General features: G+C 36.0%; 3 protein-coding genes, 4 long non-coding RNA genes and 1 pseudogene across 10 annotated transcripts; 3 read left to right on the forward strand and 5 right to left on the reverse strand.

The window, feature by feature from the left end:
• Nucleotides 1-18,885: 18,885 nt before the first annotated feature.
• On the reverse strand, nt 18,886-21,579 carry LOC146925509 (uncharacterized). 2 transcript variants are annotated; one of them, XR_015010540.1, is made up of 5 exons: nt 20,748-21,579; nt 20,556-20,617; nt 20,340-20,446; nt 19,863-19,941; nt 18,886-19,661 (listed from the first exon to the last, which is right to left on the reverse strand). It is a non-coding gene; the product is annotated as an uncharacterized LOC146925509 (long non-coding RNA). The 2 variants fall into 2 exon arrangements; XR_015010539.1 differs by having other exon boundaries at nt 19,863-20,446.
• Nucleotides 21,580-23,549: 1,970 nt separating this feature from the next.
• On the forward strand, nt 23,550-26,425 carry LOC146925510 (uncharacterized). Its single transcript, XR_015010542.1, has 2 exons — nt 23,550-23,767; nt 25,868-26,425. It is a non-coding gene; the product is annotated as an uncharacterized LOC146925510 (long non-coding RNA).
• A 1,149-nt stretch (nt 26,426-27,574) lies between these two features.
• On the forward strand, nt 27,575-29,770 carry LOC146925511 (uncharacterized). The gene is made up of 3 exons (XR_015010541.1): nt 27,575-27,967; nt 28,258-28,323; nt 28,425-29,770. It is a non-coding gene; the product is annotated as an uncharacterized LOC146925511 (long non-coding RNA).
• Nucleotides 29,771-33,998: 4,228 nt separating this feature from the next.
• Nucleotides 33,999-38,814, reverse strand: LOC146925512 (E3 ubiquitin-protein ligase ORTHRUS 2-like). Its single transcript, XM_085710432.1, has 8 exons — nt 38,286-38,814; nt 36,669-37,333; nt 36,393-36,492; nt 36,212-36,273; nt 35,994-36,096; nt 35,589-35,739; nt 35,232-35,449; nt 33,999-34,576 (listed from the first exon to the last, which is right to left on the reverse strand). The coding sequence occupies exons 1-8, from the start codon at nt 38,715-38,717 to the stop codon at nt 34,274-34,276; spliced, it is 2,034 nt and encodes a 677-aa protein (XP_085566558.1). The 5' UTR covers nt 38,718-38,814; the 3' UTR covers nt 33,999-34,273.
• A 6,787-nt stretch (nt 38,815-45,601) lies between these two features.
• LOC146925513 (portal protein) lies at nt 45,602-54,005 on the reverse strand. Of its 2 annotated transcripts, none has more exons than XM_085710434.1 (21): nt 53,771-54,005; nt 52,789-53,594; nt 52,453-52,524; nt 51,911-52,051; nt 51,698-51,816; nt 51,322-51,486; nt 51,066-51,171; nt 50,541-50,646; nt 50,328-50,438; nt 49,709-49,872; nt 49,467-49,584; nt 48,714-48,938; nt 48,291-48,499; nt 47,876-48,043; nt 47,662-47,767; nt 47,428-47,565; nt 47,146-47,304; nt 46,845-47,048; nt 46,562-46,756; nt 46,362-46,433; nt 45,602-46,225 (listed from the first exon to the last, which is right to left on the reverse strand). In XM_085710434.1, the coding sequence occupies exons 1-21, from the start codon at nt 53,816-53,818 to the stop codon at nt 46,067-46,069; spliced, it is 3,591 nt and encodes a 1,196-aa protein (XP_085566560.1). In that variant the 5' UTR covers nt 53,819-54,005; the 3' UTR covers nt 45,602-46,066. The 2 variants fall into 2 exon arrangements, with proteins under 2 accessions (XP_085566560.1, XP_085566559.1); XM_085710433.1 differs by having other exon boundaries at nt 51,911-52,054; nt 53,771-53,970.
• Nucleotides 54,006-56,850: 2,845 nt separating this feature from the next.
• LOC146925514 (phenylalanine ammonia-lyase class 3-like) lies at nt 56,851-59,431 on the forward strand. The gene is made up of 2 exons (XM_085710435.1): nt 56,851-57,280; nt 57,554-59,431. Exons 1-2 carry the CDS (start codon nt 56,886-56,888, stop codon nt 59,295-59,297), a joined length of 2,139 nt encoding a protein of 712 aa, XP_085566561.1. The 5' UTR covers nt 56,851-56,885; the 3' UTR covers nt 59,298-59,431.
• A 393-nt stretch (nt 59,432-59,824) lies between these two features.
• LOC146925515 (transmembrane 9 superfamily member 12 pseudogene) lies at nt 59,825-62,505 on the reverse strand (annotated as a pseudogene). The gene is made up of 2 exons (XR_015010543.1): nt 62,379-62,505; nt 59,825-62,203 (listed from the first exon to the last, which is right to left on the reverse strand). The product of XR_015010543.1 is annotated as a transmembrane 9 superfamily member 12 pseudogene (transcript).
• Nucleotides 62,506-110,383: 47,878 nt separating this feature from the next.
• On the reverse strand, nt 110,384-111,951 carry LOC146925516 (uncharacterized). Its single transcript, XR_015011051.1, has 2 exons — nt 111,734-111,951; nt 110,384-110,660 (listed from the first exon to the last, which is right to left on the reverse strand). It is a non-coding gene; the product is annotated as an uncharacterized LOC146925516 (long non-coding RNA).
• Between the last annotated feature and the right edge of the window lie 3,281 nt (nt 111,952-115,232).

The following is a 115,232-nucleotide window of genomic DNA, read 5'->3' on the forward strand; positions in this document are numbered from 1 at the left end:
ACTTGCAAAGCAAGCAACAAAAAGTGCTTAAAATATAACATGAAATTAACACTTTTTAGCACTTATCAAACTCTCCCCAACTTAACTCTTTGTTTGTCCTCAAACAAAAGATTGAAAATCAAACAAGTTAATAACAAGACACAAGTACAAAAGGCTTTGAAAACATCTTCAGATGAATGATTTAAAAGTGAATGCGCGGGCAAGTCTAAGTTTCCAACTAATCTAAAATTCTACTACTAATATGAGATGAGTCCTGAGTACAAAGTTCATGTCAAACATTTCAAAACAATAATATATTTATTTACGAACCACACCTAACACACTTCTATGAAAGTAGATAAACAATTGAAATCAAATGAATGAGGGTTATGAACACACATCCGGCAATCAAGTTAACATTCCAATCAAGTTATGTGTCCATCCAAATATCGTTTCAAAAGGCATAAAAACATGGATCAAAAGGTCTTTGAGGGTTATAACTTGGCTTGGCTACAAAAGAAATGTCATATGTGGGGCAATTGAAATCAAAAAGCCTATCAAAGAGGAACATTCCTTGTATCAACCATTAAAATTCACAATCTTTCCTACCAATCATTACAAACCCTTGGTGCTTAAACATGAGGCACTTTGATCTTGACAACTTATTTTCTTTTTGGATTTTTCTTTCTTTTTCTCTTTTTCTTTTCATGTACACATTGCTTTTCTTTTCTTTTTTTTTTTTATTTACAACAACATGTTGTCTTGATCAAAGATAAATTTACACCATAGTACTTGACATAAGATTTACATCTACCTTCTCTCCCCAACTTGAATCAATCAAATACCCTAATTGAATGTTCCTCTACTCTAAGGCAAAAGGGACAAATAACATTGAAATTTGAGGGTTCAATAATTAAAAACATATCAGAGTCCTAAAGTGCGTCAAGAATGAACTGAATTTTGAAAAATTTAAAGGCAACTTCATCAAGCATTGTGCTTATGAATTGACAGTTCATAATTGATGACTCCGATTCATTTGGCTCAAGTGGGTTAGCAAGTACTCGCTCTTCTCACAAGGTAGGCTATTTGTGGTCAAGTAAGTTTCACTCATAAACAAAAAGGTGCCTTGATCACTTCCATGCCTTCACACAATTTAAAACAATTATTGGATTTAACATAAAACAACCGAGTTAATCAATGAAAGCCGGTCTCCTTGCATATGTACAAATATTTGAGGTTTCCTCACTTTAGGCTAGTACTACGTGGTTCACAAACAAATAAATTATTGTAAAGAACTAAATGAAATGAAATTTGTGCAAAGTACTCGTTCCATATTCGAGTAAAAACCTAGAAAAACTGGAAACTTGTACCTTGGCTTTGCGCTTTAATCACAACTATGAATTGTTATCAATCATCTGAGATTTGAAATTAAGCAAGAGTGATACGCAAGAAACTTCCACAATTTTTAAATTAAAACCAAATGAAGTACTCGAAACATGCTAACACATTATTATTCTACAAAATAAAATTAAACCATACTAATATAAATACGAACTTAATAATACTAATTAAAACGAAATAAAAGTTACCAAACATCAATAACCGAAATACTTAACAAAGTAGCAAAATACGAGTACATGTGCTAAAATAAAAACCAACAGAATATTGTTCACAAAGTAGCAAAAAGAAATAACAACTAAGGAAGACAGCAAGAATTGACTGAAAGCTTAATAAAAAAAAATCATTCAAAAAGAACTAGCTTTCAAGTCTTTTCTTCCTCCTCAAGACTGCATGCCATCATCATCAGACCCATGGGGGGTTGATGTAGCACTGTGGACCATCTCTGGATCATCCTGCTCATTATCACCACCTAGATCATCAACATGCATATCTGAAGAACCACCCCCTCCATAGACAAATGGCCTGTCCCCAGGCCAAGCACAATAAGCCTGAAAAGCCTCTGGCAAAGGAACCTGATGGTCTGCTAACTGCGGGTAACCGGCATGTAGCTGCATCCGGTACAAAGAATCATGCAATGAAGTCATCGCCCTCTTGTTAGCATCGAGGTAGTCCCATGTGTAAGTAAAGCACTGCCTCTGGGCTGGGTCCATGTGTGAGAAATCATCAGCTGATGTTGGAGCTTGAGGTTGGTGTGATGATGAGGAAGCTCCAGTACCTTTCTTACCCTTACCCTTTTTCGATTCACCCATGATGTAACGGGTAATGAAGGCATCATCAATGGGGTTTTTTATGATTTCATGATAATCAGTGGGCATCCGCATGTGGGTGTCTTTGATCAACCCCATGATTAACCCCGGAAATGAGAGACGGGTTTTTGGTTCCCCATGGCCTTGGAGCACCACCTTTCTCAGCTGCCAAGCAATAGTGCGTGCTATATCCACCTTGATGCCTTTAAGAATGTAAAAGATTAAAGGGCAGACATCAATGGTGCAATCAAGCATATGACTATTAGGCTTGACATTATGGAGGATAAATCTAAACATCAGTTTGGCTGGCGGTGTCATCTTTTTATATTGGGCAATGTGTTCTCTACCCGCACCACTCTTGTCATAGTTTTCCCCCTCTAGCATAATGAACTTTTTAATTTTTTCGTGTTGCTCGTCAAGGAGAAAATGACCTAGGTTTTGCTTGTTGTGAAAGTCATCAATCCCATTCTCAGTTTCCACATCTAGGTCAAAAGGATTTCCTAGGAATGTGTTAATGGCATCACGGTCAAACTTGATAGTCCTACCCCTCACAAAAGTTTGAAAAGTGAATGGATCGGTTTGGGGGTTTTGAGGAAGGGCATTGGCATAGAACTCACGAACCAACTCTTCGTTGATTTTGGCTATGGGGTTTAGGAGTCTAGTCCACCCTTGGTCAAGGAAAAGTTTGTGAAAGTGGCCATAAGGTCCCTCGGGTTTTATTTGAACAACTCTTTCAGTCCATAAGGACTGTTTAAGCAAGGTGTTGTACCTATTTTGGTGGTACCTAGTCCTAAATCTCTCTTGATCATAAGACTGGTTTCTAAGTGGGGGTTGGGGTTCGGATGTTTCACCTTGCTTTCGTTTACCGGAGTTAACTCTCTTAGATGCCATGCCTGCAAAACAACCAGAAAAATACCACACCACAATGGAATATACAATTAATACCAGTATGGAATAAAATTACACAAATTGCAGGTTGAATCACAGAAACATGCAGCAAGTTCTGCTGCAACTCGCAGATGCGAGCAGAAACACTCGCAGTTGCGAGCTATATGAAGATACTCGCAGATGCGAGTTGGTTTACTCGCAGATGCGAGTTGCCCAGAATTTGGCAAAAACGCATCTTTTCCAAACTCTTCTCAGTGCCATTGTTTTCTAACCCTAAGTAAGGCATTTCCGACCCTAGAATTGATAGAGAGATGAGCTAAATCATGGATTATGCTGGAAAGTCGAATTGATCCACAAAGAACCCTAATTTTATTAAAACTTTTTACACAAAGGGTTAACAAAACAAAACAAAATTTGTGGATTCAATTGAAAAGGAATACGAAAATATGAATGATTTTGACTCATCTCAAAAAAAATGGGCACTATTTCACAGAATTAGAATCAACAGAAAATCTTCTAACCTAGGGTTTCATACATGCAATTAAAACGAAAGTTAAAGGCATGGAATCACAACACAAACCTTTTAGTTAGCAATGAAGGACTACAAGTGCAGAGTGGATGTTCTAACTTTAAAGCTTGATTTGAATGCAATTTGATTTTGTGCTAAGGGTTTGTTGTTCACGTAAGGCACACCAAAGTAAGAGAAAATTTTTTTTGTGATTTGTTTTGATGAGAGAGAACCAACTGAAAATGAGATGATAATGGGTGGTTAAGTGAAGTAAATGAGATTTGGTGGCCTTGGGTTTCGTAACTGCCCAAAACTGCAGCTACTCGCAGATGCGAGCAACCTTACTCGCAGATGCGAGTGTTTTGGTAGTCAACGCAGTCAAACTATACCTGCTCGCAGTTGCGAGCTGTTTTACTCGCAGTTGCAAGTACTAATGGTTCAGACTTTTGCTCTCTGTTTGGATTCTGTTTTTGGATGTTTCGATGCATGCGCATGACTCTAATATTTAATTATGCATTAAAACAATAAATAGACTCACAAAATTGGGTTGCCTCCCAACAAGCGCTTGTTTAACGTCGTTAGCTCGACGCCTTTTTCGTTAGGGCGGCCAAAATGAAACGGACAATACATCATCCTTTGTACTCCTTTGCTTTGGGAGGAATTCCATGAACTTTAAGAACAGATGATGTGGAGTCCATGACCTCCTTAACATTGGTTTGAACAAGGTGCAAATTTCATCAATGATTCGATCGATTTCAACCTTGTTCATCTTCTTCCCTCTTGTTACCATTAAATCTTCCTTGATTAGTAACCGTTCCTTTTTCTCAACCACCGTTGCTTCTTCAACATCAACAATTGTAACTACCTCATTTTGAACAACAACTTCTTCAACAATCTCTCCGATTCTCTCAAACATGTTTGGATTATTTTCTTGTTCTCCAAGAGTGGATTGATTGTTGGCTTGGTTATCCATGATTTGTGCTTGAATCAACCCAATTTGAAGTGATAAAGTCTTCAATCTTTGGTTGGTATCTTGCATGTTTATCATGGATTGTTGCATGAAGACATTCAAAGTATTTTCTATCACCTTGTATCTCCCATCTTCATAAGAATGTTGCTGATACTGAGGATAGGATTCATACTCGGGTGGAGTATAGAAGTTGAAGTAACCATGATCAGCCATGATTTTGGCTAGGTGGTGATCCTAAAACGGAAACAACTAACAAGAAACTTTTCTTTGTTTATCAACAAGGGGTTAGTACAAACAACTATCAAATAAAGAAAACTATTTACGGATTATATACAAATACTTAAAACGATAAATCAATCGTTCTATCTATAATAACTAAACACCATTCCCCGGCAACGGCGCCATTTTGATGAAAGTATATTTTGCATCAAACACAAGATAAGTATTTGTGTATCGTCTCCACAGGGAATAATGCGTTATCAATGACAGTTTAACATCGATTATCATTCAAAGTATTAAGAGTACTTGTTTGTTTGAATTGAAATGTATCTAGCTAAACTAATTGCAATAAGTAAAAGTTGAGATAAATAAGGATTGAAACTTGTTAGGAGTAGCGTTCCTTAACCAAGCGTCACACGTAACCTAATGATCCATACGAATTCTAGCTTTATAAACAACATTATCACAATCAATTCTAAACTATCCTTCATGTCCAAAGTGATATAATTATTTCTAAGTTATCGTTTAAACATTCGTGTCCAAATCCCTTAAACGATAACAAAGTCGATCGGATGCCTTAATCGACCGTGTCCAGCCTGATTAAGTATCCGAAAGCATTTAGCTCTTGATTATGGTGATTATCACAAGATTAACAAAGATGTCAAGTAAGTTAACCTAAGATATATTGCTACTCTAGCTCAAGATTCAAGAGTTTGTGTCCAAAGCATCTTGAATCTCCTTGAAAGCATTAACACAAGAATAACAACAATATTGAATATAAATTGCTAGAAACATATTTTGCAAGATCAAAAGATTACATGTTAAGCAAGATCAAGTACCTCTCATCCCAACAAAGAGTATTTAGCTACACATCATCATGGAAGCCTTGCAAGGATAGCTTGAAAAGGAAGGATTCATTACACTTGTGATGTCTCAACTAATGAGTAAGCATCCAACTTTCAAAACCACTCTCACTCTATATGATCTACCCTATTTCTCTCTATGAAATTACAAGAAAAGCTAAGCTAAAACTAAGGGAAAAAGGATCTCAAAATATCTAAGAAAATCCCAACATAATATCTTCAAGGAATAGCAAGTGGGCTATTTATAGAGGTCTGCCCTGCCTGAGGTCGCAGCTGCGAGCTACACCACTCGCAGATGCGAGTTGAGAATTTCAAAGGATTCCAGAGAGATACGCTATTGGCGTATCTGGGCAAACCGCCCTTACTCGCAGGTGCGAGTAAGGGAGCTCGCATTTGCGAGCTGCTCGCATTGGCACTCGCTGTTGCGAGTTTGAGTGCGAGTTGCATGCCTCCTGGATCAGCTTCTGCCCAAATAGTACTTTTTCATGATTTTGCTTCTTTGATCAATGTCTTGGGCTAATTCCTGCACAAAAGGATAGAGAAGTGATAAGTAAAGCGTAATAAGGCATTTAACGCTTATTTCTCGGCTTTTCCTTCAATTACTTGCAAAGCAAGCAACAAAAAGTGCTTAAAATATAACATGAAATTAACACTTTTTAGCACTTATCACTTCTCCATCATTTTCAGCTACAACATGAAATTTTTATGTTTTACGTCTTCAACACAAAACCCTAATATCAGTACTCTAAAACACGCAATCAAAGCAAACAAAAACGTACATCAAAGCAAGCATCTAATGAAGTTTAAAGTTGAAAATGAATGCCTAAAAACTCAAAACAAAAATCACAAAAACGGACACAAAAAGGGAGAAAACGAACGAAAACAAACATGACTGAATGGAAAACGAACAGGAACGGCGTTACCTTATGAAATGACGAAATCTTCTATCAAAACTGAATCTTTTGCAACGTTCCTCGCTGGAGATGATGCTGATGAAGATGATGAAGGTTTTAGCGGGAAGGAGAACGGTCAGGGACGTGTTTGATGTTCTGGCTGAAATGTGAGAATGGAAAGGTATAGGTATTACAAGGGTAAATTTGGAAAAACAGGAAAAATTGAATTTCGAAAGTACAACCGAAATTTTGTGTGTTTCAATCAAATTGGTCCTTGTACACGTGGCTTCCTTGTAGACACGTGTACAAGACAACAAGCCATGCAGGACGACAACTCAGCAGCACTAACGGAGCATTTGGACGGAAGGACTATTTTGATGGACGTTTGTTAAATTCAGGGACAAAGCGTGCATTTCGATTAATTGGGGGACGTTTTTATCCGATTCGTGAAAACCCAGGGACGAATTTGGGTATTCACTCATATATTATCTTTTCGGTCTACTATATAAATATAAATAAAAAAATTGGGCTGCAATCTGGTGTGGCAGCTGCCACACCATGCCTAACACTAGATCCGCCCCTGGTGGGTTAGTAGTAATTAAATGGAAAATGTCTCGCACAATTTTATGCAATAGGGATAGGATAATGCTCACGTTCACGGATGGATCCAAAAATGTAAAGCCAGAGGGATCGAGTATAATTTAATTAAAAAATATTTGTTGTGACGACATGCCTCCAACAACGTAGTTATTTGTGATTGATATCATGGTAGCTCATCGTGATTTCAGTAAATATGTATTGTAACATTATGCTTTTAACGAAGATGAGGCTCACATTCATCTAAGTCAAATAGATCAAAGGATCATCTCGAATGTGTTGAAGCTCAACTCTCTATCATAATTTACAAAAGAGCATGTTTTCATTCAAATTGATGGTTGGCTACTTTTGGATCGTAAAGTGTGAGTTAGAAGTCTCAATTAAATAGAAAAATCGATGTTGAACAACATATAAACGATACAATTTACAAATCTAAAATATTAAATTTTTGGATAAAGATGTAATGTCATATTCTATGTATATGATTAACCTTAGTCCATTGTGATGATCTTACATACTCCCTTCTTGACACAATCGTCACTTGTAACATGATTTTAGTTTTACATCAAGACTTATTTAATTTCTTGATAAAAGGAAATTAGATTGAAGACAAGTTTAATTTAATGTGTTGTCTTTGGCTTTGATTTGCAATTTTGCATATAATAAATTAGAATGAGCTCGATCGTTTCATGTTGTCCCCTTTCTTTCATGGTTTCTTCTCTTTTTGTAATGTTATTTTTATCTTGTTAATCCATATCAAATTATCCATACATTTCTATTTTTGTTGGTTAAAAAATGTAAAAAAATAAAATAAAAGAACAACTAATCCCACTGTTACTTTGTATTTTAAAAATACAATTAATTATTTTTCATTTAGATTTTTTTGATTGATTGATTTGAATCACACTTCAAACAAAACCGCTAATTTTATTATGTTTCTCTTTCATGTGATCATGGTCTAGATTCGAGAAGGTGAAGACTAAGCTGAAGCAGCCGAAACCTAATTCCCTTTACTTGATGCCCTTCTCATAGAACATTGCACATGATTGACAGTTTTTTTTTTTTTTTTTTGTGTAAATCAGTATCCCCTGCGCGCTGCAAAGATTATTCCTTTAGGGTGTGTTTGGTTGAGAAGAGAAGTTGTGAAGAGAGAAATAGGTAAGAGAGGGTGTGGGAAGAGAGAAAGAGATGAGAAATAGAGTAGATTTGATAGATTGTTTGGTAGAAGAAAAAGAGAAGAGAAATAGAAAAGAGTGAAGTGTTAGCTATGTATAAAAAAATACTAAAATACCCTTATATTAAAAAACCTTTTGCATTTAAATTTAATTAATTAACTCATCACACCCCAACCCCACAACCAAATCAATCCCAAAAACTACTCTATGCAACAAAACAAAACAAAAAAACACAGCAAAGTATTCATTCAAACGGTGTTGCTGCTTGTGCACTTCACCACTCTATGTTTATCCACAAAAATTAAATGAAAAAAGTCAAGTTTCACCATTGTAACGGTTTAGTTTCCTTGTTCTCTTTATAAAAAGTGTACTGTATTTTATAAGAATGCTTTGCACCTTTGAGATGTGGCACAACTGAGTTTTGAGATAGCATAGAAACAAGGATAATATAGGAATAACATAAAAAGAATGCTTTTCTTCCTTCTTTCTTCGCATATCAGCGAAGAAGAAAAAACATGTGGGACCCATGTTATTTTTATCAATCTCCCCTACTTCTCTTGTGCACCAAACAGGAGAAAGACCACACTTCTTCCCTCTTTCTCTCGCCTGTGTTTCTCTCTCACCTATTTCTCTTGTACCAAACACACCGTTAAACTTTGTAAGATTCAAATGGACGTTGAACTCTCACTAGAGTTTTAATGTTGTTGCATGCCTACGACTGGATTCGAACCCAGAAATTGGTTAAGCTATAAGAGACCCGTGTCATATCATCTAAATGTTTATAGGTACAAATCATTGGTAGTTTGCGTGTGCATGATGATTTTTTTACCAAAATAAAATTTATTCATTTCAATAATTAAAATGTTCTCAAATACAAAGAGAAATTAACTCAAAACTAAGATAACTAACAGAAGAAATGGTCGTCCTCATAAGGTATGAGAAACCGTATTCGATTGTCTTCTAACAAATTTAACCTCAAAGTTTAACTTGGGCGACATACAATAAACAGTATTAGAAACAATAGTACCAAATTCAAACGATCATTGAGCATTCGAGTAAATTGCATTTACTAAATTTGAGGATCACTCTCAAACACAATTCGACCAAATCTTTTATTGAATGTTAGCTTCAATAATTTTGTTGTTAAAGTTAAACTACAATGAAAATTTGATTTATGGGTCTATATATTTTTTAATTTTTTCTTGAGCTGTTACCGTTTCAGAAATTCATATTTTATTTTTCTCATGTTAAAAAAATGGTGGAAGAACTTTTTATAATGTTCTAAATATTATTAAAAAAATCATTCAAAAAAATATGTTGGCGTAATAGCAGGAACCGAAACTTCTTACAGTATAATATTTTCTCGGGACTATAAAGTGAAAATATTTTATTTGGGTTTGGATCCTCTTATTTTCTACAAAGAAATGGAAATCCCATCACATAAAGAATTTTGGAAGAAAAAAAAGAGTTAAAAATAATAATTGATGGTGGGACCATTTTCACTTTTTGTGTCTACACCTCTCAAGCATATCCTTCCATTTCTTAAAAGAAATGGAAAGGATCCCAACTCTTTTTTTTTTTTTTATAAGAGCAAAAACTAAAATTTTAATTTTTTTATTAAGTAGTTTAGTGGTTAGAATTCAACTTTTTTTCAAGGTGAATAAGTGAGGTGTTCGGGATTCGAATCCCGACCCCTGTATATAACAATGTGTCCCTGTCAACTGAACTATGTTCATGGGACAAAATTTTAAATTTTTATATAGGCAAAAAAATATACAAAGACATATTTTTGAATGATTGTTTTGAATAAAATATTTAATGATGGTGGGACTCATTATATATTTGTGTGTATCCCAGCTAATTTAGGATCATTCCACATAGTCTATTATACGACAACGGCTAACACAAGACAAAACTATGAGAGCTTATACAAGAACTAAAACGAACAATATGCATGATGTTGCGAACATTATAAAATCAAAATAAATCAAAAAAAATAAGTTGAAGGAAGAGGATTATTTATTTACTCCATTGCTACTCAATTAATTAACAAGTACAAGAGATTTATGATGATAACCAGAATAATAAGCTCTTGCCTCAGAACAGAACTTTGCTTTCATCTTTTTGATAAAATCCTCACATTTTTTGTTCAATTCCTCAGTCTCATGATCTTCATCAATGATCATAAGGGAATTTTCCTCTTCTTTATCTTCTTTTGCATCAGAAATCATCATTTTATCTGGCTCATAAGATATCATCAACATCTTTTCTTCTTCCTTTTTGGCGGATTCACTTTCTGTAACATTTTCAGCATCATTCTCCGATTCTGATGCAATGTATTCTAACCACTGACCACTTCCATCGTTGTTGATCGCATGTTCAATGATATCATGACTGGTTGATGAAGAGACACTGAATAGAGTTGAATACAGAATTATAAAAGCCACAAGGACATTGACGAAAATGAACATGTAACTCTTCTCGATCATGCAGAAGTTAAAGTAGTATTGCATATGGAGTGGCTGTGGCTCAAAGAACTGAGAGAGTGATGCAGTAAGAACAAACAACACAAAGAACAGATAAAATGGAAGCAGAAACTTGCGTAGTATATGCCCCAAATAAGCCATGTCTTATGTTTGTTTGAAACATTAATCTTAAGTGCTCTATGGCTAGGGTGCATGTATTATTTATATTGGGAAAGAGGTATATGTAGACTTACAAGGCTCCTCAACAATTCACTTTAAAAAGGTTAATAAAGTAAATAGTCTCTAAATATCCATAATTTCGTTTTTGATCATTGCAAAAAAAAAAAAAAAATCAAACCTTTTAGTCCTTGTAACATTTTTCTTTAGCATTTTTAGGGATTAAAAATGTGCAAGGAAAATTTTACAAGGCCTAAAAAGTGGATGTATTTTTAATTATTTGATTAAATACTCAATCCATCTGGTTTCAAATATAAAAAATTGAGTCAATAAAAGTTGATGTTGTTATTTAAATTTCGGATTCAATACATCAATTTTTTTCTACTTAACTTTTTTTATATTTAAGACCGGAGAAGATTTATGGCACGCGTGTTGATGGAAAATAAGTTGAGTGTCTTAGGTTTAAAATTGTATGATAGATGTTTTAACATGTATATGTGTTTATTATAAGGAAGTTAAGATCAACTGCGTGTGAAAAGTTTTGAAATAGAAAATTCTTTGAAACTACCAATTGTGTTCATTAACCAATCAATTTTTTTTTTCAAAACTAAACTATTCAATCTATTCAGCAAACTAAAACTTTCCTAAACATGTGTGCTTTCTAATTAAGATCCTTAAAAAAAAATTGCGTGTTTTCCAAGAGTCTTTGCCTGTTATTTGATAGGGGCATGCTTACAAATGTCTTAAAGATACGTGTGTTAAAATAGGACCCACAATTTTTTAAAGACGACAAATAAGTGTATAGTCCATTTTTCTAAATATGAAAAGTTTACCTTTTAATAAATAGAATAGTGATAGAGATATGACTGGTCGAAAACGACAAATTTAATCCTACTCATCCTTGGTTGTGTCACATGCATTGTGGTGTTATTTTCGAGAAATACAGACAAGACAGTATCTCACAGTACAAAATATAAGATGAGATGATCAATTACAGACTGTTCTTATTCAGAGTCAGGAAAATATAAGGATGAATAGAAGTTTGTCTTGAATCCAGGTAAAGAATGTTGAAAATTGTGATCATAAATTAATCTTTTCATCAACACATCATTGTATTACAAAACTAACGGTTGTATCTCAAGTAGTACATATAAATAATTTTAATTGTAACTTCGCAAAGTAAATAGTGGTTTATCTATATCTCATCAGAGTAATATCATACTGAATTTGTACGTTTTGCATATTTCTTAATATGAAAAACATGAATATCTTTCTATTAAAAAGAGTTAATTGTTACCATAATCAAGCATGAATGTTCGTTGTAAAAATAAACACGAATGTATCACATCACATGTATGGTGGCATCACTTCCAATAAATTATCTTTTCGAATGTGATGTTAATTGTGCACATGTGGCTTGAACTTTACCACGTTGGAAGTTAGTGAGAGCAATCACTAGGTGTCTAAAGAGCAATCGTCATGTTATTTTCTTATAACAACCTTTGCACAAAATACCAGGCCCAATAACTTGACAATACTCATATTTGGCCCAAATCTCTTGTACATATGGAAGTTTTACCCCACACCCCTGCACTTATACCTTTACCCATACATTTGTTTTAAATTTCCAATTTTGTCCTCATATACAAACTAGAACCCACCCCATCTTTTTTCACTTTCCTCTGAGATTGTTTTTAAGCTTTCCGAAAACTCAGTAATTGATAAAATCTTACATCTTTTATAACGTCACCGCCGTCCTTGATGATCGTCGCAGTCTTGTTTGGGTCTTGCTATTTCTTCTTTTTCTTCTGAATTTCTTCTTCGGTCTCTGCCTTATATTCTCAATGATTTTTACTTATTTTGTTGCTCTTATTGGATGTTGGATCTGATAATTCCTACTTTCTATTCACTTCTATTTCTCAATTTTATTTATAGATTTTAATTTTTGAAGTTAACATTTTGTTTTATTTTTTCTAATGGTAATGGAAATCCTTTGGAAATTGTCTTTTGTTCTGGAATTTACTAGTTATTTGTTGTGTATGTCGATTGCTAATTTCGATAAAAAAAAGTGTAGAAACGTCTTCCAGTAACAATGACATAGAAAACCTTGGCCAAACCAAAAAACCTCAAAGCTGAATTAATGATTCCGGTGAATGATTCAGAGAACAAAAACAACCATCTGGAGAAATGATTATGGTAAAATAACATTCTGGTTGCAAGAGTGGATGTCGGTAAAAGAAAAATCGAATCGAATGGTTTTTAGGAAAGATGGGTGCCAATAATGGTAATGGAAATGCTTACTGTTCGTTGGAATGTTTTCCACAAGAAGGTGGGGTGAACAAGTGAAAGAGTAATTGAGTTTTATTTTATATAAAGGGTAAACTTGGTACTTTATGTCAAATGTTGGGGTGAAGGTATAAATGTAGGGGTATGGGGTATAACTTTCTCTGTACATATATTGAAGAAGTTAAGACTTGTCAGAGCTGGTCAATCTCTATCTGCATTTTTCCCTCTTACAACCAATGAACTAAATTTTATTTCAAAAAAAAAAAAAACAATGAACTAAATTCATTCTATTAATCACTTTCTCTATGTCCCCGTGAGCTTAGCGCAGTTGGTAAGGACAATGCATGATATATGCAAGGTCCGAGGTTCGAACCCCAGACACCACAAAAAAAAAAATCACTTTCTTTATATCGTATTAGGCGCATCATTTTATGCTTCTGCATTCATGCCTTTCTGTTAATCAAATCCTTCCACCATGGAACTAAGATGATGTTAAGTTCGATTCTTGGGAACGATGTAATGGCGTGGTGGCGTCTTGGATTAATCGCAGTCTTTCACCTCAAATTTCTTCTAGCGTTGACTAATCGACAATGGAAAAACCCTCTGTGATAATCTCAAAGAAGATAATGGAGAAAAGGTTTTGTAGAGATGAAGAATGCTGCTAATGGATGAAAACTACGTACATACCAGATTGTAAAGTGTGCACACCATTCAACTAAGTCAATGCAAGCAAACTATAAATATATACACCCTCCGTCCCTATATGTAAACCCCTTTGTTTTTTTCACATTTCTTAAGAAAAGTTGTTAGTGTAATTAATGTGTCTATTTTGTGTGTTAATATTACCAATTTGTCATTTGTTTGTATGTTTATTAAATTTGACTTTTCATATATTTCAAGTCAAGTTAATACTATTAATTAGGGGTATGTTTTGGAAAAAAATAATAAATGCATCTAGTAATTTGAAAAGGAATTTACAGGACAGAAATAAAATCAAATTGGTGTTTAGATATAGGAACGGAGGGAGTACTTAATAAACCTCGCTTTTATCGTGAAACTCAATCAACATCTGCTATTCTATCACATGCTTCAAGAACTCATTGCATTCTAAGCTGTATATACTATGAACAACATTCAATATAATGCTAAGTTATATTATAGATATAGAGCGAATGATAGCTTTTTTAGGCTGGAATTTAAATCATTAATTAATTAGCTGAAGCACATTTTAGTCCCTTCTCTAGTCTTAAAAATAAGTATATCTAATGCTTTGTGGGTGCTTTATTTTAATGAAATTATTTTTGCTTCTAAAAAAACTACCAATTGTATTCATTAACCAATAAATTTTTTCCGTGACTACACTATTCAATCTACTAAGCAAACTAAAACTTTCCTAAACATGTGTGCTTTCCAAGATCATCCACAAAAAAAGTGTGCTTTTTGTTCATGGTTTGTTTGTTATTTGATAGGTCACTCTAACAAATGTTCTAAAGATACTTGTTTTGAAATAGGACCTATAATTCTTTAAAGATGAAAAATAAGTGTATAGTCCATTTTTACTAAATTTGAAAATTACTTTTTAATAAATACAATATGTAATAGAGATATGACTAAGATCATCCTGATCGAAAACGACAAATTTCATCCTACTCAGCCTTGGTTGTGTCACATGCATTGTGGCATTACTTTTGAGAAATGTAGACAGGACAATATCTCACCATACTAAACTATAAGATGAGATTATCAATTACAGATTGTATTTATTCAGTGTCAGAAAAGTATTAGAATGAATAGAAGTTTGTCTGAAACCCTAGTAACGAACGTTGAAAATTGTGAATATAAATTAAACTTTACTGTATTACAAAGTAAAGAGTGGTTTATTTACATCTCGTCAGAGTAATTATCACCCAGAATTTGTACGTTTTGCATATTTCTTAATATGAAAAAGATGAATATCTTTCTATTAAAAATAGTTAATTTTTTTATCACAATCAACCATGAATGTATCACATCACATCGCATGTATGGATGTATCACTTACAATAAATACAAACAATATAATCTATCTCCTGATTAGAATTCGAGATGAAGCTACCATTTAGAAAAATATCTTGATCAAATCCGAGATTAGTTGTGTACCTATGGCTAGAACGTTATGGTGTTGTAAGTTAGTCAATGGAGGAAATTATGTTATTTGACAATTGCTCTTTAGGCACCCAAGAAAAATAGAATGGTAGTTAACTACCGTTCAACACACTTTTTAAATCAGGTGATCCAATTTAAAAAGTGTTTCAACCGATCTCAAAAATGTCGAGCGGTAGTTAATTGTCGTTTGATGGATGTGTGGGAGCAATCATTAGGTGCAAAGAGCAATGTTATTTTCTTATAACAATCTTTGCACAAAATATCAGGCCCAATAACTTGACAAATATTTGACCCAAATCTCTTGGACAAGTAGTTAAGACTTGTCACGGTTGGTTAACCTCGTATTTTTCCCTCTTTAATTTGTTGTAATATTACTCCATATAACTAGATCATTTACAATCAATGAACTAAATTCATCTATTCATCATTTTCTCTATATGGTATTAGCCATTAGGCGTATCATTTTATGCTTCCACATTCAGGCCTTTATGTTAATCAAATCCTTCAACCATGTAACTAAGATGATGTTAAGTTCGATTTATGGGAACGATGTAACGGCATGATGGTATATTGTTCACCTCAAATTGCTTCTAGCGTTAACTAAATCGACAATGCCAAAACCCTCTGGGATAATCTCAAAGAATGGTTCGCCAAAGGCAATCCTTTTCAGTGCTCGGATATTTTTCAAGAAACACACTCTTTCAAACAAGGTGAACAATCTTTAACTAATCTCTTCACTTAATTGTTGTAATATTACGACCTATTGAAGATTGTATGTGTTCTGTGAAATATTCTTGTGGACCTCTCAAAGACATCGAGTTGTTACGCGATTTTGAATGTGTCGTAAGCTTGTTGAATGGTTTAAGTGATCCCTACAATTTTGTCAAATCACAAATTCTACGAATGGAACTTTGGCACTGCTTATGATGATGCCAAAGTTCTTTTCAACTCTGCTGAAAAACCTTGGTTCCCTACACAAGGTGGAAGATCAGGATATGGTCATTGCAATAATAATGGAAGAGGAACTTCTATTGTTTCTTATGGAAAAGGTCGTGGTCCTCTTGGACAATTCACATTTTGCAACAAGCTAGGCCACACTGTGGAACAATGTTATTCTAAGCATGGTTTTCCATGTGGTCACAAGCCAAAAAATTTTGATTCTATCAATAATACCATTTATGCTGATAATGTAAATTCCACTGCATTTATTTAGGTAACCATAGTCTTAACAAATCCAACAGATTTTGCAGCTACTCCAATTCAAATATCACTCCAATATTATGAGGATGATTAGACGTTCTCAACTAATCCATGGCTTTGTATATTCTGAAGAAATCTTGTGTCGATGATTTGAGACACATTGTGACTTCATTAGAATTCTATTTTTTCTTCATGTAAATGTGATTAATAACATGTCAACATCGATCGACAATCATTTTTCATCCATTGAATTTTCAGCTGCAATTAATCAGCTTACAAAAAATCTGGCCTGTGGAATGGCCAATAGACAACATAAGGAGCAATTGTGTTGTACCATGGGCATCTAGAACCCCATTTGTAGAACATGTAATTTTATTGCTCCATAACTTTGGTTGACAGAATACCACATACTTGTAAGTTATTTTTTCAATTTCATCCTCGTAAAGTCATAAACTATTTTTTGTTTGAACAAAACAAACTCAACTCATATCATTTAAATGGTGTTGGATACAAGGAGGAACAAAATCAAACATTTTGTCTACTAGCTTTGGCTACCTTAGCTAAGCTATGAGCAGTCATATTTGCTTGACGGCGAATAAACTTAACCTCAAAGTTGCAATTAGAACGCAATAAATTTCTAATATTAAAATCAAGACTACTAAACTCCGAGGAACCTACAGATAGCTGTAACAACATTCTGAAATCCCATGCCCAATTCACAGTTGAGAGTAATGCAAAAGCTTCCCCCTCGTGAACAAACAGTTTCGGAGCTTCCCACCAGCAAAAGCTGTAACAAACTGTCTGATGGAGTCACGAACGAAGCACCTGAAACCTGTCTTTGTTAGCAGACCGACTAAAGCTTGCATCCACATTATATTTCAGAACACCTATAGGCGTACGACACCACTGAATTCTGCAGTGATTATTGAGATCTTGTTCATTATTGAGCTTCCAATGAGTTCTTGTCACAATGTGTCTAATACTTGTAATTCCAATTCTTTTGAACTTTGGCACTAAAGATAAATCATCCTTCTTATAAGGTTATCAAACATGTAAGCAATATCTTTCCATATGTACATTTATAGAATTCTAATGAATTGTGTGAATTTTGTAATTTTTCTAAGAAACAAAAGTTACATTTCATGTCAAGTAATTCTCAATCTCCAAAACATTTTGACTTAATTCATATGTACATCAGGAGTCCCCTTGTTATCACCTCTATTCACATCTATTTCTATTTTCTAACAATTGTAGATGATCACACTCATCACACTTGGGTTTATGTTACGAAATCCAAAGCTCAAAGCATACAAGTTATGCAAAACATTGTTTCTCTTGTCCACACTTAATACAACATAACCATTAAAACCATTCAATCAGACAACAGAATAAAGTTAAATTAAATTAATTCAAATAAATTAAAAAGTACAAAAACTGGGGGATATAAAACCTGACCCAGTGACACTAACATAAAAAAAAACTAATGATAATTAAAAAAAAAAACCTAAATTGCAATAATTAATAGCTTAATTAATATACTTATGATTAGGCAAATACACAGTAAGAACCGTGAGTATTTCCAATATGGTTATGGTGACGACTGAGAACATTTCTTTGACAAATTGATCATGATAGTAACGCCAGAGGAGTTTCTGGTGGAAACAAAAACCGAAGAAGAAAAGATGGTCACAGATCATTTTTATCGTTCGGCGTTCATTTGGATGTTGGGTCACGATTATTTTAATAAGCATGTGGAGGAGGGTGGAGAAAGTGTAAAGCAAGTATGCTGTCTTTCTTAAAGCGTTCACCTCTTTCCCTATTTCTAGGGTTGGAGGTTCATAGTAGTTGCCACTGCTGAAAAGCCAATACAAGGCAATTAATTTTACCATGAGGGATTTAGACATGTTTGCTTGATGGGAATGGTTGTTTTAGAGAGTGTGTGTGTGTAGAATCAAAGCTAAAAGTATGATTAAATGCAGAATATGTTTCAGAAAATAGTGGATTTATATTGACTGAGAGATTGGTTAAGGGGCGTAATACTAGGACTACTCATTTGACTTGACCACTTCCAATGTTGCATATGGTTCAATTTCAATCCATCCATAGTCTTCCTGAAGGATAGGTTACTTATAACAACTAATATATGATATTTATATCCTTCCAAAATGTAAATAGATGTTCTTTTAATTAGAATAAGTCAAAACTTTTCCCGAAAAAAAAATAAATGTGAAAGAAGATAACTATTTCATGGACACAAAGCTAAATTAAAAACATTTAGACGCGCACACACAATTAGAAAAATTAAAATAAAAATTAAGCCAAAATAAATGGTTTAACGATAACCACTGTTGTCGATTACAGACCGCGGAGAATAGTGGTTTGCTTGAAATTGGCTATGCTACGAGCTATACAGCTGCTATTTAACAACAATCATGATAACAACTGATAATTTTCTTCATCATAAACATTAAAATAATCTTAAAGGATACACCTGACCTCTGCATGAGGGGGCGGAAGGCAGCTGCTGCGCTATCACGGCCAATATCGCGGCTACTATCGTCTATCGGCAACAGATACTCGATGTAGCAAACCAATTTGGTAGCCTCCTGCTTGCATGCTACCCATCCCTCCTAAGCTTTGACAACTTCACAATATGACAATTAAGCCCCACTTGGATCTTTGGACAATAACACCTGAATCTTAACTACAGGAATCCGGATGGATAGATGGATCTAGCTTCCACCACTTATGAATTCCAATAGCTCACCTACATTCTTCGTGGCCTAAATGTTCCTTTCATTTCACCAGCCCTTCTTTACTGTGATAGTCGGCCTGTGTGTCACATCACGGCCAACCTTTGCTTACATGAACGCACAAAATATATCTGGTGTCAATTGTCACATCATTCACGAGAAGCTTCAACCAAAGTTGTTTCACCTACTTCCTGTTTCATCTACAGTTCAGCTCGCAGATTTTTGCAGATTTTTTCACCAAGCAACTAGACTAAACTCCCTTCTAACGGCTACTTTCCAAGTTGGGTGTTCTCAGCATCCACACTCCATCTTGAGAGGGGGTATCAGACCCGGTAACTTGACGGTACACAAATTAGCAGACATTGCAGTTAGTGTTAGTTTTCCCTCTTCAATCTGTTGTAAAATTACTTTGCAGCTAGATCATATACAGTCAATGAACTCAATTCATTCTATTTATCATTTTCTATTTACAAAAAAATAAAATAAAGAATGTAACTAAGTTATTTAATAGCAAGTAATCCATAGTAAACCATGTACCAAAGTGATCCATCTGTTCTTCCTGTTGTTCAGCCTGTTGCTGGAGTGATTCTATCACACCCATCATTTCCCTGTTAACCTGTTAAAAGATCACTATCAACTACCTAAGACAACATAGTAAACACTAAACTCCATACAGAATTTTACATTTTCAAAAAGGTTTCAAAGTTTCATGGTAAATTAGGATTGCTAATCATTTCATAGTAGATTAGGAATACAGTTAAAAGGAATTATTCAACAAGGATTCAATTTGAAGTATAACAATTCATTCCATAATTGATTAAAACAAATAATCCTGACATTCATCGCCTAGCAAATAATCTTCCCAGAATTTCAACTTAATAATTGCGAAAATCTTTCTTACACAGTACAAATATAATGTCTAGAAAACAATGAAGAAATGTAATATGCAAAACTGAAAGAAACACTTTAAGACATCAATAAATCTAAGAAAAGCATATAAGTAGACAACACTACTTGCATCAAAGTCCCATGATGGATCATCCTTCCTTTCAGTAATATCTACCGCACTCTTAAACTCCTTAATTGTAGATAATGGACGGGGACGATCTCCAGTTAAATTACTGCAGATCAAAGAAATGAGGTCAAGTGATCAAGTTCCATACTTCCACTTGTACATATCAGTACAAACACACGTGTAGGAAATATAAAAGTTGAGAAACAAAAATCAACCTTGTCTATGGGGCTGGCTCGTTGTCACACCTCACAAACAAATACATGCAGACCTTATGACCCTATCACAGAAAAGATTCCATATCAATGATAAAGCTTGAACAATCGATAATCCATTAGGTCTCACTCAATGTACTTACTGGAATTAATTAATGCAATGATTAATTATTACAAAACAAGAATCATACTTACTTGTATTCCAACTTTACGCCAACATTTCTCAATTCTGTAAACCCCATCATATCTCACTCCTGCTTCCGGTGCATAAGAGGAACGTTTCTCCTTATGGGACCTAAACTAAATATGATTCCTTCCTAAAGTTTTCTTTCCTCAATTTTCAACACTAACATTTTTTTTTTTGAGCAACTAACATTTTTTTTTAATAAGCCAGAAATTTTATTAAAATAAAAGAAAGTAAATATAAAAAAAATGGGGGGACATAAAGCCAAAACCCATGTAAACTAACAAAACCTAAAGTTTTGTAAACCAATTAAATCTCTAACATACAAATAATTAATGAGATGGTTGCGATAATAGCTTAAAAAAATAAATAGATATTAATCAGAATAAGTAAAACATCAAGAATTGTTACAATAACAATGGGGACGCCAAGTTCCCTGAGATGAAGGATATAATTGAGATTGAGCCGCACGTAAAAAACCCAGCCAAAGAAAAATAGTCCATTACAGATAAACAATATGGAATGACTGCTGATCCAGTTTGGGCGGTGGTTGTGGATTTTCTTGAGAATAATGAAAAAGACGATAGAGAAAATGTAAGAGGCGAAACACGAAAATTTCAATTCATTAAAATCTTTTGCCTTGTCTGGTTTAGGGTCATAATTGAGGCAACTAGAAACTAGGCCAACTATGCATCCAATATTTTTTATCAAATTGTCTTTCAAGTCTAATGTGGGACGCGTTGTGGCAGGGGTAGTCGCCGTAGAAGTATCCATTAAGGTGGTTTTGGTAGAGAGAACTTAGGTCAGGGAAGGAAGATGAAGGGAAATGTTTAAGCCACAGGTCAGATAAAAAATGTAGAAGAAGAAAGAAGGAAAATTTTGTATTAAAGCTAAAATATTGGGGAAACACTGAATGCCCTTAACTGTAGGGAATTCGCATCACTAATTTTCACTCCTTCCGAAATTAACCTCAACATCCACATTCCAATTTAATGCACACAAACCAAAGAAAAAGATGTAGAAAAATAATTTGATGGTTATTTTGGCTCTGTTAAAACTGTATCCTATTGATAGAAAGAAGGAAATGGAGAAGTGAACAAGGGAGGAAGATGAGGGAACAACTAGGGTTCTTCAACGATGACTATGTTCAATAGGTGATAGAGGATGAACGAGACATGGATACTGATGGCGAGAAATAAACAGGAACACTGTCGTGACTCGTGTCCAATGGCCAACCCCAGCGTGGGGAGGTCAACAACCCATGATGATGGTGGAAATACCGAGGGTACAACCCGATACTCTCGTTTTCAATTTCTAAGACATTGTTTGTTTCTAAATTCTCCAACACTTTTGGTACGTCATGTTTCAATTTTGCACTCGAATCCTTGATCCTTTCTAAAGATACTCTTGCTAGACTCAAATGGCCATCTCTCACATCGCTAATAACAGTAATTTATAAGCACAGATTTAATATTTCTCTTACTATCATGAGGAAACAAACCCAGCAATAACAGTTTCCTGTATGTTCCATGGTGCATTTATTTTTCTTTTGATTTCAGTTTCAGTGCAATAAACAATTCTTTAGTGATTTTTTATTGAGCACTGCTACATGGCACGACAGCCATCATGCACGTATTTGGTTATGGAGTCAAAACAACTTCTCTCAAATTATATTCCATTCTCAAAGGTGAGAGCCAGAGAAGAGGCAGCGAAAGTTTAGCATTGGTTTGTATGTCACAATCAACGCATTTTTCATTTGAAATTTTAGCATTAATAAAAGATATTAAAGAGAAAGTTTGCATTTCTTGTTTTATGTTTAGTGCCTAATATCTCAGCATTTGGGTCATGAAGATAGTAACTTCTTTACCTCCATAGGCCTCCTTTACTTAGGAACGATCGTGTTTATATGTATGATATTCTGTTAATTTATGACACTTGAAACTTTTGGTAGTTCCATTTTTACATTTATAAGATTTGGAAGTTTCTTAGGGCCTGTTTGAAATAGTTTTTGTTTTCAGTTTTTGAAATATACAAGTCCACTTTTCACAATAGTTATCCTTTTACATGTTTTAGTTTTTTAGTCCCAAAACTAAAAAATTCAAAACAGTTTCCAAAACTGTAATTTTAAAAATAGTTTAGCAAACAAGTTTTAAATTTCAAAGTTTTTAAAAACTAAAAAAGAGTTTTTGGGAAGTGTTTCAAACAGGCTTTTAGATTCTTTCGATTTCACATTTATGTGTGCCAGGGACATGAACCAATTCAGTAGAACTACTAAAATGTAAAGCCAGTGAATCCAATCTCAAATCCCTTTGACGCCACTCAGATGCATTTCTTTACTATTCTTCAAAGGTAATTTCTTTACTAAAATGTCTTGTTTCATTCTGTTTTGAATGGTTTAAAACAATTCAGCCATGATCCGGAGATTTCCTTGGTTCAATGTTCAGCCTTTAAAACACTGCAATTAATTGAATTCATATTGTGACCTCCACTGATATTTTTCAATTCATGAAAAAAGATGGAATGGAATACAATGAGACGAATTATCTCAAATTTAAGAGGATTTGATTGTCAAAGTATACAAAGTTATAGTATTTATTGTATTCCATTTCATTCGATTCTCCATTAAATATATTTTGGATAGCAATATAGTAGAAAATTTGTCAAGAAACCAGTTATTGTTGAAATGATGAGAGCTTGGTATTTTTGTCTTCTTGCAATTTGTGTAAGTAACTTGATGGTGCAGAAATTAAATCATTGCAATTAAAGTCCTTATAGGTTGTAACTGAATTTACAAATTTAAAGATTAAACTGAATGCTCTATTGAATGTTATAAGGCATGTCTTGTTGCATGAGGGGACACAACAAGAAAGAATGAACTGTTTTGATACATTTAGTCTTGTATCAAAGCTCACCACTGTGAGATGGTTCCTTGCCTTGGAAGCCTTTCAACAACTGCACGTCAACAACGCAATTCTTCGTGTTGATCTTTATGAAGTCACCTAAACCTTATCAAGTTTGCAGGCTCAAACAGGTGAGTTTCCAATGGTTTGCTAAGCTATATAACAACATTTATCAGTTCCTTGGGATTCACTTAATCCCAATCTGATCATTCTATATCTTTCAAATGAAATTATTCTCCTTCACTTTGCTTCTTGTATACGTGGACGATGTAATTTTAAGTGGCACAAGCATTTTTGAGGTAGAGGGTCATGGTCCTCTCAAGTATATTATTGGATTAGAGGTAGATAGATCAATCAACATAAATAGGCCCTTGACATTCTTTATTGCACAAGTTTTTTTTGGTGTTAAGCCATGTCCAACTGCTCTTACGAAGGACCTACGCAAACTTGATGCCAATTCTCCGGCTTATGAGTTCCCCTCTGAGTATAGACGTCTTTTGGGTCGTCTCTTTTATATCTTACTACAACAAGACCCCATATCAGCTACCGCATGTGAACTTCGCTACGTCAAAGTTTTTCCGAGTCAAGATCTGTTTTTCTCAACACCATCAGAACTCAAAAGCGTCTAGTGACTCTGATTGAGCTACTTGTCTTATATCTCGGTGCTCAACTGCTGGATTTTGTATATTTTTTTGGTGATTCTCTCATCAAACTCTTTTCTTCCTCTCATGGGGATTCACTTTCCATGACGTTTCCAGCAAAAAATGGTTAGTCTACACTAATTGAATCTTAAATAAACATTTCATTTCCATCTGCTCAAACTTGCCTAAATTCTACTCTTCATGAAAAAATTAGTAGTTAAATTAGTAAGTTGTAGAAGTAAGAATTAAGCAACAACTAATAGTAACCATCGCTTTAACAATTACCTCTTACGCCCTTTCATCAAACATAGAACAAATACACACTAAAATTGGACTTAAATTTAAACAACAAATAGTAAGTAAACACATATTGGTGGGAAATTTTGAATTATTTCTTTTTTTTAGGCAAACTAAATATATTATTTTAATGTGGATTTATTGTGTTTGGATTGAATGAGATGGGCTTACTTTTGAGAAATACAGACATGACAATATCTCACTATACTAAAATATAAGATGAGATTACCAACTTCAGACTGTATTTATTCGGTGTCAATAGAAGTTTGTCTCGAACCTAGGTAAGGAGCATTGAAAATTGTGATCATGAATTGAACTTTTTTATCACCATATCACTGTATTACAAAAATAATGTTAAGAATCATGGAATCATAGGGAGAGAAGTCATAGATGTAAGCAAGATAGCAAGCATAAGAGTACTCATGTGGGAGATACTCGTAGAAACTCATTGTAGAAATGAATAGATTGAAAAAAAAGATCATGAATGAGTACAATAGTGTTCCTATATATAGAGATTAGTTTGAGTAACTAACTCTAACTATCTTCTAACCAAGCTACTAACTCTAGTTTACTTATCAACTATCTATAGTTGATTACTAACTTTAGTCTAACTACCTTAACTAACTCCACATAACTTCCAACTATTTTATCAAATAACAATTGTATCTCTCGTAGTACATATAAATAATTTGAACTATTACTTCTCAAAGTAAAGACTAGTTTATTTACATCTTATTAGAGTAACTATCATCCAGATTTTGTATGTTTTGCATATTTTTTAATATGAAAAAGATGAATATCTTGCAATTAAAAAAGAGTTAACTTTTATAATAATCAACCATGAATGGAGGAAATTATGTTATTTGACAATTGCTCTTTAGGTACTCTAGGAAAAACCGAATGGAAATTAACTACCGTTCGACACACTTTTTAAATCGGGTGAACTGATTTAAAAAGTCTCTCAACCAATCTCAAAATTGTCGAACCACAGTTAATTTCCGGACGGTGGGAACGTGAGAGTAATCATTGGGTGCCTAAAGAGCAATCGTCGTGATATTTTCTTATAACAACCTTTGCACAAAATATCAGCCCAATACCTTGACAATACTCATATTTGGCCCAAATCTCTTGTACATATAAGTAGTGAAGTGTTATCACAGTTGTTTAATCTCTAACTGTATTTTTCCCTCTTCAATTTGTTGTAATATTACTCTATATAAGAGTTGTAACTAGATCATTTACTATCAATGAACTGAATTCATTATATTCATCATTTTCTCTACATGGTATTAGGCGCATCATTGTCTGCTTCCATATTCATGCCTTTCTGTTAATCAAATCCTTCCACCATGGAACTAAGATGATGTTAAGTTCGATTCTTAGCAACAATGTAATGGTATGGTGGTATCTTGGATTAATCGCAATCTTTCACCTCAAATTGCTTCTGGCGTTGACTAAATCGACAATGCCAAAACCATCTTCTTAAAGAAACACACTTCTTTAAACAAGGTGGATGATATATAACTAGGTCTTCACTTATTTGAAAACCATTTGGGACGAATTAGAGGCTCTACACCCTATTAAAGATTTTATGTGTTCTATGAAGGTCAACTCAGTGGCACTGCTTATGATGATGCCAAAGTTCTTTTCAACTCTGCTGGACAATCTTGGTTCCCTACACAAGGTGGCAGATCTGGATATGGTCATTGCTTGCAATAATGAAAGAAGTTATTCTAAGCTAGGCTACACTGTGGAACAATGTTATACTAAGCATGGTTTTCCATGTGATTACAAGCCAAATAATTTTGCTTCTATCAATAATACCATTTATGATGATGATAATTTAAATTCCACTGCTCCTACTATGGATGGTTTACCAATATCAAATCAGCAAGTTTCAATTAAAGTTCATATGGACAAAAATAATGTCGTCACTGCTCACTTTTCAGGTTCCACAACCTTAACTTATCTGTTAAAACTACACAATGTCCTCTATATTCTTCAATTTACTAGCAATCTCAATTCCATTTCCAAATTGTTGAATATTGATTCTTATCAAATTATATTTCCTTTTTCAACAAGATACTTACTCCTATTCTTAGCAATAAGTCTCTCTATGAGTTACTCAACAACACTTAATAGAGAATTGAAATATTTGACAAGTACTAACCACAATATTAAGGAAGTTTACATATTTTTTTAATCAAATGGGGTGCAGATGGATCTGCGACTCCCTAAGTAGAATAAAATAAAACAAATTAAAAAGTACAAAGAATTGGGGGACATAAAACCTGACTCATGGCATTATTTAAGTACAAGAAAGTTTACATCCATCACTGACATTAACATAAAAATAAAACTAATGCTAAGTAAAATAAATAAAATTAGGTAAATAAATAATAAGAGTAAAGATTATATCAATTATATGTAAGGTGAGAGCTGAGACTCCGTACACTTCTTTGATAATCCGAATATGATAATATTGAAACAGTAACTTTTGGTATAAGCAGAATCCAAAGAAAAATAAATGATCGGAGATTGCTCCAACCGTGCGGCGCTGCATAAAGTTAGGATATCTGGTCACAGTTATTTTGAGAAGTATAAATAGGAGGATGGAGAGAATGTAAAGTATGAATGCTGTCCTTTTAAAGTCTTTACATCTTTCCCTATTTCAGGTGTTGGTGGTTCTTAATCGGTTCCTAAGTTGTAAAGTATCAATATGGCCATGAATTTCATTAGGAGATGGTCTTTTAGTTTTAGGGTGAAATGTCTGTCATGTTGTTGTTCAACGGGTATATTCATGAGGGGTTCGGCAGACATGTTGGTGCGTGAATTTCTTTGGATTCTGCTTATACTAAAAGTAGAGGATTCTGTAGAAAAACATCAAAATAGTGGAGGGTTTATACGTAGAATTCCCTTAACTATAGGAATCTGCAACACCGAACTTCACTCTGAGCCATTCTTTTTTTAGAGGACTCTGACTCATTCTTCATCACAAATTCATTCATTTTCATTTTTTGATCGCCGAAATTCACTCATTTTCATTGCTTATTACCGAAATTCACTCAAATTCATTCTTCATCACCGAAATTCACTCATCTATAACTATTAATAACTTAACTATTAATAAAGGCAAAACACATTTTTGGTGTAGCCTATTTTCGGTCACATTTTACCCTTATTTTTTAAGAGAGTTTCCCGTTTTACCATTCAAAAATGGTTACGTAACTTCTCAGTATGTATATAACAATGTAAAATTCACGGTTTTATCCCATTTTTGCTGAGAATTGAGCAGTGTTTTTTGTTAGTTTTATCCAATTTCAATGGAGTGGTTTCATAATTTATTTTTCAAAAAAGAGAAATAGATACAGGGTGCATGGCGGTGCAAATTGTGTATGATTTCTTTGGATTCTAAAATACCTCTGCAAAATTTTCACGGCATGCTTTATCATCACTTTCAATCAATTTTTTACTTTTTAACCTTCACAAGATTGCGGTTTATTGTTGGTTTACAATGTTGTAAATGTATATCCTTTTTTTCTAACTTTGGAATCGCTTGCAGTTGCAATTTTTTACTTTCACCTAGCAATGGTGAAGGAATAAGGATAAGATCATTTGCGGGCATAGAAAAGTTTGGCTTAAAAATAAATACAACCACTAATTTTATTATTTCCACATTGCAGGCATACAAAAGTTGTAGGAGATGATGACTCAAGACTGTTTCTTGATTTTGATACACACAACACAAGGTAAATATTCTAATTTAGGATTTTTAGTTTTTTATTTGAAAGGTAATGTTTGACTAGGAGAAGGCTTGCATTAAGTCATGTTGTGTTTTGTATAACCACAGATTCCACCTGGGAAAGATAGAAAGAAAAAAAATAAGGTTTATATGCATACCAAAGGAAAGATTTGAAGATGATTGTTTAAATTAATACTTCCAATTCATCAAATTGACCTTTTACTATTTGATTTGGATGAGAATAAGACTTTGGAGGATAACTTTCTTATGTAATCGGATAATCGATTCCATATTAATATGTTTTGTAAACCATGTTTATGAAGGGTTCTACTCAGTTTTTAAACACATCCATGTTCTTTCAGTGATAGGAAGAAAGAAGAGATGAGAGAAGAGTCTAGACATAACTTCTGCATGTATGTTTCCTTTAAAAATTACTTACAATCACGTAAACCAAAAAGAAAATTAGATATTCAATAATTCGGTTTCAATTTGGGCTTTGTAAGTTCATTGGGGTGCGTCCTATTGAGAGGAGGTTGGGAGAGATGAAGAAGGGAAAAGGGAAGAAGAAGAAGAAGAAGAAGAGGGAACAACTTGGTGTAGCCTATTTTCCTCCTGGTATGGTCCTTATAGGTTGTAAGTGAATTTACAAATTCAAATATTAAACTGAATGCTCTATTGAATTGTATAAGGCATTGCCTCGTTGCAAGGGATACAACAAGAAAGATTGGACTATTTCGATGCATTTAATCTTGTATTTGCTCACCACTGTGAGATTGATCCTTGCCTTGGAAGCCTTTCAACAATAGCACCTTCAACAATTACACGTCAACGACGCATTTCTTCGTGTTGATCTTGATGAAGTCTACGAAAGCCTTCATCTTGGTTTATTCGAACCTAAACCCTAGCAAGTTTGCAGTTTCCAATGGTTTGCTAAGATATATATATCAACATTTATCAGTTCCTTGGGGTTCACTTAATCCAAATCTGATCATTCTTTATCTTTCAAATGAAATTATTCTCCTTCACTTTGCTTGTTGTATACGTGGATGATATAATTTTAAGTGGCACAAGCATTTTTGAGATCAATTACATCAAGCAACTACTAGACTCCAAGTTCAAAATCAAGAGTCATGGTCCCCTAAAAGTATAACTATTGGCTTAGAGGTAGATAAATGTGGCTTTGACATTCTTTCTTAACAAGTTATTTTGGTGTTAAGCTATGTCTAACTCCTCTTATCAATCACTGATTCTGAAGCAATTTATTCTAACTACCGGCCACCACCATCGTTGTTGATGGCATGTTTAATGCTGTCATGAGTAGTTGATGAAGAGGCATTGAATAGAGTAGAAAACAATATTATCAAAGCCGCAAGGACATTGATGAGAATGAACATGTAGTTTGCTGGTTTGTTTTGGTGGTTTGTATTCATCTCTATAAAACTGCTTATAACTTATGCTTTGTGGGTGCTTTATTTTAATGAAATTATTTTTGCTTCTAAATAAAAAACTACTAATTGTATTCATTAACCAATATTTTGTTTTCGTGACTACACTATTCAATCTACTAAGCAAACAAAAACTTGGCTACACATGTGTGCTTTCCAAGATCCTTCAAACAAAAATGTGTGCTTTCCAAGAGTCTTTTGTTCATGTTTTTTAAATATTTTTTGATAGGGTCGTGCTTACAAATGTCCTAAAGATTCATGTGTTAGTTGTTGAAATAGGACCCACAATCCCTTAAAGATGAAAAATAAGTGTATAGTCTATTTTTACTAAATTTGAAAAGTTTACTTTTTAATAAATACAATAGTTAATAGACATATGACTGAGGTCATCCCGATCGAAAACGATAAATTTCATCCTACTCAGTCTTGGTTGTGTCACATTCATTTAGTGTAAAAAAATGTAAGATGAAATTACCAACTACAAACTGTGTTTATTTAGTGTAAAAAAATATTAGAATGAATAAAGTTTGTCTAGAACCCACGTAAAAAACATTGAAAATTGTGATCATAAATTAAACTTTTTTTATAAATGTATCACTGTATTACAAAACTAGCTAACAATTGTATCTCAGGTAGTACATATAAATAATTTGAATTATTACTTCACAAAGTAAAGAGAGGTATATTTACATGTTATCAGAGTAATTATCACCCAAAATTTGTACGTTTTGCATATTTTTTAATATGAAAAAATGAATACCTTCCTATTAAAAAGAGTTCATTTTTATCATAATCAACCATGAATGTATCACATCACATGTATGTGGTATCACTTACAATAAATACTAACAAGATAATCTCTCTCCTAGTTAGAATTCGAGATAAGAATAGTACTAAATAAATATAATCATATAAAGTTGTAGTGTTGTGAATGAACTATGTAGAGATAATAATATCATATTAGTGTAGTCATATTATATAAATATGTAGATGTTTATTGAATATACTAGACAAGTGGGGGCAGCTGACCTCACTGCCCCATGGTGAATCCGTCCATGGATAGTGGCTTTAGAAGATAACAATGATACGTGCACGTACACATGCTTGCAGCCTAGTACCAAACATTGGTGTATATTAACCAGTGAATAGGTCGATCATAAATGTATGTGACTAAGGAATTGTTTGTGTAGTCATTCGGATTTCTCAATACTATCATTTGGAAACTAGACAACATATTTCTTCATAAATGGACACACACGCACGCTCAAGGATGGCTAAGGCAATGAGTACGAATGAGAAGGCAAAAAAAAAGATCCACGCCTCAGTAATGAGGGAAAATTATTCTAACATAATGTAATGAGTGACCCATACGTAGTTTCCCTCAAAATATTAAATGGGAGCAAATAGTCACTTTAGTCCCTGACTCTGCACCTCGCTGTCACATAGGTCCCTGACTCAGGATTAAATACAAACAAGTCCCTGACTCTATACTTCCGTTATCACTTTAGTCCCTGCCGTTAAAAGAATTTGTTAAGTGATGATGTGGCACGCTGACAAGGAGTATGACGTGTCACAGGGACTAAAGTGAAAGTAAAAAATGGTCACTTTGGTCCCTGAATCGAAAATCAATATCCTCAATTTACTGTTAGATCCCTGACTGTGTATACTTACTGTCAGTTAGGTCCCTGACAGTAAACACAAATTTTTACTAAGATCCTTGGCAAGTTGTTAGTTTAACGTGCTACTTACCGACAACACTATGGTATCGGTGCTAAATACCAAAATATTATTATAACACTTATAAAAATGATTCCATAGTTTAATATCAAATGTTTCCATAACTTAATTATTAAGTCATTAATGTCAACCATAGAGCAATCAAAAGATTGCATCATATTTGGGCATATAATTCAACAAGTCATTACATAATGATTCAGCAAAATATTAAACAAAATATTGCACCACAGTTGTGCTTATAATAATTTGGCAATTTCGGTACATAAATAAACTAACAAACATCACATAGTTGGCCTCATACCCTTTGGAGTAAATCTTGGAGTTGGCATGAAAGATGTAAGCATTTGTTGTTCATTCAGACGTGCATTTGAATTTTGCCCTCTAATAGGTGGTGGCCTTGAGATATGAATTCAGACGTGCATTTGTTGTTCATTCATGTTAAACTAACAACTTGCCAAGGATCTTATTGAAATTTTGTGTTTACTGTCAGGGACCTAACTGACAGTAAGTATACACAGTCAGGGACCTAACAATAAGTAGAGGACATTGATTTTCAATTCAGGGACCTAACTGACAGTAAGTATACACAGTCAGGGATCTAACAGTAAATTGAGGATATTGATTTTCAATTCAGGGACCAAAGTGACCATTTTTTACTTTCACTTTAGTCCCTGTGACACGTCATACTCCTTGTCAGCGTGCCACATCAACACTTAACAGATTTTTTTAACGGCAGGGACTAAAGTGATAACGGAAGTGTAGAGTCAGGGACTTGTTTGTATTTAATCCTGAGTCAGGGACCTATATGACAGCGAGGTGCAGATTCAGGGACTAAAGTGACTATTTGCTCTATTAAATGGTTTTGAGTTTAAACTTGAACAAAGAAGAAAAAAATTAACTTAATAATCAATTACTAGTATTTGTCATTCAAAAAATATAAAATAAAAACTCTTTGACAAATTATTGTTGTGCCATGTTATAGGAATGTCTTTGAATTTTCAATTGCATTAACTATTTATTTACTAAAATACAACTAATTAATTCACTTTTTTTTCAACCTAAATAAATAATGAATGGACGATAAATGTGTATCCAATGCTGTGAAGCCCAGATACGATATACGATACGAATACGATACTGCACTGATACGTCGATACGGAAAAATTTCAAAAATCAAGATACGATACGGCTGGGATACGTTAATAAAAAATTATATAATTAAATATATAATATAATTATAACCATTTTTTTAATATGCAAATATATTAACAAACAAAAGAAACCAATCATAGGCTCGTAGCACATCAACATAAATATAAATAACATTGACGATTAAGAAAGTGATGATTAGTCAATTACATACACAGTATATCCCAAAAAGGGCATCATCAGTGTTATACTATATCCAAAAGGAACATTGTTAATGCTATACTACATCAATCCAAAAAAGAAGCACTATATCCAAAAAAGAACACATCAGTACTCAAGAGTTAAGTTATTTTAGTTAACATTAATTGGGAAATATCGGGGCAGGTATCAGTGATAATTATCGGATACTCTCCTGATACGTATCGGGAAGTATCAGATAATTATTTTTTTTTAAATAAAATTTAATCTTCAGATACTCTCCTGATACGTATCGGGAAGTATCGGACAGGTATCGGTGCAAGATACGCAAGGGATAGGATACGTCATCCATTTTGAAGTATCGGGGCTTTACTGATCCAATGAAACTCCAAAGTATTAGAGTAGTCAACAAAAATATATTAATGTCACACAGTCCATGTGAATTATTGTTCAAGAAAGTAGAATCAATTATTACAGATATTTTCTCATAATATGCAGGTATTTATTCTAATCAAGTAAAGAATCCAATGCGTTCAACTACTTTTACTAATGAGTAATGATGGAAGAAGCTATATAATCCAATTTTAACAAGCTACCTTATCCACCATCTTACACAAACAAAATCACGCAATACTTTAGTGTGTCAACATCAAATAAAGATGGAGTTGGTTTAGTGGCTGTCTACAATTTAATATTTTAATACTAGGTTGGAGTGAAACTTAGCTAAAGTTAATTAAACCCTATCCATCCCTACTGCTATCAACTATGATAAATTTAATAAAATTTAATCGTCCATTTTATGTATCATGCTCAAAAAATCATCCGATGTATGTATGTATGCATGTCACATAGATTCACATGTGGTCCCTCTTTTCATAGATACTGAGAGTCTACAATAGAGGGACCCAATTTTAAAAACCACTTTTAGATAAAAACAAAAGATGAAGCTTCAAACGGCAACCCAAATTCTCAAATAGTGCCATGTTTTGGATTTAGTGTTCAAAGTCTAACTAACGAATATCCTCTAAACCTATATAACATAAAATTAATCAAAAGTTTAAATAAAATATGAAGCATTTAGATATGACACCTTTATATAGGTGATATCTTTGTAAATAAACATATAACAATGGAAACATACTCAACACTCAGATACGAAAATATAAAATGCATTCATTACTTCTCAATGTTTAACATATGATAGCTATAGATAGGTGATACCAATTAAAAACCAATTCCCAAATCCAGTAAATATCTTTCTCAAACTATGAGAAGTACTCAAGAAATTAAAAATAAAATCATAAAATGCCTTGTCTTTGAGCAAATAATAGAAATTTTTTAACTTTGTATCAGCAATATTAACCCTGTTGTATTAACTCATGCTGTTTAATGCAAACCCAAAATAAAACAACACGAACCGATCCACCTCTAATTGCAAGCCACTGTTTTGCTTTCCACTCCAGCCTCATCAATTTGTTCCTCCACATTCACCACAGCCTTGCCATCATCACCTTTCTTCTTCTTCTGTGGAGGATTCACATCATCCTCGTTAATTTCCTCCACGACTTTTTCACTCGAATCAGAGGATTTTGAGACCTCGGTCTCTTCATCCGGCTTGTCATTTTCTTCACTCTTAGCACTTGATTCTCCAGAATTCTCCTCCATCTGTTCTTCCTGTTGTTCAGCCTGTCGCTGGAGTGATTCTATCACACCCATCATTTCCCTGTTAACCTGTTAAAAGATCATAAATAAGAAAATTTTAGACCTCTTTTATGTAGAGCAAAACTATACTTCAAATTGCATATATTGCTATTACAAAAGTTATTAGCTCATTTCACTAAATATTTGCAACAAAACATTATCTAATGTATAGACACTGTCAATAATATCAAGTACCTAAAGATTTGCCAAAAAACTTCAAACATTTTCAATACATAGACACTGTCAACAAAACATCACTAAACTGCATAGACACTCAATATTTTAAGTACCTAAAGGTTTGCAACAAAACTTCAAACATTTTCATACACGGTAAATATTAAGTACCCAAGACAATATAGTAAACACTAAACACTAAACTCCAGACAGAATTTCACATTCTCAAAAAGGTTGGAAAGTTTCATAGTAAATTAGGAATGCTAGTCATTTCATAGCAGATTAGGAATACAATTAAAAGGAATTCAACAAGGATTCAATTTGAAGTATAACAATTCATTCCATAATTGATTAAAACAAATATCAATCCTGACATCAATATGATTATTAATCACATTACAAATAATCAATGCAAACCAAACCCTAAAAACTAGGCTAATAAAACCCAACTAAAAGTCCAACAAGACAGTTCTTTTCATTGATATCTATTTAAAAATACGTGCAGTAGTACCTGTGGATTCTGAAGATACTCAGCTATGTCAGTTGCACAGGTAGGACATTTCATAATGTTCTTCTGCGTCCGCAAACTGCGTCCACTTTGAGTCGCCCTGTTCCTGATATAGCTTTGGCCAGAAAAGGCACCCTCCAAGCAGCCTTTGCAGAAGTTGTGAGCACAAGGTGTAGTAAGAGGGGAAGCCAACACCTTGCGACAGATATTGCAACCAAACTCTGCAAAAACAATTAACCAAAGGCAAAACTGAATTAACAAGTCTATTACTATAGTGTGTTGATAACAAAAACACCTTCAAATAACAGTGGTCTAAGGAAAAGGAAATGAAGTTAATTGTTATCACCAAGGACCATATACCTTTCAATAGCCTATCCTTGATTTTGAAGGACGGCTTTATAGCTTTTGGCCTGACAATTTGAATTTTTGTTGGATCAAAAGGATCCACAATGTTCATCGGCTTCTTACTTTGTGGTGGGGGCTTCTTCCACAGCCAACAGCCCTTTTCCTCCTGAAATGTAGACAAATTAACATATTGAGAGACCTTACAAAAACTATGGTACAGCAAAGTTGGGGAAAAAACGTTCATCGCCTAGCAAATAATCTTCCCAAAATTTAAACTTAATAATTGTGAAAATCATATCTTACACAGTACAAATATAGTGTCTAGAAAACAATGCAGAAATGTAATACGCAGCACGGAAGGAAGCACTTTAAGACATCAATAAATCTAAGAAAAGCATATAACTAGACAACACTACTTACATCAAAGTCCCATGATGGATCATCCTTTCTTTCAGTAATATCAACGGCACCCTTGAACTCCTTAACAGTAGGTAGTGGGCGAGGACGGTCTCCAGTTAAATCACTGCAGATCAACAAAAAGAGTTCAAGTGATCAAGTTCCATACTTCCACTTGTATATATTAGTGCAACCACAAACACCCAGATAGGAAAAATAAAAGTTGAGGAACAAAAATCAACCTTGTCCATGGAGCTGGCTCATTGTCACACCTCACAAACAAATACCTGCAGACCTTATGACCCTATCACAAAAAAAGATTCCCCATCAATGATAAAGCTTGAACAATCGATAATCCATTAGGTCTCACTCAATGTACTTACTGGAATTGATTAATTATTACAAAACAAGAATCATACTTACTTGTATTCCAACTTTGCGCCAACATTTCTCAATTCTGTATACCCCATCGTATCTCACTCCTGCTTCCGGTGCATAAGAGGAACGTTTCTCCTTGTGGGACCTGAACCAAATAAACAGATCCATAAACAAAATAGCATACCAATTCATCACATATCACAATGAAACTAACCTAATAAGGAATCAATTAATCAGTTGATTTATAATCAATAAAAACAGATCTAACAAACTAATAAGGAATCAATCAGTTGAATTGAATTCATAATAAAAAAAACGAACCTAACAACACGAACAGGATAGCCTTTTCGGCAACTGGTTCGCAAAGCCTCATTCATATTTTCAAACTTCTGGTCAAATGACTGGTTTTTGTTCGTACGTTTATTCCCACTGAGATCCCTTCCACCGCTTCCGGTGTAAAGGAACCACTCCCCATGATCCTCGTCGTCTACATAACCACCCGAGAGAGCGACAGATTGAGCCCCGTAGGTACTCTGACCAGCAATGCCAGCAACATGGGGAAAATGAGCTCCCCATTGCCTACATTCCATCCTATCCTCCCAAGTATCACCAACAAGAACCCCACGGTTCCTATTAGGATCATACTCAGCAAGGATCGGTCCAAAATGATCCTTTGGGATAGTCACGAAGATTTTCCCACTGCAAGCATTAGCCTTTCCTGTTTTCTTTGCTCTCTCAGTGGTGTAGCATGTGTCAGGGCGCTCATCATTGAGAACAACTTGATAATTTTTTGGAGCAGTGCTTCCACCAACACCCTCTGCCCTAGCTAGCTTGGCCATACGGATCGCAATCGCCAACTGTGCATTGATTCTTGGATTAGTCGCCATCTTCGGTGGAATTGCAGTCCTGCAGTTTGAGCAAGTTCGTTTTCCTTGCCCAAGCCATTTCTCAAAACACTTCAGGCAGAAATTGTGCCCACATGGAGTCTGAACCAACAACAACAACAACAACAAATAATCAATTTCAAATAATAAATTTAGTATAACCAAATGTTCAAGATGCTTCAATTAAGCTAACAATACAAACTTGTTCAGGATACAAGACAACAACGTCATCAGCAACAACAAAATCAAATTCAATTTCAAATAATAAGTATAATAAAACCAAATATCTAACATCCTTCAGTTAAAATTAAATTGGTCAGATAACTTGAACAATACAAACTTTTTAGGTCATCTAAAGGATTCAATCTCAGGATTAGAATGATTCAATCTCAAATTACAGAACATCATCATCATCAACATCAACAACAACAACAAAATGAATTTTCAATTATAAAAAATAAAATAATTTTAATAAAACCAAATATTTAACACACTTCAATTAAAATATAATCATTGGTTAGGTCATCTGAACGATTCAATCTCACAATTAAAACACAATGTAACTGCAAATCACATGAAAATTAAAAATAATCCATTTTAATTAGTAAGGGGGGGAAATAAAAGAAACATCACATGAAAACATCGTTATCATCAACATCATAAACAACAACAACATCAAATATTTAACAATACAAGTTAAGATTGAATCGTCCAGGTAACCTAACAAAAACAAACTAAGTTAGGTCACTAGAACGATTCAATCTCAAATTACAAGGCAACATCATCATCAACAACAACAACAACTTTCAATCACAAAAAAAAAATTAAAATTAATTTAATAAAACCAAATATTTAACACACTTCAGTCCAAGATTGAATCGTTCAGATAACCTAACCAAAACAAACTCGATTAGGTCATCAGAACGATTCAATCTCACAATCAAAACACAATGTAACTCGAAATCAAACTAAAATCAAGACTAAAAAACAATCAATTTCAATAAGTAAATTTAAAAAAACAAAAAGGGTAAAAATTTAAGGAAAAAAAGCTTACAGTAACAGGTCTCTCAGGCAACTGCATACAAAAGGAACAGTTAAGACTTCCATCAAAGATATCAAGAACACCACTTCTCCTAACAATAACCTCATCCTTCTCTTTCAAAGATCCACCATGTAACTCTTGACGTTTCTTTCTCTTCTCTTCCTCCGTCAACGAAGGATCATTCTCAATAGCGCGAATAGCGGAGACAAGATCCCCCGCAACAGACGGAGCAGCAGCAGCAGCAACAACATCACTTGGTTGAGCACAATCAGGACACAACCAATCGAGCATTTCACTTGTTGTTGGAACAACAGGGAGACATGGAACATGCCATGGTGCTGTGCAGGTTTTGCAATGAAGTGTTTCGGTTTCTGATGGTTTTTGTTTGCAGACCATGCATACACCGTCAGCGTCACAAGGAAGGTGGTGAGTGATGTTCGCCATGAATGAATGATGTTGTAAAATGTGATGTTGTAAAATGGTTTTGGTTTTGGTTTTGGTTTTTCTTTCTCTTTCTTTCTTGTGTTTGTTGAAAAGTGATGTAATGTTGAGACTTTTTCTCCCTTTTTAAAGGGATTTTTTTTTTGTTTTATTTTTACACGCGCGGAGGGAATCGCGGCTTTTGAAATTTTACTCAATTTTTTTCCAATTTTTCCCACTCTTTTTTTCGGTCTTTTTTCCATTTCCCTCTTTCTTTGTTCTTATCCATTTCTCTTCTTTTTTTATTATTCGTATCTAATATTTTAATTAAACTACTATAATTATTAATTACTGTCGAAAAAGTTAACTCCTAGTATATGTTATTTTTTTAAATTGTAAATAGGCTTTTTCAAGGGTTAGGAAATCATTTATTAGTATAGTTAATTGGTCTATTTGAATAGGCAGTTGTTATAAATCCCATTAACATGGTCAATGCTCATGAACCGGTGCAAGGAAAATTACTTTTTTTAGGACAAGAAAAATGTGGTATGTGACTTTTCTAGAAATGATTTAGACAATACCAAAAAATAAATACTATTATTTAGATATTTATTGGCTTATCTAACAAATGTGGATATTTGTTAGACTTGATATTTTTATTTAGGTTCCAATCTAAGATCTTACGGTATGTGGATAAGCTTGTGGTAATTATCGTTAGTGCAAGAAACAATTACTCTTGCTTATTATTATATGAGAAATATTGGATGTGATTTTTGTGTAAATGATTTAAATATGTCGGTAAGATTCATCTCAATTAACAAATGTTGATATTGTTAAATTTGACAATTTTGCTCAGATTTCAATTTATGATTTTGCAATTGTGCGATTAAGTTTCAAATGGAAGATTGTCACTTCTTTTTCGCGAAACAAAAAAGTGGCATCATATTCCATTTAATTTAATTGTGAAACTTATTGATTAAATAATCGAAGCAAGCATCTTTATGATCCAATATTTGTCTCACTTTATGCACCATGTAATTGATCTTAAAAATAATAATAATATTTTATCATGTGTATCTAATATTTTTAATCAAAGGAAAATAAGTGTTGTCAAAAAAGTAAATTGTTATAAGAACTTATATATTCTTTTTGTTTCAAAATACATGTCGCAATTTTACAATGTGCACTATTCATATAACTTACTTTAATCATATTTTTTAACTAATATATAAATACTTTGTCAAAAAAAACAAATATATAAATACAAATATTAATATGTAAGATGATGTTTGATTTTCCTCAATGAATATTTTTAAAATATCAAATTTTTATAATTTTTTATTATATATAATTAAAGATATTAATGGTCAAAGTTGTGTATTGACATGTGTACAGTAGTTGACTGCGACACGTATTTTAGAACAGAAGGAATATTATATATATTTAGTTGGTCAATTTGAATCATTGACGGTTGTTATGAATCTCATTAACTTGGTCAAGGTTCATGAAACGATGCAAGAAAATATTTCACTTTGCCTCTATATGGAAAATACTTCCATGACATAGCTTGTGTGTCATTGGTGCCATTGGGAAAATCCTGGCCATTGATGTGTGTGGATGTGTGTGGGGATGTGTGTGTGATGTGTGTGTGTGTGGTGGAGATGTAATGGTACACAAGCTATGGCACCAATGACACACAAGCTATGGCACCAAAGTGGAGTCCCCTCTATATACATGTCGCAATTTGTCACTTTATACATTTTAATGTACAATTTGACTATTAATTTTTTTAACTATACAATAAAAAATTGTAAAAGTTGATATGGACTACGTAATAACTCCCTTCGGACTCAAATATAAGAAAATATTCTTTTTTAAGATTCATTTAATACATGATGTATCTATTTTATAATATAAATCAGATACATCATTTATTTAATAAATCTGAAAAATAAATCTTTTTTTATATTTGAGACCAGAGGGAGTACACTAAAGCAGTTTTAGAAATATATGTGGAGAGTTAGCCTGTGTTATTTAGTCGTGAATTATTTATACTCGCCCCGTTGCCAAGTACATCGCAGTCAACCACTTCATATATGTCAAGACACAATTTTGATCGTTAATACATTTAAGACTAAAATGCTCTTTTGGTCCCTTAACTATTTATTTGGTATCGCTTTAGTCCCATAATTAATTTTTGATCCGTTTAAGTTCTTTAAATTCATCTTTGTTACACATTTTATTCATTTCCGTCGAGGGGTTAACCCAAAACGTCTTAGATGAACTAACATTATAAATGGTCCACCATAAACCTCATTAATTTTTTAATCTTTAACTATTTGATATATTTGTTAAAAAATAAACCATCTGATCTCTAAGGTCTATCTCCTTTAATATAAGAAAAAAAGATTATGTGGAAAACCAAATTTTGCCCTAAGCTCTTTTAATGCCACATACACGATTTAGGGGTAATTGTTGTCTAAAATATACTTTTCCTAACGGTACCGTTTGGCCCGGCTTATTTTCAGATTCTCTACGTTTTTAAGGAGAAGCTAGGCCAAACACAATATCAATAAAGTACCTTCTAAAAAAAGTACTTTTTTTAGAATGCATGAAATTGAATGGAATGAGCTTTGACCAAAAGTTGTTGAATGCTACTTCAAAAAACTACTTCTCGACAATTTATTTCACAAGCACCTCTCTTCAAATCACGCTGGCAACCTTTTCTTTTATTTTTTTCAATATGTTTTTTTCTTCCATTTTATTTTATTTTATTTTTTTGAACCGGTCCATTTAATTTTTTTTAAGGAGGGTCCATTTAATTTTATTATCTATTTTTAAGGACACCGAATATTTTTATTCACGCTGTCATTAAATGACACCGAATATTTTTATTCTCTTTCTTCAACCTCGAAAATATACACACACACATTAGGGTTTAGAGTAATACTTTATGTCCGTCTGTATGTTTTTTTTGTTACACTAATGCGTATAATTTTTGTTAGTGTTGCGTAATGCATATAATTATTTTTATAAAATTTTAATTTTAAGTAAAAGTACAAGTGTAGTTGCCTAAAAAAATTATACTTATATATATTTTACACATTTGTATTGTAACAAACTATGCATATCTTTTTCTTATTAAAAAACTAAACATATCTTTTTCAATGACACCAGTAATGTAACAAATATAATATTATATAATATAAATTCTTATCTTTTTGACTGACACTAAAAATATGGTATTCTTATAACAAAATTTGTTATAGAGTATAATTCGAAAAGAAAAAACCAACTATTCTCATTATATATACACACACGTATACATATTATAGATATATTCATAATAAATTCAAAGTTTTGTTCTTGTGAGCTTATCTCAGTTGATAAAGATAACGTATAAATATATGCAAGGTCCAGGGTTCGAACCCCGGACACCACAAAAAAAGTAATAAATTCAAAGTTTTGTACATATTTTGCCAAACAACTTTTAACTTAAAAATAACTTTAAAACTAAAAAACAATAAATAAACCAAACAACTTTAGCTTCTTCCTTAAAGAGCTTTATTTTAACTTTGTTTTAAAGTAGCTTTTAGACCAAAAAAAGCCTGGCCAAATGGTACCTAAATTGACTCATGTAACTGAAATTATGTCATGTAACTGGTTCTCATTAGTTGGTTGCCTTTATTTGCACTTATGTATCACTTTACCATTCCATTTGTAAATAAACTCAACTGATATCTGTGTGGTGGGAAAAGAAGAAGTACAGTTTTGATTTAAATTATCATTTTGCAGCTAACATCCAATCAACTTACACTCTTTTCATGATATCTACTAGAGGTGTCAAATGGGCTGGCCCCAAGAGGCCCGACTACATAAATGGGCCAGCCCGGCCCGACTCAATTATAATTGGGCCGCATATTCTAGAGCCCGGCCTGGCCCGTGTGGGCCATGGGCCAGCCTGGCCCGGCCCGTTTATTTTTTTACTTTTAAAATTTATTCACTTTTTTTTATATATTAGTCACTCACCACTATTTTTTTCCTAAAATATGATTGGATGAACATAAAAGTGTAAGTAATTTTTACATTAACATTGAATATCAAAGAAACTCTATATTATTCTTTCAATTAAATCAAATTAATAGTTTATAAAGTTTAAAATTTTAAAACTTTAAGCTAAATTCATTCATTTTTATTAAGTTTATTTATTTAAATATTTTTTATTGATAAATTTTAAAATATTTGATAATTTTTTTCAAAAATATAATATTTTTTAACAAAAAATCAAATTAAATAGTAATAATGGGCTGGCCCAAAGCCCGATGGGCCAGCCCGGCCCGGCCCAATTTTTGTATAGGCCAAATGGGCTTGGGTCAAAAATTCTCAAATGTGTTTTTGGGCTAGTTTTTAGGTCCGGCCCGACCCAAAAATATGGGCTTTTGGGCCGGCCCGTTAGCCCGACCCATTTTTGACAGCTCTAATATCCACTTTTCCATTTTTCCGCACACAGTTATTACATCCCTCTCTCATTCTTTTCCAAACCCTTCCATCGGTCTCTCTTTCTTCCCTAAAACAAGATATTTTGCCTTCTCACTATTTGACTATCCAATGTAAGTTCCTTCTATACTATCATCATCATTTCAACATTTTTTATTTCTAACATTTTTTCCTTCAGAAATTTAAGGTTTAATGTCATGTTATTTTTACACATGTTTCTTTTTTCACATGACACTTTTTATGATTGTTTTATATTACCAGTTTTTCATATCATGTTTTATACGTTCATGTTTATACTCTTTGTTCACTATGTTTTAGATTATGTTTTAGATTCTCTGCTTTAAAGATCATATATTATGTTTTAGATCTGCTTTTTTGCATTCTCATAATGTTTTTGTACTATATATGTTGTTGTGTATTTTAACCTTAGTTTTTTTAGTCAACATGTTGTTCCTATAATGAACTTTAGTATGTTGTTCAGTTAGATTTGATTATGGAAAGACCACTGGAATTCGTTGGTGGTGATATCACAGACAAAAAGGATTTCTGGAAGTTAGCAATTCGAGTCCAAGACAAATGGACAATGGTTAAGGATGGAAATGAACACTTGGAGCTGCTTATTGTTGATTCTAAGGTGGTGTATTTTGGAACAACTCTTTAAAATGTCCTACCATATGTCTGTTTGGATTCCAACTGCATACAAAGTGTATTATGTTTTTAATACTTATGTTTTTACATGTTAGGGTCATGATGTTCAAGTTATTGTTCCAACTGCATAATGTAAAACTATGTCTTTATGGGAGGATTATGCTGTGAAGTTCATTTAATACAACAGTGACAAGAAGCAGGGTGGACCAGTTATTGTAATGCTTAAGTATGCCAAGATCAAAGAAACACAAGCATAAGGAGTGCTAGCCTTGGACTTGAAGTATGATACAACCAATATTACAAAAAAGGAACCAAAACAATGAAAGAAACACAAGCTATGTAACATGAATGCAATAACGAAGTGGATTTATTTTCCATTGATGAAAATCAAAAGATAAATAATTTTCCTTCACTTTCATCCACCATAAAAGAGAAGAGTTTGACTTTATCGAATGATTGTTGAATAGACATCTCCTTTTGTTGAACACGACTATTTCTCTCCTTCCGTAACACTCAAACACTAGCTAACCAAATCAGGTGTAGAAAATACCGACTCTTCCTTAGATCGCTTCCTAAATGAACAAAGTGTGGAAAATGATCAACTATATGAATCATGTCGGCTAAGCAAATGTCTAACCATTGGCGAATAAGAGTGTGAAATTATATTATATATAAAATTTGTTGCGCCTAAAATCATAACTATGTAGTGTGTTTTAGCGGTAAAGTTAAGCGAGCCCGTCTCTGGATGTTTTCAGTTCGAATCCCCTCCGGTCAGTTTTTTAATTTCTTATGTGTTTTGTTAAAAAAATTATCTAAAAAAACATTTAACGGGTTTCGATTCTGGTTCTTCGAATCCCCTCCGGTCAGTTTTTTAATTTCTTATGTGTTTTGTTAAAAAAATTATCTAAAAAAAACCTTTAAGGGGTTTCGATTCTGGTTCGAATCCCTCCAATCAGGTTTTTAATTTTTTATGCGTTTTGCTAAAAAAATTATCTAAAAAAAAATATAAATTTACACATTAAAATAATTGGTCCACCCAGAAAATTATTTCTACCTCCGCCGGTGAGGGGGCATACCACTTTGGATTCGTATCCTAATAAGGATGATTGGAGGAACATCCTTAAGACACGAGATTGACCACTACATTTGAACAAAAATGGATGATTAAGTTCCTAACATCTTATCCCAATCTATCTCCAGCACAAAGAGAAGACCTCTAAATTCATCTATTGTGGTATTTGTCTCACTCACATCATTGGTGAAACAAAAAGCCGTCGTCCATGTTCATCTTGAAAAACTCCTTCAAAGTAGGGCTTACAAATTCAAGAGTAAGGAGGGGTAGCTCAAAAAAGGTAAGTGGTGAATGAGATAAAGATAATCTTTGAGAAAAAAAAAAGATAGTCTTCAATTACATTTCTCACCAAAAATTCAAACAAAGTCTAAATCTTTGAGGTAGATTCCAAAAGAGTTGCCGATTATTTTAAGGGTGGTAGTGGTGACTTAACTGAGTTTGGAGCCATTATAGAGTGTAACATCCATTATTGCAATTTACATTTAGAGAACTCTCATGTTGAGTTCATTAGGATGCAAGTCAACGTGGTTTCCGTATTTTCAATTACGCACCAACATGTATCAATGACTTGATTGCTAATGAAATGCTATAAACTTATTTCTCTAAAAAAAAATGATTCAATATTGAATCAAAATTCTACTGTAAAATAAATAATTAAACCAAAATTCTAAATTTCTTGGTAATAGTTTGATTATATTCAAGTTGAACATATAAACTATTTTATCTATTACTGTGTTGCAATTTTTTCATCTACTCATAAAATAGCATTGCAAGGATTCAAGATCTGGTATCTACAGAAAAATTTATTTAATACACATTTTTAATAATAAATAAAAAATACAATCAATTCTATCAAACATTCCTTTAGAAAAGTGATAGGGTACCACTCTTATTGGTAAGAGATTGGAATGTTACTCTTTGCCATACTCTTCGTGAAGGAAATTTGATAGAAGCTAAGAGTAATAGAATCTCTTTCTTGTTGGCAAATGCTATGGGAATAGCCTTTTGCGGCCCTAATTTTCCCTTTACAAGCGAGAACACTTTTTTTCAAACAAAAAATAGTATTACATTTATATGCAAAATAAAAAATGAAATTTTGTTCTGTAAAAAATTTGGTAACAAAGCAATGTAGAATGAACGTGCACATATATATGCACTATATGTAGAAATAAGTAGATGGATCAGCTGCATTTGTTGTGTCTTTGCAAAGAATAGATCGAGCTTCAATCACTGAGCGAGGAGGCTCAATATCTTTCTCTTGCAATGCATTTCCTCTTAATCTTTGCATCTGAGAAGCAAATGTGTCATCCAATATCTACAAAGTGAAACATTCAATGAACAATGTCAGTTATTTTAAGATTATAAAGCTTAGTTAAAGTGCAATATTGCATATTGTATTCAAGAACACAAGAAAAAGACAACATAGGTTAATTCTAGTAATATTTACTCACCCCAAGAGCGTAGCAAGATCCATTGTACCATATTCTATTTTCTTTCCTCCCTTCTAGAAATTTCAAAACAATCTATCACATTAGAGGAAAAAGTTAGAGTCATGTTACAATATAGCACATTAGAAAATTTTCAAATACATAAGTAACATGTTACATGTAACATTTTACTAGTACTAGTTGTATATTGTAGTTGGTCTAACCTGTCCCATTCTGTCCCACAATCCACGACATATTGCTATGAAGATTTGGCTGGTAAAGACCTCATGAAGGTTGGAGATGAAGTCAGCGAGTTGTGAATTCAACAACTGCATCCTTTCACGAACTTCTGCTTCTCCATCTGCTTCTCTCGTTTCCTCAAGCATCTTTTTCAGCCGTGTGCTCTTATTACCTTGAATCTGAACAATTTGTGGTACATAAATACAATGTTTTCTATACAATGATATAGAGCCAACATGAATAGGGGAGTCTTAATGAATGTCTTACATTGTTGACAAGATTCCCTATTATTGCTTGCAAATAAGTTTTGTATCTGGTTCTCAGTAACACGGTGATTCCATTCATTTGCTCTCCAAACAACTTCTTATCTCCCATGACAGGTAGACAGGATGCCCATGAATTTAGGATGTCTTCCACTCTACAATGTAGGACATCAAGTATCCTCTTGATGGTGTTCAAGAATATACCCAACTGGATGAAACAAATTGTTAATTGTAAGAACATATATATTTCAACGTATAGTAAACATAAGTGAAAAGTTTAGTATAAGCATGCAGAGATAACTTACTTGGTTAGGAAGCAACTGAACTGTAGCTGATTGTCTTCTTGCTAGCTTTTGAACTTGCAAGTGAAGTCTCTTTGGTATGCTATCTTTCAAAGGAGTTAAGATCTCACTGTATTGTTTTTCAAGCGATTTCACAATTGCCCTTTCAATATTTGCCACAGCCTTCCAGAATGAAAAGGGAAATATACAATGTCAAGATATAAACTATCACATGTATATGAAATCTGAAAGACATTATACTAACTAAAGGGATCACAAATGCACATAGAACGTTTTAGGACTTACATTTTCCAAATACAAGGAGTATTGAGGCCATCTATTGATTACCACTTCATACTGGATTAAGTTGTCTTTAATGTTCTCATACATTTTCTCAGCAAATGGTGAAGTGGAATGATTTGTGGTTACTCCAGCCCATGGAACCTGTGTCATTTGTTTGTAAGAAGGAGGGCCATTTTATTTTTAGATATATAAGTGATTTGTTTGTACATAGAATAACTAAAATAACAATTCAATTACCTTTTCTGCTTTACAAAGATCAAACAAAATAAGTTGCATATCTTGTATCCAAACCATGATGTAATTGTGAAACAAATTTCTGGAGTCTACACCTCCCTGCACAGAACTGAAACATGAAGAATATTAAATTTCAGAAATGATATTGTAATCTTGTGGAATCTAAAATTCAGGCTGTATTTAGTGGTGCAAGAGGATGTTTCATTGACAAACAAACCTTATATTCCATGACTCGAGATCGCGTTCAAAGTCTGCAGTTGCCACTAGAAGCTCATTCACATGTGGCTGTGGACTTGATGGTGGCCATGCAGAAAGGAAAGTTCTCAGCCTTTTACACAGCTCTGTGCTATAAATGGCTGCTGTGATGTTTGCCAAGTCAATTGAACTGAAAATTGAATAATTGATCTCAGAATGTAGTCAAAATTAATATGTATTAAGCAAAAAGGGGGAGTTTGTACAGTGCTGCAACTAAAGATATGTTCAAAACAAAGAGCAACTTGACAATCAAAATTCTTGTGAAGCTTATACAAACTAACTGCATCCCCTAGTGTTGAAAAACTAAATTTGCATCACTGTTAAACTGTATTGTCTACGTGAAAAGAAGATATGTTGTAGAATTGTAGCCAAAATACCTGGGAAAAATATGCTGACCATGGATTGTATTATGGTTGTTGATCTTTATGTCTGCCTGAATTTCATTTCTTATAGAAATACAAAGGTTTTTTATCTTCAGGTATGCCGTTGAGATGGTAATGCTGTCCATTTGGTAACTTTCTGAGGCACCCGACACAAATTCATCAGTCTCCATCATGTGTTTTCTACACCTTTTTCTTGCTGCAGTCTGTCAGTAGTAACCATTTTATTTAGAAACCAAAACAAAAAGTCTCATTTTGTTATTGTTGCAGGAATGATCCAGAAGACTTTATGAGGAGGTATGAATTTTAATATTTTTCTGAACCTCATAAACCAGCAGAAGGTATCACTAAACCTTTTCAAGGCTCAGTTACATTGAGCGAAAGCATCAGTTATCACTATAATGACTATATAAAAATTACCTGCAGATAGTTCTGTAGAATAGTTTGAGCATCTGAAGAAAGTATATCATGAAGACTACTGTAGACTTGTAGAGCAGGATGTAAAGCTGGCGCGGCTGAATGAGATGCTAGACCAAAATGATCGGTTAAACCTGTTGGCGAGTTTTCATCAAGCGATTTGTAATTCTCAAAAACAGTCGCTAGTAGTCTTTCAATTTGTGTTTCACAATCCAAAAGTATACTTCTCTGTGAGAACAAACAAATAGTTGTTAGCGACAACAAGCAAATCCCAAAGTAACTCAAGGTAAAAATCTGAGCCAACAAATAATACAAACAGTAATTATTTATAGAACATTTTCTCAAGTTTTCGATAACTGACTTGTTTTTTTTAATTGTGTCATGGGCAAACTGTTGAGAAATCAAGAGCGTCAATTGATAGAAACAAATGAAAAGAATGAATAATTTTATTGGATGAATGAGAAAGAATAGGAGAGACATCTCTCAGCCAATGGTTTCCCCTTATCTACAAAGGATTTCTCCTATCCACGAATTCGTCAATGTACAGAATGCACCTCCATTTGTTTTTATCAGATATAACTACTTAACTTCTTCAAGTGTTCTCCAACTAGTCCTTATATCCTAACTAATGAATACAAATATTAAGCTTGTGTACTTTAAAATCTAAGCTAATCTCATTGTCTTAACATGTTAAATTAAATAAAACATGAACATCATAAAATTATGTAAACTGAAATATATGATTTTTGAAGTTACCTCTTGCCTAGTCAGACTTCTCTCACTTCTGGCCTTCATTAGGGGATCAAGTAACTCTTTCACAAGCTCCAGGCAGTCCTTGGTTGGAGTTGCTACATTCATGACCTGTAATAGATATCTACAAGAAGACCACAAGGTAAGCGAAGGTTCAAAATTGAAAAGCAATTTCATGCTGTGTGAAGAATGTTCATAAAACTTATTATTTTTGCCTTGTTAGGGGAATCCAGATGATATTCAACTACCTCAATTTAGCATATGAATCGGAAACTCCATAGTAGTCAGCAAATGCATCTAACAACCATTTCCATGGCCCATTTAGCCGCAAGTTTCGGGAGTGGAAACGCTGTGCACGCATCGCACCCTCCAACAATATATCATAGGCTTGAGTTTCCACAACAGGAGCACTCTGCAGTGTATGCAAAAACAGGGAAAATAATAAGTCTATGCTCAAACTCAGAATGAAAAGCAGGAAAGGATTATGTTGGTGGTTATTGGCTGTAACCCAAGTAAAACTACTCATAGGAAAATAAATCTAACTAACAAGTCCTCTCGATCGGATCGAACTGGAATAACTTTATTTTATACCTAAACTGATAACCTGATTTTAAGTAGTGGATATGTATGTTCCTCTCCATCAACAACATTTACCCTCAGAAATAGGGTAAAGAAATCAAAGCCTAGTTCTTAATGAACAATTTTAATGATACATTCCATCTATAATCCTTGATGCCGTGTAACTTTTTTTTTCTCTTTGTCCAGTTGTCAACTTGGAAGATGATCTACTTACATTAATGAACTAGAAAAATTTATTTGTTAAACCAAGATTTATTGAACTAATGTAAATTTTTAGATAAGTATAACCTTTATATGATTGTTGTCACCACTTGTCATTGTACTTCCAATTGAGAGCTGGATCTTGCCAACACATTCATTATCATCATGATTTATTTCCCACCACCGAATTCTGTCACTCTGCATATTCAATTCCAGATGATTATTACATAAATTTGGATGGTGTAAAGGGAAAGAAGAGGAATGTCTATGAACAAATATGGCAGCAGAGAGAGCACATACAGGATTATCATTAAGGTAAGAAATTGGAATCCTGGCTTCACCATGGACTGCCTTCTTAGAATCTTGGACTTCTACCAATAAAGCATCCCCTTGGCTCAATGGGAAACTGAAATCACATGCCAGTTATAAGATCTCTTAAGATTATTAGCAACATTAAGTATATTTCTACAAGTAAGAAACAACAGAACTTAATGAGTGACATTTGCTTTTCAACTGTTAAGAAGGTTAACATCAGTCCCTCGTGTAACCTTTCTTCGACAATAGTCTAAAGACTCTATAGTCTATAGCTAAGATGTAATTCTTATGTTTCTAACAGCAGGTCAGCTAGAATCAGTTTTACCATCAAGTAGTAAAAGCATATACTGATAGAAATAGAAGATGAAACTTACAATAGTCTAAAGACTCTATAGTCTATATCATGCTAAGATGTAATTCTTATATGTTTCTAACAGCAGGTCAGCTAGAAGCAATTTTACTATTAAGTAGTAAAAGCATATACTGATAGAAGTAGAAGACGAAACTTACAAATCATGATAATCTCCACTTCCAGGGCGAAGAAAAATTGCCGAACATGACTCTGATTCATTTTCTTCTGTTGCACTCTTGAGTTGGATCAAACAATGCATTGGCTCTGCAAGAATAAAACAGATTCCTTTAACTCATTCATATATAGGAAATAACAAGATTAACCCTAATTAAAAAAATTAAAAGCTCAACTTATCAGCTATGAATGGTAAAGCGAAAAAAAAGTTGCAGAAACCTTCCTCAAATATGCACTAACCTTCTTCTGTCACTGAGAGTGATGCTGCCTTCATAGACTGTATACCACTTTTCACAAGGGATGAAACATGCCTGACGTACTCCATCCCAACTTGCTTATACATTGATCCTCGGTTTGAAAATGTGCCCTTCAGTTTTCTTCTTTGTATAATACGAAGTTTCTTCACTGCAAGTTTCACATGATAGCTCAAATTTAGTGATTATAAAGTAATGTGTCCAAACAATATCAAATACAACCATAAATACATTAGTAATTTTTCATATACATATATGCGCACGTGTTTGGAATTGGAACTAAAAAATAAAACAAACATATGCCAATTTGTACAGAAATATTCAAAAATTATAACATTTACAATTTATAACTATAAGGTTACCTTCCACTCTTATTTTCCCCACAACCTTCTTTGTCTTGAGAGGCACTGTTTGTTCTGAATTCCTTGTACTACCTTCAGTTGGCTTTATACCTCGAGGTTGCAACAAGAACTCATGTAACCTATGAAATTAGAGAAATTAGAGAAATAAGAGAAATGATTGAGGACAATGAATGAAGCCAAATAGGTGTTTTTGTAAAACCAAATGAAACCTACCCAAAGGCACTTCGAAGAGCCAGACACTCATCTTTTAGAAACTCCGGGGCCTCAGTACAGCCTCTTGCCCATGCTTGCAGGCATAGACGAATGCAGGCGTCGTAAGTGATAAGGGTTTGCCAGGCATCTTGACTACTGCAACTGCTGAGATGAAATGCCATAAAAAAAAAAAAAAAGAGAGGATATCAGTATGATTTTCAATATGATAATATGAACTAAATATTATAAAAAAAAGTTACTATGTGAATTCATATCTCAGACTCGTGACACTTGAATTGAAAACCTGCATCATAAGAGTGGCAACTTATTTGTATAATTGTGTTCTATTTGACTTTTATTTTAAAGTCACATAAATGATTGGTTGTGACGTGCTGACAGTGAAAAACTTTCTACACCAAAAGTGCATGAAAATTAAACTATTTATTAGTTGATCTCATACTAAGTTATACTATCAAAATGCATAAAGTTAAAGTAAACAATAATAACAGCCATGTACTAACTGCTATATATAGTAGAATGTTAAAAATGTATGCTTGTAGCACCTGTTATTGAGATATTGCAAGTGTGGAGGAGGAGCCTGTCTTTCTATGCCCTGTGTAGAGGTTGTTTCTTGACTGTAAATTTCAACATCAGAAGGCAACCGTTAAGAAAATGAATTTCAAAAAGGAAAGTAACCTATGAAGCACACACACACTTCTTGCATTAGACGTGTCCTGGTGCAGACATGCATTAGTGTCCGACACCGACGATTACATTGAATTATGTCATTTTCTTAAATTACTATCGGTGTTGATGTGTCAGTATCCGATTTTGTGTCCGTGCTTCATGGAAAGTAACACAAAGCAACAAAAAAGGAATGAATTGCACTATAGAAGTACCTTTCAGCAACAGTATTAGGCATTTGTTCAATTGAACATTCACTTATTCCTCCTCCATCATCACAATTCACAGAATCTCTAGATTGCCAAGACCTCCTATCCTGCTGCTGAGTCATTTCATCGACTTGATTCGCCACGGATCCTTCCGAATAACCGACATCACCTTCACCATCAACAAATATAGGAGGAGCACTTGGTGTAGCCAAATCAACAGAATCATTCAAATTAGTCGTATTTTGAAACCGAACCCCTCTTCCAGCAGTACCAATTTCACTTCCACATGGAGTCATTTTCTTCTGAACACATTTGTTAAAACCTAACTCTCCATCAGTAAATCTTCTAGAATTAACAGTATTAGGAACTTGAATTGTTAAATTTTCATTTACCAAACCCTTCCTCAAAATTCCACTAGGTTTTAGGGGTTTAGGTTTAACTCCATTACCAAATCCAAATAACTGTTCCTCATCATAACATTGTGCAATTGGAGTATCTAAATTGTCAAATACCCTTTCATCTTCTTCGTTTTCGTCATCGGTCTCAGCAGCAGCAGGACAGGACAATGAATCAACACTCTCATCATCATCATCATCAGTGACACTATCGTGATCGTTGAATCCGAAAGCGAGGTTACTACGAGGAAGCAAAGAAGAATTGAATTTTAAAGGAGGTAAAGAAGGAGATTTAGGAGTAAGATTATTATTGGAAAGGGTTGTTGCGAAAAGAGGTGATCTAGGAAGAGGTGATTTTTTCTCAGTTAGAGGAGAGCGTGTGGTGCATTCTTCAACTTGTACTTGTTGCTGTGATCCCTGTTTCATTAATCGAAAAAGGAAAGTTTGAGTATAAACTGGATATCGCTCAACGCAGAGACTAATCCCTCGACCTCGAGCCAGATCGAATCACAATAGGTGGCTAAACTGTAATTGAGTAATAAATAAAAGGTTTAAAAAAAGAAAGAAGAAAGAAGTTTAAGTTAGGTGGTTACCTTGTTGATCCATTGGAGTGCAGTTTCATCCAATCCTTCTGTAAACATTTTTTCCTTTTTTTGAGTTCGAAGAAGTAGAAGAATCAATGGAAGCTGTGTGTCTGTGAGTTAGAGAAAAAGAGAGAGACAGGAGCCTAGTAGAAAGCTGTAAGTGTACAGGACTACTATTACACAGACAACACCGATCCCGCTGCCAACGGCTACTTTCTTAACTTTCTTTTCTTCTTTTTTAATTAAATTAAATATTCCTTTCTTTTTTCAAACCTTTATTTAATATCAATAGAGTATTAGATAAAAGAAACCTTTATGTTTTTTTTTAAAGGAAAAATACCTTCATGTTATAAACTTTTTTATCTTTATTTATTTATCTCTTTTGTATTTTGATATATCACTAAATATAAGACATTATTTGCTAAAGAGAAATGATTTTTTTTTACAATCATTTTAGGACAACTCTCTCATACTCACATTATATGTTTTTATTTTATATTTATATTGTTTTAGTTTTCATGTCAATATCTACGTTTTCTTTTTAAATCTATAGTTGTCTCATAAGTTGTCAACCAACTAATTGTTCAAATAATATGTCTCTTTGTTAAATAATGAAAACTCAAACAAATTCGTAGTAGCATGAAATTTAATTTATTAATAATTGATATTATTTTCTCAAATTTCATAAAAATTTAATAAATGTAGTCTTGTAATTTAATAGACTTTTAAAGATAGTGGCACTTTCATCATCAACATGATTTTTATAAGAATCGAAAAAAGGAGTCCTGTAATTTATTAATAATTAATAATTTATATTATTTTCTTAAATTTTAAAATAATCATATCAAAATCGAAAAAAGATTTCTCAAAAATGTCTTGTACATCTAGATAGAGAAGTTGATTTCTCAAAAATCACACCTTTTCAAACACATCAACATTATTTTTCCCTTTAGATTGATAGTAAATCCAAACAAAACATTATTTTTATTTGTCACCTCTAAAAAAATTATATTTATTTGTCTGAGTGGACAAATTCGAACGATAGTAGTTTGTAAGAATCATGAGAAGAAAGAAGCTCCCTTATATTTCTTTTAGCTCAATCTCAAAAAGAAAAAACTAGTAGGAGGTTGCCATTGCCACCTACTTCCAACAACAGCACCTTTGAGAATGAAATCAAAATTGTACTAAAACAGAATAAATAAATTGAGGGGATGAGCTGTTGAGTAAAAAATGTTACTCAATAAACAAGGAGGTTTCCCATTTTTTTTGTGAAGATTTTTTATTTATTTAAGGATGATGATGAAGATTCAAACAAAGAAGATGGAGATTTTTTATTTCTGACTTTTTTTTATAATAAAAATATATTTTAAAAAATAAAATTATATATTTTTTTAATAAAAAATGAGAAAAATGATTTATGTGTGCTTTTATGAGAGATAAAAGACCTAAATGGAAAAAAGAAAAGATAAAGAATTAAAATATTACAAATAAATAAGATAAATGACCCATAATATAATTTTTGCCAGAAAAGAAAAAAGGGTTAATTATGTTTCTAGTCCCTATAAAATAGCGACCTTGTAAATTTAGTCCTTACTTAATTTTAATAGCATTTTTAGTCCCTATAAAAAAAAATTTACTTATAATTTTAGTCCCTGCTAAAACAAAGTTTGATTAATTATCATTAAACTCTTAAATTTTTGAACGATTTTTTTAAGACAAGATTAGAACACTATGAAAGGTTCGTTTACTAAAATTTAGAATTTTCTGACATGAAATGAATTAAATATGAATTTTTTAAAACGACAAAAGTTAAAGATAAAAAGTAATAAAATCTGGATGTAGAAATCAAATTTTGCGATAATTTTTTGCGGAAGAACTTTTAGTAATGTTCTAAACATGTCTGCAAAAAGTTGTTCAAAAATTTAAGAGTTTAAGCATAAATTAAACAAATTTGAATTGAGTAGGGACTAATACTCAGTGCAGAAAAACAAAATTAGGGACTAAAAATGCTATTAAAATTAAGTAAGAACTAAACTCACAAGGTCGCTATTTTATAGGGACTAGAAACATAATTAACCCAAAGAAAAAAAGCAATAATATGAAGGACAATTTTTCAGCTCACTTCCTAGCCAAAAAAAGCTACAATTTATGCTGGATTATCATCCTCTTAGCCTTGACCGTTCTATTGCTTTGAACCTTGATCCTCTCTTCCTTGAATTGTTATTTGGTCAAAATGAAGAAAAAAAGGAGGTTGCCATTGCCACCTACTTCCAACAACCCGTTTGAGAATTATTTCAAAATTACACTAAAATAGCAAAATTACACTAAAATAGCATAAAATAGCTGTTTAGGAAAAATATCACTCACTGCAAGGAGGTTTCCTAGTTTATAATTAGTCAACTTGATGGCAAAAATAAGTCCTTAACCCACAAACTGTGCCCACTCCGATCTTATATATAAATATTAAATAATTGATGTATTTAATTTATATTATAAACTTAATATGTTAATTATAAATCTATATTATTTGATCTACATTAATCTTTTATACACAGCGGCGAACCCTTAGAGGGCTCGGATGAGCCACAACCTATCCCACAGAAAAATTTAAATTACATTGTGGTATAGTCTCTTCTCCATTTAGTCACTCAAAATGCGTAAATAATTATTTTAAAATTTTAAGGCATGTAATTTACCTTTTTGGATGGTCAACTTTATATTTAATGTCCTCTCAAAAAAAAAAACTTTATATTTAATGTTTATTAAAATATAAATTTCGCGATCGTTGCACTTAATGCATAGATAAATACAACTTTTTAATGATCAACTTTACGCTTAATAATCCACTTAATTTTTTCCCCGACCCCGCCACTAACCATGTATGAGACCAAAAGGAGTACTAAACACTAGTGGCATTGCAAGGAGCTTTCCTAATTTATAATTAGTCAACGTAATGCCAAAAAGTCAAGTCCATGGCCCAAATATTGTACTTGTACTCTGCACGTGAAATTATGCTCCTACTCACTACTCACCAACCAAACAAAACAACCACTTCCCTCTACTTAAACCTTAAAAGCCTTCTGTTCCTCGTAGTCATACAATTCAAAGTACAAACTCTACAAACATGGCAACCATTAATCCACAAAATGACACCAAAAATGTTAGCTCAAACTTGATCCTTGACTCAGACCCTTTGAACTGGAATTCAGCTGCAAATTCACTCAAAGGGAGCCATTTTGATGAAGTAAAACGTATGGTAGCAGAATACAAGAAGCCAGTGATATGTCTTGGTGGGGTGGGCACACTAACTATATCTCAGGTTGCAGCTGTTTCTAACAGTAGCTCACATGTTAAGGTCGAGCTCTCAGAGTCTGCAAGGGCTGGTGTTGAAGCTAGCTGCGAGTGGATCGCGGAAAACATTGACAAAGGTACTCCAATTTATGGTGTTACCACTGGCTTTGGTGCTGCCTCACATAGAAGAACTGAACAAGGCTTTGCTCTTCAGAAGGAGATGGTTAGGTAAGGTTGAAATCTCAATACGTAGTGAATATATTGATTTGACCCTTTTAGAAATAGTTTTTTAGCTCATAGAGAAATGAGATTGTTAGAGTTTAGGATGAAAATGATATATAGTGTGATTACTTGTACAAAAAGTTAATCTCAGCAAGTGTTTGTGCAATTTTTTTTACAAAGTTCCTATTTGTTATGCAATTGAAGCTTTTATTGTTGTGTAACTTTGAAGTCATAATACTGATAATTATTCTTTTGGTTAAATCATTTTTCTTTCACAAGGTTTTTAAACTGTGCAATATTTGGGCGTGAAAGTGAGTTGTCTCATACACTGCCTTCGTCAGCAACAAGAGCAGCTATGCTTGTCAGGGTTAATACCCTTCTACAAGGCTATTCAGGCATTAGATTTGAAATCTTAGAAGCAATCACCAAACTCCTCAACCATAATGTCACACCAATCTTGCCATTACGCGGCACAGTTACCGCTTCCGGTGATCTAATTCCTCTGTCCTACATCGCTGCATTGCTAACCGGTAGGCGAAATTCCAGAGCTGTTGGACCCTCAAAAGAGTCTCTTAATGCCAAGGAAGCTTTCCATTTAGCAGGACTGAATTCTGGGTTCTTCGAGTTGAAGCCGAAGGAAGGCCTTGCTCTTGTAAATGGCACAGCTGTTGGATCTGGCGTTGCTTCTACGGTTCTTTTCGAGGCAAACATATTAGCTTTGTTGTCAGTAGTTCTATCAGCAGTTTTCACTGAAGTCATGCAAGGGAAGCCGGAATTTACACATCATCTTATACACAAGCTGAAGTTCCATCCGGGTCAAATCGAGGCTGCTGCTATTATGGAACACATTTTAGATGGAAGCTCATATATCAAAAACGCTAAACAGCAGCTGCCCGATCCATTGCAGAAGCCTAGAAAAGACCGTTACGCTCTTGTAACTTCTCCTCAATGGCTCGGTCCACAGATTGAAGTTATCCGGTTTTCAACCAAATCGATTGAAAGGGAGATAAATTCAGTGAATGACAATCCTCTAATTGATGTTTCAAGTGATAAGGCTCTAAATGGTGGGAATTTCCAAGGCACCCCAATTGGAGTTTCGATGGATAATGTACGTTTAGCTATTGCTTCAATTGGAAAACTCGTTTTTGCGCAATTTACTGAGCTAGTCAATGACTTGTATAACAACGGGCTGCCCTCAAATCTTTCTGCTGGTAGAAACCCAAGTCTGGATTATGGTTTTAAGGCCTCTGAAGTTGCCATGGCTGCATATTGTTCTGAACTTCAATATTTAGCGAATCCTGTGACAAGTCATGTGCAAAGTGCTGAGCAGCACAACCAAGATGTGAACTCTTTGGGGTTGATTTCTGCTTTGAAAACAGTGGAAGCTATTGAGATATTGAAGCTCATGTCGTCCACATATTTGGTTGCACTCTGCCAAGCTATTGACTTGAGGCATTTGGAGGAAGTTTTTAAGAACACTGTCAAGAATACTGTAAGCAGAGTTTTTAAGGAGACATTAATCATAGATGACATAGAAGAAACTAATCCATTTAGATTCTGTGAGGAAAATTTGCTCAAAGTGGTTGACAGAGAATATGTATTCTCCTACATAGATGATCCCTTTAATGTTACATACCCGTTGATGCCGAAACTAAAGCAAGTACTTTATGAGCATGCACACATCAGTGCCATAAATAATAAGAATACGAAATCTTCAACATTTGAGAAAATTGGAGCTTTTGAGGATGAACTGAAGTCTCTATTGCCAAAGGAAGTTGAAAGTGCAAGGGTTGCATTTGAGAAGGGTAATTCTGAAATTCCAAACAGAATTAAGGAATGTAGGTCATACCCACTATACAGGTTTGTGAGGGAAGAACTGAAGATAGGGTTGCTGACAGGAGAAAAGGATGTTACACCAGATGAGGAATTTGAAAAAGTATTTACAGCAATGTGTCAAGCAAAGATTGTTGATCCAATTCTGGAATGCCTTGGTGATTGGAAAGGAGTTCCCATCCCAATATAATCTGCAAATGTTTAACAATAATTAGCAGGCATATGTTTTTTCTATTACCCATGTTTAGCTTTTATATGAATAACTTGTTGACAGAAACTTGTTTATAATTCTGTTGGTGTAATAATAATCACAAATTTACACAATTATTTGCTATAAGATAAATATAATCATGTGTGGGCTTTCCTTCAGTGATGATGCTATCAAAAGTGTAGGATTGATGGCTGATCTTTCACTCTGTTAAAGACGTATTTAAATCCTCACACGATTCTTCTCACCAATATGAAAGAAAAAGATTAAAGCCTCAAACAATAATACTAAGAATTGTCATTTTTAAGGTATCATCCATTGAACTGGTTTTCTGAACAAGACAAGATCAATTTCTGCCCAATTCCAATTTGTTTGAATGAATTTCGAAAAAAATTATTTGATATGTTACCAAGCCAAAATGATAATTAAGGTAACAAAATACGGTTAACTAAAAAGTCAGTCTCTCTATTCTTGAAGAGGAACACAATTATGCAGAAGAACAGAAATCATGAAGAAATATAGAAGTTACATTAATTTTGGTTATCAGAATTTAAATCAATAAGGGATGCTGAGCAATTACAACTTCCTCAAGTAACTTCACTAAACTAAAGCACATGAAACAAAATGGTATAAAAACGCTAGTTAAAGCGGAACAAAGTGAAGATTACATTGCAATATAAAATCATATAACAACTATTTAACACAATAGGAGCATCTGTTTTCCCTACTCAACATGCCACAAAGCAATCGAGTTACAAAAAGAATCAAGCAGAAGCTATAACAATTGAGCAAAATTCTCCATCCAGTATGCCTTTTGTTTAGTTGATGAGAGATAGCAAAAAGATTAACCTTAATCTATCTTTACTGATGAGAACAAGTAATGCACAAAGTAGAACGAGACAAGGAAACCAATGGTTCCAGTTGAAAGCATGATTGCAATTGCCATGAGCAGTGAATAGCCGATATAAAGTATAGCAGAGACAGGTCCACTCAAACTCTGCAAGTCGAAAACCAAGTAGTTAATGGAGTACAAAAAGACATAAAGAGAAACAGAGCCTGATGCATAGAATGCCTTCCACCACCACCGCCAATCTTCGACACAGAGATGCATATATGTGAGGACCACCGACACTTCAGCACAGACAATAGTCAACAGTAAAAGAACAACCAGCAGAAAACCAAAAACATAATAGAACCTCCCAAGCCAGATACTAGAAAGGATAAAGAAAAGCTCTATGAAAAGGGTTCCAAATGGAAGAGTTCCAGCACCAAGAACTAGAAGCCATGATGGATATTTGCGTGCAGGAATTTCTCTTGGAATCTGGTTAGTTCGCACAGGATATTCAATTTGCTCAGCTTTTGTCCCTAAAAATCCTCCAATGAGAGTGAGTGGCACTGAAATGCAGAACCAGAGGAAAAACAATTTGAAATACAAGGAAATGGGAAGAGCACCGGTACTGTTGCTGCCCCAGAGAACAAAATTCAGTGCTGTTAGAATCGTAAAAGCAATTCCAGGGAAAAAGCAAGCAGCAAACCAGGAAATCGATCTCCACCCTTCCGAAGTTCCCTTGATTGTCCTCCAGAGACGTACACTTACATATCCGGAAGCAATTCCCAGGAAAAGATACAAAATTATCATCCCTGTTAACAGCATTCCTCGGGATGCTGGTGACATGAAACCCAAGGCTGCAAACACAATTGTAACACCAGCCATTCCAAGAATCTGAACCCCATCTCCAACCATCACACAGAGGAGTTTTGAGCAACCAGGTTCCCTAAATACATCACCCACAACAAGCTTCCAACCAGAAAGCTCCTCATTCATCTGAGCCTGTGTCTCTTTGTCCAATTCCTCATACCTTGCCAAGTCCCTTCTCACAGTTCTTAAGAAAATGACAAAAACAATACCAGCTAGGAAAAAGATCACCATCAGCGAATTTAGAATCGAGAACCAATGTACCCGGGAACCCTCCATCTTCAAATAAGCATCCCAACGAGACGGCCATCTTATATCACTTTTCACAAATTCAACTTCATATGTAAACGATATCCTCTCTTGCTCTCTTATCGGTTGATACTTATCCAACTCATTGGGACAGTTTATCGAAGAAATATTGTCATACATGTGTAACTTCGTCATGACTTCCGGATCGCGTTTCACACTACAAGGAACAACATGAAACCCAACAATTTCAAATCCAGATTCCTTCTTCTTATCAGTTTCAGCAATAACACCCATACCCTCTTCCCCAGTACCAATAATCTCAACATCATTTCCTTCATACTCATGAACCAAAACCGTAAACTTAAGATGATTAATAACATAATCAGCACTCCCATCAGTAGGCGTATACCCAATAGGAAACCCCGTCCACTGAATCTTAACCCCATTTTGATTCGCAAATCTCATAACAGGCAAATTATCAAGAATCATATTAACCTGATACAAATCGCGGGTTCTCTGTTTAAACAGCTTAACCTCATGCTCATTCAACGGGGCTGTAGTACATAAATAACTAGACTGATTAACATTCATTTTAAACAGATATGGCGAGTTATCAATCTGATCACCCATAAGAAGCTCACCGAGATTCTCGGCACTTTTCTTAATGCCGCCGAGAGGCTGACAATAAGGAAGACTATAGTAACTAAAGGGTAACTCCGTTTCAATAGAAGTCAATGAATTAACTTTGGCATAAATTGGATCTCCATTTGCATATGTATGCATATAACTTCCAGGAAGATAAAAACCATTGCTTTTGCTAATTTGAACAAACCCAATAACCAAAAAACAAATCCAATAGATCGAAGATTTTCTCATTCTCATTGTTGCTGATTCCATTTGCATTTGATTAATTAACACACTAATTATGCATTCAACGCCAAATCTACAATAAAACAATACATATTTGTTTTAGCATGAGATTCAAAACTATATAATATGAAAATTAACAAATCAGATCATAAAAATTGAGAACTGAATCAGATCATAATAGAAAACAATTACATGAAAATGATAATAACAAAAGAAAGAAGAAGAAATTGCAGAGAGTGAGATCTAACCATTGATTTTTGGAGAAAGAGATCTGAATTGTGAATTCAACGTAGAAATGAAGATGATTGGGAAATGGAATTGCGATTTTTAAGGAAAAAAGGAAAGATGATGAATCGAAAAAAAAAAAACGAGAATGTGGGTCAATGAAAGGAAGGACTAACTAACTAGAAAAAGTGTGGGCCCATCAGTACAAAAAATGGGCCTCAATGGCATGTTTAGTAGAGTTGTGCTTTTATGGCCCACCAAATTTCCCGTTTTGTCCCTCCTAATGTCGTTCGAGAGATACTTGTCGAAATGGTTTGAGAGTTAGCATGGATCATTGATCATAGAGTTCATTATATGACTCTACTGGAGGGCTATCATGATATGAATATATTAGCTAAGATTTTCGGAAGGAAAGGGAAATTTAGAAGAACATGATTATAGAAAACATAGGAGGTTTTATTTATTTTTCGATGATCTCCTTCATACATTAATGGTTCTTTATATAGAAGAACCAGACTGATAGGGGAAACCAATAATTTTGATCGTCGGGTGCTCATTGGGCCCCATCGACACGAGTCAAAAGAAAGATTCCCTCTTATCTAAAATAGCAACTAAAGAACGGTTGCCGACACTAGCAAACAAATACAAGCAAACAAAAGAGTAGCCCACACTTTTTACAAATGGCCGACAAGGAAATTATAAAGTAGATATTTGTAATTAAAGCCTAAAAATCCGGATGGAATCTTTGAACGAAATTGTAGGCTTTCTAATCTTCTTGCCACGTTAGTAATGCTTTTTGATGGGCTCATGGCTTGGTGACATGTTTTGGTCTGGAGAATCTTCTTCTTCGCAAGGGAATAGTGCCTCATATTCTCGATCTCCTACCGTTGGATTGCTTGAGTTATCTTCTGGCTGATGAGGATGGTCTTTAATCCACTGGGCTTCATATTCATCAATCACCATCTGATCATCTGCTGCTTGAGTAGAACTTTCTCCTAATTCAACTGGTTGGAATTGTGGAGGGAGATTCCCATGGCTAATGCAAGTAGTACCGATTGTAGTTTTCTTAGGGTTATGAAAATTCATAAGTCCCATGAAACTTCTTAATTCCTGACTTATCCTTGGATCTAATGGACAATCATTAACAGTTTCCCTTAATGTACATTGAGGTTTGCTGATCAAGAAATTTGTTCTTGGATCTGTCTCATATGGTTTGTGCAAAATAAAGACTGTTTTGAATTTGAACATATCTCCTTTGAATTTGAATTTATACAAATCATGCAAAACCCTTTCGAGTTCTTTCCTCCATCTTTCAAGAGGGGAATACCATTGAAGGGCTGTCCAGATTAATGATCCATGGTTTTCTGGTTCCATAAGATAATGGTACATTGCTTCAGTAGGAATGAGGACAGGCATAACATACAGGCAAGTTGTGCACCATAAATACCATAAATGATCTTCAGTGAATTGAACCTTTGGATTTATTAAAAAGGGTAAGTAAAATGGGGTGTCTGGATGGACTGGAGAAAGGTCTGGTATGGTTTTAATGGTTCTCATGATTTTTGCCATGTAATAAAAAATGTTTCTTCTAGCATAATCTTGGATTGCGGAGAGTGGACACGATGGATTTAATCCTGGAGGAAAGTCTTTGAAGGTAGTGGCTCCGGATGGTAAGGATCTGATCATCATAATCAGAGGGAAGGAATGGTTGTGGGTGAAAAGTTGGATTGGTTTGTTAGGTCTGGATAAAAGATCTGGGATAAGATTTTGTTTTCCTTTGATGTGTTTTACTGTAAAGTCATATCTGGAAAACCAATCTTTGAGGCGAAGGGTTTGAGGGTCTGGTGGCATCTTGTTTTTGAACTCTAGGATTTTAGGAAAAGAGGAGTTGTCCATATGAACCTCAAAATGATGGCCTCTGAGATGAAAATCAAACTTTTGTATTCCAAGTTTTACGGCCAAAGCTTCCTTGTATGTGGTATGGTAGTGTTTTTCTGCCTCTTTGAACTGTCCACTAGCATGACCACAGTAATACTTGGTGTTGTTAATTTCTTCTATCAAAACAGCTCCCCAGTAATGATCGCTGGCATCTGTTTGAAGAATTCTTTTTCCCTCACCAGGTATTTTTAAAGCAGGAGGGTTTTGTGCAATCTTTTTCAAAGCTCTGACTGCTTCAGTCTGTTTGTTACCCCAAGGTGGAGGATTTTTCTTGAGTAATAAGGATAGCTGGCTGGTGTATTTGGCAAGTTTGGGTATAAAGTCTCTGATATAGTTGATAATTCCTAGAAATTGCTGGATCTGTTTGATTGTGAGGTTTTCATCTGGAAAGTTTAGGAGTTCTTGTACAATGTGAGGTTGAGGTTGGTACTTTCCTTGGGAAAAATGCATCCCTAGGAAGTCTATCTCAGATTGGGCTATTTGACTCTTCTTTTCGGATAACATGATACCATGGTCTTGAGCTATCTGGTAGAATTGGGTTAATAAGGCTTTGTGGGTTGTCTCATCTTTTGAGAAAAGAAGGATATCATCAATATACACAATAGCACTGTCAAGGATAGGTTCAAAAATTCGGATCATGGCCTTTTGGAATAGGGATGGAGCAACTTTGAGTCCAAAAGGTACAACGGTCCATTGATACTGAGCATTTGGAATGCAGAAGGCTGTTTTGTAGCGGTCTTTTGGATTAATGCCTAATTGCCAAAATCCTGACTTGAGGTCAAACTTTGAGAAAATTTGAGCATCCTTTATGAAAGTATTCAAGGTGGCTATCTTTGGAATGGGGAATTTGTCATCCTTAAGAAAATGGTTAAGAGGTTTGTAATCTATAACCAGTCTCTTTTTTCCCCTGGTCTTTTCAGCTCTTTTTTCAACATAAAATGCTTGGCAAGCCCATTCGGATTTGGTTGGTTCAATAAGGCCTTGTCGAAGAAGTTGATTACATTCTTCTCTAGCGAGAGTATAATCAGAAGGGCTCATTCCAGGATGGGTGGCTTTGGTAGGATTTATATCTTCATTTAATTTGAATGGAAGTTCCACAAAGAAGTCTTTGTTTTTCCATAGAGGGTTAGGATGCTGGAATTCTTCATGAGAGTTTGCACAAAGTTTGAGCAACTTGGCCTTCACTTCTTCATATTCAGCAGGAGCCTTGGAGAGAGAGTATATTTTCACTGTAGTGGAGTATGGCCTGAATTCTCTTTTGAATTTTACTCCTCTGGGGAGTATCTGAAGTCTGTCAGCCGCAGAATAAACATCAAACCCAATGACAATGTCTTTATTAGGGAGCTTGCTTCCAATTACTTTAGTCCAGACTACGCATTCTTGAAAAAACTTGATACCTATTTTTTCTTTTGTTATCAAGTCTGTTCTGAAGATTTTCCCATCAGCAGCCATGAAGAATGCAGCATGGGTAGTCCATGCTTCTGGAGGAAGAACACTGGGATTCATCATGGTAACTTGGGCACCTGTGTCCATGTAGGCGATAGCCTTTTTTGGATGGGCAAACTTGGAAGCAAGTATTTGAACCTCAACACAAGGAAGTGGAGGAGTAGGTAGGGTGCTAGCTACCTGTTTGAGGAAGTAGACTGGGAATTCATTCTTGTCTCCTGAGTCAGAGTTGTCTTCTTCTTCAGAGTCTTCTTGGAGGGCAAAAGCGGTTTCTTCATCTGCTGAGCTTTGTTCTGAGTATAAGGACTCAAGGTCTGCTTCTTCAGGGTTGAGAGAGTCTATCATCTTTGCAGCTTTTTCTGGTTTATTGGGACAGTTTTTTGAATAATGTCCCTTTTTGCCACAAGCAAAACATCTCTGACCCTTCTTCTTTCCTCTGGCTTGCTTTGGCTTAAAAAACTTTGTCTTCTTTTTTGTTTTGGAATGATTTGAAGATTTGGATTTATGATCTTTTGTTCGTTTTGGCGGGCAACGGCATTTTTCTTTGCATCCAATTTCTAGATAGTTTTTCTTGCAAGCTTTCCCAAATTTGGACTTTTGCTCCATCATCTCTGAAAATTGTTGGTGTAAGTTGCACAATTCTTCTAAGGCTTCTAGAGTTGTTTGATGAATTTGACCGAAGGTCATGGAATCAATGTCTCTGCCGGCTGTCTCTATCATTCTATGAATTTTGGGTTGAAGCTCTTGAGGTAAGGAGGAAACATACGTATGTTTGAGGCTAGGGTCATTGAAGCCATTGAGCTGATAGAATCTTTGAGACATTCTTTGAAAATGTTTCTCTAAGTCCTTGGTCTTTAATGAGCAGCATCTCATTTCATAATATTCTTGTTTATTTTTCCTAGCAAGAATATCTATGTCTCCAATGAACTCTTGATGCAATACTCCAAGAACATTTTTTGTACTTTCAAGCCGGTGGAGCTCATCCTGCCTGAGAGGACTCAGATTGAGATACCAGTCTTTTAAAGTTCCTGTCATTCGACAACAAAATTCCTCTATCACTTTGTAAGAATCTGACCCTGGTTTCATGAGTTGAGTGTCTAACCAAGCTCCAAATTCCAGAAGTTTTTTTCTTCTCTGTTCTAAGGGTATGCCGTCTAGATTGAACCATGGTCCACTGTGAATCTTTGGTTTTTCAGATGTAGATTCTTCATCCATTGGCTCTTCATAAAAGTACTCTTCATTTTTGAAGTTAACCATGAAGGCCTCTGAAAAGTCATTCATGTGTTGTTCTGTATCTGCGAGAGACTTTTGATGAGACAAGTCTGAGGCAGAGTCTTCAGAAGAGATATCTGGTGTTTCTTCTTCTTGTGTAGTTGTTATGGCTAAGGACTGAAAAGGTTGACTAGGGGGCTGTGATTCTAGATCTGGCAGATCTGTCTTTCTTTGTCTTGATGGAGGTGGTTCAGTTGCTTCTTGTGAATCTGAAGAGGATTCATGTTTGTAGAAGGTGGTTTCTTTACCCTTAGAAGTCGAGGTTGTCATCTTGGGTTTTCTTGTCTCCTGAATAACAGATTCTTGGCGATTATATTCTGGTAAAGCAAAGTTGGCATAATAATGAGAAGGTCTTTTGAGCTGAGTAAAACTAGGAGTGAAAGCTGGAACGCTGGAGAATGCCGGGGTGTTGGAAAATCGACTTCGTGTTGGTTCTGCCTTGTGCTCCTTGGATGCTTGAATGAAGTCATCCATCTCCTTCAGCTGTTTCTGCAGAGTCCTGATTTCTTTTTCTTTTTGGTCGAAAGCTTTGCCAAACATTCTTTCATCCAGCATGTTCTTTAGATCACGATCTAATTTGGCTACTTCTTCTTTGAGTTCTTTATAGTGCCTTTGCATTTTTTGAGACAAAATTTTAAGATCTTGATCTGTTTCCACCATTTTTTCTGTGACTTTCTCTAACTTATCTCCCATGGTTTGGAGACTTTCATTCTGAGCAATTATGTTTTCTGATTGCCAGTTGAGAACTTCTTCTGCCTGGGACAAAGGTTTGAATTTTCCATCGGGATGGACTTCATTGGGTTGTATGAAAGGCTTGGAAGCTCTATTTGTCACAGGATCAATTTTTCTCTCCAAAGCAGGAAATTGTTGTTCATATTGGGAAGATGAAGCTGTATACATGAAACAAGGGATGGGTTCAAGGCATGCTGTGGTTCTGTTAGGTTTGAAATGGTCATGAGGAGACCAAGTGACTAGGTCTGGGTCATCAGGAGGTATTAGGTTTTCTTCTCTGAGAATTCTAAGAGCCTCTTCATAGATTGGAAGAGGTGGAGCTTTCTTATGAATTCCCACCCAAGGGCCATTGTCTGGGTCAGATCTTCTTTGTGGAGTAGGTGATGGTTTGCATCTACCTTTCTTTTTGTTTTTCTTTGGGATGATGATATCTTGGTCTATATCATCATCATGCATCCAACAGTCACATTCTGGATCACACATGTCAGGATCGACATCCCAAATAAAGTGTCCATCTATTTTGTCTGTATAGATGGGATCCCCCTTGGCTGTTACTGCATAGATAGGGCACCAGTCTTCTTTGAGAATTGGTTCAATCATCATGGATTGAAAAATGGAAGATGATGAACTTGGTTTTTCTTCTATGGGTTTGAAGATGGTCTTGACTGACTTATCAACAGATGATCTTCTGAAATTGGCTTCTTGTGTTTGTAACGGTCTCCTGTCTTCTTGCATCTTTTCATAATTTGTGATCCATTCTAATGGGATTAGCTGGATCAATTCTTCCCTAGAGACTTTTCTCGGGATCTGGACTATGGAGGGTATTTCATCTTCTCTACTAGCAAGAACTAACAGGGAGTCTGATCCGCATCCTATTAGAGGCAGATCTATGGAATGATTCTGAAGGCGGTAAATTATCTGGTGGTGCAGGGTAGCTGTCAAGGCTTCTGGTACCTGGTCTGATCCGGTGATCTGGATCTGTACTTTTAGCCTGGTGGATAACGTGGTGTCTTTGAGACTTACGTTGTAATTAGGAAAGATAGTAAGGACGACGCTTCCAGCATGTAGCGAGGTCAAAACAGTTCCTATGACAGCATTTTCATAATGAAGGTAGCTTGAATCAAGCAGGGCTACCTTACAGAAGATTGGTTGGTTTTTTCTCCCATGGAGGGAAAGAATCAACCTTACAGCCCCAAAGTGGAGCGCTGTGTATCCTTCTGTTTTCCAGTGATCTATCAGATCCTGAGGGATCTCCAAATCAACATATTGTTCTTGGTTTGTGGCTTTAAGAGTGCATTGGTCCAACCTAGAAGATTGGATATATTCCTTCATGTTTGGGCGGTTTGTAGAGATGAGATTTCTGATGGTCCTGGTTAAGGATTTTTGTCTCTTAAAGATATTGTACGGGCTAAGAAGAGGAGGTATAGTTTCAGCTACTTGAACATCCTCAGGGACATAAGAATATTCAATTAGATTTTCTATTTTATGAGAGTTGGTTTTCTTAAAGGTTTTTGGGAGAGTTATGGCGGAAGATTGAGTGATGGGTTTAGTTGAGCTGCTAGCAGTGTTCATGATGAAGAGGATTTCCTTCCTACTCACCCTGTCTACTATATTCATACCATAATGTACCCCCGCTGTTGGCAAGCAGGCTCTGATACCACTGCTGGCCGGGAGCCTCATACCCTTAGACAAACTGCCAACCCCTGTGGACTTACAAGTCTCTGGGTACCGAGGACCGTAGCATGGATCATTGATCATAGAGTTCATTATATGACTCTACTGGAGGGCTATCATGATATGAATATATTAGCTAAGATTTTCGGAAGGAAAGGGAAATTTAGAAGAACATGATTATAGAAAACATAGGAGGTTTTATTTATTTTTCGATGATCTCCTTCATACATTAATGGTTCTTTATATAGAAGAACCAGACTGATAGGGGAAACCAATAATTTTGATCGTCGGGTGCTCATTGGGCCCCATCGACACGAGTCAAAAGAAAGATTCCCTCTTATCTAAAATAGCAACTAAAGAACGGTTGCCGACACTAGCAAACAAATACAAGCAAACAAAAGAGTAGCCCACACTTTTTACAAATGGCCGACAAGGAAATTATAAAGTAGATATTTGTAATTAAAGCCTAAAAATCCGGATGGAATCTTTGAACGAAATTGTAGGCTTTCTAATCTTCTTGCCACGTTAGTAATGCTTTTTGATGGGCTCATGGCTTGGTGACATGTTTTGGTCTGGAGAATCTTCTTCTTCGCAAGGGAATAGTGCCTCATATTCTCGATCTCCTACCGTTGGATTGCTTGAGTTATCTTCTGGCTGATGAGGATGGTCTTTAATCCACTGGGCTTCATATTCATCAATCACCATCTGATCATCTGCTGCTTGAGTAGAACTTTCTCCTAATTCAACTGGTTGGAATTGTGGAGGGAGATTCCCATGGCTAATGCAAGTAGTACCGATTGTAGTTTTCTTAGGGTTATGAAAATTCATAAGTCCCATGAAACTTCTTAATTCCTGACTTATCCTTGGATCTAATGGACAATCATTAACAGTTTCCCATAATGTACATTGAGGTTTGCTGATCAAGAAATTTGTTCTTGGATCTGTCTCATATGGTTTGTGCAAAATAAAGACTGTTTTGAATTTGAACATATCTCCTTTGAATTTGAATTTATACAAATCATGCAAAACCCTTTCGAGTTCTTTCCTCCATCTTTCAAGAGGGGAATACCATTGAAGGGCTGTCCAGATTAATGATCCATGGTTTTCTGGTTCCATAAGATAATGGTACATTGCTTCAGTAGGAATGAGGACAGGCATAACATACAGGCAAGTTGTGCACCATAAATACCATAAATGATCTTCAGTGAATTGAACCTTTGGATTTATTAAAAAGGGTAAGTAAAATGGGGTGTCTGGATGGACTGGAGAAAGGTCTGGTATGGTTTTAATGGTTCTCATGATTTTTGCCATGTAATAAAAAATGTTTCTTCTAGCATAATCTTGGATTGCGGAGAGTGGACACGATGGATTTAATCCTGGAGGAAAGTCTTTGAAGGTAGTGGCTCCGGATGGTAAGGATCTGATCATCATAATCAGAGGGAAGGAATGGTTGTGGGTGAAAAGTTGGATTGGTTTGTTAGGTCTGGATAAAAGATCTGGGATAAGATTTTGTTTTCCTTTGATGTGTTTTACTGTAAAGTCATATCTGGAAAACCAATCTTTGAGGCGAAGGGTTTGAGGGTCTGGTGGCATCTTGTTTTTGAACTCTAGGATTTTAGGAAAAGAGGAGTTGTCCATATGAACCTCAAAATGATGGCCTCTGAGATGAAAATCAAACTTTTGTATTCCAAGTTTTACGGCCAAAGCTTCCTTGTATGTGGTATGGTAGTGTTTTTCTGCCTCTTTGAACTGTCCACTAGCATGACCACAGTAATACTTGGTGTTGTTAATTTCTTCTATCAAAACAGCTCCCCAGTAATGATCGCTGGCATCTGTTTGAAGAATTCTTTTTCCCTCACCAGGTATTTTTAAAGCAGGAGGGTTTTGTGCAATCTTTTTCAAAGCTCTGACTGCTTCAGTCTGTTTGTTACCCCAAGGTGGAGGATTTTTCTTGAGTAATAAGGATAGCTGGCTGGTGTATTTGGCAAGTTTGGGTATAAAGTCTCTGATATAGTTGATAATTCCTAGAAATTGCTGGATCTGTTTGATTGTGAGGTTTTCATCTGGAAAGTTTTGGAGTTCTTGTACAATGTGAGGTTGAGGTTGGTACTTTCCTTGGGAAAAATGCATCCCTAGGAAGTCTATCTCAGATTGGGCTATTTGACTCTTCTTTTCGGATAACATGATACCATGGTCTTGAGCTATCTGGTAGAATTGGGTTAATAAGGCTTTGTGGGTTGTCTCATCTTTTGAGAAAAGAAGGATATCATCAATATACACAATAGCACTGTCAAGGATAGGTTCAAAAATTCGGATCATGGCCTTTTGGAATAGGGATGGAGCAACTTTGAGTCCAAAAGGTACAACGGTCCATTGATACTGAGCATTTGGAATGCAGAAGGCTGTTTTGTAGCGGTCTTTTGGATTAATGCCTAATTGCCAAAATCCTGACTTGAGGTCAAACTTTGAGAAAATTTGAGCATCCTTTATGAAAGTATTCAAGGTGGCTATCTTTGGAATGGGGAATTTGTCATCCTTAAGAAAATGGTTAAGAGGTTTGTAATCTATAACCAGTCTCTTTTTTCCCCTGGTCTTTTCAGCTCTTTTTTCAACATAAAATGCTTGGCAAGCCCATTCGGATTTGGTTGGTTCAATAAGGCCTTGTCGAAGAAGTTGATTACATTCTTCTCTAGCGAGAGTATAATCAGAAGGGCTCATTCCAGGATGGGTGGCTTTGGTAGGATTTATATCTTCATTTAATTTGAATGGAAGTTCCACAAAGAAGTCTTTGTTTTTCCATAGAGGGTTAGGATGCTGGAATTCTTCATGAGAGTTTGCACAAAGTTTGAGCAACTTGGCCTTCACTTCTTCATATTCAGCAGGAGCCTTGGAGAGAGAGTATATTTTCACTGTAGTGGAGTATGGCCTGAATTCTCTTTTGAATTTTACTCCTCTGGGGAGTATCTGAAGTCTGTCAGCCGCAGAATAAACATCAAACCCAATGACAATGTCTTTATTAGGGAGCTTGCTTCCAATTACTTTAGTCCAGACTACGCATTCTTGAAAAAACTTGATACCTATTTTTTCTTTTGTTATCAAGTCTGTTCTGAAGATTTTCCCATCAGCAGCCATGAAGAATGCAGCATGGGTAGTCCATGCTTCTGGAGGAAGAACACTGGGATTCATCATGGTAACTTGGGCACCTGTGTCCATGTAGGCGATAGCCTTTTTTGGATGGGCAAACTTGGAAGCAAGTATTTGAACCTCAACACAAGGAAGTGGAGGAGTAGGTAGGGTGCTAGCTACCTGTTTGAGGAAGTAGACTGGTAATTCATTCTTGTCTCCAGAGTCAGAGTTGTCTTCTTCTTCAGAGTCTTCTTGGAGGGCAAAAGCGGTTTCTTTATCTGCTGAGCTTTGTTCTGAGTATAAGGACTCAAGGTCTGCTTCTTCAGGGTTGAGAGAGTCTATCATCTTTGCAGCTTTTTCTGGTTTATTGGGACAGTTTTTTGAATAATGTCCCTTTTTGCCACAAGCAAAACATCTCTGACCCTTCTTCTTTCCTCTGGCTTGCTTTGGCTTAAAAAACTTTGTCTTCTTTTTTGTTTTGGAATGATTTGAAGATTTGGATTTATGATCTTTTGTTCGTTTTGGCGGGCAACGGCATTTTTCTTTGCATCCAATTTCTAGATAGTTTTTCTTGCAAGCTTTCCCAAATTTGGACTTTTGCTCCATCATCTCTGAAAATTGTTGGTGTAAGTTGCACAATTCTTCTAAGGCTTCTAGAGTTGTTTGATGAATTTGACCGAAGGTCATGGAATCAATGTCTCTGCCGGCTGTCTCTATCATTCTATGAATTTTGGGTTGAAGCTCTTGAGGTAAGGAGGAAACATACGTATGTTTGAGGCTAGGGTCATTGAAGCCATTGAGCTGATAGAATCTTTGAGACATTCTTTGAAAATGTTTCTCTAAGTCCTTGGTCTTTAATGAGCAGCATCTCATTTCATAATATTCTTGTTTATTTTTCCTAGCAAGAATATCTATGTCTCCAATGAACTCTTGATGCAATACTCCAAGAACATTTTTTGTACTTTCAAGCCGGTGGAGCTCATCCTGCCTGAGAGGACTCAGATTGAGATACCAGTCTTTTAAAGTTCCTGTCATTCGACAACAAAATTCCTCTATCACTTTGTAAGAATCTGACCCTGGTTTCATGAGTTGAGTGTCTAACCAAGCTCCAAATTCCAGAAGTTTTTTTCTTCTCTGTTCTAAGGGTATGCCGTCTAGATTGAACCATGGTCCACTGTGAATCTTTGGTTTTTCAGATGTAGATTCTTCATCCATTGGCTCTTCATAAAAGTACTCTTCATTTTTGAAGTTAACCATGAAGGCCTCTGAAAAGTCATTCATGTGTTGTTCTGTATCTGCGAGAGACTTTTGGTGAGACAAGTCTGAGGCAGAGTCTTCAGAAGAGATATCTGGTGTTTCTTCTTCTTGTGTAGTTGTTATGGCTAAGGACTGAAAAGGTTGACTAGGGGGCTGTGATTCTAGATCTGGCAGATCTGTCTTTCTTTGTCTTGATGGAGGTGGTTCAGTTGCTTCTTGTGAATCTGAAGAGGATTCATGTTTGTAGAAGGTGGTTTCTTTACCCTTAGAAGTCGAGGTTGTCATCTTGGGTTTTCTTGTCTCCTGAATAACAGATTCTTGGCGATTATATTCTGGTAAAGCAAAGTTGGCATAATAATGAGAAGGTCTTTTGAGCTGAGTAAAACTAGGAGTGAAAGCTGGAACGCTGGAGAATGCCGGGGTGTTGGAAAATCGACTTCGTGTTGGTTCTGCCTTGTGCTCCTTGGATGCTTGAATGAAGTCATCCATCTCCTTCAGCTGTTTCTGCAGAGTCCTGATTTCTTTTTCTTTTTGGTCGAAAGCTTTGCCAAACATTCTTTCATCCAGCATGTTCTTTAGATCACGATCTAATTTGGCTACTTCTTCTTTGAGTTCTTTATAGTGCCTTTGCATTTTTTGAGACAAAATTTTAAGATCTTGATCTGTTTCCACCATTTTTTCTGTGACTTTCTCTAACTTATCTCCCATGGTTTGGAGACTTTCATTCTGAGCAATTATGTTTTCTGATTGCCAGTTGAGAACTTCTTCTGCCTGGGACAAAGGTTTGAATTTTCCATCGGGATGGACTTCATTGGGTTGTATGAAAGGCTTGGAAGCTCTATTTGTCACAGGATCAATTTTTCTCTCCAAAGCAGGAAATTGTTGTTCATATTGGGAAGATGAAGCTGTATACATGAAACAAGGGATGGGTTCAAGGCATGCTGTGGTTCTGTTAGGTTTGAAATGGTCATGAGGAGACCAAGTGACTAGGTCTGGGTCATCAGGAGGTATTAGGTTTTCTTCTCTGAGAATTCTAAGAGCCTCTTCATAGATTGGAAGAGGTGGAGCTTTCTTATGAATTCCCACCCAAGGGCCATTGTCTGGGTCAGATCTTCTTTGTGGAGTAGGTGATGGTTTGCATCTACCTTTCTTTTTGTTTTTCTTTGGGATGATGATATCTTGGTCTATATCATCATCATGCATCCAACAGTCACATTCTGGATCACACATGTCAGGATCGACATCCCAAATAAAGTGTCCATCTATTTTGTCTGTATAGATGGGATCCCCCTTGGCTGTTACTGCATAGATAGGGCACCAGTCTTCTTTGAGAATTGGTTCAATCATCATGGATTGAAAAATGGAAGATGATGAACTTGGTTTTTCTTCTATGGGTTTGAAGATGGTCTTGACTGACTTATCAACAGATGATCTTCTGAAATTGGCTTCTTGTGTTTGTAACGGTCTCCTGTCTTCTTGCATCTTTTCATAATTTGTGATCCATTCTAATGGGATTAGCTGGATCAATTCTTCCCTAGAGACTTTTCTCGGGATCTGGACTATGGAGGGTATTTCATCTTCTCTACTAGCAAGAACTAACAGGGAGTCTGATCCGCATCCTATTAGAGGCAGATCTATGGAATGATTCTGAAGGCGGTAAATTATCTGGTGGTGCAGGGTAGCTGTCAAGGCTTCTGGTACCTGGTCTGATCCGGTGATCTGGATCTGTACTTTTAGCCTGGTGGATAACGTGGTGTCTTTGAGACTTACGTTGTAATTAGGAAAGATAGTAAGGACGACGCTTCCAGCATGTAGCGAGGTCAAAACAGTTCCTATGACAGCATTTTCATAATGAAGGTAGCTTGAATCAAGCAGGGCTACCTTACAGAAGATTGGTTGGTTTTTTCTCCCATGGAGGGAAAGAATCAACCTTACAGCCCCAAAGTGGAGCGCTGTGTATCCTTCTGTTTTCCAGTGATCTATCAGATCCTGAGGGATCTCCAAATCAACATATTGTTCTTGGTTTGTGGCTTTAAGAGTGCATTGGTCCAACCTAGAAGATTGGATATATTCCTTCATGTTTGGGCGGTTTGTAGAGATGAGATTTCTGATGGTCCTGGTTAAGGATTTTTGTCTCTTAAAGATATTGTACGGGCTAAGAAGAGGAGGTATAGTTTCAGCTACTTGAACATCCTCAGGGACATAAGAATATTCAATTAGATTTTCTATTTTATGAGAGTTGGTTTTCTTAAAGGTTTTTGGGAGAGTTATGGCGGAAGATTGAGTGATGGGTTTAGTTGAGCTGCTAGCAGTGTTCATGATGAAGAGGATTTCCTTCCTACTCACCCTGTCTACTATATTCATACCATAATGTACCCCCGCTGTTGGCAAGCAGGCTCTGATACCACTGCTGGCCGGGAGCCTCATACCCTTAGACAAACTGCCAACCCCTGTGGACTTACAAGTCTCTGGGTACCGAGGACCGTAGCATGGATCATTGATCATAGAGTTCATTATATGACTCTACTGGAGGGCTATCATGATATGAATATATTAGCTAAGATTTTCGGAAGGAAAGGGAAATTTAGAAGAACATGATTATAGAAAACATAGGAGGTTTTATTTATTTTTCGATGATCTTCTTCATACATTAATGGTTCTTTATATAGAAGAACCAGACTGATAGGGGAAACCAATAATTTTGATCGTCGGGTGCTCATTGGGCCCCATCGACACGAGTCAAAAGAAAGATTCCCTCTTATCTAAAATAGCAACTAAAGAACGGTTGCCGACACTAGCAAACAAATACAAGCAAACAAAAGAGTAGCCCACACTTTTTACAAATGGCCGACAAGGAAATTATAAAGTAGATATTTGTAATTAAAGCCTAAAAATCCGGATGGAATCTTTGAACGAAATTGTAGGCTTTCTAATCTTCTTGCCACGTTAGTAATGCTTTTTGATGGGCTCATGGCTTGGTGACATGTTTTGGTCTGGAGAATCTTCTTCTTCGCAAGGGAATAGTGCCTCATATTCTCGATCTCCTACCGTTGGATTGCTTGAGTTATCTTCTGGCTGATGAGGATGGTCATTAATCCACTGGGCTTCATATTCATCAATCACCATCTGATCATCTGCTGCTTGAGTAGAACTTTCTCCTAATTCAACTGGTTGGAATTGTGGAGGGAGATTCCCATGGCTAATGCAAGTAGTACCGATTGTAGTTTTCTTAGGGTTATGAAAATTCATAAGTCCCATGAAACTTCTTAATTCCTGACTTATCCTTGGATCTAATGGACAATCATTAACAGTTTCCCATAATGTACATTGAGGTTTGCTGATCAAGAAATTTGTTCTTGGATCTGTCTCATATGGTTTGTGCAAAATAAAGACTGTTTTGAATTTGAACATATCTCCTTTGAATTTGAATTTATACAAATCATGCAAAACCCTTTCGAGTTCTTTCCTCCATCTTTCAAGAGGGGAATACCATTGAAGGGCTGTCCAGATTAATGATCCATGGTTTTCTGGTTCCATAAGATAATGGTACATTGCTTCAGTAGGAATGAGGACAGGCATAACATACAGGCAAGTTGTGCACCATAAATACCATAAATGATCTTCAGTGAATTGAACCTTTGGATTTATTAAAAAGGGTAAGTAAAATGGGGTGTCTGGATGGACTGGAGAAAGGTCTGGTATGGTTTTAATGGTTCTCATGATTTTTGCCACGTAATAAAAAATGTTTCTTCTAGCATAATCTTGGATTGCGGAGAGTGGACACGATGGATTTAATCCTGGAGGAAAGTCTTTGAAGGTAGTGGCTCCGGATGGTAAGGATCTGATCATCATAATCAGAGGGAAGGAATGGTTGTGGGTGAAAAGTTGGATTGGTTTGTTAGGTCTGGATAAAAGATCTGGGATAAGATTTTGTTTTCCTTTGATGTGTTTTACTGTAAAGTCATATCTGGAAAACCAATCTTTGAGGCGAAGGGTTTGAGGGTCTGGTGGCATCTTGTTTTTGAACTCTAGGATTTTAGGAAAAGAGGAGTTGTCCATATGAACCTCAAAATGATGGCCTCTGAGATGAAAATCAAACTTTTGTATTCCAAGTTTTACGGCCAAAGCTTCCTTGTATGTGGTATGGTAGTGTTTTTCTGCCTCTTTGAACTGTCCACTAGCATGACCACAGTAATACTTGGTGTTGTTAATTTCTTCTATCAAAACAGCTCCCCAGTAATGATCGCTGGCATCTGTTTGAAGAATTCTTTTTCCCTCACCAGGTATTTTTAAAGCAGGAGGGTTTTGTGCAATCTTTTTCAAAGCTCTGACTGCTTCAGTCTGTTTGTTACCCCAAGGTGGAGGATTTTTCTTGAGTAATAAGGATAGCTGGCTGGTGTATTTGGCAAGTTTGGGTATAAAGTCTCTGATATAGTTGATAATTCCTAGAAATTGCTGGATCTGTTTGATTGTGAGGTTTTCATCTGGAAAGTTTAGGAGTTCTTGTACAATGTGAGGTTGAGGTTGGTACTTTCCTTGGGAAAAATGCATCCCTAGGAAGTCTATCTCAGATTGGGCTATTTGACTCTTCTTTTCGGATAACATGATACCATGGTCTTGAGCTATCTGGTAGAATTGGGTTAATAAGGCTTTGTGGGTTGTCTCATCTTTTGAGAAAAGAAGGATATCATCAATATACACAATAGCACTGTCAAGGATAGGTTCAAAAATTCGGATCATGGCCTTTTGGAATAGGGATGGAGCAACTTTGAGTCCAAAAGGTACAACGGTCCATTGATACTGAGCATTTGGAATGCAGAAGGCTGTTTTGTAGCGGTCTTTTGGATTAATGCCTAATTGCCAAAATCCTGACTTGAGGTCAAACTTTGAGAAAATTTGAGCATCCTTTATGAAAGTATTCAAGGTGGCTATCTTTGGAATGGGGAATTTGTCATCCTTAAGAAAATGGTTAAGAGGTTTGTAATCTATAACCAGTCTCTTTTTTCCCCTGGTCTTTTCAGCTCTTTTTTCAACAAAAAATGCTTGGCAAGCCCATTCGGATTTGGTTGGTTCAATAAGGCCTTGTCGAAGAAGTTGATTACATTCTTCTCTAGCGAGAGTATAATCAGAAGGGCTCATTCCAGGATGGGTGGCTTTGGTAGGATTTATATCTTCATTTAATTTGAATGGAAGTTCCACAAAGAAGTCTTTGTTTTTCCATAGAGGGTTAGGATGCTGGAATTCTTCATGAGAGTTTGCACAAAGTTTGAGCAACTTGGCCTTCACTTCTTCATATTCAGCAGGAGCCTTGGAGAGAGAGTATATTTTCACTGTAGTGGAGTATGGCCTGAATTCTCTTTTGAATTTTACTCCTCTGGGGAGTATCTGAAGTCTGTCAGCCGCAGAATAAACATCAAACCCAATGACAATGTCTTTATTAGGGAGCTTGCTTCCAATTACTTTAGTCCAGACTACGCATTCTTGAAAAAACTTGATACCTATTTTTTCTTTTGTTATCAAGTCTGTTCTGAAGATTTTCCCATCAGCAGCCATGAAGAATGCAGCATGGGTAGTCCATGCTTCTGGAGGAAGAACACTGGGATTCATCATGGTAACTTGGGCACCTGTGTCCATGTAGGCGATAGCCTTTTTTGGATGGGCAAACTTGGAAGCAAGTATTTGAACCTCAACACAAGGAAGTGGTAGGGTGCTAGCTACCTGTTTGAGGAAGTAGACTGGTAATTCATTCTTGTCTCCTGAGTCAGAGTTGTCTTCTTCTTCAGAGTCTTCTTGGAGGGCAAAAGCGGTTTCTTTATCTGCTGAGCTTTGTTCTGAGTATAAGGACTCAAGGTCTGCTTCTTCAGGGTTGAGAGAGTCTATCATCTTTGCAGCTTTTTCTGGTTTATTGGGACAGTTTTTTGAATAATGTCCCTTTTTGCCACAAGCAAAACATCTCTGACCCTTCTTCTTTCCTCTGGCTTGCTTTGGCTTAAAAAACTTTGTCTTCTTTTTTGTTTTGGAATGATTTGAAGATTTGGATTTATGATCTTTTGTTCGTTTTGGCGGGCAACGGCATTTTTCTTTGCATCCAATTTCTAGATAGTTTTTCTTGCAAGCTTTCCCAAATTTGGACTTTTGCTCCATCATCTCTGAAAATTGTTGGTGTAAGTTGCACAATTCTTCTAAGGCTTCTAGAGTTGTTTGATGAATTTGACCGAAGGTCATGGAATCAATGTCTCTGCCGGCTGTCTCTATCATTCTATGAATTTTGGGTTGAAGCTCTTGAGGTAAGGAGGAAACATACGTATGTTTGAGGCTAGGGTCATTGAAGCCATTGAGCTGATAGAATCTTTGAGACATTCTTTGAAAATGTTTCTCTAAGTCCTTGGTCTTTAATGAGCAGCATCTCATTTCATAATATTCTTGTTTATTTTTCCTAGCAAGAATATCTATGTCTCCAATGAACTCTTGATGCAATACTCCAAGAACATTTTTTGTACTTTCAAGCCGGTGGAGCTCATCCTGCCTGAGAGGACTCAGATTGAGATACCAGTCTTTTAAAGTTCCTGTCATTCGACAACAAAATTCCTCTATCACTTTGTAAGAATCTGACCCTGGTTTCATGAGTTGAGTGTCTAACCAAGCTCCAAATTCCAGAAGTTTTTTTCTTCTCTGTTCTAAGGGTATGCCGTCTAGATTGAACCATGGTCCACTGTGAATCTTTGGTTTTTCAGATGTAGATTCTTCATCCATTGGCTCTTCATAAAAGTACTCTTCATTTTTGAAGTTAACCATGAAGGCCTCTGAAAAGTCATTCATGTGTTGTTCTGTATCTGCGAGAGACTTTTGGTGAGACAAGTCTGAGGCAGAGTCTTCAGAAGAGATATCTGGTGTTTCTTCTTCTTGTGTAGTTGTTATGGCTAAGGACTGAAAAGGTTGACTAGGGGGCTGTGATTCTAGATCTGGCAGATCTGTCTTTCTTTGTCTTGATGGAGGTGGTTCAGTTGCTTCTTGTGAATCTGAAGAGGATTCATGTTTGTAGAAGGTGGTTTCTTTACCCTTAGAAGTCGAGGTTGTCATCTTGGGTTTTCTTGTCTCCTGAATAACAGATTCTTGGCGATTATATTCTGGTAAAGCAAAGTTGGCATAATAATGAGAAGGTCTTTTGAGCTGAGTAAAACTAGGAGTGAAAGCTGGAACGCTGGAGAATGCCGGGGTGTTGGAAAATCGACTTCGTGTTGGTTCTGCCTTGTGCTCCTTGGATGCTTGAATGAAGTCATCCATCTCCTTCAGCTGTTTCTGCAGAGTCCTGATTTCTTTTTCTTTTTGGTCGAAAGCTTTGCCAAACATTCTTTCATCCAGCATGTTCTTTAGATCACGATCTAATTTGGCTACTTCTTCTTTGAGTTCTTTATAGTGCCTTTGCATTTTTTGAGACAAAATTTTAAGATCTTGATCTGTTTCCACCATTTTTTCTGTGACTTTCTCTAACTTATCTCCCATGGTTTGGAGACTTTCATTCTGAGCAATTATGTTTTCTGATTGCCAGTTGAGAACTTCTTCTGCCTGGGACAAAGGTTTGAATTTTCCATCGGGATGGACTTCATTGGGTTGTATGAAAGGCTTGGAAGCTCTATTTGTCACAGGATCAATTTTTCTCTCCAAAGCAGGAAATTGTTGTTCATATTGGGAAGATGAAGCTGTATACATGAAACAAGGGATGGGTTCAAGGCATGCTGTGGTTCTGTTAGGTTTGAAATGGTCATGAGGAGACCAAGTGACTAGGTCTGGGTCATCAGGAGGTATTAGGTTTTCTTCTCTGAGAATTCTAAGAGCCTCTTCATAGATTGGAAGAGGTGGAGCTTTCTTATGAATTCCCACCCAAGGGCCATTGTCTGGGTCAGATCTTCTTTGTGGAGTAGGTGATGGTTTGCATCTACCTTTCTTTTTGTTTTTCTTTGGGATGATGATATCTTGGTCTATATCATCATCATGCATCCAACAGTCACATTCTGGATCACACATGTCAGGATCGACATCCCAAATAAAGTGTCCATCTATTTTGTCTGTATAGATGGGATCCCCCTTGGCTGTTACTGCATAGATAGGGCACCAGTCTTCTTTGAGAATTGGTTCAATCATCATGGATTGAAAAATGGAAGATGATGAACTTGGTTTTTCTTCTATGGGTTTGAAGATGGTCTTGACTGACTTATCAACAGATGATCTTCTGAAATTGGCTTCTTGTGTTTGTAACGGTCTCCTGTCTTCTTGCATCTTTTCATAATTTGTGATCCATTCTAATGGGATTAGCTGGATCAATTCTTCCCTAGAGACTTTTCTCGGGATCTGGACTATGGAGGGTATTTCATCTTCTCTACTAGCAAGAACTAACAGGGAGTCTGATCCGCATCCTATTAGAGGCAGATCTATGGAATGATTCTGAAGGCGGTAAATTATCTGGTGGTGCAGGGTAGCTGTCAAGGCTTCTGGTACCTGGTCTGATCCGGTGATCTGGATCTGTACTTTTAGCCTGGTGGATAACGTGGTGTCTTTGAGACTTACGTTGTAATTAGGAAAGATAGTAAGGACGACGCTTCCAGCATGTAGCGAGGTCAAAACAGTTCCTATGACAGCATTTTCATAATGAAGGTAGCTTGAATCAAGCAGGGCTACCTTACAGAAGATTGGTTGGTTTTTTCTCCCATGGAGGGAAAGAATCAACCTTACAGCCCCAAAGTGGAGCGCTGTGTATCCTTCTGTTTTCCAGTGATCTATCAGATCCTGAGGGATCTCCAAATCAACATATTGTTCTTGGTTTGTGGCTTTAAGAGTGCATTGGTCCAACCTAGAAGATTGGATATATTCCTTCATGTTTGGGCGGTTTGTAGAGATGAGATTTCTGATGGTCCTGGTTAAGGATTTTTGTCTCTTAAAGATATTGTACGGGCTAAGAAGAGGAGGTATAGTTTCAGCTACTTGAACATCCTCAGGGACATAAGAATATTCAATTAGATTTTCTATTTTATGAGAGTTGGTTTTCTTAAAGGTTTTTGGGAGAGTTATGGCGGAAGATTGAGTGATGGGTTTAGTTGAGCTGCTAGCAGTGTTCATGATGAAGAGGATTTCCTTCCTACTCACCCTGTCTACTATATTCATACCATAATGTACCCCCGCTGTTGGCAAGCAGGCTCTGATACCACTGCTGGCCGGGAGCCTCATACCCTTAGACAAACTGCCAACCCCTGTGGACTTACAAGTCTCTGGGTACCGAGGACCGTAGCATGGATCATTGATCATAGAGTTCATTATATGACTCTACTGGAGGGCTATCATGATATGAATATATTAGCTAAGATTTTCGGAAGGAAAGGGAAATTTAGAAGAACATGATTATAGAAAACATAGGAGGTTTTATTTATTTTTCGATGATCTCCTTCATACATTAATGGTTCTTTATATAGAAGAACCAGACTGATAGGGGAAACCAATAATTTTGATCGTCGGGTGCTCATTGGGCCCCATCGACACGAGTCAAAAGAAAGATTCCCTCTTATCTAAAATAGCAACTAAAGAACGGTTGCCGACACTAGCAAACAAATACAAGCAAACAAAAGAGTAGCCCACACTTTTTACAAATGGCCGACAAGGAAATTATAAAGTAGATATTTGTAATTAAAGCCTAAAAATCCGGATGGAATCTTTGAACGAAATTGTAGGCTTTCTAATCTTCTTGCCACGTTAGTAATGCTTTTTGATGGGCTCATGGCTTGGTGACATGTTTTGGTCTGGAGAATCTTCTTCTTCGCAAGGGAATAGTGCCTCATATTCTCGATCTCCTACCGTTGGATTGCTTGAGTTATCTTCTGGCTGATGAGGATGGTCTTTAATCCACTGGGCTTCATATTCATCAATCACCATCTGATCATCTGCTGCTTGAGTAGAACTTTCTCCTAATTCAACTGGTTGGAATTGTGGAGGGAGATTCCCATGGCTAATGCAAGTAGTACCGATTGTAGTTTTCTTAGGGTTATGAAAATTCATAAGTCCCATGAAACTTCTTAATTCCTGACTTATCCTTGGATCTAATGGACAATCATTAACAGTTTCCCATAATGTACATTGAGGTTTGCTGATCAAGAAATTTGTTCTTGGATCTGTCTCATATGGTTTGTGCAAAATAAAGACTGTTTTGAATTTGAACATATCTCCTTTGAATTTGAATTTATACAAATCATGCAAAACCCTTTCGAGTTCTTTCCTCCATCTTTCAAGAGGGGAATACCATTGAAGGGCTGTCCAGATTAATGATCCATGGTTTTCTGGTTCCATAAGATAATGGTACATTGCTTCAGTAGGAATGAGGACAGGCATAACATACAGGCAAGTTGTGCACCATAAATACCATAAATGATCTTCAGTGAATTGAACCTTTGGATTTATTAAAAAGGGTAAGTAAAATGGGGTGTCTGGATGGACTGGAGAAAGGTCTGGTATGGTTTTAATGGTTCTCATGATTTTTGCCATGTAATAAAAAATGTTTCTTCTAGCATAATCTTGGATTGCGGAGAGTGCACACGATGAATTTAATCCTGGAGGAAAGTCTTTGAAGGTAGTGGCTCCGGATGGTAAGGATCTGATCATCATAATCAGAGGGAAGGAATGGTTGTGGGTGAAAAGTTGGATTGGTTTGTTAGGTCTGGATAAAAGATCTGGGATAAGATTTTGTTTTCCTTTGATGTGTTTTACTGTAAAGTCATATCTGGAAAACCAATCTTTGAGGCGAAGGGTTTGAGGGTCTGGTGGCATCTTGTTTTTGAACTCTAGGATTTTAGGAAAAGAGGAGTTGTTCATATGAACCTCAAAATGATGGCCTCTGAGATGAAAATCAAACTTTTGTATTCCAAGTTTTACGGCCAAAGCTTCCTTGTATGTGGTATGGTAGTGTTTTTCTGCCTCTTTGAACTGTCCACTAGCATGACCACAGTAATACTTGGTGTTGTTAATTTCTTCTATCAAAACAGCTCCCCAGTAATGATCGCTGGCATCTGTTTGAAGAATTCTTTTTCCCTCACCAGGTATTTTTAAAGCAGGAGGGTTTTGTGCAATCTTTTTCAAAGCTCTGACTGCTTCAGTCTGTTTGTTACCCCAAGGTGGAGGATTTTTCTTGAGTAATAAGGATAGCTGGCTGGTGTATTTGGCAAGTTTGGGTATAAAGTCTCTGATATAGTTGATAATTCCTAGAAATTGCTGGATCTGTTTGATTGTGAGGTTTTCATCTGGAAAGTTTAGGAGTTCTTGTACAATGTGAGGTTGAGGTTGGTACTTTCCTTGGGAAAAATGCATCCCTAGGAAGTCTATCTCAGATTGGGCTATTTGACTCTTCTTTTCGGATAACATGATACCATGGTCTTGAGCTATCTGGTAGAATTGGGTTAATAAGGCTTTGTGGGTTGTCTCATCTTTTGAGAAAAGAAGGATATCATCAATATACACAATAGCACTGTCAAGGATAGGTTCAAAAATTCGGATCATGGCCTTTTGGAATAGGGATGGAGCAACTTTGAGTCCAAAAGGTACAACGGTCCATTGATACTGAGCATTTGGAATGCAGAAGGCTGTTTTGTAGCGGTCTTTTGGATTAATGCCTAATTGCCAAAATCCTGACTTGAGGTCAAACTTTGAGAAAATTTGAGCATCCTTTATGAAAGTATTCAAGGTGGCTATCTTTGGAATGGGGAATTTGTCATCCTTAAGAAAATGGTTAAGAGGTTTGTAATCTATAACCAGTCTCTTTTTTCCCCTGGTCTTTTCAGCTCTTTTTTCAACATAAAATGCTTGGCAAGCCCATTCGGATTTGGTTGGTTCAATAAGGCCTTGTCGAAGAAGTTGATTACATTCTTCTCTAGCGAGAGTATAATCAGAAGGGCTCATTCCAGGATGGGTGGCTTTGGTAGGATTTATATCTTCATTTAATTTGAATGGAAGTTCCACAAAGAAGTCTTTGTTTTTCCATAGAGGGTTAGGATGCTGGAATTCTTCATGAGAGTTTGCACAAAGTTTGAGCAACTTGGCCTTCACTTCTTCATATTCAGCAGGAGCCTTGGAGAGAGAGTATATTTTCACTGTAGTGGAGTATGGCCTGAATTCTCTTTTGAATTTTACTCCTCTGGGGAGTATCTGAAGTCTGTCAGCCGCAGAATAAACATCAAACCCAATGACAATGTCTTTATTAGGGAGCTTGCTTCCAATTACTTTAGTCCAGACTACGCATTCTTGAAAAAACTTGATACCTATTTTTTCTTTTGTTATCAAGTCTGTTCTGAAGATTTTCCCATCAGCAGCCATGAAGAATGCAGCATGGGTAGTCCATGCTTCTGGAGGAAGAACACTGGGATTCATCATGGTAACTTGGGCACCTGTGTCCATGTAGGCGATAGCCTTTTTTGGATGGGCAAACTTGGAAGCAAGTATTTGAACCTCAACACAAGGAAGTGGAGGAGTAGGTAGGGTGCTAGCTACCTGTTTGAGGAAGTAGACTGGTAATTCATTCTTGTCTCCTGAGTCAGAGTTGTCTTCTTCTTCAGAGTCTTCTTGGAGGGCAAAAGCGGTTTCTTTATCTGCTGAGCTTTGTTCTGAGTATAAGGACTCAAGGTCTGCTTCTTCAGGGTTGAGAGAGTCTATCATCTTTGCAGCTTTTTCTGGTTTATTGGGACAGTTTTTTGAATAATGTCCCTTTTTGCCACAAGCAAAACATCTCTGACCCTTCTTCTTTCCTCTGGCTTGCTTTGGCTTAAAAAACTTTGTCTTCTTTTTTGTTTTGGAATGATTTGAAGATTTGGATTTATGATCTTTTGTTCGTTTTGGCGGGCAACGGCATTTTTCTTTGCATCCAATTTCTAGATAGTTTTTCTTGCAAGCTTTCCCAAATTTGGACTTTTGCTCCATCATCTCTGAAAATTGTTGGTGTAAGTTGCACAATTCTTCTAAGGCTTCTAGAGTTGTTTGATGAATTTGACCGAAGGTCATGGAATCAATGTCTCTGCCGGCTGTCTCTATCATTCTATGAATTTTGGGTTGAAGCTCTTGAGGTAAGGAGGAAACATACGTATGTTTGAGGCTAGGGTCATTGAAGCCATTGAGCTGATAGAATCTTTGAGACATTCTTTGAAAATGTTTCTCTAAGTCCTTGGTCTTTAATGAGCAGCATCTCATTTCATAATATTCTTGTTTATTTTTCCTAGCAAGAATATCTATGTCTCCAATGAACTCTTGATGCAATACTCCAAGAACATTTTTTGTACTTTCAAGCCGGTGGAGCTCATCCTGCCTGAGAGGACTCAGATTGAGATACCAGTCTTTTAAAGTTCCTGTCATTCGACAACAAAATTCCTCTATCACTTTGTAAGAATCTGACCCTGGTTTCATGAGTTGAGTGTCTAACCAAGCTCCAAATTCCAGAAGTTTTTTTCTTCTCTGTTCTAAGGGTATGCCGTCTAGATTGAACCATGGTCCACTGTGAATCTTTGGTTTTTCAGATGTAGATTCTTCATCCATTGGCTCTTCATAAAAGTACTCTTCATTTTTGAAGTTAACCATGAAGGCCTCTGAAAAGTCATTCATGTGTTGTTCTGTATCTGCGAGAGACTTTTGGTGAGACAAGTCTGAGGCAGAGTCTTCAGAAGAGATATCTGGTGTTTCTTCTTCTTGTGTAGTTGTTATGGCTAAGGACTGAAAAGGTTGACTAGGGGGCTGTGATTCTAGATCTGGCAGATCTGTCTTTCTTTGTCTTGATGGAGGTGGTTCAGTTGCTTCTTGTGAATCTGAAGAGGATTCATGTTTGTAGAAGGTGGTTTCTTTACCCTTAGAAGTCGAGGTTGTCATCTTGGGTTTTCTTGTCTCCTGAATAACAGATTCTTGGCGATTATATTCTGGTAAAGCAAAGTTGGCATAATAATGAGAAGGTCTTTTGAGCTGAGTAAAACTAGGAGTGAAAGCTGGAACGCTGGAGAATGCCGGGGTGTTGGAAAATCGACTTCGTGTTGGTTCTGCCTTGTGCTCCTTGGATGCTTGAATGAAGTCATCCATCTCCTTCAGCTGTTTCTGCAGAGTCCTGATTTCTTTTTCTTTTTGGTCGAAAGCTTTGCCAAACATTCTTTCATCCAGCATGTTCTTTAGATCACGATCTAATTTGGCTACTTCTTCTTTGAGTTCTTTATAGTGCCTTTGCATTTTTTGAGACAAAATTTTAAGATCTTGATCTGTTTCCACCATTTTTTCTGTGACTTTCTCTAACTTATCTCCCATGGTTTGGAGACTTTCATTCTGAGCAATTATGTTTTCTGATTGCCAGTTGAGAACTTCTTCTGCCTGGGACAAAGGTTTGAATTTTCCATCGGGATGGACTTCATTGGGTTGTATGAAAGGCTTGGAAGCTCTATTTGTCACAGGATCAATTTTTCTCTCCAAAGCAGGAAATTGTTGTTCATATTGGGAAGATGAAGCTGTATACATGAAACAAGGGATGGGTTCAAGGCATGCTGTGGTTCTGTTAGGTTTGAAATGGTCATGAGGAGACCAAGTGACTAGGTCTGGGTCATCAGGAGGTATTAGGTTTTCTTCTCTGAGAATTCTAAGAGCCTCTTCATAGATTGGAAGAGGTGGAGCTTTCTTATGAATTCCCACCCAAGGGCCATTGTCTGGGTCAGATCTTCTTTGTGGAGTAGGTGATGGTTTGCATCTACCTTTCTTTTTGTTTTTCTTTGGGATGATGATATCTTGGTCTATATCATCATCATGCATCCAACAGTCACATTCTGGATCACACATGTCAGGATCGACATCCCAAATAAAGTGTCCATCTATTTTGTCTGTATAGATGGGATCCCCCTTGGCTGTTACTGCATAGATAGGGCACCAGTCTTCTTTGAGAATTGGTTCAATCATCATGGATTGAAAAATGGAAGATGATGAACTTGGTTTTTCTTCTATGGGTTTGAAGATGGTCTTGACTGACTTATCAACAGATGATCTTCTGAAATTGGCTTCTTGTGTTTGTAACGGTCTCCTGTCTTCTTGCATCTTTTCATAATTTGTGATCCATTCTAATGGGATTAGCTGGATCAATTCTTCCCTAGAGACTTTTCTCGGGATCTGGACTATGGAGGGTATTTCATCTTCTCTACTAGCAAGAACTAACAGGGAGTCTGATCCGCATCCTATTAGAGGCAGATCTATGGAATGATTCTGAAGGCGGTAAATTATCTGGTGGTGCAGGGTAGCTGTCAAGGCTTCTGGTACCTGGTCTGATCCGGTGATCTGGATCTGTACTTTTAGCCTGGTGGATAACGTGGTGTCTTTGAGACTTACGTTGTAATTAGGAAAGATAGTAAGGACGACGCTTCCAGCATGTAGCGAGGTCAAAACAGTTCCTATGACAGCATTTTCATAATGAAGGTAGCTTGAATCAAGCAGGGCTACCTTACAGAAGATTGGTTGGTTTTTTCTCCCATGGAGGGAAAGAATCAACCTTACAGCCCCAAAGTGGAGCGCTGTGTATCCTTCTGTTTTCCAGTGATCTATCAGATCCTGAGGGATCTCCAAATCAACATATTGTTCTTGGTTTGTGGCTTTAAGAGTGCATTGGTCCAACCTAGAAGATTGGATATATTCCTTCATGTTTGGGCGGTTTGTAGAGATGAGATTTCTGATGGTCCTGGTTAAGGATTTTTGTCTCTTAAAGATATTGTACGGGCTAAGAAGAGGAGGTATAGTTTCAGCTACTTGAACATCCTCAGGGACATAAGAATATTCAATTAGATTTTCTATTTTATGAGAGTTGGTTTTCTTAAAGGTTTTTGGGAGAGTTATGGCGGAAGATTGAGTGATGGGTTTAGTTGAGCTGCTAGCAGTGTTCATGATGAAGAGGATTTCCTTCCTACTCACCCTGTCTACTATATTCATACCATAATGTACCCCCGCTGTTGGCAAGCAGGCTCTGATACCACTGCTGGCCGGGAGCCTCATACCCTTAGACAAACTGCCAACCCCTGTGGACTTACAAGTCTCTGGGTACCGAGGACCGTAGCATGGATCATTGATCATAGAGTTCATTATATGACTCTACTGGAGGGCTATCATGATATGAATATATTAGCTAAGATTTTCGGAAGGAAAGGGAAATTTAGAAGAACATGATTATAGAAAACATAGGAGGTTTTATTTATTTTCCGATGATCTCCTTCATACATTAATGGTTCTTTATATAGAAGAACCAGACTGATAGGGGAAACCAATAATTTTGATCGTCGGGTGCTCATTGGGCCCCATCGACACGAGTCAAAAGAAAGATTCCCTCTTATCTAAAATAGCAACTAAAGAACGGTTGCCGACACTAGCAAACAAATACAAGCAAACAAAAGAGTAGCCCACACTTTTTACAAATGGCCGACAAGGAAATTATAAAGTAGATATTTGTAATTAAAGCCTAAAAATCCGGATGGAATCTTTGAACGAAATTGTAGGCTTTCTAATCTTCTTGCCACGTTAGTAATGCTTTTTGATGGGCTCATGGCTTGGTGACATGTTTTGGTCTGGAGAATCTTCTTCTTCGCAAGGGAATAGTGCCTCATATTCTCGATCTCCTACCGTTGGATTGCTTGAGTTATCTTCTGGCTGATGAGGATGGTCTTTAATCCACTGGGCTTCATATTCATCAATCACCATCTGATCATCTGCTGCTTGAGTAGAACTTTCTCCTAATTCAACTGGTTGGAATTGTGGAGGGAGATTCCCATGGCTAATGCAAGTAGTACCGATTGTAGTTTTCTTAGGGTTATGAAAATTCATAAGTCCCATGAAACTTCTTAATTCCTGACTTATCCTTGGATCTAATGGACAATCATTAACAGTTTCCCATAATGTACATTGAGGTTTGCTGATCAAGAAATTTGTTCTTGGATCTGTCTCATATGGTTTGTGCAAAATAAAGACTGTTTTGAATTTGAACATATCTCCTTTGAATTTGAATTTATACAAATCATGCAAAACCCTTTCGAGTTCTTTCCTCCATCTTTCAAGAGGGGAATACCATTGAAGGGCTGTCCAGATTAATGATCCATGGTTTTCTGGTTCCATAAGATAATGGTACATTGCTTCAGTAGGAATGAGGACAGGCATAACATACAGGCAAGTTGTGCACCATAAATACCATAAATGATCTTCAGTGAATTGAACCTTTGGATTTATTAAAAAGGGTAAGTAAAATGGGGTGTCTGGATGGACTGGAGAAAGGTCTGGTATGGTTTTAATGGTTCTCATGATTTTTGCCATGTAATAAAAAATGTTTCTTCTAGCATAATCTTGGATTGCGGAGAGTGGACACGATGGATTTAATCCTGGAGGAAAGTCTTTGAAGGTAGTGGCTCCGGATGGTAAGGATCTGATCATCATAATCAGAGAGAAGGAATGGTTGTGGGTGAAAAGTTGGATTGGTTTGTTAGGTCTGGATAAAAGATCTGGGATAAGATTTTGTTTTCCTTTGATGTGTTTTACTGTAAAGTCATATCTGGAAAACCAATCTTTGAGGCGAAGGGTTTGAGGGTCTGGTGGCATCTTGTTTTTGAACTCTAGGATTTTAGGAAAAGAGGAGTTGTCCATATGAACCTCAAAATGATGGCCTCTGAGATGAAAATCAAACTTTTGTATTCCAAGTTTTACGGCCAAAGCTTCCTTGTATGTGGTATGGTAGTGTTTTTCTGCCTCTTTGAACTGTCCACTAGCATGACCACAGTAATACTTGGTGTTGTTAATTTCTTCTATCAAAACAGCTCCCCAGTAATGATCGCTGGCATCTGTTTGAAGAATTCTTTTTCCCTCACCAGGTATTTTTAAAGCAGGAGGGTTTTGTGCAATCTTTTTCAAAGCTCTGACTGCTTCAGTCTGTTTGTTACCCCAAGGTGGAGGATTTTTCTTGAGTAATAAGGATAGCTGGCTGGTGTATTTGGCAAGTTTGGGTATAAAGTCTCTGATATAGTTGATAATTCCTAGAAATTGCTGGATCTGTTTGATTGTGAGGTTTTCATCTGGAAAGTTTAGGAGTTCTTGTACAATGTGAGGTTGAGGTTGGTACTTTCCTTGGGAAAAATGCATCCCTAGGAAGTCTATCTCAGATTGGGCTATTTGACTCTTCTTTTCGGATAACATGATACCATGGTCTTGAGCTATCTGGTAGAATTGGGTTAATAAGGCTTTGTGGGTTGTCTCATCTTTTGAGAAAAGAAGGATATCATCAATATACACAATAGCACTGTCAAGGATAGGTTCAAAAATTCGGATCATGGCCTTTTGGAATAGGGATGGAGCAACTTTGAGTCCAAAAGGTACAACGGTCCATTGATACGGAGCATTTGGAATGCAGAAGGCTGTTTTGTAGCGGTCTTTTGGATTAATGCCTAATTGCCAAAATCCTGACTTGAGGTCAAACTTTGAGAAAATTTGAGCATCCTTTATGAAAGTATTCAAGGTGGCTATCTTTGGAATGGGGAATTTGTCATCCTTAAGAAAATGGTTAAGAGGTTTGTAATCTATAACCAGTCTCTTTTTTCCCCTGGTCTTTTCAGCTCTTTTTTCAACATAAAATGCTTGGCAAGCCCATTCGGATTTGGTTGGTTCAATAAGGCCTTGTCGAAGAAGTTGATTACATTCTTCTCTAGCGAGAGTATAATCAGAAGGGCTCATTCCAGGATGGGTGGCTTTGGTAGGATTTATATCTTCATTTAATTTGAATGGAAGTTCCACAAAGAAGTCTTTGTTTTTCCATAGAGGGTTAGGATGCTGGAATTCTTCATGAGAGTTTGCACAAAGTTTGAGCAACTTGGCCTTCACTTCTTCATATTCAGCAGGAGCCTTGGAGAGAGAGTATATTTTCACTGTAGTGGAGTATGGCCTGAATTCTCTTTTGAATTTTACTCCTCTGGGGAGTATCTGAAGTCTGTCAGCCGCAGAATAAACATCAAACCCAATGACAATGTCTTTATTAGGGAGCTTGCTTCCAATTACTTTAGTCCAGACTACGCATTCTTGAAAAAACTTGATACCTATTTTTTCTTTTGTTATCAAGTCTGTTCTGAAGATTTTCCCATCAGCAGCCATGAAGAATGCAGCATGGGTAGTCCATGCTTCTGGAGGAAGAACACTGGGATTCATCATGGTAACTTGGGCACCTGTGTCCATGTAGGCGATAGCCTTTTTTGGATGGGCAAACTTGGAAGCAAGTATTTGAACCTCAACACAAGGAAGTGGAGGAGTAGGTAGGGTGCTAGCTACCTGTTTGAGGAAGTAGACTGGTAATTCATTCTTGTCTCCTGAGTCAGAGTTGTCTTCTTCTTCAGAGTCTTCTTGGAGGGCAAAAGCGGTTTCTTCATCTGCTGAGCTTTGTTCTGAGTATAAGGACTCAAGGTCTGCTTCTTCAGGGTTGAGAGAGTCTATCATCTTTGCAGCTTTTTCTGGTTTATTGGGACAGTTTTTTGAATAATGTCCCTTTTTGCCACAAGCAAAACATCTCTGACCCTTCTTCTTTCCTCTGGCTTGCTTTGGCTTAAAAAACTTTCTCTTCTTTTTTGTTTTGGAATGATTTGAAGATTTGGATTTATGATCTTTTGTTCGTTTTGGCGGGCAACGGCATTTTTCTTTGCATCCAATTTCTAGATAGTTTTTCTTGCAAGCTTTCCCAAATTTGGACTTTTGCTCCATCATCTCTGAAAATTGTTGGTGTAAGTTGCACAATTCTTCTAAGGCTTCTAGAGTTGTTTGATGAATTTGACCGAAGGTCATGGAATCAATGTCTCTGCCGGCTGTCTCTATTATTCTATGAATTTTGGGTTGAAGCTCTTGAGGTAAGGAGGAAACATACGTATGTTTGAGGCTAGGGTCATTGAAGCCATTGAGCTGATAGAATCTTTGAGACATTCTTTGAAAATGTTTCTCTAAGTCCTTGGTCTTTAATGAGCAGCATCTCATTTCATAATATTCTTGTTTATTTTTCCTAGCAAGAATATCTATGTCTCCAATGAACTCTTGATGCAATACTCCAAGAACATTTTTTGTACTTTCAAGCCGGTGGAGCTCATCCTGCCTGAGAGGACTCAGATTGAGATACCAGTCTTTTAAAGTTCCTGTCATTCGACAACAAAATTCCTCTATCACTTTGTAAGAATCTGACCCTGGTTTCATGAGTTGAGTGTCTAACCAAGCTCCAAATTCCAGAAGTTTTTTTCTTCTCTGTTCTAAGGGTATGCCGTCTAGATTGAACCATGGTCCACTGTGAATCTTTGGTTTTTCAGATGTAGATTCTTCATCCATTGGCTCTTCATAAAAGTACTCTTCATTTTTGAAGTTAACCATGAAGGCCTCTGAAAAGTCATTCATGTGTTGTTCTGTATCTGCGAGAGACTTTTGGTGAGACAAGTCTGAGGCAGAGTCTTCAGAAGAGATATCTGGTGTTTCTTCTTCTTGTGTAGTTGTTATGGCTAAGGACTGAAAAGGTTGACTAGGGGGCTGTGATTCTAGATCTGGCAGATCTGTCTTTCTTTGTCTTGATGGAGGTGGTTCAGTTGCTTCTTGTGAATCTGAAGAGGATTCATGTTTGTAGAAGGTGGTTTCTTTACCCTTAGAAGTCGAGGTTGTCATCTTGGGTTTTCTTGTCTCCTGAATAACAGATTCTTGGCGATTATATTCTGGTAAAGCAAAGTTGGCATAATAATGAGAAGGTCTTTTGAGCTGAGTAAAACTAGGAGTGAAAGCTGGAACGCTGGAGAATGCCGGGGTGTTGGAAAATCGACTTCGTGTTGGTTCTGCCTTGTGCTCCTTGGATGCTTGAATGAAGTCATCCATCTCCTTCAGCTGTTTCTGCAGAGTCCTGATTTCTTTTTCTTTTTGGTCGAAAGCTTTGCCAAACATTCTTTCATCCAGCATGTTCTTTAGATCACGATCTAATTTGGCTACTTCTTCTTTGAGTTCTTTATAGTGCCTTTGCATTTTTTGAGACAAAATTTTAAGATCTTGATCTGTTTCCACCATTTTTTCTGTGACTTTCTCTAACTTATCTCCCATGGTTTGGAGACTTTCATTCTGAGCAATTATGTTTTCTGATTGCCAGTTGAGAACTTCTTCTGCCTGGGACAAAGGTTTGAATTTTCCATCGGGATGGACTTCATTGGGTTGTATGAAAGGCTTGGAAGCTCTATTTGTCACAGGATCAATTTTTCTCTCCAAAGCAGGAAATTGTTGTTCATATTGGGAAGATGAAGCTGTATACATGAAACAAGGGATGGGTTCAAGGCATGCTGTGGTTCTGTTAGGTTTGAAATGGTCATGAGGAGACCAAGTGACTAGGTCTGGGTCATCAGGAGGTATTAGGTTTTCTTCTCTGAGAATTCTAAGAGCCTCTTCATAGATTGGAAGAGGTGGAGCTTTCTTATGAATTCCCACCCAAGGGCCATTGTCTGGGTCAGATCTTCTTTGTGGAGTAGGTGATGGTTTGCATCTACCTTTCTTTTTGTTTTTCTTTGGGATGATGATATCTTGGTCTATATCATCATCATGCATCCAACAGTCACATTCTGGATCACACATGTCAGGATCGACATCCCAAATAAAGTGTCCATCTATTTTGTCTGTATAGATGGGATCCCCCTTGGCTGTTACTGCATAGATAGGGCACCAGTCTTCTTTGAGAATTGGTTCAATCATCATGGATTGAAAAATGGAAGATGATGAACTTGGTTTTTCTTCTATGGGTTTGAAGATGGTCTTGACTGACTTATCAACAGATGATCTTCTGAAATTGGCTTCTTGTGTTTGTAACGGTCTCCTGTCTTCTTGCATCTTTTCATAATTTGTGATCCATTCTAATGGGATTAGCTGGATCAATTCTTCCCTAGAGACTTTTCTCGGGATCTGGACTATGGAGGGTATTTCATCTTCTCTACTAGCAAGAACTAACAGGGAGTCTGATCCGCATCCTATTAGAGGCAGATCTATGGAATGATTCTGAAGGCGGTAAATTATCTGGTGGTGCAGGGTAGCTGTCAAGGCTTCTGGTACCTGGTCTGATCCGGTGATCTGGATCTGTACTTTTAGCCTGGTGGATAACGTGGTGTCTTTGAGACTTACGTTGTAATTAGGAAAGATAGTAAGGACGACGCTTCCAGCATGTAGCGAGGTCAAAACAGTTCCTATGACAGCATTTTCATAATGAAGGTAGCTTGAATCAAGCAGGGCTACCTTACAGAAGATTGGTTGGTTTTTTCTCCCATGGAGGGAAAGAATCAACCTTACAGCCCCAAAGTGGAGCGCTGTGTATCCTTCTGTTTTCCAGTGATCTATCAGATCCTGAGGGATCTCCAAATCAACATATTGTTCTTGGTTTGTGGCTTTAAGAGTGCATTGGTCCAACCTAGAAGATTGGATATATTCCTTCATGTTTGGGCGGTTTGTAGAGATGAGATTTCTGATGGTCCTGGTTAAGGATTTTTGTCTCTTAAAGATATTGTACGGGCTAAGAAGAGGAGGTATAGTTTCAGCTACTTGAACATCCTCAGGGACATAAGAATATTCAATTAGATTTTCTATTTTATGAGAGTTGGTTTTCTTAAAGGTTTTTGGGAGAGTTATGGCGGAAGATTGAGTGATGGGTTTAGTTGAGCTGCTAGCAGTGTTCATGATGAAGAGGATTTCCTTCCTACTCACTGCTGGCCGGGAGCCTCATACCCTTAGACAAACTGCCAACCCCTGTGGACTTACAAGTCTCTGGGTACCGAGGACCGTAGCATGGATCATTGATCATAGAGTTCATTATATGACTCTACTGGAGGGCTATCATGATATGAATATATTAGCTAAGATTTTCGGAAGGAAAGGGAAATTTAGAAGAACATGATTATAGAAAACATAGGAGGTTTTATTTATTTTTCGATGATCTCCTTCATACATTAATGGTTCTTTTTATAGAAGAACCAGACTGATAGGGGAAACCAATAATTTTGATCGTCGGGTGCTCATTGGGCCCCATCGACACGAGTCAAAAGAAAGATTCCCTCTTATCTAAAATAGCAACTAAAGAACGGTTGCCGACACTAGCAAACAAATACAAGCAAACAAAAGAGTAGCCCACACTTTTTACAAATGGCCGACAAGGAAATTATAAAGTAGATATTTGTAATTAAAGCCTAAAAATCCGGATGGAATCTTTGAACGAAATTGTAGGCTTTCTAATCTTCTTGCCACGTTAGTAATGCTTTTTGATGGGCTCATGGCTTGGTGACATGTTTTGGTCTGGAGAATCTTCTTCTTCGCAAGGGAATAGTGCCTCATATTCTCGATCTCCTACCGTTGGATTGCTTGAGTTATCTTCTGGCTGATGAGGATGGTCTTTAATCCACTGGGCTTCATATTCATCAATCACCATCTGATCATCTGCTGCTTGAGTAGAACTTTCTCCTAATTCAACTGGTTGGAATTGTGGAGGGAGATTCCCATGGCTAATGCAAGTAGTACCGATTGTAGTTTTCTTAGGGTTATGAAAATTCATAAGTCCCATGAAACTTCTTAATTCCTGACTTATCCTTGGATCTAATGGACAATCATTAACAGTTTCCCATAATGTACATTGAGGTTTGCTGATCAAGAAATTTGTTCTTGGATCTGTCTCATATGGTTTGTGCAAAATAAAGACTGTTTTGAATTTGAACATATCTCCTTTGAATTTGAATTTATACAAATCATGCAAAACCCTTTCGAGTTCTTTCCTCCATCTTTCAAGAGGGGAATACCATTGAAGGGCTGTCCAGATTAATGATCCATGGTTTTCTGGTTCCATAAGATAATGGTACATTGCTTCAGTAGGAATGAGGACAGGCATAACATACAGGCAAGTTGTGCACCATAAATACCATAAATGATCTTCAGTGAATTGAACCTTTGGATTTATTAAAAAGGGTAAGTAAAATGGGGTGTCTGGATGGACTGGAGAAAGGTCTGGTATGGTTTTAATGGTTCTCATGATTTTTGCCATGTAATAAAAAATGTTTCTTCTAGCATAATCTTGGATTGCGGAGAGTGGACACGATGGATTTAATCCTGGAGGAAAGTCTTTGAAGGTAGTGGCTCCGGATGGTAAGGATCTGATCATCATAATCAGAGGGAAGGAATGGTTGTGGGTGAAAAGTTGGATTGGTTTGTTAGGTCTGGATAAAAGATCTGGGATAAGATTTTGTTTTCCTTTGATGTGTTTTACTGTAAAGTCATATCTGGAAAACCAATCTTTGAGGCGAAGGGTTTGAGGGTCTGGTGGCATCTTGTTTTTGAACTCTAGGATTTTAGGAAAAGAGGAGTTGTCCATATGAACCTCAAAATGATGGCCTCTGAGATGAAAATCAAACTTTTGTATTCCAAGTTTTACGGCCAAAGCTTCCTTGTATGTGGTATGGTAGTGTTTTTCTGCCTCTTTGAACTGTCCACTAGCATGACCACAGTAATACTTGGTGTTGTTAATTTCTTCTATCAAAACAGCTCCCCAGTAATGATCGCTGGCATCTGTTTGAAGAATTCTTTTTCCCTCACCAGGTATTTTTAAAGCAGAAGGGTTTTGTGCAATCTTTTTCAAAGCTCTGACTGCTTCAGTCTGTTTGTTACCCCAAGGTGGAGGATTTTTCTTGAGTAATAAGGATAGCTGGCTGGTGTATTTGGCAAGTTTGGGTATAAAGTCTCTGATATAGTTGATAATTCCTAGAAATTGCTGGATCTGTTTGATTGTGAGGTTTTCATCTGGAAAGTTTAGGAGTTCTTGTACAATGTGAGGTTGAGGTTGGTACTTTCCTTGGGAAAAATGCATCCCTAGGAAGTCTATCTCAGATTGGGCTATTTGACTCTTCTTTTCGGATAACATGATACCATGGTCTTGAGCTATCTGGTAGAATTGGGTTAATAAGGCTTTGTGGGTTGTCTCATCTTTTGAGAAAAGAAGGATATCATCAATATACACAATAGCACTGTCAAGGATAGGTTCAAAAATTCGGATCATGGCCTTTTGGAATAGGGATGGAGCAACTTTGAGTCCAAAAGGTACAACGGTCCATTGATACTGAGCATTTGGAATGCAGAAGGCTGTTTTGTAGCGGTCTTTTGGATTAATGCCTAATTGCCAAAATCCTGACTTGAGGTCAAACTTTGAGAAAATTTGAGCATCCTTTATGAAAGTATTCAAGGTGGCTATCTTTGGAATGGGGAATTTGTCATCCTTAAGAAAATGGTTAAGAGGTTTGTAATCTATAACCAGTCTCTTTTTTCCCCTGGTCTTTTCAGCTCTTTTTTCAACATAAAATGCTTGGCAAGCCCATTCGGATTTGGTTGGTTCAATAAGGCCTTGTCGAAGAAGTTGATTACATTCTTCTCTAGCGAGAGTATAATCAGAAGGGCTCATTCCAGGATGGGTGGCTTTGGTAGGATTTATATCTTCATTTAATTTGAATGGAAGTTCCACAAAGAAGTCTTTGTTTTTCCATAGAGGGTTAGGATGCTGGAATTCTTCATGAGAGTTTGCACAAAGTTTGAGCAACTTGGCCTTCACTTCTTCATATTCAGCAGGAGCCTTGGAGAGAGAGTATATTTTCACTGTAGTGGAGTATGGCCTGAATTCTCTTTTGAATTTTACTCCTCTGGGGAGTATCTGAAGTCTGTCAGCCGCAGAATAAACATCAAACCCAATGACAATGTCTTTATTAGGGAGCTTGCTTCCAATTACTTTAGTCCAGACTACGCATTCTTGAAAAAACTTGATACCTATTTTTTCTTTTGTTATCAAGTCTGTTCTGAAGATTTTCCCATCAGCAGCCATGAAGAATGCAGCATGGGTAGTCCATGCTTCTGGAGGAAGAACACTGGGATTCATCATGGTAACTTGGGCACCTGTGTCCATGTAGGCGATAGCCTTTTTTGGATGGGCAAACTTGGAAGCAAGTATTTGAACCTCAACACAAGGAAGTGGTAGGGTGCTAGCTACCTGTTTGAGGAAGTAGACTGGTAATTCATTCTTGTCTCCTGAGTCAGAGTTGTCTTCTTCTTCAGAGTCTTCTTGGAGGGCAAAAGCGGTTTCTTTATCTGCTGAGCTTTGTTCTGAGTATAAGGACTCAAGGTCTGCTTCTTCAGGGTTGAGAGAGTCTATCATCTTTGCAGCTTTTTCTGGTTTATTGGGACAGTTTTTTGAATAATGTCCCTTTTTGCCACAAGCAAAACATCTCTGACCCTTCTTCTTTCCTCTGGCTTGCTTTGGCTTAAAAAACTTTGTCTTCTTTTTTGTTTTGGAATGATTTGAAGATTTGGATTTATGATCTTTTGTTCGTTTTGGCGGGCAACGGCATTTTTCTTTGCATCCAATTTCTAGATAGTTTTTCTTGCAAGCTTTCCCAAATTTGGACTTTTGCTCCATCATCTCTGAAAATTGTTGGTGTAAGTTGCACAATTCTTCTAAGGCTTCTAGAGTTGTTTGATGAATTTGACCGAAGGTCATGGAATCAATGTCTCTGCCGGCTGTCTCTATCATTCTATGAATTTTGGGTTGAAGCTCTTGAGGTAAGGAGGAAACATACGTATGTTTGAGGCTAGGGTCATTGAAGCCATTGAGCTGATAGAATCTTTGAGACATTCTTTGAAAATGTTTCTCTAAGTCCTTGGTCTTTAATGAGCAGCATCTCATTTCATAATATTCTTGTTTATTTTTCCTAGCAAGAATATCTATGTCTCCAATGAACTCTTGATGCAATACTCCAAGAACATTTTTTGTACTTTCAAGCCGGTGGAGCTCATCCTGCCTGAGAGGACTCAGATTGAGATACCAGTCTTTTAAAGTTCCTGTCATTCGACAACAAAATTCCTCTATCACTTTGTAAGAATCTGACCCTGGTTTCATGAGTTGAGTGTCTAACCAAGCTCCAAATTCCAGAAGTTTTTTTCTTCTCTGTTCTAAGGGTATGCCGTCTAGATTGAACCATGGTCCACTGTGAATCTTTGGTTTTTCAGATGTAGATTCTTCATCCATTGGCTCTTCATAAAAGTACTCTTCATTTTTGAAGTTAACCATGAAGGCCTCTGAAAAGTCATTCATGTGTTGTTCTGTATCTGCGAGAGACTTTTGGTGAGACAAGTCTGAGGCAGAGTCTTCAGAAGAGATATCTGGTGTTTCTTCTTCTTGTGTAGTTGTTATGGCTAAGGACTGAAAAGGTTGACTAGGGGGCTGTGATTCTAGATCTGGCAGATCTGTCTTTCTTTGTCTTGATGGAGGTGGTTCAGTTGCTTCTTGTGAATCTGAAGAGGATTCATGTTTGTAGAAGGTGGTTTCTTTACCCTTAGAAGTCGAGGTTGTCATCTTGGGTTTTCTTGTCTCCTGAATAACAGATTCTTGGCGATTATATTCTGGTAAAGCAAAGTTGGCATAATAATGAGAAGGTCTTTTGAGCTGAGTAAAACTAGGAGTGAAAGCTGGAACGCTGGAGAATGCCGGGGTGTTGGAAAATCGACTTCGTGTTGGTTCTGCCTTGTGCTCCTTGGATGCTTGAATGAAGTCATCCATCTCCTTCAGCTGTTTCTGCAGAGTCCTGATTTCTTTTTCTTTTTGGTCGAAAGCTTTGCCAAACATTCTTTCATCCAGCATGTTCTTTAGATCACGATCTAATTTGGCTACTTCTTCTTTGAGTTCTTTATAGTGCCTTTGCATTTTTTGAGACAAAATTTTAAGATCTTGATCTGTTTCCACCATTTTTTCTGTGACTTTCTCTAACTTATCTCCCATGGTTTGGAGACTTTCATTCTGAGCAATTATGTTTTCTGATTGCCAGTTGAGAACTTCTTCTGCCTGGGACAAAGGTTTGAATTTTCCATCGGGATGGACTTCATTGGGTTGTATGAAAGGCTTGGAAGCTCTATTTGTCACAGGATCAATTTTTCTCTCCAAAGCAGGAAATTGTTGTTCATATTGGGAAGATGAAGCTGTATACATGAAACAAGGGATGGGTTCAAGGCATGCTGTGGTTCTGTTAGGTTTGAAATGGTCATGAGGAGACCAAGTGACTAGGTCTGGGTCATCAGGAGGTATTAGGTTTTCTTCTCTGAGAATTCTAAGAGCCTCTTCATAGATTGGAAGAGGTGGAGCTTTCTTATGAATTCCCACCCAAGGGCCATTGTCTGGGTCAGATCTTCTTTGTGGAGTAGGTGATGGTTTGCATCTACCTTTCTTTTTGTTTTTCTTTGGGATGATGATATCTTGGTCTATATCATCATCATGCATCCAACAGTCACATTCTGGATCACACATGTCAGGATCGACATCCCAAATAAAGTGTCCATCTATTTTGTCTGTATAGATGGGATCCCCCTTGGCTGTTACTGCATAGATAGGGCACCAGTCTTCTTTGAGAATTGGTTCAATCATCATGGATTGAAAAATGGAAGATGATGAACTTGGTTTTTCTTCTATGGGTTTGAAGATGGTCTTGACTGACTTATCAACAGATGATCTTCTGAAATTGGCTTCTTGTGTTTGTAACGGTCTCCTGTCTTCTTGCATCTTTTCATAATTTGTGATCCATTCTAATGGGATTAGCTGGATCAATTCTTCCCTAGAGACTTTTCTCGGGATCTGGACTATGGAGGGTATTTCATCTTCTCTACTAGCAAGAACTAACAGGGAGTCTGATCCGCATCCTATTAGAGGCAGATCTATGGAATGATTCTGAAGGCGGTAAATTATCTGGTGGTGCAGGGTAGCTGTCAAGGCTTCTGGTACCTGGTCTGATCCGGTGATCTGGATCTGTACTTTTAGCCTGGTGGATAACGTGGTGTCTTTGAGACTTACGTTGTAATTAGGAAAGATAGTAAGGACGACGCTTCCAGCATGTAGCGAGGTCAAAACAGTTCCTATGACAGCATTTTCATAATGAAGGTAGCTTGAATCAAGCAGGGCTACCTTACAGAAGATTGGTTGGTTTTTTCTCCCATGGAGGGAAAGAATCAACCTTACAGCCCCAAAGTGGAGCGCTGTGTATCCTTCTGTTTTCCAGTGATCTATCAGATCCTGAGGGATCTCCAAATCAACATATTGTTCTTGGTTTGTGGCTTTAAGAGTGCATTGGTCCAACCTAGAAGATTGGATATATTCCTTCATGTTTGGGCGGTTTGTAGAGATGAGATTTCTGATGGTCCTGGTTAAGGATTTTTGTCTCTTAAAGATATTGTACGGGCTAAGAAGAGGAGGTATAGTTTCAGCTACTTGAACATCCTCAGGGACATAAGAATATTCAATTAGATTTTCTATTTTATGAGAGTTGGTTTTCTTAAAGGTTTTTGGGAGAGTTATGGCGGAAGATTGAGTGATGGGTTTAGTTGAGCTGCTAGCAGTGTTCATGATGAAGAGGATTTCCTTCCTACTCACCCTGTCTACTATATTCATACCATAATGTACCCCCGCTGTTGGCAAGCAGGCTCTGATACCACTGGGCTTCATATTCATCAATCACCATAATGTATGTGTCCCGATACGTACTGAACCCTTTTGTCTTTGGACTGCAGTGATTTTTCTAAGATATTTTATTTTGCAATTGATTAGTTTTTTAATGAATTATATTTTATTCTGTTTTGTGATATCTATACTATATATAAAGAAGGTAAACTGTTTTAGACTTATTTTTTTCTTCTTTCAATTATACCTCTTACGTAAATTTGACTATAAGAATGTTACTTTGTTGTTGTCATTCAAAAAGATAAAAATTTATATATTTTTTTTGAAAGATGTGATATTTATTATATTGTTGGTATCATTCAAAAGGATAAGTATAGTTTGTTATAACATGAAATAGTTTTTATGCGCATTAGTGCATTAAGAATAGTGGACAGACGGGTACAAAGTTCTCGTCTAAATGCTAGTATACATAGATATTGTTGAATCTTTCATTGTTCTAAAGCCGGATTCAGAGGTTTGTTCAATTCATTATGCAAAATATTTTGTGCCAAAAAGAAATATGAAGATCGAGAAGAGATGATTAAGTAGGTTCGTTATCAAGTAAGAAAGACATGATTTACTTTTAAAATAGATAAATTCGATAGTAGTTCCGGATGTAGAAAATCGAAGCTTGTGTTGAGTTGTGAAAGAGGTGGTAGTATACATGAAAAAAGAAAAAGTTGAAACGAGAAGACACATGTTCAAGAAAATGCTCATCAAAACTATGGAGTATTAGTGTTCTTTGAGATATATATTTAATTACTCGAAATAGTAACTATGGAGTGGAGTATTAGTGTTCTTTGCAGAGAGATTGTTGAAATCTCTAAGATTCAAATTCGAAGTTGTGTTTGTGTTTGAAGGATGAATGTTTGGCATGAGAGATTGTTGAAGAGAGAATAGGAAGAAAGAGGAAGAAAAGCGAATAGGAAAAAAGGGGAAGAAATCTAATTCTGGGTTTTGAAAAAAACTAACATTTTATATGTGCCACGTGGGTATGGCCACATGTGCACTCATTAACGGGATAATACAAAATTTAACAGAAAGGATGAGTTTGACTAACTGAGAAAAACATAAAGGGACTGAACATAACGTTTTGCGAGTTATGAGACCAAAATGAAAAGAAGAAATTAGTTAGGGGACCAAATGGTAAATTAAGCCAAATAATTGATTCTTTTCTAACTCCATGAATTGCTTTTAGAATAATATTAATTGTTTCAATCTTTTTTATGGAACATGATTTTTCAAAATTAAAATCAATAAATTTTTTTCAGAGATCAAGAATGTGTTACCAAGTTGACTTTTTTTTGGTGGTGTCCAGGGATCGAACCCCAGACCTTGCATATATTATGCATTGTCCTTACCAACCGAGGTAATTTCACAGGGACACCAAGTTGACTTTATTATCAATTAAAAAACTAATCTTGAAAAAAAATCAATTAAAAAACAAATGTTAAATGATTTCAAGTGTGATTGTTTAAAAACGATTTTACATCTCAAAAATTCTGAAAAATAAAATTTATATGGTATACTTTTTAAAATGACACAATTTTTAAAGTTCGCTTTATTTATCATTATTGATTAAGATGACCTTCATAAATAGTGTAATTCCACCGTAGTATCATTTTACATTGTTTGTGAAAATTAAAATTTATGTCAAGACACAGTAACTATATTGTCTCTCAAAGTCCAACCACATCTGCAACGACAATTTTTTTTTTTTTTGAATGGCCTTGCAACGACAATTTAAAACCATGTAATTGAGCATCGCAATATATTGTATGTTTATATTCCTTTTTTTTTCCCTCTTGAAGCAAATTTCTTACTTTCCTACTCCCACGAGCTTAGCTCCATTGGTAAGAACAATGTATCTTATATGCAAGGTCTGAGGTTTAAACTCCGGACACCACAAAAAAATGTATTTTCCCTTTAACAGTAATATAAAAATATATGACTATTTAAACATTGTCCAAATTTACCTTTTGATAGCATGTCTCAAATTGGTACTCCATTTGATCTTATTTATAAAATAATTTTTCTTTTTTCTTATTTATGAAAATACTTTATACTATAATAGTTTTCATTGGAATTAAATATTTTTCTTTGTAAATAGAAGAACTACCGATTAAATATTTCCCTTTAACCATATATCTTTATGAGTTAGGATCCGTTGACACCAGGTGTCAACGAATTCGTTGACACCAAATGTTAACCGTTGATCTCTTTTGATCTAAGGGCTTATGTTTGTTCATTTGAAATAATACATGAACCACTCTCACACGATTGTGTTTTCCTGTATCTTCTGAAAATATGAGGTTAATGTTTAGGTGCCTTTCTCGGTTATGCCATGAATATCTGCAGTTGCATATTCTGTGCCATTAAACAAAAGAAAACTAGTGGTTTGTTTCAATCTATTGGCAGCGATTAAAAAATTGGAATTAGACATCACTATTATATAAGATAAGATTGAGAACAAAGGCAAGATGTGTGATTTTGACCTAATTTAAAGCCAAATTCCTGAACCTAATCAAATGCCAAGATATTTTATAATGCTCAAATTTCTTCTCCATTTCGTTTGATAATATTTATTCCAAAAAATTGGTATGAATTTAAATTAAATTAATCTGAATTGTGAAGTTCCGGTTGGATGGTATTATTAGAGAAGAAATGGGTAGAATGGAAGACGCATACAAAAATGGAAATCTCATTATGGGGAAGATTGAAGGATAATCATGTGAGAGTAGTTCCCGTGGTATTTTAAATGAACAAACATAAACCCTTAGATCAAAAGAGATCAACGGTTAACATTTGGTGTCAACAAATTCGTTGACACCTGGTGTCAACGGATCCTGACTCTATCTTTATTATACTGCAATGATGATTTTTTTGATACAAGGCCGGGGGAATAAGTTTAAAAGGTCAATCCAACGAGATAAAGTAATACACTTTTTGAGAGAATAAAAGAATACGTTGTTGATAAAATAAATTCAATTAGCAGTGTTGAGTACTCCCTCCGTCCCTATATATAACCACCTTTTGCCTCTAATAAAAGGGTGCTTATATATAGGGACGGAGAGAGTATGTATGTGTGTATATATATATATATATATATATATATATATATATATATATATATATATATATATATATATATATATATATATATAACCAATCTATAGATGAACTCCTTACATTTCGAGAATGAAATCCGACTTAAATGATCCACTATTAATGAGAAAATTACACACTTGAAAAATGATGTACATTTAATCAAAATCAAAATTTCAAATTGAAAACACCGTTCAAAATTTACGAACATTAACGCAATAAAAAGTGCGTAAAAACGGGCACATTAATCTTTGACAACCTCTAAAATCCATATATGTTTTTGGTCTCGAGAATTTTTCTTCAGGTATATCAAATTATATGATTTGAGTCTTTTATTTTTTACATGGTCATTTAGAAAGTGTCACACGTTGACATGTTATTTAAGGGATCGATTTTAAATCATGTATAATACTCATGTCTAGACAATGGGTTGGTTAGATGTACAAATTCAACTATACAGTCATATAATTGAATCAATTGGCAATTTTGCTCAACATCGGAAGTAAATTGCTACAATGGGTTTGCCGCCATTTTTCAGACATGGAAACATACGATCAAGGATAGTGATACGTGACCGATTGAGACGTCTTGAAAACAGGTAAGCAACTTAACCCTAACTGCGACCTGCCGGGAGAACCAAAAGTATCAAACAAAGTGTGACCCTAACCGTGAGATGCCGGTAGAACTAACATTATAAAACAGTTCTTACAAATAGAAAACTCTCAAATTAATTAATTATTCTAGTTGTGATAAATTCTAGAGATAAATTGCCACTACCATTAGGGATGGGAATAGGCCAGGCCGGCCTATAGGGGCTTACGGCCTAGCCTACGACAGGCCAGGCCAGGCCAGGCTTTTTTCTTAAACAGAGAAGGCCTAGGCTTTTTTTTTAAGCCTATTTAGCTTAAAAGGCCAGGCCACATGACTCTCAAAAAGCCTCTTAAGCCTATTAGACCGGCCTATTTAAGTAATATGAATAATATTATTTATTATTATATTATATTTTGTGCTTTGAGTTAAAATATAAATTTGTAAACTTTTTCAATAATTTAAGTTTTATTAGTATACATTAATTTTTTGCATATATAAATGTATTATTATAAACTATAATAGAAATATGATACAATATATAGTCGAATTCCCTAAAACCTCGTGTTGATTATCAAAAGAGAGTTTAATCTAATTGAACTATTAGTTCGCTAATCCATTTAAACTTATATCACATTGCTTACTTAAAGATGTTCATAAGTTATAGGCTTTTAAACAGGCTAGCAGGCCGTATCAGACTTTCAGAAGGTCAGACTCAGGCCTACAAAGTAGGCCTATGACAGGCCGCAGGCCAGGCTTAGGCTTTAAAAAAATATGGCAGGTCAGACTTAGACCTTGCAAAGCCTAGCTCGGCCTAGCCTATTCCCATCCCTAACTACCATTTACCACTACTATGCATTTACCAAATTCATTGATAAGTGCATGTTTATTACAAAAAAAAAAAAAGGGCACTAACATGATTAAAATTCTCACTAGCCACTATAATATCTTAGAGAACTACGTTGAAGCATTTAGAGAGGCTAGGCGAATACTAAAGATCATCTAAAAATCCACCCAAAAATAAAAACGAAAATTACATATTAAAATGAATGAAATAATTGGACTTTTAAATGATCCACTATTAATGAGAAAATTACACACTTGAAAAATGATGCACATTTAATCAAAATCAAAATTTCAAATTGAAAACACCGTTCAAAATTACAAACATTAACACAATAAAAAGTATGTAAAAACGGGCACACTAATCTTTAACAATCTCTAAAATCCATATATGTTTTTGGTCTCGAGAATTTTTCTTCAGGTATATCAAATTATATGATTAGAGTCTTTTTTTTTTTACATGGTCATTTGGAAAGTGTCAGACGTTGACTTGTTATTTAAGGGATCAATTTTAAATCATGTATAAATACTCATGTCTAAACAATGGGTTGGTTAGATGTTCAAATTCAACTATACAGTCATATGCAATTGAATCAATTGGCAATTTTGCTCAACATCGAGAGTAAATTGCTACAATGGGTTTGCCGCCATTTTTCAGACATGGAAACATACGATCAAGGATAGTGATACGTGACCGATTGAGACGTCTTGAAAACAGGTAAGCAACTTAACCCTAACCGCGACCTGCCGGGAGAACCAAAAATATCAAATAAAGTGTGACCCTAACCGTGAGATGCAGGTAGAACTAACATTATAAAATTTCTTGACCAAAGAACAAAGGAACATTCTTACAAATAGAAAACTCTCAAATTAATTAATTATTCTAGTTGTGATAAATTCTAGAGATAAATTGTCACTACCATGCATTTACCGCTACTATGCATTTACCAAATTCATTGATAAGTGCATGTTTATTACCCAAAAAATAGGCACTAACATGATTAAAATTCCCACTAGCCACTATAATATCTTAGAGAACTACGTTGAAGCATTTAGAGAGGCTAGGAGAATACTAAAGATCATCTAAAAATCCACCCAAAAATAAAAATGAAAATTACATTTTTTTTTAGCACGAAAATTACATATTAAAATGAAGAAAATTGGACTTTAATTTATTGGTTGTTTAATTTAGCAATAATCATCCCACTAAAGCTTCTTCATGTATCCCGTGAGTTTAGCTCAGTAGGTAGGAATATTGCATATTATATGCCGGGACCGGGGTTCGAACCCTGGACACTCTACTTCTCCACATTTAAAATGTGTAAACTCCAGGCACTAGGTTACTTGACCAAAAAAAAAAACTTCTTGTCATGTGAATTTGTGCTTCAAGTTGGGCTCAAAGCATCTTGATCCAATTGTAATTGAAGGTTACCCAATTTGGTCAGCCTCTTATGCATGTTGAATTTCTCTTTCATTGATCTTTATGATTAAGCCTTGTAAAACTTGATTCATCCTCTTTGTCTTGGAGTTATTCCTAGAATTTCATATTTCATTCAAAGGGTCTCCGAATATGCTGGTTGCATCTCTATCAGATAGGTGCAATTATATTTGAATCACAGAAAGTGCACCGTCGATCAAGAGGAACCATTAAATGAGAAGTTACTGAAATCTAATGTCAGCGCAACTCTCTTTATATTTGTAACACCGTTATTTGCAATTGCTACAACTCTCTTTTGAATTTCTCCAAATTTAAGAATGATCTTAAACTAAGCAATGTCTCTTTAATTCGATGATAAAGAGAGAAATTCAATATCCACTCACATAGTGATAAGTATCGTGCTGGTTTTTCAAAAGTAATTATGTTGAACTTTAATGAAAAGTTGTTTGTTGAAAATAGTTTTGTTTGAAATAATTTAATTCAACAAAAAATAAGTTTTGAGCCACACAAACCAATCTGAATCCCCATATTAGCAATGGTTTCTTTGAGAATAATGGTAAGAAAGGATAAGATCAAAATCATCTAAACTAGAATGAATTGTCATTTTCACATTCAACTTAAAGGTTTCTTTATAAACAAAAAGAAAATTAGTGCACAACACAAATTACGCATGAAAACCCTCATAAATTAAAATACAAGAGAAAGAAAGTCTAAGCAACAATAGTAGTATATTCCTAATATATAGCAGGTTTCCGCTACACTGCATTTCTTTACATTAGATTTTTCTAGTCCAAAAACTTGATACAATTCTTAGCCAAGTAATATGGATAGCTCTAGACAAGATTCTTCTAAACAAAATCCGCAAGGTTTTAAGAAAATTTCATATGCTTTCTTTGTAACTATTATCACATCTTTAAACGTGAGTTCAACTTTTAATTCTTATCATGTAAGGCTATATATGTAACACCCCGTTTTCCCAACTTAAAAATTTCATTAAAATTATCAGAGTTCATCAACATAACGGAGCATCACATACATCAATACATCATTTAACAACAATATAATAATGGGAAAATACTATTTATTTAAGCAACCTGTCTTTATAAAATTCAATAATCAAATGCAGCGGAAATTTAGTTCGCAACGTCACATAAAATCTTGGCATAAAAGGCCACAACTTAACATCTCAAATAGTCTTCATAAAATGTTCAACATTTATTAAACAAAATACGTAACAAGGAAAACAATCATCAGACACCCCCATCCCGTTACGTATCAGAGCATCCTAGACGACACGAAGTGAGGAGTCTACTCACGAACACAGCTAGTCTTTATTACCTGCACATTACCCACGGTCGAGGCAACATATACGCAGAAGGGGTGAGATTTCACATTCATTAAAAACAAATAATAATTCATAAAAGATAACCAACAGCATATATCTAACATTAATATCATCATTTAGCCATCATTTAACGAGGTTAAGTAATCCACAACTTCATAGTTATTCGAAGGTAACATATTCATCTTAATTCACTCCATTTACATCATTATAAATAATGGGACAGCAACAACAGCATCAAAATGGCAACATCATCACAATATTCATCATTCGTTTTTAGTTATGATGACTCTACAATGCAACAACAACATCAACAACAACTTAGACAACAACAACATGCATGTGGTACCACCAGGGCATTAAGCCCCCATCGCTAAGGTCATATTTGGACCGTCGGGCATTAAGCCCCCATCGCTAAGGTCATAAAAACCTGTCAGGCATTAAGCCCCCATCGCCGACTATGCAACAACTCGACTCTAAATGCAACAATCTCATTTTTAATGTTAATTTAATTAGCAATTGATCCACATCAGTTCATTACATCAAAACAGCATCACTGGAACATCGTGTTTAGCAACATCATCTATAATATAAACATCAGGAACTAATTCATCAAAGATACGGGCGAAAGGACACAATTTCGCACAACATCAGGTCTGTACTGCACTAACTCGCAGTCGCGAGCTAAACAACTCGCAGTGGCGAGTTCAACGGGGCAACTCGCAGTTGCGTACAACATTGCTCGCAGTGGCGAGCTAAAAGGGTTACTCGCAGGTGCGAGTAGGAACGCTCGCAGTTGCGAGCGATGACAGAACAGGGTTCTGTCGGAGCTCTGCAACACATCTCAGCACTCGAATTCTCACTACCCAGCCCTCTAATTCATCACCAATCAGCATCTAAACGTGTTCTATGACTAATTAACATCTGTCTACATCAAACTACATCAAAATTCACCTAATTCTTCCACTTTTAATGATTTTTGACCTAATCCCAATCCCTTAAACCTACAACAATTGATCACTTCTATGAATTAAAACTTGTTAATAATGAGAGTTAGTCTCACCCTTACCTTAGATTATGATTCTGAAATCCAACAGCCGCGTTCTTCGTTCTTTAGGGTTCTCTCTGGTTTTCTCTTCTTTCTCTCTTCTTTCCTCTGTTGTACGCGTTCTAATTTTCTCTCCCAATTACAGACTTTTATTCTTTCCCTAATTGCTCTTCTCACCACAACTTACTCTTTCCCCTAGTAATTTAATTATTTCTACTAATAACAATATTTCTCCCCCACTTAAGAAAATACTTATATTATTAACATATCTTCTACCAATATATATATATATATACATATATATAATAATTCACATAATATTCTAATAAAAAAAGCCATAAATCGCTTAAATATTAATTATGAAAAAGTGGGCGTTACAACTCTCCCCCACTTAGAATATTTACGTCCTCGTAAACGTACCTTGTTCAAACAACTCTGGGTAAGATTCTCGCATCTTACTCTCCAACTCCCAAGTCAAACTTTCACCGGCTGCTCCTTCCCAAACAACCTTCACAAGAGGTATCTCCTTGCCTCTAAGCCTCTTCACTTCTCTATCCTCTATTCTCACCGGTAGGGTCTCGATTGTAAGGTTATCCCTTACCTGCACATCATCTCTTGGAATCACATGGGATGGATCCGGCACATACTTCCGAAGTTGCGATACATGAAACACATCATGCAAGTTCGAAAGATGTGGTGGCAAACCCACCCTATAAGCAACCATTCCGACCCTTTCTGAAATCTGATACGGGCCAATAAACCTCGGAGTCAACTTCTTTGACTTCAATGCACGTCCAACACCCGTCACCGGAGTGACTCTCAAAAACACATGGTCTCCTTCTTGAAACTCAAGATCCTTCCTGCGCTTATCATGATAACTTTTCTGTCTATCCTGTGATTCTTTCATCTTTTCTCTGATTAACTTCACCTTCTCAGTAGTCTGTTGGACAATCTCTGGTCCCAATACCACACTCTCACCGGATTCAAACCAACACAACGGAGTTCTGCATCTCCGACCATACAATGCTTCGAAGGGTGCCATTCCAATACTAGCGTGGTAACTGTTGTTGTACGTGAATTCTATCAGGGGTAGATAACTATCCCAAGTTCCACCTTGCTCAAGCACACAAACTCTCAACAAATCTTCCAGCGACTGAATTGTCCTTTCCGATTGTCCATCCGTCTGCGGGTGGTATGCTGAACTTAACTTCAAATTAGTGCCCAAGGCCTCATGCAAACTCTTCCAGAACCTCGATGTAAACCTCGGATCTCTATCCGACACAATGCTTGATGGGACACCATGTAGCTTCACGACATCTCTAACATAAATCTCTGCTAGCTGGGACACAGGAAAAGTAATATTAATCGGAATGAAATGAGCCGACTTCGTCAATCTATCTACGATCACCCAAATTGCATCATTCCCTTTGTTGGTATTCGGCAAACTCGTCACAAAATCCATGGATATACTATCCCATTTCCATTCCGGAATCTCTAGCGGTGTCAATAACCCAGCAGGTTTCTGATGCTCAACTTTTGACTTCTGACAAGTCAAACATGCATACACAAATTGTGCCACATCGCGCTTCAAACCTGACCACCAAAACATTTTCTTCAAATCTTGATACATTTTAGCAGCTCCTGGATGAATACTCAAACTGCTTCTATGGCCTTCCTCAAGGATCATCTTCTTCATCTCATCATTATCAGGAATACAAATTCTTCCTCGAAACCTCAACACTCCTTGGTCATCAACCTTAAAGTCACTGTCTACAGCAGGATCGGTTGCGACCATTAAATCCACCAACTTCACATCTACTTTCTGCGCCTCTCTGATACTATCCAGAAATTCATTGTTGATCTTTAACATCCCCAATTTCACACTCCTTGGCGACATCTCGCAAACCAAACTCAAGTCTCTGAACTGTTCAAGCAATTCCATCTCTTTAACCATCAGTGCCGACAAGTGTAAAGTCTTCCTACTCAAGGCATCTGCAACAACATTAGCTTTACCCGGATGATAATTCAAACTAAAGTCATAATCTTTCAACAATTCGAGCCACCTTCGCTGTCTCATATTCAATTCCTTCTGATCAAACAAATACTTCAAGCTCTTGTGATCACTAAACACCTCAAATCTCGAACCATACAAGTAATGTCTCCAAATCTTAAGTGCAAATACAACTGCAGCTAATTCAAGGTCATGAGTAGGGTAGTTTCGTTCATGAGTCCCCAACTGTCTTGATGCATACGCAACCACCTTACCATCTTGCATGAGTACACCTCCCAAACCCAACTTGGACGCATCACAATACACTACAAAAGGTTCATCAGGTTTCGGCAAGATCAAAATCGGAGCCGTCGTCAAACGCTTCTTCAATTCGTTAAAACTGTTCTCGCAATGAATATCCCACACAAAGGTTTTACCTTTACACGTCAACTGCGTTAACGGAAGTGCTAACTTAGAAAATCCTTCAATAAATCGTCGGTAGTAACCCGCTAAACCCAAAAAGCTTCTAATCTCTGTAACTGACTTCGGAGTCTCCCATTGTGATACCGCTTCAACTTTAGATGGATCAACTGCAATACCACTACCAGAAACAACATGGCCAAGAAAACTTACTTCCTTCAACCAGAATTCACACTTAGACAATTTAGCATACAGCTTCTTCTCTTTCAGCACTTGCAAAACGATTTTCAAATGTTCTGCATGTTCTTCTTCTGTCTTAGAGTAAATCAAAATATCATCGATGAACACAACCACAAAGCGATCCAAAAATGCATGGAAAATGCGATTCATATACTCCATAAACACGCCAGGAGCATTACTAACACCAAAAGGAATCACCTTATATTCATAATGTCCATATCGCGTCCTAAAAGCCGTTTTCTGCATATCTTCACCTCTTACTTTAATCTGGTGATAACCCGACCTCAAGTCAATCTTGCTGAACACACGTGCACCCACTAACTGATCCATCAAGTCATCAATTCTTGGAAGTGGATACCTATTCTTTATAGTTACTTTGTTCAACTGTCGATAATCAATACACAACCTCATACTGCCATCTTTCTTCTTAACCAGTAACACTGGAGCTCCCCAAGGTGAAACACTTGGTCTAATAAACTTCTTGTCGAGTAGATCTTCTAACTGTTTCTTCAACTCAGCCAACTCAGAAGCTGACATACGGTAAGGTGTCATAGACACAGGCTTCGTTCCTGGAACAAGATCAATAGAAAATTCAACTTCTCTTTCCGGTGGCACATCAGGAATTTCATCAGGAAAAACTTCAGGGAAATCGCACACTACTTGTAACTTATCGATCACTGCTTGATTCTCCAAAGATAAGGATGCCATCAAGGAAAACATTAGGATTCCATCGCGTTCTAGCTGCTTCCACTGCTTAGTAGACAAAAACTCTGCTCCACTTTCCTCTTCAGCAGAAGAGAAACACACCGACTTACTAAAACAATTAATGTGAACATGGTTGTACTCCAACCAGTTCATACTAAGGGTTAA

This window comes from Medicago sativa, chromosome 5, assembly GCF_051527215.1.
Source record: "Medicago sativa cultivar Bolivia chromosome 5, Bolivia_mono, whole genome shotgun sequence".
NCBI lineage: Eukaryota > Viridiplantae > Streptophyta > Magnoliopsida > Fabales > Fabaceae > Medicago > Medicago sativa.

Excerpts from the sequence above, each read along its gene's own strand:
- LOC146925512 (XM_085710432.1), bottom strand. The coding sequence starts at position 38,717 with ATGGCGAACATCACTCACCACCTTCCTTGTGACGCTGACGGTGTATGC. Across the intron at positions 37,334-38,285 it reads TGCCTGAGAGACCTGTTACT|ACTCCATGTGGGCACAATTT; the intron begins GTAAGCTTTTTT and ends TTGTTGGTTCAG. Across the intron at positions 34,577-35,231 it reads AGTATCTTCAGAATCCACAG|GTTAACAGGGAAATGATGGG; the intron begins GTACTACTGCAC and ends ATCTTTTAACAG.
- LOC146925513 (XM_085710433.1), bottom strand. The coding sequence starts at position 53,818 with ATGTTTACAGAAGGATTGGATGAAACTGCACTCCAATGGATCAACAAG. Across the intron at positions 48,500-48,713 it reads TTCTACAGAACTATCTGCAG|ACTGCAGCAAGAAAAAGGTG; the intron begins GTAATTTTTATA and ends TACTACTGACAG. Across the intron at positions 47,049-47,145 it reads TTCAGTTGCTTCCTAACCAA|TTGGGTATATTCTTGAACAC; the intron begins GTAAGTTATCTC and ends TGTTTCATCCAG.
- LOC146925514 (XM_085710435.1), top strand. The coding sequence starts at position 56,886 with ATGGCAACCATTAATCCACAAAATGACACCAAAAATGTTAGCTCAAAC. Across the intron at positions 57,281-57,553 it reads CTTCAGAAGGAGATGGTTAG|GTTTTTAAACTGTGCAATAT; the intron begins GTAAGGTTGAAA and ends TTCTTTCACAAG.